The 139624-nt window shown below is 36.7% G+C and overlaps 16 protein-coding genes, 1 long non-coding RNA gene and 5 pseudogenes across 26 annotated transcripts; 18 read left to right on the top strand and 4 right to left on the bottom strand.

Moving 5' to 3' along the window:
• Window positions 1-6749: 6749 nt before the first annotated feature.
• Window positions 6750-12078, top strand: LOC130989384 (ATP-dependent RNA helicase-like protein DB10). 2 transcript variants are annotated; one of them, XM_057913348.1, is made up of 9 exons: window positions 6750-7007; window positions 7639-7961; window positions 8132-8272; window positions 8877-8945; window positions 9448-9717; window positions 9862-10212; window positions 10324-10601; window positions 10985-11368; window positions 11447-12078. In XM_057913348.1, exons 2-9 carry the CDS (start codon window positions 7662-7664, stop codon window positions 11724-11726), a joined length of 2073 nt encoding a protein of 690 aa, XP_057769331.1. In that variant the 5' UTR covers window positions 6750-7007; window positions 7639-7661; the 3' UTR covers window positions 11727-12078. The 2 variants fall into 2 exon arrangements, with proteins under 2 accessions (XP_057769331.1, XP_057769332.1); XM_057913349.1 differs by having other exon boundaries at window positions 6773-7007; window positions 7639-7949.
• A 4262-nt stretch (window positions 12079-16340) lies between these two features.
• LOC130989422 (uncharacterized) lies at window positions 16341-18845 on the top strand. The gene is made up of 3 exons (XM_057913424.1): window positions 16341-16855; window positions 16954-17080; window positions 18465-18845. The coding sequence occupies exons 1-3, from the start codon at window positions 16341-16343 to the stop codon at window positions 18843-18845; spliced, it is 1023 nt and encodes a 340-aa protein (XP_057769407.1).
• A 7209-nt stretch (window positions 18846-26054) lies between these two features.
• Window positions 26055-30086, top strand: LOC130990859 (uncharacterized). Its single transcript, XM_057915088.1, has 3 exons — window positions 26055-26232; window positions 29281-29768; window positions 29934-30086. Exons 1-3 carry the CDS (start codon window positions 26055-26057, stop codon window positions 30084-30086), a joined length of 819 nt encoding a protein of 272 aa, XP_057771071.1.
• Window positions 30087-36316: 6230 nt separating this feature from the next.
• LOC130990858 (uncharacterized) lies at window positions 36317-37224 on the top strand. Its single transcript, XM_057915087.1, has 3 exons — window positions 36317-36792; window positions 36869-37099; window positions 37165-37224. Exons 1-3 carry the CDS (start codon window positions 36604-36606, stop codon window positions 37222-37224), a joined length of 480 nt encoding a protein of 159 aa, XP_057771070.1. The 5' UTR covers window positions 36317-36603.
• Window positions 37225-41471: 4247 nt separating this feature from the next.
• Window positions 41472-46739, top strand: LOC130989420 (uncharacterized). Of its 2 annotated transcripts, none has more exons than XM_057913422.1 (9): window positions 41472-41704; window positions 42489-42821; window positions 43093-43126; window positions 43294-43518; window positions 44013-44102; window positions 44759-44824; window positions 44924-45015; window positions 45104-45151; window positions 46354-46739. In XM_057913422.1, the coding sequence occupies exons 1-9, from the start codon at window positions 41700-41702 to the stop codon at window positions 46463-46465; spliced, it is 1005 nt and encodes a 334-aa protein (XP_057769405.1). In that variant the 5' UTR covers window positions 41472-41699; the 3' UTR covers window positions 46466-46739. The 2 variants fall into 2 exon arrangements, with proteins under 2 accessions (XP_057769405.1, XP_057769404.1); XM_057913421.1 differs by lacking the exon at window positions 41472-41704 and adding an exon at window positions 41939-41990.
• A 2730-nt stretch (window positions 46740-49469) lies between these two features.
• LOC130989409 (anthranilate phosphoribosyltransferase, chloroplastic-like) lies at window positions 49470-53017 on the top strand. Of its 3 annotated transcripts, XM_057913401.1 has the most exons (10): window positions 49478-49838; window positions 49922-50065; window positions 50571-50732; window positions 50950-51033; window positions 51524-51712; window positions 51780-51870; window positions 51952-52011; window positions 52122-52240; window positions 52611-52745; window positions 52831-53017. In XM_057913401.1, the coding sequence occupies exons 1-10, from the start codon at window positions 49659-49661 to the stop codon at window positions 52861-52863; spliced, it is 1197 nt and encodes a 398-aa protein (XP_057769384.1). In that variant the 5' UTR covers window positions 49478-49658; the 3' UTR covers window positions 52864-53017. The 3 variants fall into 3 exon arrangements, with proteins under 3 accessions (XP_057769385.1, XP_057769386.1, XP_057769384.1); XM_057913402.1 differs by lacking the exon at window positions 52831-53017 and having other exon boundaries at window positions 49470-49838; window positions 52522-52744; XM_057913403.1 differs by lacking the exon at window positions 52831-53017 and having other exon boundaries at window positions 49470-49838; window positions 52422-52744.
• Window positions 53018-53023: 6 nt separating this feature from the next.
• On the bottom strand, window positions 53024-54685 carry LOC130989453 (glutaredoxin-like). The gene is made up of 4 exons (XM_057913469.1): window positions 54460-54685; window positions 54107-54195; window positions 53340-53438; window positions 53024-53248 (listed from the first exon to the last, which is right to left on the bottom strand). Exons 1-4 carry the CDS (start codon window positions 54513-54515, stop codon window positions 53145-53147), a joined length of 348 nt encoding a protein of 115 aa, XP_057769452.1. The 5' UTR covers window positions 54516-54685; the 3' UTR covers window positions 53024-53144.
• A 6019-nt stretch (window positions 54686-60704) lies between these two features.
• Window positions 60705-65359, bottom strand: LOC130989401 (isocitrate dehydrogenase [NADP]-like). The gene is made up of 15 exons (XM_057913384.1): window positions 64961-65359; window positions 64811-64854; window positions 64601-64710; window positions 63971-64008; window positions 63808-63885; window positions 63620-63673; window positions 63438-63539; window positions 63266-63354; window positions 63050-63153; window positions 62877-62945; window positions 62677-62792; window positions 61950-61984; window positions 61730-61872; window positions 61410-61532; window positions 60705-60970 (listed from the first exon to the last, which is right to left on the bottom strand). The coding sequence occupies exons 1-15, from the start codon at window positions 65202-65204 to the stop codon at window positions 60877-60879; spliced, it is 1443 nt and encodes a 480-aa protein (XP_057769367.1). The 5' UTR covers window positions 65205-65359; the 3' UTR covers window positions 60705-60876.
• Window positions 65360-66078: 719 nt separating this feature from the next.
• On the top strand, window positions 66079-67540 carry LOC130990857 (uncharacterized). The gene is made up of 3 exons (XM_057915086.1): window positions 66079-66164; window positions 66263-66788; window positions 66953-67540. Exons 1-3 carry the CDS (start codon window positions 66079-66081, stop codon window positions 67538-67540), a joined length of 1200 nt encoding a protein of 399 aa, XP_057771069.1.
• A 1610-nt stretch (window positions 67541-69150) lies between these two features.
• Window positions 69151-69820, bottom strand: LOC130990856 (bifunctional protein FolD 2-like; annotated as a pseudogene).
• Window positions 69821-69924: 104 nt separating this feature from the next.
• LOC130990855 (bifunctional protein FolD 2-like) lies at window positions 69925-70500 on the top strand (the record flags this gene model as incomplete). Its single annotated transcript, XM_057915085.1, has 2 exons — window positions 69925-70140; window positions 70270-70500. Coding segments are annotated over 2 exons (447 nt in total), but the record flags the coding sequence as incomplete, so codon positions are not given.
• Window positions 70501-72068: 1568 nt separating this feature from the next.
• Window positions 72069-74001, top strand: LOC130990854 (bifunctional protein FolD 2-like; annotated as a pseudogene).
• A 1579-nt stretch (window positions 74002-75580) lies between these two features.
• LOC130990853 (bifunctional protein FolD 2-like) lies at window positions 75581-79725 on the top strand. The gene is made up of 7 exons (XM_057915083.1): window positions 75581-75685; window positions 75799-75948; window positions 78121-78166; window positions 78533-78677; window positions 78983-79010; window positions 79153-79365; window positions 79495-79725. The coding sequence occupies exons 1-7, from the start codon at window positions 75581-75583 to the stop codon at window positions 79723-79725; spliced, it is 918 nt and encodes a 305-aa protein (XP_057771066.1).
• Window positions 79726-81299: 1574 nt separating this feature from the next.
• On the top strand, window positions 81300-83336 carry LOC130989430 (bifunctional protein FolD 2-like; annotated as a pseudogene).
• Window positions 83337-84823: 1487 nt separating this feature from the next.
• LOC130990852 (bifunctional protein FolD 2-like) lies at window positions 84824-90492 on the top strand. The gene is made up of 6 exons (XM_057915082.1): window positions 84824-84928; window positions 85038-85221; window positions 85881-86024; window positions 89053-89073; window positions 89924-90132; window positions 90262-90492. Exons 1-6 carry the CDS (start codon window positions 84824-84826, stop codon window positions 90490-90492), a joined length of 894 nt encoding a protein of 297 aa, XP_057771065.1.
• A 1571-nt stretch (window positions 90493-92063) lies between these two features.
• On the top strand, window positions 92064-97830 carry LOC130989371 (bifunctional protein FolD 2-like). Its single transcript, XM_057913330.1, has 6 exons — window positions 92064-92168; window positions 92278-92461; window positions 93121-93264; window positions 96293-96313; window positions 97164-97372; window positions 97502-97830. Exons 1-6 carry the CDS (start codon window positions 92064-92066, stop codon window positions 97730-97732), a joined length of 894 nt encoding a protein of 297 aa, XP_057769313.1. The 3' UTR covers window positions 97733-97830.
• Window positions 97831-99302: 1472 nt separating this feature from the next.
• On the top strand, window positions 99303-101331 carry LOC130989370 (bifunctional protein FolD 2-like; annotated as a pseudogene).
• Window positions 101332-102805: 1474 nt separating this feature from the next.
• Window positions 102806-104840, top strand: LOC130989369 (bifunctional protein FolD 2-like; annotated as a pseudogene).
• Window positions 104841-106321: 1481 nt separating this feature from the next.
• LOC130990851 (bifunctional protein FolD 2-like) lies at window positions 106322-111990 on the top strand. Its single transcript, XM_057915081.1, has 6 exons — window positions 106322-106426; window positions 106536-106719; window positions 107379-107522; window positions 110551-110571; window positions 111422-111630; window positions 111760-111990. Exons 1-6 carry the CDS (start codon window positions 106322-106324, stop codon window positions 111988-111990), a joined length of 894 nt encoding a protein of 297 aa, XP_057771064.1.
• Window positions 111991-113560: 1570 nt separating this feature from the next.
• LOC130989368 (bifunctional protein FolD 2-like) lies at window positions 113561-119327 on the top strand. The gene is made up of 6 exons (XM_057913329.1): window positions 113561-113665; window positions 113775-113958; window positions 114618-114761; window positions 117790-117810; window positions 118661-118869; window positions 118999-119327. Exons 1-6 carry the CDS (start codon window positions 113561-113563, stop codon window positions 119227-119229), a joined length of 894 nt encoding a protein of 297 aa, XP_057769312.1. The 3' UTR covers window positions 119230-119327.
• Window positions 119328-120758: 1431 nt separating this feature from the next.
• On the top strand, window positions 120759-122825 carry LOC130989367 (bifunctional protein FolD 2-like). Its single transcript, XM_057913328.1, has 5 exons — window positions 120759-120902; window positions 121012-121195; window positions 121855-121998; window positions 122113-122366; window positions 122496-122825. Exons 1-5 carry the CDS (start codon window positions 120798-120800, stop codon window positions 122724-122726), a joined length of 918 nt encoding a protein of 305 aa, XP_057769311.1. The 5' UTR covers window positions 120759-120797; the 3' UTR covers window positions 122727-122825.
• Window positions 122826-132944: 10119 nt separating this feature from the next.
• LOC130989366 (uncharacterized) lies at window positions 132945-135957 on the bottom strand. Of its 6 annotated transcripts, none has more exons than XR_009090593.1 (3): window positions 135383-135948; window positions 134523-135302; window positions 132945-134255 (listed from the first exon to the last, which is right to left on the bottom strand). It is a non-coding gene; the product is annotated as an uncharacterized LOC130989366 (long non-coding RNA). The 6 variants fall into 6 exon arrangements; XR_009090595.1 differs by having other exon boundaries at window positions 132945-134915; window positions 135223-135302; window positions 135383-135928; XR_009090592.1 differs by having other exon boundaries at window positions 132946-133555; window positions 133823-135302; window positions 135383-135957.
• Window positions 135958-139624: the final 3667 nt, after the last annotated feature.

Raw genomic sequence — 139624 nt, 5'->3', positions numbered from 1 at the left:
CCTCTGTCTGATCTTATGCTGATAATGTCAAATTGATTTTCGACACTTAGTCTCTTCATCAGCTTCGGTAGTTCCTTCAGTGTCTCATTTTTTCTATACAAGAATATGACCCAGGTATATCGTGAGTAGTCATCCACAACTACAAGGCCATATCTTCTATTGTTAAAGCTTCTGGGAGACACTAAACCGAAAAGATCCATGTGAAGTAGTTGTAATATGCACTCGAATGAGTGACCAGTCTTCGATTGAATGATGCTTTGGTTTGTTTTCCTTGTTGGCATGCTCTACATTCTTACTTTTTCTAAAAGACTATTTAGGGTAGGCCTTTCACTAGTTGGTGTTTAGCAAGCTTGTTGATTGTTTTGAAGTTGAGATGGTTGAGTCTCCGATGCCATATGGTGTTGAGTTCGGCATGACTCTTGCTGATCAGGTAGGTCTCCGGTGGACTATCTTCCCAAGAAACCACGTAGAGGTTTCCCTGTCTGACCCCCTTCACACCACCTTCTTGTTGTTGTTTCTCACTGTGAATTCATCTCTCTTGATCTTCAAAGAGAATTCGTTGTCGTAAAATTGACTCATAGACAAAAGATTGTGTTTTAGTCCAGAAACATAGCTAATATTTGAGATACATGCGTTACCCATGTTTAATACACCGTATCCTTTTGTTTCTCCAAGTGAGTTATCTCCAAATGCGACTTTGGATCCAGCTTTCTCCACATGCTGGGTTAGATACTCCTTGTATCCAGTCATGTGCTTTGAGCATCCACTATCCAGGTACCAGGTGTTCTTTGGGGCTTTAGCATCTTTTTTCTTCTTATTTTGTTTCCTGGTTTTACCCTGCAAGGAAGAAGTATTTTAGATACCTAATCAATGTTTGGGTCCTGGCATGTTACTTTTAGTTCCCTTTGGAATCCAAATCTGCTTCATAACATGCGGGCGAGATGCTGCTTTCTTGTGACTTGGTTTCTTGACTGAAGTTGATGCATCTTTAGTCTGAACTGATGTTGTTCCTTTTGGATCAGCTTCTTGCTTTTTGTGCATCTCCTTCTTCTTGTTATCCTGCCTTGGATAGGTTGGATGTCTTCTTCTTTCAGTATTGTATCTCCTCTGAGATACTGAAGTAGTTGCATACTGATGATGTCTTAGCTGATACTATTGATGTATAAACTGATGTTGTCTATACTGATGTGGGGACTGATGTGGTCCGGACTGACGTTGATTTGGATATTACTGAGCCTGTCCGAACTCCTGATTTTGTCTCCATGGTTGTTGCTCACGAGTAAACTGAACATAATTCGGTTTCTTATTGTTATAATTCCCCCTTGGTTGGTGACGTGGCTTCTGATTCTTCAGTTGTCTAGACTGATGTTGATTCAGTCTAGAAGGACCTTTATCTTTTCTGTACTGAAGTGGCTTCTTCAGTTTCTGCTGATGAGGTTGATCATTGGTCACCACTTTCTGTTCTTTCCAGTATTTTCCCTTAGGACGTCTATAGTCCTTAGGAGGAGGGATATTTTTGTGTGACATCATCTTCCTTTTCTTATCTTTTTCTTCTGCATATCTATTGGATTTGACTGATGCTTTGTCATTTGACTTTTCAGATACTTCCACAGTCACAATCCCTTTTTTCCTTTTTCAGCTGCAGTAAATTTTTCTCCAATACTTTCCACTAATGTTGAAGATGGAAAGTGGTTCATCAATGGGGAGTTCTCCATGTAATTCTTGACCTACTGTTCCATCTTAATATTCAGTCGACCTGCTTCAAATGTGGCTTCTTCAAGCTTCTTCGCAGTTCGCTCAAGATCAGTTTCAGTCTCATCCAATTTCGACTGAAGTTTGCTCTTTCTGATTGTAGAGTTTCGATTTTATTCTTCAGTCCATTGTTCTCTGTAATCAGTTCATCAAGACCAGTTTCATCCGGTAGATAAACACTGATCTTCTCCTTTTTAGTTTGGACTGGACTGATCTCACTCTTCAGTCTTGATTTTCTTCCATGAGTTTCTCAAAGAGTGTCCTCAACCTCTGGTAGTCACACATCACTTGTTCATATTCATCAGCATTCAGTGATGTGGCTCCCAAAACTGAATTTTCTCCTGTCATCATTAAGGAGATATCAGTATTAAAGGTTTTAGAGTAAGAGTTTACCTCAGGCCCATCAAGTCTGTTGTCGTAGTTGTTGATGTTGTTCTCACCACGCTTTCAGCATCTTTAGCCATTAGGGCCTGGCACTCATCATCTGAACTTATTGAGTTGCTTGAAGATGATTCAGACGAGGAGTTGGAGTCCTCGGCATCTCCGACAACCATTGTTTTCTTCTTCTCCATTCTTTTATCTCTTCTGGCTCGAAGGGGATTTTCTCTCTACATGTGAGATCTCAGGACAATCCGTCTTGTAGTGTCCCTTCTTGCCACAGCCAAAGCATTCCACATCTTTCAGATCTGGAGATGATGGCTTATTCTCTTTGGATTTGTCATTGGAGTATCTTGGCTTGTACTCCTTATCTTGCCCTTGAAGTTCTTCTTGTACTTCCTGAACCTTGATTGCATTTTGTTGAACCTTTCAGTCATTAGAGCATATTGACTAAAAAAGTCTTCATTCTTGACATCAGTCGACTCCTTTCACTGTTTCTTGGAATCTTTGGATGCAGCCTTCAGTGCTGCTCCTTTGGAAGCTGATGGAGCATCCTCATCTGATGTTCCAGCCTTCTTGTTCACCTTGCTTCGTTGAATGTCAAATTCACTGGCTTTAAGGTCGGAGAACAACTGCTCAGTGCTCAGTGTGTTGAAGTTTGGCTTAGTCTTTTGAGCAATGGCATACATTTGCCAATCAGTTGAGGTTAGGCTTCGAACGATCTTCAGGTTGATCTCTCGCTGTGTGTATTTATTTTTAAAAAGGGCTTGGACATCGTTTAATATTTTATGAAATCTGAACTTCATCGCTTCGATGGATTCATTTTTCAGCATCTGGATGTTGTCGAACTTTTGACAAGCTATAGATAGCTTGTTCTCCTTGATTTCTTCAGATCTTGCACACATTCTTTCCAGGGCATTCCACATTTCTTTTGCGGTTGTGCACTTGATTATTTTTATCACGTGTTGTTCTGGAACTATGCTTGAAATAATGTTCTTCGCAAGGTTGTCCAGTTCGTCTTACTTTCTTTCTTCAGTTGTGTACTCGTGCTTCTCATTGATCTTAGATTCATTGTAGGGATCTTTCCCTGGTTCTATGGAAATTCTCTTAATTGTCTATTTGATGATGATTGGACAATCAGTAATTACTTCCCACATTCTGTAGTGCTGAGCTGTGAGATGGTTTCGAACTCTGAATTTCCATATCTCGTAGTTCTCTATGGAGAACGTTGGTAGAGACGCAGTCCTGCTAGAGTTAGTATCCATAATGATAGAGAAGATAAAAAAGAATAACTCACGTAGCTCGTAGATAGGATATAGAAAATTTGAAAAGGATTTAGTTCAGTAGAACCGGGTCAAAGCAGACTGTTCTTGTGAACAACCTGCTCTGATACCAATTGTTGGGTCCCTTAGTGTTACTGAACTGGTGTATAGAGGGGGGGGATAATACACCAGTAGGCTATTTTTAAAATGAAACTTGAAACTTCTTTTCTAAACTGAAGTGAGTATCGAAACTGATACTGAAGTGAGTTGACTGAAGTGAACAATGAGTTGAAGATTAGTTAAGAAGGGTGTAGACTAATACTGAAATTGGTTCAGTAGAATAACTTCAGTGCGAAGAACTTGTCGACACACTGATAGTTCAAGTAGGGTTTCAGTCTAATCAGTTTTATGAAATTAAAGGAGTGTTAGAAATCTTACTAACTATCCGAAGATTTGTTAGTTAGACTGATAACACTTGTAGAGGAAACAATTTTACTAAATAGCCTTTAAGTGAAATACTTTGTAAGTTCTTAGGGTTTCTCTTTTCACATTAACAGTTTCAGTATGAACAAAAGTTTGTGCACAGATAGGAACAAGTAGATACTGAAAGTAATAAGAACACAAAGAGTTTTACGTGATTCAGAAAAGAATTTCCTACGTCCAAGGTCAGTCAATCACACTGACAAATCACTGGGCTTGTGCTTACGGGTGCACAGCAAACCTTGCTTCTGAAACTTCAAGTCCAACACACTGGGTTGGACTTCTCGCTCTTTCTTAACTCGCAGTTGCTAAGACAACACACGTCTAGCTCGCGATGGTTAAGATTCTCTGAGTTCAGAATGACGTCTCGAACTCTCTCTATCTCAAACACTCTTCTAACTTTGGTAGAAAAGGGTTGAACTCTCCAACGAATGAATACTGAAAACAGGCTCTCAAGCAATCGAAATCTAGGCTTAGGATGGAGAATATTTGCCTACAAACTTCTAAGAAAATGTTTGTATATCAGATGGTCTGATATTTAGCAATAGGAATTCTCTTCTTTGATTCAAGGATTTTTGGCTAAGTATAAGTTAAGTCTTGAGTTCGGCAGAGCTTCAACATAAGTTCTTGAATCGGTGAGGTCGAAGGTTGAATCTTGAGCTCTATTTATAGGCGAATGAGAGGGAATAGATTCGTTGGAGGAGATCCTTCAATCTTATCCGCCGTTAGACTTGTTAATTCAATTTTGGCTCAAGTCTTCGTCCTATATCTCTTTTACGCCGAAAGAGGCATGGCCTTTCTGAGCTAGGAGATGGTGTTACAGTGCATGGTAACACGGAAAGGGAAACACTACAGGTTGAAGGACGATTCACTATATCCTTGCATTAAATGCACTGTCCTTAGCATTAAATGCGGCGTGTACTGGAAGCATTGAAGTTGTCCTTTGTTAACACTGAGTGTGTTATGCATAACTCCTTCTTCAGTTTGCATATTGCATTATTAGTCCGAGGTATCTAATCAGAACATTCCTTTCAGTTGCATTGAATGCTCTTTGACTGATCAGGTGTACTGAAGTGTTTCCCTAACACTTATACTTCAGTGCAGATGCTTCATCAAATTTAGCATTTAATTCAGGCGAATTTCAGTCTTTCATTCTTCATTCTTCAGTCTTCAAGACTTCAGTTCTTCGGTCTTAAGTTCTTCGGCTTTCAGTTGTTGGTCTTCAATCCTTCAAACATCAGTGCTTTGGTCTTCAGTACTCTTGTTTTCAGTCCTTGCGACTTCTGTGCTTTGGTATTCAGTCTATACTAAAAAAATGAACTCCAGCAGGTGAGTTCAAAAGGAATTTTAGTCTAGTACAAATAAAATCTAAGAGTTTTGGAATCATCAAAACAAAGAGTAGGATATTTCTTCTTATTTCCCAACATAGATTTTTTTTTTCTCTGTTGTTCTTTCAATAAAATCTTAATTCAGCAAAACACGAGCCAATTAACTTGTAACTTGATTAAATGGTGTAGATATTAGATCCCCATAAATCCATGACTTAACATAAGCTTGTAACTTGAGTTAATATAACAGAAGTCTAAAGCCCCATGACTTAAGACCAACTTGTAAATTGAGTAAATTGGATAGAGGCTTTGGCTAATGGAATGTTTGGATAAGCAAATGACAACAAATTAATCCTTACAAATGAGCAATCATATTACTAATTAAATGTGTATATGTCAATGTCATCATAATATTTAGTGGTCAAATTTGATATAATTTAACTCTTTTGTAAATATTGTCAAATTTGACTAATGAAGAAATTTTATAGTATGCATCTTAAATTTAAATTCGTGACAAAATATTTAATGTGATATAAAAACCATAAAAAATGAATTTAAAACGAATAAGTTATGAAAACTTTATAATATTTTATTTTCTCTCTCTTCGTTAAAATTTTACAACTTTTTATGTATGTTTAGGCATGAAAATATTTATTTTTATTATGACGTGTAATATTCTATAATAATAACGTGAAATATTATTTTTCATTATCAAATGATTTAAAATTATTTTGATAACTAGATCATTAAACTTTGTACAACATTGAAAAATTATATTTTTAAATTTGAGATTTTATTGTGTAATTGATGTGGATTATTTTATTTTATTTTTAAAATATAATTTGTATTTACTTATATTTTAATTCTATTTTTATACTTATTTATTTAAATATATCGTTTAATGTTCGTTGTATATCGCACGGAGGAGCTTACTAGTAACACATAAAATGAAGTAAAATAATAAATGAAACGGTGATAGATTGAAACAAACTAAAATGTAAAATACATAAATATATATTTCATATAAATTTTTATATTTTGACTGGCACAATATTTATGTTAACTTTATTCTAAAAGATATATACTGTGATAATTCGATAAATCATTTTAATTTTTTAGAGACACGCTTAAATGGATAGGAGGTATAATTGATATAAAATCAATAATTCATTATCAAAGAATATTTCTAATTGTTTAGAATATAATTTTTTTTTATTTAAAGTGATATTTATATTATTTTTAAAGAATCACTTAAATTTGAAAAGAAAAAGGAGAGAAAGAAATAAGAAAATGATTATTTGTCCACTTCGAAAAATAAGTAAACACTTGAATGAAAAGAAAAAGAAGGAGAGAAAGAAAGAAAGAAAGAAATAAGAAAATGATTATATGTCCACTTCGAAAAATAAATTATATACTACTCTGAAAAGTCAAAAATGAAACTAATACGGATACAATAAACAATCATTTAATTCGAAAAAACGAAGAAGAAAGATAGAAAGAAAGGAATAAGAAAATGATTATTTCTCCACTAAGAAAAATATATTATTGAAAAGTCAAAAATAAAATTAATACCGATACAGCAAAGCCTTCTTTTTCCCTATAAGTAACCTCTCTCCTCTCACCCTTTTTCTCTTCGCCCACCTACGCTTCTGGTTTTTCGGAAGCGTAGATCCCTCCATTTCTCTATCTAATCCACGCGCGCACCTATTTGTGAATCACTGAGAGAGAGAGAAGAGAGATAGATAGAGAGAGAGGCGGTGTGGAACAGAAGAGCTTTTCTGTTTCGTTATTCTGAAAAAGACGCGCGGTAACGTTACTTGCCCTAAATTTAGCTGCTTGATTTTGATATTTCAGCTGCGAATTTGCGCTTACTTTATAGATCTAGGTGCGTTAGTTGGGAATTGTGTGTTATTTTGGTGGTATTGTCTTAGTAATTTGATTAGGGTTTCGGATCAGGATTTTGGGGGTGAATTGCGTGAATGATTCGTTCCCACGTTTTCCCCCTATTGTAGCTCATTCCCTTTCTGATGTGGGTTGATTGCGTGAATAGTTAAACTATGGTATTTCATAACTTCTTTTTGTTCCTTCGAAATATCTCAATGTCGACTACGACAATGGAAGTTTCATGTTGGTTTATGCATACAAAAATATGTATTTAGAAAAGGTTTTACCTCTTTGTGCGGTCTAGTTTCAGTCCAAAGTTTAATACATCTGGCCTAGTTTCAATCCAAATTCATGTATGGTTCGAGATATTTCTTTATAGTATTAAGCATAGTACGAACTTTTATTTTGGTAGTATTGCAATTCATTTCAGCTAAAACAGTTGCAGTTCTAGATTAATCTTGTATTCTTACTAACAAGTCTGGTAAACTTATTTTGCTTTACGTGTCTGATTTCTCTTGGCTCCTCTTTGGGATTCTTTGCAATTTATGTTCCAGGTACTCAATAGGGAAGCTTTGATATGGCAGCTGCTGCAGCTGGTATTAGTTATGCACCTGAGGACCCTGCGCTCCCAAAACCATGGAAGGGTCTGGTTGATGATAAGACTGGATATGTTTACTATTGGAACCCTGAGACCAATATAACTCAATACGACAAACCTGTTGCCCCTGGTCACACAAGCTATGCGCCAGTTCATAAATCTTTGAGTTCATCGGTTCAGAAGTCCCCCCAAGGACGATATAATGCGAATGATAATAATGACAGATATTCCACAGCTAGCAATGGATCAGCAAAGGCTTCTGTACCGGTAACTTATCAGGTGGCCAAGTGGTGCTTTTATAGAACATATGCAGTCTTCTTAATTCATGTGGATGCATTTATTAAAATGTTGAATGGTTCTTTTCTCTGGGTTTATTGGCATCTTAGCTATGTCCATGATAAGTAAGCTATATCACAAGATGCACTCACTTTTTAACTACTTTGTACTAGGCCACCAGAGGAAGATCAGATTATTCACAGAGTGATGTCGAGGTGAAAGCGAGTGTTGGATATGGACCTCATCCTTCCAATGGTGCAGACAGTATTGTGTCTGCTGAAGCCTATCGCCGGCGTCATGAAATTTCTGTGACTGTAAGTATTCGTGCAGTCAATTGCGATTCTTTGTCTGCTTCAGTTATTTTGTCCAAATTCTATAGATGAATAACATCATGCAGTTGATTCCTTGTCTGTTCGCTAAAGTTATTTCATTAAATTTTGTGGAGGAGTAAAGGGAAGAGTTGGAATAAATTGCATGCAATTGAGGAGTTACAATGATTAAGTCTGTTAGGTCTGAAAGAATGAGTCTCAGACTGAAAGAATAAGAGGACTGAACTGAACTAACTTGCCTAAGAATAGAATATGACAAAGTTATAGTAAAAAAAAAATCAACAATTTTTGGCGAGCTCAATTGCTTCCAATGTTGTGCTCGATCTTCTTTCAGTGTGTAAATGAGAAATGAATTGGGGTTCCTTTAACCCACAAAATTCTTCAACTCGTGTCTTTGATATTTCAAATATTGTTAGAACATTTATGTCCCTGTTGTGGCATCTTTGGTATTACTTGTTTTGTTTTGTTTTTTGTGTTCTTTTCACCTATTTCTTTTTCCCTGTATGTGCTGCTATGCGTGTCGGATCTTTTATTTTCCATATTAATCCTTTGTAAATTCTAACTGGTTTGATTCTCTTAATCTGGCTAGGGAGACAATGTTCCTCAACCATTCACCTCATTTGAAGCCACTGGGTTTGCTCCTGAGATTCTTAGGGAGGTACGGAGTTATATTTAATATGTTGAATCTGAAAATGTTCAAGATCTTTGTGAGTCTGAATTTTATGTTCAAGATCTATGCAACGTTGAAGTACTACTGGAGGCTCATTCTGGAGATTAAGAAACTTTTCCCGTCTGTACTTTTGTCTCAGGTGCGATATTTGCTCCAGGAGGAGCCAAATGTCGTACGCTGTGCCTCCCTCGACTGGGGGCTTGCATGTATTTGGAGCACCCTTATCGATGGACCAATTTAGGTGAGGGGCTTTCCGAATCATCCAAGCCTGGCTGGGACTTCTATTGGTAGCAATTCTGTCTGCCCCTTGGTCCGAATAGAAGAAGAGGTGTCCTCCTAATTGCTTGCTTCTGCAAGCAGTGCCTGACTCTTGGGGGGATGATGCTTCTTATGTCCTTGGCCACTTGCTTAATTCGAAAAGAACCCCGTCTGAAATTTTGAAGCATCACATATGCTCATGGGGCTGCGGGTGTTTTGTTTCATTTTACAGGTGCAGCATGCTGGTTTTTCTGCTCCTACTCCAATACAGGCACAGTCATGGCCTATTGCTATTAAAGGTCGTGATATAGTAGCAATTGCCAAGACAGGCTCCGGGAAGACCTTGGGTTACCTGATTCCTGGATTTATTCATCTGAAACAAAGGCGTAATAACCCAAAATTAGGTCCGACAGTTTTGGTGTTGTCACCAACTAGAGAGTTGGCTACACAGATACAAGAAGAAGCTGTTAAGTTTGGAAGGTCATCCAAGATATCTTGCACGGTATGGTTTTAGCTTCTGTTGGTATTTGGTGTTGGCTCTGACTGACTGCCTTTTAGCAATAGAAGGCTTTGATTCTGTGTTTCATTTCTTGTATATCTGTTTTAGCATCTTTCTGATTTCAGTTTTGATCTTTGTCTGTTGAAGTGTTTGTATGGAGGTGCACCTAAGGGTCCGCAACTGAAAGACATAGACAGAGGTGTTGATGTGGTGGTGGCTACTCCTGGTCGATTGAATGACATTCTGGAGATGAGAAGGATTAGTCTCCATCAGGTCTCATATTTGGTTTTAGATGAGGCAGACAGGATGCTGGACATGGGTTTTGAACCTCAGATAAGAAAGATTGTGAAGGAGGTCCCGGCTCGTAGACAAACCCTGATGTACACAGCAACATGGCCAAAGGAGGTGCGCAGAATTGCTGCTGAATTACTAGTTAACCCTGTTCAGGTTAATATTGGAAATGTTGATGAGCTCGTTGCCAACAAGGCAATTACTCAGGTATATAGAAGAATCATCTCTTGGTCTTTTTTAGTACTGTCTCATATGAAGACACAATACTTACTTGTTGTGACATCTATTAATGTAGTGCTTTATCCTTTTTCTTCACAGTATATTGAAGTTTTGTCACCAATGGACAAGCGCAGGCGCTTGGAACAGATATTGAGATCTCAAGAACCTGGATCAAAGATAATAATTTTCTGCTCTACCAAAAAAATGTGTGACCAACTGGCAGGCAACCTGACCCGGCAATTTGGAGCAGCTGCTATTCATGGAGATAAATCCCAGGGTGAGAGGGATTATGTGTTGAATCAGTTTCGCACTGGAAGATCCCCAGTGCTTGTGGCCACTGATGTTGCCGCCCGGGGTCTGGACATTAAGGATATAAGGTCGGTTTCTAAAATTGACTAGAGTTTATGGAACAGGCGTGATTTCCCTCCGCCTTTGATTAGTTATACCTTGAGACGTTTACCAAATTCTATTTACAGGGGCTTTTTTTTTAATTATCCAACCATTGTCCTCAGTCTTATGCTGCTTAATTCAACTTTGATATGATTACTAGGAATTTAGCCATGACATAGTTAGCTGCAGTAACTCTTGTTTTCTGCAGCTCCCCACTCTGTCGTATAACCATTTATGTATCTAGGCTATTGCTATATATTTTTTAAGGGAACAGTGTAACAATTTCTTTTGCAATAATAGACAATCTCGTATTGTGTATTTTCTTTTAGCTATTGTAATTTGTCTCATATGTTTGTGTTGTCTGTCTCAGGGTGGTTTTAAACTATGACTTCCCTACTGGAGTAGAGGACTATGTTCACAGAATTGGAAGAACTGGCCGGGCCGGTGCCACTGGCGTGGCATATACTTTCTTTTGTGAGCAGGATGCAAAGCATGCTTCAGAGCTTATCAAACTCTTGGAAGGTGCTAGTCAGCGTGTGCCCAGCGAACTCCGTGACATGGCTTCACGTGGTGGTGGAATGGGGAGAGCAAGACGTCAGTGGGGCTCAGGCCCTGGCGGACGTGATGGAGGTCGTGGTGGCGGGCGTTTCGGTTCTTCTCAAAGTGGACGGGATGGGGGGAGAGGTGGTTGGGGAATGCCATCGTCTCCAGATAGGGCCGGTGGCCGTGGATATGATCGCGAGCCGCGTGATAGGTATATGAATCTTTTCTTCCCTCTATTTATTATGTAGTGATACACTGTAGTCTATAATTGTCTTTTTATACTCCGCAGACATGTCTCTGGATTCTCTAACGGATACGAGACAAATGGCACTGGAAGCTTCCATGCATTGACTGCTCCAAAGAGTAGAGGCAGAAGTCGCAGTCGTAGCAGAAGCCCCAGAAAGATTTCAGGATGGGGTGAAAAGCCCCGAAGTCGTAGCCGTAGCATGGAGAGATTCCCATCCAAGAGCGCACGATCCTCTTCTTATGGCAGCAAGGATTATAAAAGCTCGAGTCATTATGAGAAATCACATTCCTCTCCTAATGTTAACAGGACTCTACCCGTCTAGTAAACTCCAATGATCGAGAGCAAGAGGACGATGGTATGCTGTCAGCAGAGAAGGGCACAGTATCTCGAGGTTAGAGGTTCCTCAGAATCTCCGAAATCGACGAGGTGCAGCTTTCATGCCTTGATTACCTTTGCTATATAGTGTTTGTAGCTGGTGAATGTTTGATGGGGGATTTAATCTGATATAATAGTAATGCATAAAATACACTTTATCCCCTTGAAATATGTCCAGATAAGAGAACATTTTAGGGTGGCCAATTTTGCCATACAATTTGTGTTATGTACTGATACGTTCTAAAACAGTTATATTCTTAGACTGCAATTCTAATGCAATGGATACTCATATTCGACCCCTCTCTTCCTACTGTAATTTTTTAGTGTATTATTATGGTTTTGAATTTATTTCATCAGGTTGTTGAAAAAAGTAAAAAAAAGCTAATTCATCTATGTTGTCAACTTGAGAAATCCATTATTTCTTCTTTTTTATTGTATGGAGGTAAACTGAGAAAAAGTTACAAATCCCACTTCATTTCTGAAGTAGCCCGAATTTTTATAAATTTGGCAAAAATGACCCGAACTTTGAAAAGGGTTGATTTGCCTATAAATACATAGTATTATATTCAATTTTTGGTTTTTAATCAGATTTATTTTTTTGATAAAAAAAATATGTTCATAAATTTTTATTTTTTTTGGAATTTGACTTAATTTTAAAAATTCAATAACTTAATTATCTGAATTTTTATGGACAATTCGAAGATACTATTAAAAAGTTCTTTACATTAATTAAGGATTTAAAGCAAAACTTCATATCATCATATTCTTGACATGAATTTACCTAAATCGATGATTTCAATAATTTTCTGAATTTAAATTTTATTTATTTTTTATTCCATAATTAGTTAAGCATTTAGAATCAATCAAAAACTAATTAATATTCCATCTGTCTCATAATAAGTGTTCTAATTTTTTTTTGAGTTATCCCATAACAAGTATCCTAGTTCTAAAATAAGAAAATGAGACCACCTTTTGCATTTTTACCTTTGAATCACCTCCACTTTAATTCTATTCATCTCACAAAATAAAAATGAGCTTCGCTACTTTTTATTTTTTTAATTTTTAATCATACTCACTTAAATTCTCGTGCATAAACAAATGGGACAGAGGGAGTATGTATTATTCTACATTAGGAAACGAAATTAATTATACGTAGTACACATATTACATTTTGTAAAGTGTAGTATTAATATATTACTCCATTCATCCACCAATTTGTGTCCTAATTTGTCATTTTGGCTCGTCCACCAATTCGTATCCTACTTATTTTTAGTAACTATTTTCTTAACAAATAAATCAATTTTTTAAAAAGTCGTGCCCCCTTCTCCACTCAACAAATAAATAATACTCCCTCCGTCCACGATATCGTTTCCACATTGTGGACGGCACGGGTTTTAAGAAAATTGGTGAATAATAGTGGATATTGTAGTGAGTGGAGTTTGGGTCCCACTATTGTTGTGGGTGGAAGTTTGTGGACCCTACTTCTATAAATGTAAGTGGAAACAATATTACGGACGGACCGAAATGACAAATGTGGAAACAATATCGCGGACGAAGGGAGTACATTTTTTTCTTAAAACCCGTACCCCTTTCCCCTAGGACACGAATTGGTGGACGGAAAGAATATATTTTTACATAAATAAATTATTATTTTGATCAATTAAATATTCACAAAATCAATTACAAATGTGTACAAGATATGAGCATGAATTTGCATGTGTGCGTTTATTATACTCCCTTCATCTCATATATAAGAGTTTATATTTTTTTTTTCATTCTGAGACGTCTTACAAGAGTGTACACTTTCTTTTTTTAGATATTTTTTTCACTGATAAAAATGGGCCCCTTCTTCCACTAATAACACATTAATCTAATCTAATCTAATCTAAATTTATGTACCACTGACAATCATGCACAGTCTTATGAGACAAATGAAGTATAATTTAATAATTCATATTTATAAATTTTAAATGGGATCTGATAATTAATTGAAACTGACGGCGCCAGTTGGTGAAGCACAGAATCACCAACACCTAAACTAGAAACTAGAAAGCAATAAACGGCACACGGATTTACGTGGTTCGGCCATCCAAGACCTACATCCACGAGAGGTTCTTCGTTGGTTCACTATACTTTGAGAGAGTTACATATTACAAGTGTGTTGCTCGAATGAGTTGATCCCCTCCCTAATGCTAATGCTAACCTTCTATTTATACATGTGAGAGTGAACCCTAAAGGCCTCAGGCCCATGAACTCTATTAATTGGATTTAGGCCCAAAACTTAGTACAATGATCTTAGTCCCCAAGCTGAACCATCATACGTGGCTGCGTGGAGAGGCACTTTGACTTCTTCGGCTGGTTTGGGTAATGAAAATAGAACTCCCTCGTTGCCCGTGTTGAGTAGTCTGGCTACGCAGCTATGCTGCGCCGCTCTAGTCCGCGCTGTGCTGCTGTTGGGCTGCGCTGCTGTGCTGGGCTGCGCTACTGCTGGGCTGCACTGCAAAGTGGCTTAGGTAATCTGCGCCGCCAAGTCCCTTCGTCTGTGCTGGCTCCTTGGCTGCGCTGGTGTCTGCGCTGGCTCCTTGGCAGCGCTGGAATCTTTATTCTTTATCCTGCACTGTTAATTCCCTAATTTGTGCAATAATCATAATAATAACAATAATCATAATAAGGTAAAATAGACTTGGATTACTAAGCTGCAACTAAGTGCAGCGCTGATGAGTATTCCAGTCCTCATCACTGGCACCTGTATAAGTATATAAATTCTTGACATGTTCGAATATTTATCAACATGTCCATACGAAAATTTCTTGTATGTTTAGTTTATATTGTAAAAAATCATTATGTCAAAACTCGACATGTAACTCACTAGTTTTTGCAACAACAACAACAACAACAACAACAACAACAACAATAATAATAATAATAATAATAATAATAATAATAATAATAATAATAATAATAATAATAATAATAGGTATTAATTACCAGTACAATGTTGAATGACAAATTAATAATTGCTCGATATTAATCTTTCAATTAACAATTTTAAGAATCATATAAATTTCAGCACAGATGGAGCAGAAAAACAAATTGAAATAGTCCAACTTCATCACAAAAAATATGTATGGCGTTTTTATATATTTTATTACTTATTTATGTAATTATCAACAATTTTATGTTATACTGTTAAATGATGTTATTAATAAACACACTTGAAACCAACATTCTTTACTAAAATAAAAGGCCAAAAGCAACAACAATTTCGACGATTTTCCAATTTCAGAAATATCTAGAATGTTTTTAATAAAATAAAAATTTCCTAGGAGAAAAAGGTCAAAGAAGAAAGTTCAGATTTTAATTTGAGCCAGTAACTGATAAGTCAATTATTACTATTATTAATGCTATCATTTGAAGAGTCAATACCTCAATTTAAGCTCTCCCTATTTAAATTATGAATAATTATGTTAAGACATAAATATAATTTATCAACCCATCAATTACAAATTAGAGCTCCACCTAATCGTTTTAAAGACTTCATGTAACTAATTTTGTGGTAAATAAAATGGACTTTCTTGTTTCATATTAGAAAACAACTGTCACGTATATAACTAAGTAGCTATAGCATGTTACGTCTATTATAACTATTTTAATTTTAATCTGTCAAATTATATATCACTACAACAATTTCACAAAATAATGCTAAATGGCACTATATGTCACGTTTAACACTTCAGCTTATAAGAAGCAACATAGGGATAGTATACACATTTTACGAAATGTAATAGTTTTTGCGTGATTTAATTAAATTTACAATATTATCTTTTAGCCATAATTCGTCATTCCATCATCTAGCCCATCTTAATTAGGTTATATATATAATTTGAACCATGATAAAATATCACACTTAACATTAATTTATTTATTTATTTGTATTTATATATATAAATTTCTTCACTCATAATAATTTATGACAAAAAGAAGCTTTGAATATTTGGTCTCACTGTTATCTCATTGCACTAAAAAGAAAGATATTACACCGACCTCCAGTATAAAACTCATAACATACACGAAAAAAGTATTGATAATCGTGAAATCTCACTATTATTATTATTATTATTATTATTATTATTATTATTATTATTATTATTATTATTATTATTATTATTATTATTATTATTATTATTATTATTATTATTATTATTATTATTATTATTATTATTATTATTAATTTATGCAATCTCCCTTGAAATAAGTTATTATAATGTGAAATCGAATTAGCTAGAGACTTATACAAGCTAGAAGGCATATAAAAATAGAAGCCCGGCCCTTAACCATAATTACTCACAATTTTCATCTCTTACAAAATAGCAACTCTTGAAGCTAAATAGTCACTCCCCAATCTTCCATTTAGGAATAATCATTAATTTCACCAAAAAACCCCAACCTTAATATATACCCTTTTTATTACACTAATAAAGCCATCACACTGCACATTTCTCTCCTCCAACCCTACTTACACCTCCCCTCTCTCTCTCTCTCTCTGCATTTTAATTTCTTGATGGACTTTGACACAATTCACAGAGAAAATCTTGCAATGTACCCAAAATTCTTTGAAGAAAGTTCATACATTCCGAAAATGGAGGAGGGTTTGGGCAGTGCTGCTGCATCAGCTTCATCTTCATCTTCCTCAAACAGATTCTTCACAAACAACGCTCTCGATTATTTCCCCGTCGACGGATCGTTGAACTCGCTTTGTTTCCCATCGTTTCAAGACCCCTTCGATCCATTCAACATGAGATTCAACCAAGATTTCTCCACTCTCGGACAAGATCACATGCATGCCTCTCACAGTCTCCGCTTTCTAGAACCTTCCAATTCCTTCCACTTTCAGACAGGCCTCCACTTCGATGACTGTAATTTGCAGAGCAAGAATTTCGTCCAAGACGAAGATGATGAAGAAGGAAATATTCACAAGGGAGGTATTAATGGTGGAAAAAATCAAAATAAAAGGAAAAGAGTTGTTGATAAAAAGTCTGAAATCATCAAAGGCCAATGGACTCCAGAAGAAGATGGGTAAATTAATTGTTTTTTTTTTTTTTTTTGATCTTTCACTTTTAATTTGTGCTTAATTCATTAAAATTATTATTATTATTTTTTTTTTAAATTTGCAGGCTGCTGGTGGAGTTAGTAGAGAAGCATGGTGTGAGAAAATGGTCTTCAATTGCTCAAATGCTTCCAGGCAGAATTGGGAAGCAATGTAGGGAAAGATGGCACAACCATTTAAAACCTAATATTAAGGTTTTTCTTCTTTGCATTATTTTCTTCCTTTTAGGTCATTTTTTCTGCCTTTTGTTTAATATTTTATTATTATTACATACTTGGCTGATTAGGAATGAGGATGAGGTGCTTATTCTTTCCAAAATCTATTCCCGATGCATGTTTAAAATTTAGTTAAATTTGAGTTGTAACTGAGCTTTTTTATCATTTTCAAGAGCGTAATTCCGGCTTACCATTGTACTTTTAGTTTGTGATGTTTATGTGTATATGTTTGATATTTTATAATGAGAGTATTATAGTTATATAGATTTGATATTTTCGAATAATATTGTTTACCTTTATAATATTTAGGGTGTGAAGTTAGAAATTCGAGCATGTGTGTGTATATATGTTGAGCCCAAAAAGCAAAGTCTTGGAAACTTTTTAAATTAAGTTGTAATTGACGTTTTTGAATTTTTTTAATTAGTCAAGAGCATAGTTCCGCCTCATCATTGTACTTTTTCTCTATTATATTTTGTCAAATTATGACATTTTTCTCTACTTATAATATGTATATAATTAGGCATGATATTTTTGTAATGAAATACTCCCTCCATCTCGCGAAGCGTGACCCACTTTCCTTTTTGGGTTATCCCACAAAGCTTGACCTGTTTCTAAAAATAGTAAAAAATTTACCCTTTATTCACCTTTTCACTTTTTCATCTACCACACTTAACACACAAAATACCAATTTCTTAATTCCCGTGCCGAAAAGAAATGGGTCACGCTTCATGGGACGGAGGGAGTATTTAATTGAAGGGTTATATTGTTAAAATATGATATTTTTATTTAAAATTCAAGATTCCTCTATGTTATATATATTCTACTTTTTCTCCATCCCGTCAAATTGTCATCTATAGAATATATATAATACTACACATGCATTGCATGAAAACCGTGTGTCGTCTCCAAAAATTTATACCATATTTACCAACATTTTTTGCTTAAGAATCTCATAATTTATAAATTTTCTTCTTTGGTCAATAACATAATATGGCAATATATACGTACATAATATATATAAATATGTGTGTGTGTGTGTGTGTAAAATAATTTCACCATGTCTTCAAATATTTTACTTTCTTTGCCAAACTTTGCTTCTACATTTTCTTTTTCTATGCCAATTTCATATTTCATTTCACAAGCTCACGACAATTGCACATTACATGTACAGCACAATATCATCATTTCTATGCACACAAATTGCACAATATATAGGATATTATTATATTGCCACATCCAATTATCATTATCACTAAACCCTGAACCCTAAATTTTGAACTTTTAAATCACAATTTCCATCATACTTTAGGAAAACACCTCTCTCTCTCTCTCTCATATTTGCCAAATGCATATATTTTTGCAGAAGGATCGGTGGTCGGAGGAAGAAGACCGGATTCTGATCTCCGCCCATCAGAAGCTAGGCAACCGATGGGCAGAGATCGCCCGAAGCTTGCCAGGTAGGAGTGAGAATACAATAAAAAACCATTGGAATGCAACCAAGAGGAGGCAGCTTTCCTCACGTAGAAACACCTCCAACTCCAACTCCACCCCTCTCCAAAACTACATCAAAACCCTCATCAATTCCCCCTCCCCGGCCCCAGCACCCACCCCCGCCCCCGAGGAGGAGGCGGAGAGCTTCTGCAGGCAGCACCAAACGGCGTCGTTGGAGACGCAAATGCACGTGCAGTTTGATATCCAGAAGGAGATGGATTTCATGGAGATGCTCTCCTATGGCTATATTTGAGGGGATTTCTTTTTTGGGAAGATCAATTCGGACAGTTGTGTATTCGGCTCGACTCGGTTCGGTTCGATATTATTTGGTTTGTTGAATGATGAGGTTGTGACTGATGGATCGAATATTGGTTTATAGCTTGTCTATATTGGTTCATTATTTTATCGCATGATTAACACCTTATGATGACAAATTGTTTCACACTATTTATATTTGACGTTATATTTTTTGATTCATCATGTTTTACTATTTGCGTACAAATGCGCACGAACACATGTATTAATTATAATGTATATACTTCCCTCAAAAAAAAAAATGTATGTACAATAAATTAATACTATATATTCCAACATAGAAGTTTAAAGTTAGGAAGGGAAAAAAATCTATTTATGATCATTTTGTCACAATTCAGATTGAAATAGCAATAATAATAGTAAACAAAATATCCAAATTAAGCTGCATGGCGTAAGAAAATGGTCTTCATTAATTGCTCAAATGTTTCCTGCACAGTAATGTATAGGGAAAAATGGCACAATTAAAATCTAATATTTAGGTTTTCTCTTTGCTTCTATGATCTTTTGCATTATTTTCTTCCTTTTATGTAAATTTTGTGCCTTTACGAACTAGGCTGATTAGGAATGAGTTTAAAGTGATGTTCTTGAATTTTTAAACATTTTCAAGAGCACAAATATCATTGTACTTTCTCTCTCTCCATCTTCTACATTAATCTTCATCTTCTTTAAACGGATTATTCACCAACAACGCTCTCGATTATTAATTCATTTCAGCCTAGAATTCTGCACCTACATAATCTGCATTTAAAACAATATAGATTATAAGCGAAATTGTAGTAGTGATTTCATCCCTCGTTTCTTGTTTTATTTAGCGTATTTAAAATAAAGAATTATCTTTCTTTTTTACAAATCTGGAGATCTACTCTAGTCTTAAATTAGTCTAATTAATTTAATTAGATGAAGGCTTCTAGCTTGCTTCTATTCTTCGTCTTTAAATAGATTTTTTCGCAAAGAATAAAATCCTGCATTGTTTAAGATTCCATCGAACCGTTTCATATTTTATTTTACATTGCTATATTTTATTTCAACTATATATATATATATATATATATATATATATATATATATATGCGTGCACTAAATACGCACGACTCGTATTTATAATAAAAAATAAAAATAAAAATAATGATTGAATAAAATAAAATAAAATCCCATTACAGAAATCCAAAGTGAGTAGCTAGGAAGTATGCTGGACTCGAGCACGCACGCATACAAAATACAATCTATCTATATAATATATAAAAGAGGAGTTTTCTCTCTCCATTTTTTACCTCCATTTTTCTCTCTCTTCTTCCATCATTTTTTTAATTATATTTTTTCTTTTATAATTTTAATTCTTTTCTAAACATTGTCAAATTTAATTTATAACAAAATATTCAATGTGCATCGTAAGCTTAAAGTGGTTAGAAGATCTTTAATGATATAAAAATTATCAAAAATGAATTTAAAACGAATAAGTTACTAAAATTTTAAAATATTTTATTTCCTTTTTCTTTGTTAAAATTTTACTACTTTTTATTTATGTTTGTGTATGAAAATATTTATTTATTTATTATTATTATGTGAAATACTCTATAATAATAACGTGTAATTAATTTAATTATCAAATAATTTAATAACTATTATTATTATTATTACACTTTATACATAATTGAAAATTACGTTTTTAAATTCGGAATTTTATTGAGTAATTAGTATTTTATTTTTAAACCATATTTTGCATTTATTATGTTTTGTTTATGTTTAATATTTATATATATTTATTTAAACATGTCATTTAATTTCGATTTCGCCGTGCATCGCACGGATGGTTGTACTAGTATCCCAGAATGTAGAAATAAAAAATTTGTTGGAATTCGAAATATTTTGCGTCTCATTAATAGAAACAATACCAAACATTAGTTTCCCTCGTTTCATATTAGATTGTTATATTTTATTTCATCAATACAAGTTAAGTAGTACTCCCTCCGTCCACCAAAAATAATCCTAAAGATGGACGACACGAGTTTTAATAAAAATACTCCCTCCGTCCCAATATTCAAGTCTCCTATTCCTTTTTTGGCCGTCCCAATATTCAAGTCTCCTTTCCTTTTTTGGCATAAATTACAATACAATTAGTTCAATTAATTAAGTATTCTCTCTCTCTTTCTAACTTTAATCTCACTCTCTCTCTCTCTCTCTCTCTCTCTCTCTCTCTCTCTCTCTCTCTCTCTCTCTCTCTCTCTCTCTCTTTCTCTTTCCCAAATCTAACACTCTCTCTCTCTCTCTTCTCCTATTCTCTCTCTCTCTCTTCGCCTCTTCTCTCTCTCGGACGCCTCATCACCACCGTTCATCTTCTCTCCCGGTGACCGCAGCGACAAGGCCCTTGCCTCGCCGCCCGTTTTCCGGCGACCAAGGCTCTACCCTCTCCTGGCGTCGACGAGGCGCCGCCGCCTCCTATCTCTCCACCGCCTCAACCCTTTGCATCCACCACCTTCGCCTCTGATCTCCTCCGCCTCCACCGACTCCCTCTCCCAGACACATCCGCGCAGCCAGCCGTCGCCCGTTTTTCTAGCGGCGGCGCTGCCCTCTGCAAAATGCGAAATGCACCGACTCCAACGCCAACGCCTCCGCCGCCTCCACCATGCTCCAGCGCCGCCTTCTACCGCCTGTACCGCGGCAGATCTGCTCGAATAATTTAGGGATTTGCAGGGATTTAGGGAAAATCGTCTGATTTGGTTGGTTTCTGAGCTTGATTTCGGTATTTCGTTGTCCTGGTACTCTGTATCATAGCTTGAGTAATTAGGGGGCTCTCTGCCCATGGTGGTGTCTGCGTCGGATTGAGAGGTTCAGAGGAGGGAAAGGGACAGCCGGCGGAGTCACGGCCAACAGCCGGCGGCTGAAACAGCCGGCGAACAGCAGCGGCAAAACTCACGTAGACTTGATTAGTCATTTTAATTAAGAAATAAAATAATATTAATTAAAACACTAATTATGTGGTCCCCACTACTTTTACATCTACTTTACCTCTCCTAAATACCTGTGCCCAAAACAAAGGAGACTTCATTATTGGGACGGAGGGAGTAGTTATTGTATTGTGAGTGAAAAAAGGGACCCACTTAAAAGTAGTTTTTATAATGATAATTAATTGTATTGTGAGTGGAGAATTGGGCCCATCATGTAATAGAAAGTTTCTAAAAATGGAAAGAGATTAATTTTTGTGGACATCCCAAAATGACAAAAAAATAAATATTTTTTGTGGACGATGAGAGTATATATTTATATTTATATAACATATCATTTTGCACGCACTAAATACGCACGACTCATATTTAATAAAAAAAATACAATAAAATAGTAATTAAATTAATATTCCATTCCAGAAATCGAATGTTTTTTCCCCCGGCCGATGAGCATAAATTCAAAGTTGGTAGGAAGTACACCCTCCATTTTTTTTTATAAAATGTTTAAGTTTTTAATATTCTTTATTAAAAAAAATCATGTATTTTCTCTTTCATATACAGTTTTACACTTTTTGAAAAGAAGCTTTGAATTGTTTTTTTTTAGTAATAACGAGAGACGATATTATTGATCACAAGAACATGGGATGTGGAAATGACCCACCACAAAGGCCAGAGGTTCATTCCAAACATGATGTGAAAGATGATCTCTCGAAGCTTTAGCTAGAGAATGGGCAATCTCATTTCTTTCTCTTTTGACAAAACGAATGCTAAAACCCAGAAGTGTCGACAGAATGCTTCGGCAGGAACTAGCAATCTCCCCCATCTAAGAAATGTTCCTAGTAGAAAAGGCAAGAGTGTCACAAGCACGTTTACTGTCAGACTCCACAACACCGAACTCAAAGCCTAACCTTTTAATCCAAGAGAGGAGGGCTTCCTTGATCCCCATCATTTCACCTTCTTCAACTCTGTACAGTCCAGGAATGAGAGAGGATTGGCCGACAATAAAAAAGCCATCATAATCACGGATCACCATTCCCAACCCCACGGAATTAGTGTCGGGGAAGAAGGCCGCATCCACGCTGCAGAGAATGTTCCCGGCTGGAAGATGGTGTCAGCCCTTACAAATAGCTGTCCGGGAGCGGGAAGTATTCGGAACACCCGAGCCCATCTTCCTCGCCATCCACCACTCATTCCTACTAGCCTCAGCAAGCTCAACAGACTGTATCGGATTCGGGAAGATCTCATTCCAGACCACTTTGTTTCTATCCCTCCAGATTTGCCTGAGCAGCATGCAAATCCGAACTTTACGGTCCCCATCTTCGTCATCCACGATCAAGAAGAGGGCGTGGGTAAAAGAGTCGCTCCTTACCGTGATGGAATCAATGAAGTTAGAGAGATTGTTGGTCCTCCACACAGCTTCAACAAAAGGACAGTGAAAGAAAGAATGCCAGAGGTTTTCAATACCGTTACCACAGGTCGCACAACCACCACCAACAACAGCCTTGAGAGCCAGCAGATTATCCTTCGTCGGAAGGTTGTTTCGGGCAGCCCTCCAGAGAAAATGGCGAACCTTTGGGGGGACCTCAACACGCCAGAGCTTCTTCCAATGCCCCTCCACACTGACGGACTTATCAAGAGTGAGAGAGCTTGCTAGCTTGTACGCCGATTTCACAATGTAACAGCCATTGTCGGAGAAATGCCAAATGAGTCTATTGACACTTTGATTAGTAGGAAGAGGGATGCTGGTGATGTCCCGCAGTTCAGCCTCATTGACAAAGTCCTTAAAGAAATCCACGTCCCATCTTCTAGTGCCCGGAATCAAGAGATCATTAACCACTAGCCCCTCAAGCTCGGGGGGACAAGGAGAGACAACACGAAAATTATGGCCTGACGGAGCCAAGGATCCTCAAACACCCTGACTTTAGTACCATCACCGATGCGCCATCTCACACCCCGACAGACCAGATCCTGCGCTGATAAGATGTTGCGCCAAGCATAGCTGGGACTATGGCCAATTGTCGCAGACAAGAAATCTCTATTCGGGAAGTATTTTGCTTTCAACACCCGACTTACCAGGGCCTCGGGGTCGTCAATGAGGCGCCATCCAGTTTTCCCAAGCATCGCGCCGTTGAGAAGTTGAAGGCTTTGAAATCCCAGCCCTTCAAGTTGTTTATCTACGCAAAGTTTCTCCCATCTCATCCAGTTAATACCTTTTCCATCATTTTCTTTGTTTCCCCACCAGAACTTGTTCATCGTTCTTTCCATTTCATCTGTCAAACTAGTGGGAAGTGCGAAGATAGCCATGCAGAACATGGGAATGGCTTGAGCAACGCCCTTTATGAGAATTTCCTTTCCGGCCTTTGACAATTTCTTTCCATTCCACCTGTGGATTCGATTCCAAAGTCTGTCCCTCAAGTAACGGAAATATCCATCTTCTTTCTTCCCACGAGAGACGGCAGTCCGAGATAGCGCCCTGTGTTAAGAGGAGTTGTGACATCGAGTATAGAGGAAATCGCCGACCGGTCCCCGCTGCTAACGTTCGAACTGAAAAGATACCAGATTTTTGGTAGTTAATGGCCTGTCCTGAGCCGGCTTCATAGTCAGCCAATACCCTCTTGAGTATAGCACACTCTGTTAAAGAAGCTCTACAGAAAAAGACACAATCATCGGCGAACATAAGATGGGAGATGGCCGAACCTCCACGACCGATCTGAAGTCCATGAAGATTGCCTCGATCCGTTTCATGTCGAATTAAGGCCGAAAGGCCTTCTGCACAAAGAATGAAAAGGTAAGGGGAGAGCGGGTCTCCCTGACACAAACCTCTCCCCGGAACAATAGGCCCGACCGTGGCTCCATTAACAAGAATGTCGTAAGTTACGGTTCGAACACACATGTTCATCCACCCTCTCCATTTGTTGCAAAATCCAAGTCGGCGAAGAACATCATCGAGGTAGCTCCAATCCACCCGATCGTACGCCTTGCTTATATCTGCTGAAATAGAAATTTTATTAAAAGGAAAGAAAGACAAGGTTCAAAACAAAAGCAGTCGTAAACACCCGCGAGAAACCACGGGTAAACGAAGAACAAACAAACCAAACTATGAGAAAATATTTAGAGATTCATCCTCATCCAAAGAATCATCGTCGTCCAACATATCTCCCCATCTTTTAGAAGCCACCGCCGACATAGCTCGAGCAGCGTCGGAAGAAGAATGAATCACAAAATTTTGCATAGTCGCACCTCCATCCTGAGCATGTTGTACTTTATTCAAGAACTCCACCGGCGACGAAGAGACAATGCCTGCGCCCTGCAAAACGGCACCATCCGCACGATTCTTACTCATCTCCATACCATTCTTGATTATGCGCCGGAGCCGGTGCTTTATAGAGGAGTCGGAAACCCTCCCCTTCTTGGTAGTACCCTTTGGACGCCCACGGCCGCGAGGTATGAGAGAATCCTCCATCATCGCCTTTCCTGGCGTCCCCATCAAAGTTAGATTCACCGAGTCAGAATGATCAACCGCCGGAAGAGTCGTCCCATCCGAGGATTCATACTAATTCGGACCAAAAGTTACCGTAGAAGACTCAGGGAGGGCCTGATTCACCGCAGAAAAGGGAGACCTGGGTCGGGAATGAACCGACGGGTTTTCCCACGGGTTTTCTTCTTCATGGAGTGAATCGCCTCAAAAGCGATGAGTATGTTGTCCTGGATAAGCCGTCCTTTGACAAAGGCCGACTGAGCCCGGTCAATGAGATGGGAGAGCACCCTCTTCAGCCTGTTACACAAAACCTTAGAGATAATTTTATAGAGCACATTGCAAAGAGCTATTAGCCGAAGCTCTTTCATATTCGAGGGCGAGGACACTTTTGGGATGAGAGTAACCAAGGTATGATTCAAGCTATCAGGAAAAGTGTCGTTAGCAAGCCAATAAGAGCAACTTTGGAAAACGTTAGTGCCAATCAAGTTCCAGAACTTCTGGAAAAACTTCGGATTAAAGCCGTCCGGCCCCGGCGACTTATCAGGATGCACAACAAGGCGCCAGAATTGCAAAAAAAAATTGTCAACCCAAATTTTCATTTCCTGTCAAATTTTCGAATTACAACAAAAGGCTTTCCCTCTACAAAATGCACAACACATATTGTCTATAAAAAGTGTGTCATTCCACATTCTAAAATCATTCTACCATTACATCTAAAAAATAGAAAATGAGGAGAAAAGATTTGACAAGTGAGGAGAGAGCTAGACTCATTCAATTCTTGATCATTGACAGCAAGAATGGCAAGCCACCACGAGGCAAAATGAAGGCTGCCGAGCTCAAGTTTGGTGTCTCTCGGCGAACCGTTTGTCGTCTTTGGGCTGAGGGAAAGCAAAAACAGCAACAAGGTCAGTTTATAAGTTCACAAAGCAGGAAAATATGTAGACCAAGGAGAAAAACAGTTGAAATTGATCTAGAGTTGATTGCAAGCCTTGAGTTATCTAAAACATCAACCATAAGAAGATTAGCTAGTGGCATCAACTGCAGCAAAAGTACCGTAGGGAGGTGGATAGATGTCACACCCCAGTTCTTGAATGAATAAATATAATCGAGGTGCAACTAATTCATAGAAATAAACAAGAAACAACCTTGTTAAAACCCGAATAATAAGATAACGAGTCGGACTAGGCCCCTTTGGATCACAAGTTTTGTTTCATGTTTCTGACAACCGACGTTCATTAACATAAAACTAAAAATTTTAAATTGAAGCTCGACATGAAGTCATCTTAAGTTGAGAAAACAAAAGGTGTATAAGAGTTATTACTACAGCGAAAGTCTATATAGAAATTGAACCCTAGCCTCAGCTCAGTCCCGTCAGCACCGGCCAGCCAACCTGAAAACATTTGAAAGTATTTTTGGGTTAAGTACTAATGTACTCAGTGGGCATGCATTTTCATAAACATTTCATATTTTCGTAAAGACAGTTTATCCAATCATACTTGACATAACTTAGAAGGTTTTAAAGTGAAATAACTTCTAAGCATGTTAAAATAATTTCTTTCATTTGTGCGCACATGTCACACTCCCTTTCCGTTACTCGCTGTGATCCCGGACCTTTTAGCCACCGACGGATCCATTACTCCCGCTTGCTTGAACTGCGGGCGTAACCCAGCCAAGTTCCCATTTGGGACCCAATGCTCCGGAACACATCCCGTCGAGCACCCTTATAACGCCTCATACATGATTAGTGCCCGATGGAGATCAACCCACCAGGTCAGCTAATAGGTGTACACAATTCTCAAATAACGTGTTAGGTCAAGAGAGAACCTCGATCGATTCATTGTTGCGAGCCTTAAACGGAGCAGAGTGCACAAAATATTTTATTGGATAAACAGTTTGCATTTTATTGAATAAACAATTTGCATTTCATTGAAACATTTAGAGCTTAATAACTCAATCATACTTTATACATTTGAAAAGTAAGCCCACCTATAGGCAAAGTCTGAAGATCATAATCACATAAACTCGTCTAGGGAAAGCAGCGCTAATCCCCTTGGTTCATAAAGCCTACAAGAAATTCTATTCTTAATAGGTCTCGTGAAGCTAACTTAAAGTCTTAGTGGATGTACTAAACATACTTGATTCATCACGCCGGGTTTCCAAAATTTAGTAAATAAATAATTAAAAACTAAATTCTTGAGTTAAGGACACCAACAATATCCTCACTCGATTTTTCTTTAATAATTGGAATTATAAATAAAATCAATTAAATTATAAATGCTTTTATTGCAAAACGCAAATGCAATACATGTCGTGCTTTAAATATATGATAAGTAATAACTTAGAATATGCACATAATAATAATATAATACTATTATTATGCAAATTATTCATTAAATAAATTAATTAAACTGATTAATAATCCAATTAATTAAAATATGGCAGCCCAAAAAGAAGTAATTAAGGGGGCCCTAAATTAATAAAAATCGCAGTCCACACATAAAGTAATAAGGCCCAAAGACTTTAATAAAATCAGCCCAGTAGCCAAAGCCCAACACCCCCAAACCCCCAAACCCTTCTTCCTCATTTTCTCTTCAAACCCAAGCGCACACAAACACAAAATCTGCTCCTCCCTATTCCCCCGCTCGACTCTCTCGCTCTCTCTCTCTCCACACACATACTCAACTGCAGCAGCAGCCGCCGGCGAAGCGACGACTGTCACCGCATAGCTCCTTCTCCCTCGCTCGTCTCTCGCCTAGCCCGCTCGGAATGACGGCAGAGCCGCCGAGCCCTAGGCTCCCAATCCGTTCTCCTCCCTCTGAAATCCAACGACGACAACCACCGGCGATGTCTCTGCCCCTCATCTCTCTTCTCCTCTAGTTCCGGCCGCCGCCGCTCGTATTTCGGGCAGCAACGCCGCCGCCCTGCAAGCCCTAGGTTTTCCCTTCCTCAACTCCGGTGACTCAGGGCAGCGACGACGAGGCCGCCGCCGCCTGAACTCCCTTAGTTTCCGGCCGAACAGCAATAGCCGCCGACCGCTGCCCTCTCTACCACTTCTCACCAAGCTCGACACTTACAGCAGCACAACCCACCCAACATAGCTCAAGATTCAAGTTCGAAGCATGCTTGTTTATCAATATCTATCTCATAGCTTATGTTCTAAATGTAAAATCAGTCCATAAAGATCATGCTTGAATATATAACAAGGTAAGGTTCATATATTTATTCAGTTTTCTTGTTTTTTTGTAAACACATGTATATGAATGAAATGGGTCATCATGGATTGGAAGTATGTGAAGGTTTGATGTGCTACAATTGCAGTGTTATAACTGAATGAGAAAGTATAAAATAGATAGAGAGATTTAAAGATGAAACCTCTGGTTTGAGTTGCTGAAATCTGAGTTTTGTGGCAGCTTGATCCATTCGTAATATGGCTGAGCTATAAGAAATTTCAGATATTGTATCTTTAACATTTGCAAGAGGACTCAAGAGGGAGATGGAGGGAGTTTAGAGCAGAAGCTTACCTCTGCACTTGGATTTCTTTGGGTTTGTTGGAACTAGAGAGTAACTTAAGGGAGAAATGAGATTGATTGAAAATGCCTAAGTGGGGGAAGAGATAGGTCCTTCATTGAAGTGAAATGACTTTGTAGAGGTATGGCTAAAGTGAAGGTTGATGTTAAGTGTTGGATGAAAGAGCATGGTGAATAGGTAGTAGGAGGATGTAGTTGGTGGCTGTAGGAGATGATATGATATGACTAATTAAAACTCTTCAAATAATTGGATCTGTAATGTAATATTCAGGTATCACTAATTTAAAATGCTCCTAAAGTTTTAATAATACTCAAATTTAAATAAACATATTATGTACAAAAATTTAAATAATTAAAATTTACAAAGTTTTATTCTCCAGCGTGAATCTCTCATACTTCTAAGTTCAAAATTTACTCTAAATTTAGCTAAGGAAAAGCGGGGCGTTACAATAGATCAGGGGCTGATCAAGGCTCATACAAATGCTATAAAACCTGAACTTACAGCCCCAAATAAGCTGTCAAGAATGCGATTTTGCTTAGAGCATATTGAGTATGACAGGCTGCTAGAGAAATTGCAGTTCAAGTGCATGCGAAACACTATCCATATCGATGAGAAGTGGTTCTACATCACCAAATCTTCTCACAAATTCTATTTAACTCCAGCAGAGGCTGAGCCACATAGAACTTGCAAGAGTAAAAAGTTTATCACAAAGGTAATGTTCTTATGTTCTGTGTGCCGACCAATTTTTGGTGAAGATGGGAGGGTTCTATTTGATGGGAAGATAGGCATCTTTCCTTTAACAGAAATGGTACCAGCACAAAGGTCAAGCAAGAATAGGGAAGCGGGGACACTTGAGCAAAAGCCAATCCAGAGCATAACAAAACAAGTACTCAAAGACTGCTTCATCAAGCAGGTATAGTTAGGGCATGAATTATGCATGTATTGTAAGTCTACAATGATAGGTGTTGAACTAATAGATGTTCTAGTGTAGTATCAATGCTTTTAATTAAGATATTGCTCTTCATTGGTGTTCTACTGCATTTCCAATATTGTGACAGCATAATTATTAATGAAACAGCTTGTTCCAACCATTAAAGCCAAGTGGCCTTCATTTGCAAGCAAGACTATCTTCATTCAACAAGACAATGCTAGGCCACACATCAAGAATGATGACATAGAGTTCAGACGGTGTGCATCAGCTGATGGTTTTAACATCAACATTGTACATTAGCCTCCAAACTCCCCTAATACTAACATTAATGACCTGGGGTGGTTCAGGGCTATTCAAAGCCTGCAAACAGAGAGTATTTGCTTTAATGTTGAAATCACCAAAAGTCCAACAAGATTACAGTTTCAAATCAGCACACATTCACCAAAAACATGGAAGATCTCACCCAAAACAAGGCAGGAAACAGTGTGGCGAGTAGTCTACGGTGGCCTTCAGATGCCGTGAGCCACCACTCGTCGGATTTCCCTCCCAATTCCTCCGTTTTGGCCCCTGATTCCTCTTATTTGACCCTTAATTCCTTCGATTTTGCCTCTAAATCTTCCGATTTCGCATCGGATCTAGGGGTTTCCTCGCTCAGAAAAACCGATGCCCATGATTCGTAACAGAGAAGGTCAGTATGTTGACCTAAATTAGAGGACTGAGTAAATGAGAGAGGTAAGGAGGGGGTTTCATACTTTCTGAGCCTTGCGGGATAAAGGCGACGATAGATCGGAGGTCGGAGCGAAGGGGATGGACTCTGATCGCACCTAAGCTCTTCTTCATCTTCAACCTCAGATGCACCGAGCCACGACTCCTGGGAGGCTGCCGTTAACGCCTCCGACATGGAGAACGAGAAGTACATAGACGGCGGATCGTCGATGAAGCTGAGCGAATCTTCAGTATTGGGGATGAACTCGTCGCTCAGATACTCCTTCCAAGGGAAGGAAGGCTTCATCACTGCGATTAAAGGCGGCAAGAGAGGCGGTAGAGGGTGGTGCAATTTAGGGTTTCAGCCACAGGAGGGCTGCGCATATGAGAAATAAAGAGAGCATAGAGCGGCAGAGTGAAATGGGAGGAGGGGTTGGGTAGATTTAGGGTTTGTAATTTACTTTAAATAGTCAACTTAATTAAGTTGTCAATAGTTCCCTAATTATGGCTCAAAAAGGAAACGAGCCAAGTAGCTTGGGACGGCTAAAAAAGGAATACGAGCCATGAATAATGGGACGGCGGCGCGGCCAAGCTGCACGCGGCTGCCGACTGCTGCTGGAGTTGCTGTCGAGTTGCTGCTGCTGTTGTTACTCTGTTGTTGCTACCGCTTTTACGCCGTGGAGGAACGACAACTAGTGGTGGTGGCGAGGAGCGACGGCGGCGGTGGAAGGTGGCGGCTGCTACCTTTGCGCAAGAGATGGAGTAGGCCGAAAGAGAGAGTTGAACGTGAGAGATGAGATAGACGAGAGAGAGCAGAGCGTGAGAGAGAGAGAGAGATGTGAGCTTGTCGCCGCTGCGACGCCGGAGTTTCGGGGAAGGGGTGGATTAGGTTTCTGGCGTGTTTCCGGCGAGCTTGGTGAAGAAGATGGTGCGGGTCCCACCACCAATAAAATAAAAAATATTAAAAAATTAAAATAGTTAACGGTGTTAACCGTCCGTTAAGTCGGAGGGGTTAATTGGCGGAAATTAGGTACTTCAGGGGCTTAGTTGACACACCCCAGCCCATAGGGTGTTAATAGCTACAATGGCCTCTACGTTAGAGGCCAAATTGATACTTAACCCTATTTTTAAGGGTAAAGTACCAAATACCCCCCTCCCCAACGTTGGCGTCCCTATCGCGTACAGCCCCCCATAGTTAGGGTATGCGCTGTTTACTACCCTAACGTGGCAAAATCGTAGCAATTAATCCCCGCCACTTAACGGACGTTAACACCGTTAGATTAAATAATTTTTTTATTTTTAATTAATGTGAGCCAACTCTTTCTCTCTCTGAGTTGCTTGAGTTTACTCCTTTCTGACCATTCCCCTTCTAGATCTCATTCTCCCATCCCTTTCCCGCCTTTCTCTCTCTCACCCTCTCGTCTACTGCCCAAAATAGGCGGCAAACACCATGCCGTGGTGCGTCGCCGCCGCCGAGCCCTTGTCCTCTTCGGTGGAAATAAGACGGCAGAGCCACCACACCCGCCGTCTGCCCCCTTCTCTCTTGTTCTCTCTTTCTTTCTCACTGACACACACAGACGGACACGGTGTTCGCTGCGCCGCCACGCCGCTGCTTCATCTCATATGGCGGAACGACCGGAGCCACCGCCGCCACTGATTTTGTCTTCCGACAGCATGAGGTAAGCCCAAATTTCTTCCTTTCTATTTTTCCCCTTTTATTTTCCTACTGAAATCATCTAACTTCTTATCTCTCTTATTCTGTAAAATTATATACATACTGAAATCTAAACCCCCTTCACTCTCTTTCCCATTCGGCAGAATAGGGGCAGCTGCCGCACCATCGCCGGCGAGTACGAGCCACCGTGGCTCGACTCTCTTATACCTACTGACTCGACGCACGCAAAGACAGGAACTCAGCCCCAAATAGTCCATCTCCACGCCGATCAAATGGTCTATCTCCACGCCAATCCAAACCTCGTTCAGGATGGAGAAATCGGGCTCGTTTTCGTTCAAAACAGAGTCCGGGTCATCTTGGGTGGCCGATATCAAAGAGCCGACACATTATTGAAGGAGATGGTGGCGGCCTCGTCGGAAAATTGAACTCAGGCAACTCAGAGAGGAAAAGAGCTAGCCCACTTTAATTAAAAATAAAAAATTTATTTAATCTAACGGTGTTAACGTCCGTTAAGTGGCGGGGGGTTAATTGCTACGATTTTGCCACGTTAGGGTAGTAAACATCGCTTACCCTGACCCTGACTATGGGGGGTTGTACGCGATAGGGACGCCAACGTTGGGGAGGTATTTGGTACTTTACCCTATTTTTAATTCAATACATAATATAAAATATTTAGATATGTAAAAATTAAAAAATGATACTTATTTAATAAAAATATTGCATCTTTATATCTTTAAGACTTGCATATTAGTTATTATGTAAGTCAATGTTGAAATGTTACTTATTTATTTGTATATTTATTTATTACAAATATAACATTGTCAAAAGAAATATATTAATTAATTTTTTTTAAATAAAATTTTGAGCTCGACTAGCCCGATGGGCTAGCCCGAAACCCAAACATTTAGGGTTAGGGTTAAAAATTTCTAACTCGAAAAAATTTACAACCCGATTAGCTCATATCCGAATAACTCGTAACCTGATAGGGCTAGCCTGAAATTCGGTGGGTTGAACCGATCTACATCCCTAAGTATATATGTTGGGCCAAAAATCAAAGGAATGTTTTAAATTTTCTTAGAGCTGGAGGTGCCGATGGACTCGATTTGGCACCAAACTAGGAAGGGCGAGCTAGAGGAGTGGCGTGGCTCGAGGGCGGCACCAAGGTAAGTGCCGAGGCATGAAGGAGAAGAGGCGCCGTGGGTGAGATTCACGCGGCCGAAAATAAAATAATAATAATAATAATAATAATAATAATAATAATAATAATAATAATAATAATAATAATAATAATAATAATAATAATAATAAATAAATAAATAAATAAATAAATAAATAAATAAATAAATAAAAGAGGAGAGATTTGCAGAGAGCCTGCGAGGAAGAAGACCGGGGATGGGAAAAGAAGAGAAGAAAAGAAAAGGGAATGTGGGGGCGGCGGCTAGGTAGGTTAAATGCTATTGACCTTTTTTTTTAAATATATATTTTTATTATATTTTTAATATTTTTTGTTTTATTTATTATTTTTGATTTTTTTATTTTAAAATTTAGCCTTTTTAATTCCCTAAATTTTTTACCTAATTTTTAATTATTGTAATAATTTTTTATTGTATTATATTCAAATTAATGCAATGTTTATTGTTAATTTTAATAAAATGTTAAAATTTAAAATAAAAAGAGTAAAAATGAAATTAATTAAAAATGAAGATTTTAGTGTCGTTTATAGTCACTGGCGGATCCAGTATAGGGCATTGGGGGTACAGTTATACCCAAAAAAAAAAATAGTAATGTTATATAGTCATATTTAATGATTAATAGTAATATTTTTGGTATTTTGTATCCCTAAAAATTTAAAATTTTCCTACGATTGTATGTCCCTTTTCGTTTTTCCTTTTTTCTCGTTACAGAACACATTATTGATGAAAACGACAGTGTTTCGTGACTTGGATCTCACTTCTTTATAATTATATGCTCATTTATCGCACCCCCAAATTTAAAATCCTTGATCTGCCAATGCACTGAAAATGGGTGGCGTTAAGGTGGAGACCACCAATTAACGCCACCCTAAGCGCCAATGAATGGTGATGCTCTTATAAATTAGTAAGTCGTAATTATTAAGTCGTAAGTGCAGTTTTGCCTTTTCATTTTTGACCATATATACTCAAAATTGATAACACAAATTTATTTCACCTACATATTTTGAGTGTTTATTTATATATGATGTCATTTTATACGCTCGACCACGTATTCATGTATATAAAAAATAATATCCCAAGATAGACTCTCAAATCGTAAGAATTCGAAATATTCATTATTAATTTGAGTCTCATGATGAACGAGATTTAATATTTTTTTGGAGGCAAAAATTAATTATACTCAGATATTATAATACTCCATTCGTTCTATAAAAACATGCATAGTCCATTTATAGTAATAATTCTCCCATTAAACATCATAATCAATGTCGGACCCTTTCTCCACTTACACTATATTTTACAAGATTCCTTAAAGCATGTGTCGTCCCAAGCTATGTATGTTTTTATGGATAATACTTACTCTTATAATTTTTCCTTTTAATGTACAAGAGTTTATTAGATCAACTTTAAATTTTTAGGTGAGGTTTGATTTCATGGGTTAAATAAGTTTAATTTCATGATATGTGATGGTACGTTGTTGCAGGAATATTAAACTGAATTAATACTCTAATTGCCCGAAGATCGTTTCTTGGATTATTATTAATTTATCATACAACGATTAATCCTAACATGCTCCTATGAATTTAATTGTTGCACGTTGGAGATAGAAATACTTACTTGAAAAGCGTATGCAGAGGCTGTCGATGATTGAATCAAACGACTCGAGTTCTGACCTTCTGAACTGTATCCCGCTCAGCTTTCACCGTTGGATGGACAACGTTCTATGAAAGTCCCAAGGGAGAAACTGCCTACACGTTTCTGGCGCCTCTCTGCTCTCTCAAAAACCATTATTAATTAGTGTGCATTTTTTCTGAGAGCAGACAGCTGTATTTAAATAAAAATAAAATACGTATGGGGCGCCAGATTCTCAGTGATAGGCGTCCTCTCCTCTTTCTAGGGCTAGGAGACTTTGGGCCAGTCCAGGGACCAGATACAAGGAATAAAGATGGGCCTCAAATAAATTAATTCTCCATGGTCAGCTCAGACCATAATTAATTTATAAATATTAGTTCATTCCACTATAGAACCAATACTGACTTACCCCTTTATTGCCGGTGATGAGTCGGAGCTTGTATTTAGACTTATTAAATCTCCGTATTTAAAATATCCGACATCCATTAATTAATTACAGCTCTAACAGCTTAAATTAATTAATCTCTTTGTAATCCTTAAGTAGTACCACTCAAACCTTATTATTGCGCCTGAACTTAATCAACCTGCAGGGTTTGACGCAATAAACCTTATTGAGTTCCTTAAGGGGATGTCATTATCCTATACCGGATACGGGTACTAATACAGATAACCAAATATCATATATTGACCACTATCACCCAAGATACAGAGTACTCAAGTTACTATATAACTCTCACCCATAGTAAATCAAAGTGATATATGAATCAACATATATATTTGAAATCTTATTAGTATTAAGATCTTATAACTCACCGAGATCTTTGATTCTTAACTTAAGTCAGATAGAAGAATACATCTCACTGTGGTCCTATCAATACGTTATGACGTACCAGTATAGACAAGCAGTCAAGACAAACTACTTCCATCTATACCGCAGCCTAAACCAATGACTCGTCCTGAAGTTATCTCGACTGTGATCATTTTTATATCTCTTAAGGTTATTCCAATTATATGATTTTCTGTGATCTACAACACACCATATAATCTACTTATAAAGAGATAAGGGACATACATGTGCAATCATGAACACAATCAGATAGGAGATTAGATAGTGGTAACAGGAAACATTGTATACAAGCATAAAACGTTCTTGCTTTACAGTATACAAATCCAACAGTTGTTTGGTTAGATGGATTCAGCCTGTGACTTAATCTCAGATAATGCAACATAGGATTAGTCATGAGTTGGCCTCTCCTCTATAATATAAAGGGTTAAGTATCAGATAAGCCCCTAACGTGGAAACCCTTATTACATTGCACCCCTTATGGCAAGGGGGGTATCAAATACCCCCCTATCTTAATTAATTTTGAACAAATAAACCCTTTGATCTAACGTCCACTTAACAGACGTTTTCTTATTATTTTTTTTTATTTTTCTTTTTTTTGGTGGGTCCCACTTGTAACTACCCGAAATCCCCCTTTTTATTTGGGGAATATGTTTGCGTTCGAAGAACCCTAGCCGGCGATGATTTGTTGCAAATTCCCGATCATCTTTCGGGTTTTCCTGAAATTAGAATAGGGTTTCTTCGTGTTGTTGGACTGCGTTTTTAGCCATGAGTCTAAATTCCGCCTCTGGTGGTTATGGATCGAGCACATCGCGCGGTGGACGTCAGTTTGAAGATAATCAAAATCCCAGGCGTTGTACGTGCGAAATTGACGGTAGAAGGTTGAGGGCTGTGATAATGACATCGTGGACTGACGAAAACCCCGGTAGGAGGTTTTATGGATGTCGAAATTGGAAGGTATGTTTGTGATTTTGCATCAAGCTTGTATTTTTTGAACTTTCTTGCTTTAAATATCTGCAATTTCGTGTTTTAGACGAAGAACTGCGGTTTTTTTGATTGGCTTGACGAACCAATTAGCGAAAGAGGCAAGGAAGTTATCAATGAGTTGAAACTCATGAAGATTAAGGATAGCTCAAGCTCGGCACCCACTGATATGGAGCCGAAAATTGTCAAGCTTTGGGATTTTGTTCAAGCTTTGAAATCAGAGTCAAGCGAAATTAAGAAGAAAGTTAGACTAGTTACTGCAATGTTGCTTGCTTCTTGGGTGCTATTTGCATATTTTGCACTAATTAAACATGTCTTTGTAAAGTTCTATGAACTCTATTGTAGATCATGTATCCCTTTGTTTTGGAGATGAAATTGAAGCACATTTTGGATTATATGTTCTAAGCAAATGATCCATCATTCAAACATAAAATGAAAGCTGAATAACTTTGACGAAGAAAGGCAAGATGAAGCAAACCATATCATTCCATCATTCAAAAATTGCACTAAAACCATACATATTGATGTCTGTAAAACTTCCATCATTCAACACCATCCAAATATCCATCATTCAAAACCATACATCACTAATCACAGTCTAAAATTCCATCATTCAAAACCATAGTTATAAACAAAGGAAAAGCATCAAAACTAACAAAGGCCTGTTGTAAACTGAGGAAGAAATATCATGCTTCAACTAGTAGTTGTAGAATCCACAGTTGAAGCAATATTTTTCCCTCTTGGGGATCTTCTTAGGACCACTTCTTCTTCTTTTCCTCGTGGAGCCTTAAATGGCTTTGAGGCCACCTTCTTCTTCTTTGATGGATGAGCAACCGTCTGATGTTCTTTTCTCTTGCCCTTCCTCAGTTCACTTTCATTTGGTATTGCAAACCGTGTGTTTGGCTCAGGCTCCATGGACCTACCCTCATTTATGACTAATGAAGCAGACATCCCGGGCTGTTTTATGGCATAGAACAAGACAGTCTTAGTGCAAATTTAGATCTTAACTAATGAAGAATAAAGACTGAAATCTCACATTTAGAACACTCCTTCCAGTTTCAAGATTGATGTACAAGCCCATGCCTTGAGAACTCCTCTTTGTCTTCACCGTGGTAGGCAAAGTTGAAGTTGAAGCTTGATGTACAAGCCCATGCCTCGGAAATGTTGTTATCTACCATGTGAATGCAGCATCTATCAGTTTGATATGCCCTACACCAGTTCTGGGGTGGATAATGGAGGAGATCCACTGCAGCCTGCTTCTTTATAGAGCTAAGCTTGGCCATGTTCAGCTTGTACTCTTCTTGGAATGAAGACCAAGCTGCCAACCAGAACCTCTTTTTTAATTCCTCACCTCTCCACTTCTTACTCCAGTTTCCATAGATGTGTCTTGCACACCATCTATGCTCAGCATCTGGTATTTGGTCCTTTACTGCCTCCATCTAATGCCACTCCCTCCTCACTTCCCAATTCATTAACTCCTATAGCTTGCCCCTGCTGTTCATCATCTCTACCCTCTACCCCAATGACAGTCTCAGTCTCTGGCCCACTGTCTAATGGCACTCCCTCCTCAGCATTAGTCTCTACTGTCCCCACCCCATCCACACTCTTTCTCAATGCAGTAACCTCACCATCATCGACAATACTCACACCATGCACCTCATCTAAATCACCACTACCATCTTCCTCCTCAAAGATACATAAAGGTATAATTTGGGGCATGGGATCTGTTTCATGGTCAGCAAATAATAAGACCTCTGCTTGTCCTATTACATTAAAGTAGTCAAAAACTTTCTTACAATGCTGTGAGTCTCTAAGGAGAACTAAGCCCTTCTCGACAGTGTAATCATCATCTAAGGCATAAACTTTCTTAGGCTTACTACCATAGCACTTAGCAAATTCATCTAATAAGCGCTCATAAGTCATTTTCTCATATGATTCTTCAATTTCTACAGAATTGTAGCCATCGTACATTAGTTTTCCAGAATCATCATTTTTCACCCATAAACCCCAGAAATTCAAAATGAATGTCAACATGCTGCATCACAGACAACAAGAAAACAAAAACAAAATCACAATCAATAATATGTATATAACATACTTCAAGAAAAATCGACATACGAAACTTGTTGTAAAAACCCTTGCTTGCATGACTTATTGCTACTGTCCACATTCCAAACTTCAGAAAAACGATCATGCAAACTTACCTTACTGTCGATTTGATCAATCCCACCGGAGAAGATTAGCTTCGTCTCTCAATGGCGTCTGCAACTTCAATGGCGTCTGTTTAGAGGAGTTGGAATGGCGTCTGTGATGTTGGGAAAGGGAAGAAACGATTGATATGCCAAGGTTGTTACCAACACCCGCCTAAAAATTACAAGTGGGACCCACCAAAAAAAAGAAAAATAAAAAAAAATAATAAGAAAACGTCTGTTAAGTGGACGTTAGGTCAAAGGGTTTATTTGTTCAAAATTAATTAAGATAGGGGGGTATTTGATACCCCCTTGCCATAAGGGGTGCAATGTAATAAGGGTTTCCACGTTAGGGGCTTATCTGATACTTAACCCTAATATAAATTATTTTGGATAAAATCTTTTTTGGATTAACTTAATTTTGAGTAATTTTGAGTCAATATAATCTCAAACCGAACGAGCCCTTGATAAATGTATATTTACACGCTCACACGATCTACAATCTAACATAACGACGACCTAAATTTAAGATGATGTAGTATATGATTCGCATCTCAACGACACATTATGTGTATTATTGTACAATAACGTCCAATCATCCAATCAAATTATAAGAACATTCTTTTTTTCGTAATCTAAAATTAACTCAAAAATTAGAAAATATAATTTCTAACTAGGACTATTTACATAAAATAAAGTTTGTACAATAACCAATCTATTAATATATTTATTCATTTTAATTCTTGTAAGTTATTTTAGTTTCAAAAATACTAATTATTGTTATTAAATTTAATAACAACACAAGCGTGTGATGCATTAAAAGATGTCAAATACATACAAAAAGTTGAAATATACAATAGACAACTTGGAGTTGAACTTTTATGAAAAAGCACAGCATAAATACACTTTTAAATGCATAAATATTACTTCATCCGTCCGCCAAAAGTATGTCACAATTATTATATTGGGCGTCCGCAAAGATTATGTCACTTTCCTTTTTAGGCAATGGTCCCACCATCCACTTTTAAATTTTATCTTTACAAACACTCTTTATTTACAAAAAATCCACCTCAAATTCAATCTCAACCACACATCTCATAAAGTGGTGAGACCATTTCTCCACTACATCAACATCGTCACCAATTTTATTAAATCCCGTACCCAGCCAAATGTGTCATACTTTTGGCGGATGGATGGAGTAATTAAAATAGGGTTAAGTATCAATTTCACCCCTAACGTAGAGGCCCTTATTATGTTTAGCACCCTATGGGCAGGGGTGTGTCAACTAATCCCCTGAAGTACCTATTTTCCTCCAATTAAGTCATCCGACTTAACGGAGAGTTAACATCGTTAACTATTTTTATTTATTTTTATTTTTATTTTATTAATGTTGGGACCCACACCTTCTTCTTCACCAAACTCGTCGGAAACCTAATTGTTGGAAAAGGAGCAGCGGCCGGTTGCCACCACCACCGTCTCTCCCCTATAACACTCTCCATCTCCCTCTCCCGGCGACACACAGACCCTAGCCTCATTTCTAGACCTCCCTTTGTTTCTGGCGACCACGCCCTCTTTCCGCCCTCTGTCACCGCCCCTCCAGCCCTCATTCTCCCTCTAATTTCTCCGGCCGCTTCCCTTTTCCGGCGATAGCAGCCGCCAGCTACCACCGCTGCCGCCGCATCTCTCTCTAACTTTTCTTTCCCTCGTCTCTCTGTTCTCTCTCCCTTTCGTCCTTCATAGAACACACACTCAACACTCCACTCTCTCACCTCCTTGGCAACAATGAAAACACCGCCGCCTCCCTCGATGTCTCTTTCTTCCGTCGACACACTGGCGAGCCAACCACCGCTCGTGAATCAAGCGGCGCTGCCGCACGTAAACCTTAGCCCCAAATCGCGGCCTTTTCTCTTTCAATTTCTGTCGAACGCACGGTCGGGACAGGCGCTGCCGCCGAGCTCCCAGACTCTCCCTCTCTTTAAAACTGACGACGACGCATCTATAAGGCTCCGCCTCCACCTCTGATCTCGCCCTTCGCCAACCGTAGAAATAGTCGTGGTCGCGTGTTAACGGCGAATTTTCGGCGAGTTTGGTGAAGAAGAAGGTGTGGATCCCACCACCAACAAAATAAAAAAAATAAAAATAGCTAACGGTGTTAACTCTCTGTTACGTCAGATGGCTTAATTGGAGAAAAATAGGTACTCCAGGGGTTTAGTTGACACACCCCTGCCTATAGGGTGCTAAACGTAATAAAGACCTACGCGTTAGAAATGAAATTGATACTTAACCCATTAAAATAATGCACGAATAACTTCCATGTTCATTATAAATAGAGATTTCCAGATTTGCAATAATGATAAAATGATAGTCACTTTCAAGTTCCAACAAATAACAAATAATTATAGTCCAATAATATTTTGATTTCCAAATAAAAACAAAAATTAAAATATAGGGTCCATTCATCTAAAGCCACGACGTGTTCAAATTCGATTTTCCAATTACGATTTTTTATTACTACAAAAAGGGCTGAACTCAAATTTAACTACTCTTCTTCCATTCTTATCTCTCTCGATTCCTTCTCAAATTCCCATTTCCCATTGCAAAATCCGATTTTTTGTATTTTTTTTTTCATCTGATCCTATTTGATCTGTTCCTAAATTGAGTTTGTGTTCGTTGTCGTGATTCATTGCTTCAATGCAGTAAGTTGTTCATGCTCTGCAGTTTAGCTGGTTACTTGATTGCGAAAGCATATGATCCGGTTCATGCCTGCCTGATGCTTGTGAATATGCATCAATTGCTGTTTGAGTTTATTTTTGTGTGAATATGCGTGAATTAGTTTGTGTGAGCGCAGATTTTCATTCGTGTTCGGTTTTTTGCTGTTGATTGTGTGTTTGTGTTCAATATTTCTTGCTATTGAGCTAATTTAAATACAGTTTTGCAGTTAAAGATGTTAATCACAGATGTTGAAAGGCTGTTGTTGAATATGTAAGTAATAGAGATGGCAATCAAATATATTAGGAAGAAATTTGTGGAATTGTTTTCTTTTACTTACAATAAGTTTGTTTCTCTTACGATTGAATGAATGCTTTGAGGGTGAAATGAGGAGCAGGAGTTTCGATGCTTTTGGTGACTTCGTAGAGAAAATAGGTGTGGATAATCTGGAATGGTCATGTGATGTTGTTGTGTGACTTGGGTAGTGGCTTCAAGGCTCGCTTATGATGAGAGAATTCGATGTCTGTTACTTTCAATTGTTCGATAAATGCATACAAGTGCATCATGATAGTCATTTTAGTGTGATCTGTGCTTTTTTTGTATATGGTTAGGTTGCAACTAGAAATTGAAGTTTGTAAAGAAATTACCGTGTAAAGAGAACTGCTTTCCTTAATGTGTTATTTGAAAAGCTTATATCGGTCTTTGTTTTCATGCTAATTTTTCTTTAGTTGTTTGAAGTGGTTTAGTTAATACATTCAATGTCTTCAACAGGATGAAGCTGCTTGTGAATGATGATCCTACTACCTTGAGTTATTGGTTGGATTGGAGAGTGTTTCTATGTGCAGTATGGGTATTGACACCTATGGTTGTTGCAGCATTTCTAATATGGAAGTATGAACGTTCAGGAAATTCCAAATCCGATGTAGGAGGGTACCAGCAAGAGAGCTCGCATTTGCACTCTGAAAAATCATGGAAACCTTGTCTAAAAGAAATTCATCCTATTTTCCTGATGTGCTTTCGGATAATTGCTTTTGGTCTGCTTTTGGCAGTTGTATCTTTTGATCTTGCTTTACATGGAGCTGAACTGTTTTACTACTATACTCAGTGAGTTCTTCTACCTTTGGTCCTTGCGTTTGTAAGCGCTTCACCTCAACCAGTTAATACATCTAGAAACTGAGTCATGTATGGATGCACCTGAAAATCCATAGGCAACTCGTTTTGTGCATGCATAGGTGTGATGTGTGATAGGGGGAAAATTATGAATAATAATTCTATTTGAAGATCTTCTTTGGTTGCTTTCTACTGACTCCTTTAAATGTTTCTGATTGTCTTAACATACTTCTCCTTTCTTACTCCTATTATGTGTTTTTTACAGGTGGACTTTTACTTTGGTCACCATCTATTTTGGGGTATGTTTTGTGACTTCTATTCTGACATAAAGTGCATATGAAATGAGTCGATAATAATGATATTACTGCCTTTGAGCTTTCTACACTCACCCTACCTTCTAAAGTCACGACCCTTTTTCAGCCATTGGTTGTCTCCTCGTGTCTTATGTTCCCTAGTTTTTATGCAGCTTGGATCATTACTTTCTATACGTGGATGTTTTTACAATCTCAAAATAGATAGCAACAGTAAGTGCTATTTAACTGAGGATACCGAGCAGGGTTTGCACTTGCCTTTAGCACATGGAATGAATGGAAATGGAGTGAGGTTTCAGGAGAGGTTGGACGATCGTGGAACATTCCATGCTCTGATAACTTCTGGCGTGTGGGATGATCTCTATCAAGTTTTATTCCAGGTGTACTTAATTGTTTTTTCCAATGGTGAATGACAGCTGCTTAATTTTGTTCTTGACTCTTGAGTGAAGCATGCCAGCAATAAATGAATTCATTCATTTGTTTTACTTGGAAAAGTGATTTCAGGAATCTTCTTATTTCTCAGTTTCAGTTTGTTATTATTAAATGCCAGTATTTCTTTCTTTTCAAATGTCTTAGTTGTAGGCTAGTGATTTGATATCAAAACACAATTTATGGAAGTAGTTTGCTATATAGGTTTCTTCTCAGTCAGATTTTCTTGATAAATTTTCTGATGGTCTTAAACATAGGTTTCCGTTCACTTACATTGCTTATGTCGAGTCGTATGCCTTGACCGGTTTGCAGTTCTGGAAAATTAACTGTCTTGAGTTTGTTTGGATTGTTAACTCACAGTGATTGTCAAGAACTTCACAGCTTCAATCATTTATGAGGTCTCACTTTCATAATGGTAATCAATATCATGTTTTTGCTTGGGCAGATGACAGCAGGGGCAGTAACTCTCACTGATATTGTTTACTGGTGCGTGATATTCCCATTCATGGCACTGAAAGATTATGAGATGAGTTTTGTAAGTGCTTATCTGCTCAAGAATCCCTTGTGCTTCTGCTTCTGAGCATTCTCTTATTGGTTGTCACTCCATAAAGAATGTAGGCTGTGTGACTCAACATATTCATGAAAAAAATATGATGATGCATAGTCACATTTTTCTTCAAGAAAGAAAATTGCTACTATTTGATTTAGAATTTATAATCTGGCTTGCATCATTGCTTTCCCTGGAAATGTCACGATTGTTTCTATTTGCTGCAAGTGATGGATCCTTGAGCATAGTTTTTTGGGGTACTGATATTGTAAGGTTATGTTTGACTGGAGACAGCCTTCCAAATCTAAATCTGTTGAAATCACACTTACATCTGTTTCATTTTTTGTTACTTATCCTGTTTAACGCTTGTTATAAGTTCCTAACCATGTTGTTTTTGTACTGCTCCCAAAACTTTTCCTTTTCCAGCAGCACCTAATATTCTATAATAATTTCTGTGACTATCCTCCATGGATTAGTGTGTTACTTCATTATACTGAATGAAATCTATATAGAAAATTTACAACCAATTTATATGTTTTGGTTTTTCAAGGTTGAAATGCTCACTTCATGCATGTCTACTTATTTCTCCAGTTTTCAGTATCACTTCTTCAATCTAAAAACTATATCTGCTTCTTTTGAGTTAGTTGACAGTCGCAACACACTCTGTGAATGCTATCTTGCTCCTTGGGGATACAGCTATGTGTAGTCTGGTGAGCTGCTGGATATGGATATCCTATATGTTTGTTTATAAAATAAACCATGCTTTAGTATTATCTGGATTCAGAGTAATCTTGAAAGTTTGATCTCAGGAATTCCCATGGTTCCGGATTTCTTACTTCATTTTGTTGACGGGTATTTATGTGATATTCCAGTGGATTGTTCATGCCTGCGTCTCAATTTGGTAATTACAGTTCCCATTAGTTTTACTTTTATTTGTGGTGAAGCAAATCTTAGTGATGAAGTTGCTGGTGATTGTTTTTCTGTGTCAGGTGGCCATATCCTTTTCTTGATCTATCAGCAGACCTCGCTCCAATGTGGTGAGTTCATTACTTACTGATCAGCGCAACAAAATTTTAGATTATAATGCAATTTAGAATAGCTCGTGTTTAACTTCATTCGTCAAGAATGTTCACTTTAGAGAAATATTGTACAAATTGAACGAATTAGACCAGAAAAATATAGGGTAAATATCATATTAAACTCCAAATTATACCTATTTTATCAAAAATGTCCCGAATTATTTTTTAGAACTCCAATTATTAGGTTTGTATAAAAAATATCCCGTATCCATTTTCTTGTCATGTAATCATGACGTGACTTGTCAGATGCCACTTTGTAATTTATATTTTATGTTTTTAAATGACACGGCTCAAAGCAAAGTCGTTTTATGCCATATTATTTTAAAAAAATTAAGTCCACATAAATTGATCCTCCACGCGATTTTAATGAATTGACGTGGCACATAACGACATCATTTTATGCTATGGCATTTAAAATAATAAAATATAAAGCACATGGTGTCATCCGACAAGCCACGTCTTGATTTCGGGGACCGGAATAATAAAATACTCCCTTCGTCCCCCAATTTGATACTCCCCCGTCCTCATAAATTGTATCCAATTTTTCATGTTTGTCCGTCCGCATAAAATGTATTCACCCTATTTTTGGTAAGTTTTTCACTCACAATAAAATGAGACTCTTATTCAACTCACAACACATTCAACTACTTTATTTTGCCATTTTGGTCGGTCTCCTAATTTGGTATCCTTTTCTATTTTTAGTAAAAGTACCCCACAAAATCCTATAAAATTTGGTATTCTTATTTTATTTTTAATCAGTTTAACACTCTCATAAAGGTGAAATTCTTATTTCACTCACCACAATTACAAAATCAACCATTTTATTAAAACATGTGTCATTCTCCAAGATATACCAAATTGGGGGACGAAAGGGAGTATAAATTTACACGGTGGCATCCGACGAGCCACATCTTGATTTCAGGGACAGAAAAATGGACGTAGGATATTTTTGATATAAATCTAGTAGTTCGGGATTTTAAAAAACATTTCTTATAGCTCGGGACATTTTTGAAAAAAGTAGATATAATTTGGGGATAATATTTATCAAAAATATACGAAGTAGATGAAGAGAAATGAAAGGGAAACAATATATAAACACCTCCAAATATTTGGCCATTACATTCTTGATCTCAGTAGTCATGTGTGTGTTTAATATGCAGGTACCTAGTGGTAGCATCGATGCACGTTCCCTGCTATGCCATCTTCCTCATGTTTGTGAAAGTGAAACATTGGTTACTATCCAGATGCTTCCCTCATTCGTATCAATCTTAGCCCATAAATTTTGGGAAGATCGAATGTGTCTTCTTGTTGTAACGTGGAAGAAAGCAAATCTTACAATCCATCAAGAAAATTCATTTCTGGAGAAAAGATTGAGAGATGTTTGCACAACTGCAGAATATAGGAGGTATGTTATTTGGACCAAGTTTGGAGGGTTTAAGGAACTGCTCTCCAATGCTAGAAATTTGAGATTCTTTTACCTCATTCATATACAAATACAAAAAAGGAACAAGTGGTATTATTTGAATCCAAAGGGTTTTGTTGGTTATTGGGAGTTTTTTATCTTGAAATTATGTGCAAAATGTTTTTTTATATATAAATTAACGGTATTAAATAAATAAATAAATTTAAAGGCCACACCACAGCTAACTCGAACCCAAAACTTTTGAGTTTAGATATTAACCACTCTACACTTGGCCAACACACACATATTAATTATGTGTAGAATGTTACTCTCTCCGTCCCACGAATCTTGACACGTTTGGTTTCGGCACGGAAATCAAGGAGTTGTAGATTAGTGTTTTAAGTGTGTAGCTAATAAAGTATAAAAGTGATAAAGTAGGAAATGAAAGATAATAAAAGTGATAAAGTAGAAGATATAATATAATAATTACTCCCTCTGTCCCATTGGGCTTGTCCCATTTGGTTTCGGCACGGCTATTAAGGAGAGTAGTAGTAGTGTTAAGTGTGTAGATAAAGTAGGAGAGAGAAAGAGAGAGTGATAAAGTAGGAGAGAGAAAGTGATAAAGTGATAAAGTAGGAGTGTTATTTATAGAAATAGGACAAGATGGTGGGACAAACAAAAAAGGAATACGGGACAAGATCAATGGGACGGATGAAGTATTACTTTATTTGAAAATGTGTCAAGATTTGTGAGACGTCCTAAAAAAGAATACGTGTCAAGGTTCCTGGGACGGAGGGAATACTTTTTTTTTTTTTGAATTTAAGAGAACTTTATTGATGAATCTCACAAGAAAATCCGGGAATAGAATGTAGAATGTTACTTTTTGATATGCATATGCTGGTCCTTTTTATTATTAAATTATTATGGGGGATTTCTTATGTTTAGTTATGTGTATAATTCTTCTTTCAGGGAAAGCTTTTTTTTCCCCTTTTTTTCTTATAAACTGGTTAATAGGTGTTTCATTTTATAAATAGTAGCTTCCTTAATTTGGTGAGAACATCCTATATTAAGAGCATCTGCAATGGGGTTACATGATAGCTTACATGATAGCCTACTTTATGATGGGGGACCACATGGTGTAAAGATGCTGCAGTGGGATTACATGATAGCTTACATGATAGAATTAGTTTTGATTTTTTCATTTTTCATTTAAGTTTAATTTCATAAATTTAAATTACACAATTTACTTCAAATTTAAATTGCATTAATTTTGAAATCCTAAAAATTACATAAAATTTAATAAAATAAAAACAAATACTACAAATAAAAACAAATACTACAAATAACAAATCCTAAAAATTACATCAAAATTCGAATTTCCATTTTTTTTTATAGAGGCGCGTGTAAAACACGCGCCTATATTTCACCGTTTAAAGGGCTACACGATAGAACGTGTAGCCCTCGTGTAAATCTCTCCCGCAATGGTTACACGATAGCACATTTACACGATAGCCCTATCGTGTAAGGGCTATCGTGTAACCATTGTGAATGCTCTAAAGACCTTTAATTATACTCCCTCCTTCAAAAAAGACAAATAAATTTCATGACACAAAAAAAAACATGTATCATGAAAGAAGATGATTTTACATTTGCATCTTTTAATTATTATTTTTCCTTACTTTTAGACAATGATAGAATTGAAAATCTAGCACAATTTTACTCTAAAATTTGGCAATGTGATGCTTAAAAGGCACAAAAACAAGTTTCATAATATAATTATTTGACGACGGAGGAAGTATAAGTATAGTTTACGCGCTATATGCATTTTGTTAAAGATCATGGAGATTGTAGAAAAGCAAACAGCAAAGCTTTTATGATTATAAAAGCCAATAATTTATTTAATTAAAATACAAAGTTGCAAGATTAGAGTCGACATTTGTGAATAGTTATAACAACAAATACAGTGTTGTAGACAGATTTCTGAAGTTTATATTGGGAAAAAACAAATGTGTATGCAATGGAAAGGAATAGTTATGACTTCTTAGCCAATAATTCATAACAATAATTGTTTAGATGGTAAACCGATCACATTTAAGACTCATCGAGCCTGCAATAATACACAACATATTAAACCAATCAACGAGTCCACGTGTATCTTATCATCGTTAATATTTCCACGTCATAATAGTTGGGTTAATGGTACTTTTTACCCACTTTTACGATTAAAAGATAAAAAATATTTACTGTAAACGAAAATTAGAAAAACTATTCAATAAGGAATGTACAAATGACAAAATTGTTCTTACTTAATAGATTCGAAGCTTCATCTCGATGTTCTATATTATTCGAATTGAACTTTGTTCAACATGCTCGATCAATGCGAGTCGAGCATGTCGAGCATTTATTGAAAATTCACTAATATTTGACGTACTCCATCAAAGCAACTCAATCAATCAAGCATCGGTGGCTGATCATTAGTTAAAAAGTCATAAATAAAGTACTTTCTTTCTCCACGAAAAATTTGTCACAATTTTATTTTCGATCCGTCCATAAAAAATTTGTCACTTCTATTTATCGTAGTAGATCTAAACAACTTCACTCACATTTAAAGTGAGACCCTTACTATGATAACAAACTCACTCACATTTATTAAAAGTTCATGTCGTCCATAATGTAACAAATCTTTTGTCAACCGAAGGAGTATAATTTATATATTTTGGTAAAGATGAATATTTTTATCTCATCTTTCAAAATAGGTAGACACCATTTCACCCTTATATCCGCTTACGTTTTGTATAAATAAGGAGAGAAGTTGTATATTAGAGTCATGAAGTTTTGATTAAATTATTGAATGAAATTTCTGTAATTCTGCCCATTCTTCACTTTTGGAAAATTCATTCATTCTACATAAATGTCGCTTTACCTAAACATTTTGATGTGTCCTATAACTGTCTGCAGCGGTCACCAAACAATGCAGCTCTCGCATTTAAGACAGCAAGTATATATAGTAAGTATGATATATACCTTATGTTTCTATGCCAAATCTCACACTGAAATGCAGCAATGGCTGTGTTAAAGAAAAATCCACTTTTTTCTTCTCTATTTCATCTCACATCCAACCACGCTTCTGAAATTCCGAGGTTTGCTGTCGTGAATCGTCGCGAGTTGTTGATGAAATCATATCCTAGAATTCAACTTCACCGCCGCCCCCTTCTTCGCCTGCCCATTTCTTGTCCAGGAGAGGTTCTTTTTTTTGAACTTTTTTCATATTGGATTTGGAATTAGACAAATCTTTGAAGTCTGATTTTCATTTCATTTGTTTGAAGTTGATGGAGTGTTTGGTGAATAAGGAGGATTTGAGTGAAGAGGAAGCAGAGGGAGCACTTGATTTCTTGCTCACCAATGGCAATGATGCTTTAATCAGTGCTTTTCTTGTTCTCCTCAGAGCCAAAGGCGAGACCTTTGAAGAAGTCTCTCTCTCTCTCTCTCTCTCTCACACACACACACACACACACACCCCATTAGTAAAACATGCTTAGGTTCTTTATTTTCGAGTTCTTGTTCTTAAACGTTAAGTTCGAAAGCATGCACTTGTATTTGTTTTCAAATAGGGTTATTATACTTCTATTTGTAATATAACTAATGCTTCTATACGCGTCGAACTCAAGAGCTTAAAACGAGAGTTTAGGACTTACTACCGTTGAGTAAAAGACGAGGTTTGAGTGATACGACATGACTGATAAAACAATCCATGTTAATCAAGTGTTTAGTTTGCATAATTCGGCCGATAATGGATAACTCAGCTTGTATTCTAATCATCCAATTAGTGATTATTTATCACCGCAAAATTGAATTGATTATTTAATCATCATCCAATTCTATCAATCTTGTCTATCTCACCCGCCAAATCAAACACCTCTAAAACTACGGGGACCTAAAAATATGCATTTTAATTTATTATATTGGGAAATGTAGGTTGTGGGTATGGCTCGGGCTATGATAAAATGTTGCAAAAAGGTAGAAGGGCTGGAAAATGCTGTGGACATAGTGGGGACTGGTAGTGATGGGGCCAACACAGTTAACATCTCAACAGGTGCTGCAATTCTTGCTGCTGCTTGTGGTGCCAAGGTTGCAAAGGTCAGTTCTATTCAAAAAAATATAGGGTTAATATTGTTTTAGGAGAAAACAAGAGTTCGGAACATTTTATAGAAAACGCTGAAAGTTTGGAACATAAAACACTATATATATATATATATATATATATATATATATATATATATATATATATCAAACATTATGACTGAACATTTCAAAGGAAATTGATCTGTTAAGCAACCTGTTTCTGTCTGAACAGCAAGGGCATAGATCGAGCTCTTCAGCCTGTGGAAGCGCAGATGTTTTAGAAGCACTAGGTGTCGCCATTGACATGGAGCCTAAGGTTAGTCTGTTTTCGAGTCTATGATGCCAATGCCCAATCAAGTTAAATAGGGATGCAAATGCTATGACCACTCCAATATTTTGTTGTTTGAAAGGTTTCCATAAATTAGGTATGAATGACAATGTATCCATTTTTTGAAAAAGATGATCAAGAACGGTTCTCCATTTCCTTCCTGTGTCGACTCGAACCACCGACCTAATGGTTGGAGAAGTAGTGTCTTACTAACTGAGTTGCGCTTCGCTATCTGACAATGTAAGTTATAGACTAGTGAGCTTGAACCAAAGACTTGTCTAGTTAAGGAAAGCGTAGATGATCGATCTCTGCCTTTTTGTTGGCTCGAGTTCACCTCAAAATGGTGTCATTCACCCGAACTCTTCTAGATATTATGAACCCTATATGGACTGGGCATGCTTGGTCATCTATAAGATATTGAGACATTATATTAGGTATGAGTAGACACTTAAAAAGAAGCCATGTCTCTCCAAATTAGGGAGTGAAGACATGTGTGGAAGAAGTCGGGATCGGATTCATGATGTCTCCAAACCATCATCCTGCAATGAAGACTTTTGCTCCTGTGAGGAGAAAGCTGGGAGTGAAGACCGTGTTTAACATCATGGGTCCGATGTTAAATCCAGCCCGTGTTCCTTTCTCTGTGGTCGGGGTCTATAAAGCAGACATGGTAAGTTGCATTGTTTGAAGATTTCATGTGATTCTCATGTAAACTAAGACAGGGCTGAATTGGATAGGTGAGTAAGATGGCTAAAGCACTACAAAGATATGGGATGAAAAGAGCACTGGTTGTTCACTGTGAAGGTTTAGATGAAATGAGTCCACTAGGTCAAATTCTCAAACTTTAGAGCATTAGCTTTCTTTGTTTCTTCTCTTCATTTCTTTTGTTAATGGTTTCAATTCTATCAGGGCCTGGAGTGGTGCTTGATGTTACAGCAGAAAAGATAGAGAAATTTAGTTTTGACCCTTGTAAGAACTTCATCTATCTACAATCTTTACTTGATTGATCAGTTTCAAGCATGTATAGTCTATGTATGGACAATAGGTACTTAAAAATGAATTGTACCTTGAACTCGCAGTGGACTTGGGCATTCCTCGTTGCACCTTAAAAGATCTGAGGGGCGGAGGCCCGGAATATAACGCTGAGATACTAAGGCGCACGCTAGCTGGTGAGAAAGGAGCCGTTGCAGATGCGCTCGTAAGTTATTTAAACGCTTTCTTCAACCTAATTACTCAACTCTCACCCACCTAAATTCTTAGCGGGCATCTTGTGCAAGACTGTCTGACTTGTCAAAATACGTCAAGACCCCGATTAAAACACTAGCAAAATTACACATATGCCGCTGAATATGTGATATTGTCTCGTCTATTTTGAACAGTTTGACACAAGTTTTTGTGAACTATACCTTATACAACAACAACACTGGCCTCTTTCCCGAATATACCTTAATTAATATTCCTCTGTCTGCATGAACCCAGCTAAGTACTCATGTTTATCAGAAGAACAATTTGATCGACAAGATGCTACCTAAATATGTTAAACAGCTGCTAAGAAGAGAATGTTACAGGTCTTAAATGCAGCAGCTGCATTATTGGTCAGTGGGCATGTCTGTGACCTAGCGGAAGGGATAGCTCTAGCACGTGAAACACATCGACTGGGAAAAGCTCTAGACACTCTTGACTGCTGGACTAGTGTCTCAAATGTAAGTTTGGCATAACTTGGTTCTGCAATTGTAAATGTTTTCATTTATCCTTGATTCTAATCACTGATAGTCTGGTTTCTCACAGAAGGTGAAAGGAGGTAGAGCCATGGCTGTCTGAGTGTAAGGTTAGAGTGTCTTAGAGTAGTATAGCATGTATGGTAAAGAATGTGTATGGTTTGACCAAGTTCGCTTTTATGTACTACGAAAATTGCTTTTGTTGATATGGATTGTATGAAGACATGCATAACTAATCATGATTTATCTCATCAAAATGCATATTTAGACAAACAAATACCTCATAATCACGATTATCAATTCAGAACTAGTAACATAGGTCTGCGAGGTCTACTTAATCATAACATTTGCAAGTAAAGAGCATAATAGAAGTTGATTGGTACTCTAGATAGAAGCTTTGCCAACTCCTGAGGCATCAGCTTTGGCAACTGCTCCAACTTCAGTCAGCAATGGGACGAGCTTTCCACCCCCATGCAACGCGATGGTTGCTGCAAAATGCACGGAGATGAGTACATGGCATGAAACAGAGTTCACCAAGTATGCGAATTCACAACACACAGAATGGTAACTGTTGAATACCATCGCATCCACCTATGTGCTTGCCACCAATGAACACATTCGGCACGGTGCGCTGCCCAGTCCATTCAGTCAGAGCGGATTGCATTTCACTTCCATCATCTTCAAAGTATACACCAGATCTCAATAATCCAATATTTTCATTGATAATCATTGAAAGTGGAACAGAAACATGATTTGGAGACAAATATAGTACATCTTTTCATTGAAAATTCATTGAAACTGGAAACAAAGAACATGAATGAAGATAATTCACAGCAGCAAAATAGTACCCATTAAGATAATTTTTTCTGGCAAAGGGAAAGTACAGGAGCAGTTATAGTAAATTATCAAAACATCTGTTCTCTATCAAGGAGAATTTGTAATGCTAATTTAGCTATGATTATAAACCTGATGAAACTACAAGTTCAAAACATATAGGAGATACAAAACGTGTTAGTCGAATTCAAACTCATGTCATCCAAATAGTTAACTACTCAGCAGATTCATTTTAAACTACCGGTTGGATCATGATTGGATAAATCTAGCGCATTTTTAATAAACTCATCAGGTTGGTAAATCATCAAACACGAGGAAGACATAATATGATTTGAAGGATCTCAATCAAATTATGTTCCAATATAATCAGCTATTATCTTCATCAATCTGGACACAGCATCAGTCCAGATTCCGGTTCCGTAACTCAAAACAATAATACTAACTACAATCGCAAGAACAAATCACTTTGCAATTCAGAAAAAAAAAATTACGCGAGAGAAGAAATAACGAACCCTCAACATTCAGCTCAATGACCTTGAAGGAGGCGCCGAGATCCTTCAGCAATTTCTTCACCGTCGCACAGTAAGAACAGTAGGTTTTGCTGCCGCCACAAATCAACAGAAAATACTCGTTTCCATAAAAAACAGATTCACATAATTCTACGCATAGTACATAATCATACAGAAATATAGCGCTCCAACAACTATCTCTTAATCCTCAATCAAAACACTAATAACCTAAAAATTCGCCATCAATTTCAATTCCGAGATAATCGAATACAGCAACACCTCGCTCAAAACACACATATGTATATACATATATATATATATATATATATCGAGAGAGAGAGAGAGAGAGAGAGGACCTGAAGATGACGACGGGGGTTGAATCAACGATTTCCTTGGCTTTGGGAAGCGCCATTTTTTTTTTTTTCTCACGAAGCTCGAATCGAAATGGAAGAGTGAAACAATATGAGCTACCGCGGTAGAGCTGGACTTTATATATGTAGTGGAATATTTATTGTGATGCGAAATGGCAATAATTTTTTGTTTTTTTATTTTGAGAATAATGGCAATAAAACTAATTGGGCCAAAATTTAAAATATACTGTATATCTCTTCTTCATATACAGAAAACGCGGTCAGCTTCTTCGTTGCATGGTCAAACACGTTCACAATTATGGGCACCGTTTACTTTTGCCTAAGATTGATTAAATAATTCAACTTATAGTTTTTTTTATTAAAGTCAATATTGTGTCCATCCCAATTCCACTAATATTCGTTGGATTTACATTTTGCTTCGATCTTCTCTTTTCATGCGATAAAAAAAAAAAAGTATTTCCTCTTTCATCCCATTTTGATAGGCTTCTATTTCATTTTAGAATGTGATGTAGGTTATTTTCTAAATTTAAATACATTAAAATATTTTTTTACTGAAATAATTTTATTTAATGTTTGTGAAGATGATATGCAGAATAATAAATAAAACAATTATATTATTAAAAATATTAATTATATTTTATTAATATGTGTAAAAAAAATATTGTGAACTATTAAAGTATGGAGGGAGTATATAAATAATCGATTGAATACCATGAAAATCAAATATGCATTACGATGAAGTAATCAAATTAGTACAAATATGATTCAAACTAATAACCAAGCTAGTATAAATTAAACTAAACATCTAAAAAAATACTCCCTCCGTCCCACGAATTTTGACACGTTTGGTTTCGGCACGAGAATTAAGGAGTTGTAAATTAGTGTTTTAAGTGTGTAATTAATGAAATATAAAAGTGATAAAATAGGAGAGAGAATGTAATAAAAGTAATAAAGTAGGAGAGAGAAGGTAATAAATGTGATAAAGTAGAAGAGATAAGGTAATAATTATTACCCAAAATGGAAACGTGTCAAGATTCGTGGGACGGCCCAAAAAGAAAAACGTGTCAAGATTCGTGGGACGGAGGGAGTAGGAAAACAACCTCTTATAAGAGAGACAATATGATACCTCAATTTGCAGTTGGATTAACTTTAACAATATTACATACTTAACTCATGTTTGATTGAGCATTTTTTGAGGTTGGAAATGGATTCAACTAATTGAATCAATTACTTATTGTTTGGTTTGGGTAATGACTTAACTATTACCCTTATTTGAGGAAAACTCAATCACCCAATTTGTAATTACCCATTAAAATAGAAGAGAAACAAAAGAAATGGAATCAACTTTTCATTGTTAAACCAAACACTCAATAAAGTAGAGTAATAGTTAATTAGTTATTGCTACCAGTCATTCCCTAATTTATTTGATTATATTCCATTTCCATTCATCTAGTTGAACCAAACGGGCACTGATTCTAATCCAAATCATGAAGAATTGACTTTCTCTAACAATATTACATACTTAGTGTTCGTTTGGTTCAATTAGAGGAATGAAAATGGAATGTAATCAAATAAAGGAGTGGAATGGTAACAATAATCATTACTTTCATTAAGTGTTTAGTTAAACAATGGAAATGAATCATTAGTAAGAGAGTCTCTTTCTTTGGTTTTCCCTCTATTTTGAGGGATAATAAATTGAGTGATTGAGTTACTCTCAAGTAAGGGTAATGATTAACCCGTTAATCAAAACAAACAACAAGTAATGGATTCAATTAATTGAATCTATTTCCAACTTCTAAAAACACCCAACCAACGTGGGCAGTGTTCATTTGGTTCAAGTAGAGGAAATGAGAGATAATGGAATTAAATAAAGGGCTGAAATTGTAACAATAACTATTACTTTTATTGAGTAACTAGCTAGTAAGAAATTCTCTTTTTGTTGTTTTCCCTTTTATTTTAAAGGGTAACATATTAAGTGATTGAATTATTCTCAAGTAAGGGTAATGGTTAACTTATTATTCAAATCAAACAACAAATAATGGATTCAACTAATTGAATATATTTTCAACCTTAAAAAAATACTCAACCGAACATGAGCTTATAGATAGAATTGGAATATGTCCATAACATAATTAGCACATTTGAATACTGGTCGTGTTCAAAGGTTGCGAACTGTTGACAAGTTTAGTTTCCAAGCCTTCATTTCTAGTTGCAGTATAATAATGCCCATTTGTTTGCATAGAAATAGATATATGTGATATGTATGAACCAATACACAGATGGTGTAAACAATAATCGAGTTCCACAATCAGAACGTGCAGTAAATTATATGGCCCTTGACATATAATTAATAGTATTAACATGGAAAGGGATTTTTATTTTTTATTTTTTTTACATCATGCCTACGAGGGCTCATACATCATCGATTATAGAAACCATCAACAAAGGTGAACTTTTGTCAAGTTCTGAAACTTTCAACATTTTGATCTTTGTGAATATGAATTATAATAGTCATTTTCCAATTGTTTATGCTGATATTGTATTCAAATAATTTAGAATATTTGAAACTAAAATAGGAAATATCATTTTCTTATAACTTCAAATGAATGAATAAAATATAAGAGTAGCTTTAATTTTTATGTGATTTATAAAATTAATAATGTCAATAACAATTTACAAGGTACTAAAACCAAAATAAATGCATAAAAAAAATTGTTAACATGAATTAAATGTGAACGGGTGCGCAAGAATGATGCTTAAGTAATGAGGTGGTGGGAATTTTTTTAGTAGTATTATAGTAATATTTTAAAGGGTTAATTGCCGCTAAATCCATGAGAAATTTCCAAATTCAGGAATATATCACGACCTTTTAATTTTGCTCATAAATACATCATCAGAGTAATTAGTTTGATTTTTCCCCCGGCGAGCATACGCAGCATAATCAAAGCTGAGTTGGCATGACATGGCAACCGACGTTCCAAGGTGTCAATGTCGGACGGTGAAATTGAACGTCGCCGTTTTAATTTAAGTTAAAACGACGTCGTTTCAACATTTTACTGCGCAATATTACCCCCATTTACACTTTAACCCTAGAATTACCTTATTGTACGCGGGAAAAGGGTGGAGAGTACAAGAGTCACGACTTGTCGCTGTTCTTCGAGTACTGTGGGTGGGATTTGGGAGAAAGATTAAAGAATTGCAGGCTGTCGGATTGAAGGTGGCATCTGGGACCACAAAACGCTGGAGAAATGTCTCAAAGGTAGGCCCCTTTAATCATTTTTCAAGTGTTCTTCACTTTATTAAGGGAAAACTGGTTTTTTTTGTTAACTTTCTCTCAAAAGGTATGAGTTAACTTTCTCTCACGCTCTGCTCTCTCTCTCACGCTTTGCGTTCTCTCTCACGCTCTGCTCTGGTCTGCTCTGACCTCCCGAGCTCTGCTCTGGTCCGCTCTGACTTCCCGAGCTCTGCTCTGGTAAATAATCTGGTTAGGGTTCAATATTCGGGGTTTAGGGTTTAGTATTCCTGGTCTAGGGTTTAGTATGAAATTCATTGCCAGAGCTGACCATCACTCGCCAGAGTAGATTTCCAGCGCCAGAGCTGATAGTAATTCGCCTGACCAAACTTGCCAGAGCTGACCATCACTCGCCAGACTAGATTTCCATTGCAGAGCTGACATTGCACATGTTCGGGCCCGTTGCCAAATACCTATATTAAAGTATACATCTTGGGCAAGAAAAGTAAATATTAAACTTCCCAAATGTAAATAATCTGCTTAGGGTTCAATATTCAGGGTTTAGGGTTTAGTATTCCAGGTCTAGGGTTTAGTATGAAATTCATTCGCCAGAGCTGACCATCACTCGCCAGAGTAGATTCCATCGCCAGAGCTGACAGTCATTCGCCTGACCAAACTCGCCAGAGCTGACCATCACTCGACAGAGTAGATTTCCATTGCCAGAGCTGATGTATATTAAAGTATACATCTTGGGCAAGAAAAGTAAATATTAGGCTTCACAAATGTAAATAATCTGGTTAAGGTTCAATATTCGGGGTTTAGGGTTTAGTGTTCCAGGTCTAGGGTTTAATATGAAATTCATTCGCCAGAGCTGACCATCACTCGCCAGAGTAGATTTCCAGCGCCAGAGCTGACAGTAATTCGCCTGACCAAACTCACCAGAGCTGACCATCACTCGCCAGAGTAGATTTCCACTGCCAGAGCTGACATTGCACATGTTCGGGCCCCTTGCCAGATCCCATATAATAAAGTATACATCTTGGGCAAGAAAAGTAAATATTAGGCTTCACAAATGTAAATAATCTGGTTAGGGTTCAATATTCGGGGTTTAGGGTTTAGTATTCCAGGTCTAGAGTTTAGTATGAAATTCATTCGCCAGAGTTGACCATCACTCGCCAGAGTAGATTTCCAGCGCCAGAGCTGACAGTCATTCGCCTGACCAAACTCGCAGAGCTGACCATCACTCGACAGAGTAGATTTCCATTGTCAGAGCTGATGTATATTAAAGTATACATCTTAGGCAAGAAAAGTAAATATTAGGCTTCACAAATATAAATAATCATGTTAAGGTTCAATATTCGGGGTTTAGGGTTTAGTATGAAATTCATTCGCCAGAGTAGATTTCCACTGCCAGAGCTGACATTGCACATGTTTGGGTCCCTTGCCAAATACCTATATTAAAGTATACATCTTGGGCAAGAAAAGTAAATATTAGGCTTCACAAATGTAAATAATCTGTTTAGGATTCAATATTCGGGGTTTAGGGTTTAGTATTCCAGGTCTAGGGTTTAGTATGAAATTCATTCGCCAGAAGAGTTGACCATCACTCACCAGAGTAGATTTCCAGCGCCAGAGCTGATAGTCATTCGCCTGACCAAACTCGCCAGAGCTGACCATCACTCGACAGAGTAGATTTCCATTGCCAGAGCTGATGTATATTAAAGTATACATCTTGGGCAAGAAAAGTAAATATTAGGCTTCACAAATGTAAATAATCATGTTAAGGTTCAATATTCGGGGAAGGTTTAGTATTCCAGGTCTAGGGTTTAGTATGAAATTCATTCGCCAGAGCTGACCATCACTCGCCAGAGTAGATTTCCAGCGCCAGAGCTAACAGTCATTCGCCTGACCAAACTCGCTAGAGCTGACCATCACTCGACAGAGTAGATTTCCATTGCCAGAGCTGATGTATATTAAAGTATACATCTTGGGCAAGAAAAGTAAATATTAGGCTTCACAAATGTAAATAATCTGGTTAGGGTACAATATTCGGGGTTTAATGAAATGAGATACTTATATTGACATAAATATACATTTAGGCTTATTAATATGTAGAGTGATACTTATTTTCAAATGTAATAGTTATAGTAAACAAATGTATACATTGTTGATAGGAAATGTAAATGTTAAACTGACTTACAGTACATATTCCTATATCAAAAGTAAGATAAAAATAATTGTATTACTTTCATAGTAATACATTAATCCACAACAAATAATTTTGAAATGTATGTGTATTTTAAAGTCTGAACAATAATTTAGAAATGGCTTGAGAGTGCCGGAGGTTGCAGAACGACGGCGTTGATTGCGACGCCTTGGCTTGAGACTGCCGGAGGTTGCAGAACGATGGCGTTGGTTGCGCCGCCTTGGCTTGAGACTGTCAGAGGTTGCAGAAACACTCGCAGAGGAGGCGGACGAGTGTTCCTCGCAGAGGAGGCGGACGAATTTTGGGAGAAAGGGGATGAAAAAATGTGAACAGTAACTCTAATACCTATTTAAACTCCAGGTCAGGGCTCCGGGTCGAATCCGGGTCGAATCGGGCGCGGGTCGGGGCGGATCCGTCGCACTGGAGTGCGACCGTCGCATCAGAGACCGACCCATTAAAATTAATATACTGACAGTCTAGAAGCTTCTGATTTCTGATTAAGACAGATTTTTACGTGCAAAAGGAATGTAGGTCGTGATGTGAGAGAGAGAGAGAGAGAGAACCGGTCAGCCATGTTACTGCGATGGTACCGGATTCTGTGAAATAAGGTAAAGCAAGCGGCCTTTCACCCCGATGGCCAATCAGGTTGAATTTCTTCATTTTTGTTTTAAAGATTCGATGTGATCCGAACGTATCCATTTTGCTGAATTATGTTATACCTTTTCCACAAACTGATAAATAGGAATCACATGGGAGAGAGAGAGAGAGAGAGGTCGTATCTAAAAGGCCATGTTTTTCACTGTAAGATAATATCACTGATTCCATTCAGCATTCATATTTTTAGTTGGAATTTAAAGAGCGCATATCACATAACATTTACAGCCTACGAATTTTCACCCATAAATTCAGTTAAGAAATGAGTTATGCTATTGGCAAATCCGGAAAATTTTGATGGATCAAAATGCTAGACAGTTACCGGCGTACGAAGCTTGGACTCAAGATTTTGTGCAACAGCGTCGATAAATTCTTCAGTGCTCAAGTAACACTCCCTCGAAACCCTGCATACGAACCATGCTGATTAGATTATACAAGAAAATGGCAAGTGCATTGAGAACAAATGAGAATCAATCAACGAGGTCGACTCTATCGGGTAGTCAGAGACGAGTAATTAACTTTCAACTGAAGAAGATCGGTCACCAAAATCATTTCACTGTGAAACGTTCGAGTAATGTTGAGTATGACCAGGAATGGTCATTTGATTTGCATGTCAATCAAATGTTGCCAACAAGATTAGCAATGACATGGAATATTAGTCCTGTGTGAGCCTATATGAATCAATTTCTAAGTGATTCGAAAATTTAATGAAGTGCTGTTATGTAATAGAACAAACCAAGCTACGAATCCATTTAATTCGACAAGAAGTCAAGTTTCGTTTGTGCAAGATATCTGGTGCTAAATCATAAATTGCATGATTAGAACAGAGAATGCACGACTTACTTTGGCCCGTGAATTAGAAGAGCGAGATCTTTAGTCATCTTTCCAGATTCCACAGTCTCGATGCACGCTTCTTCTAGCTTGTGGGTGAATACTAGCAGCTTTTCATTTCCATCAAGCTTGGCTCTGATAGAGAAGTCAACGTACATGATTATTCAACCAAAATTAAACATTTAAGCACATAAAATCCATTCAGATCAACAATGAAAGGGAGATGACTGCTGGTCTCGAGGAGAATCACTGAATCAGGATGTGAAGTTCAAAATATTCAAAAAGTGGGATCGCAACCGTACAGTATTAGACAAAATATAGAAAAAACTTACCTATGTTCTAATCCTCGTGTCCATGCAAATATAGAGGCAATGCTGTTTGTGCTGGTTTCTTGCCCCTTCTGATGAAGTCTAAAATGACGGGTTACAGTCCCATGAGCAGCCTCTGCTTCTAATGTTTTTCCATCACCAGACAACTGCAAAGCTATGCAATTGTTAGCAAAAGAAAAGGGTATTATGAGATACACAAAAATAACACCGAAGTACAACTAACCAAAACTGAAGTCATGAGTCCAAGAGAACCAAATCCTGCATTAAAAGTAGTATCAGCCAACCTTCCAAAAATGGACTAGTAGGCATGACTATGTGTAGCATGAGCAGCCTTGAAGAAGAGCACTACATATCGCTCTTAATTTAAATAGAACTTAAGGAAATCACATTGATATAGGTTTCTTAAATCTTTTGATGGGCATCCTGAGAGCCACAGAAGTTGCAACATCAAAACAAGTCTAAAAACTGAACCAAAATTTTGATAAGATACTTTGGATTTGAGTATACATGGGACTTGGTAGTTTGGCAGAAGTAGAGAAATTAGTAAACCTTGCATACATATGAATAAAGATAAAGATAAAGAAAGAAAAATGCATAATGAGTTTGACGTGCATGGTGAATGGGATATTGGGGGTAATTGGATTTTCCATTGGTACAATTAGGTGGCGTTTACTTTGCATGATTGCATATTTTTATCCTCAAGAGTAGGATTTCTCCAAACTCATCTTTCAATGGGATAATATGAATCAAGCAAAACTAACTCAAATGATAGAAATAATCAAGGGCCTTGGGAGATACCAAAGTAACAATCCATCTAAGTAAACAAGGGATTAACCTTACTATTTTATCTATCAAGGTTAATCCTCAAAAGTAAACGCCCTCTTAGGGGATTATTATCCCAACTTCATTGGATAAGGGTCAGACCATCAAACTTTTCAAGATAAAATCACCTTGAGCAAGTAAATCACTCTGTACATCTCCATCATAGTTTTTACAAGCCCAAACATATCCACCTTCACTCTTCATTGCATAAGCCACCATGTCATCAATCAAGCGATGTTCATACCTATATAGAGGAAAGCAACTTTCGGTGAGCATTGAAGAAAATAAGTGGATTGGCCTTTGGCAATACCATGTCTCAGGATATTACCATATTGAATGTTCTTCAAATTTTTTCTTCCAGTTCTCTTCATATACCTCCTGAAATATATCCTTGAACCTGAAACACTCAAAAAAATGATGATAATGCTATCACACATTCTATTCATGTCACAAATGTGATTGGGCTATGAGAGGATTTATTGGGGATAAATCATTTATTACCTGCCATCATACTTTTTTAGGATTGTATTCTTCGTACTCAAGTAGAGAGGCCATCTTTTCCCAAAAGCCATTGCCATGGATGATTCCGCAAATGCTCTAATAGACTGATAAATTATCACAATGATTTAGGAAAAGGTGCAAAACTAAGAACGAGTAGGCACTAGAAGAAAAGGTAGCAAGTTTATAGGAAGCAGGAATATCAGTAAACTGACAAACCTCGTCAATGTTGTACATGGCAAGGGCAACCCCTGGACTTTTAAAATGGTACACATCCAGTTCTACAGATTCACCCCCATTTTCCGGCTCTAAAACATAGACGAGATAAATCTTCATAAAAAATTTTGTTCTTGACATATATAGTAAATTTCATAAAGCATAACTAGCTCACCAAAAACCATTTTAAGTTTTCCAGGTCCTTTTATAATTGTGTCAGTGGCTCGATATTGATCTCCAAAGGCATGCCTGCCAATACAAATGGGTTTCTTCCAGCCTGTAAGATAGGATTGCAATAGCTGAAATATGTTTTGGATGTCTCGTTTTCATCAAAAAAAATAAGAAGCAAAATGTTACCAGGAACGATTCTGGGAATATTTTGGCACAAAATAGGCTCCCGGAAAACAGTTCCTAGAAAGAATAATTGGACAAAAATACAACCAGTGAGCAAATATGTAACCAGCAGGCAAGAAACATGAAAAATAGCCGAAAACCAGAAAAATAATTTAATGATACAAAGACAAAATAAGATGTCACAAACAGACCATTTAATATGTTTCTGATGGTGCCATTGGGGCTTCTCCACATTGCTTTAAGCCCGTATTCTTTGACTCTGCCCTCATCTGAAAAGAGAGAATTAGCTATTTTCTTATGTTCTGACTATAGTGAAGCATCTTATATCAGCAAAAGAGTTAAGGAAAAACTAACCTGGAGTAATTGTAGCACATTTTATAGCAACATTGTACCTGGAGGTGGTGCACATGAAGTAATAAGAACAAGTTTCATACTGTAGCAATATCTTACATATCACTTTCTATTAAAAGTACATCTGCCTTGTCGTCTCAAAAAAAAAGTACATCTGCCTTGCTATTCAAATTATGGATCTCAAAGTGCACCCAGAACTGGTAATCAATGGTGTTTTAGATTCTAGACTTTAATCTTTTAAACCGTAAAGCATCTCTTAAAAGTTATGGATAATGCATGCTGAAAACTCCTCAAAAACCAATTATGCATGCTTTTGCATCCCCCATCCGTCGTCCAACTACTGAGCTGGATTTAGACTGGAATCCTCTTGGGAGTTCCAACATATCTACCATATTAAAAGTTTTCCTATTATTAGTACCTGTAGATTCTGGAAAATCCCCATTGTTAACTATTAAACCAAGAAGCTCAATTATAATTACTACTTGTAAGCCACATTCAGCCAATACAACTGCAACTACAACTACAACTACAAAATAAATCATATCACAATGAAAACATCACATCCAGACAGCCAACATCCTCTAAAATCATGTAAGAAGAGATGTCAAAATAAAAATTCCTGCGCAAACTTACTCAAGCGCAGCTTCTGCACTCTCGACTGTAACCTTATCATCAGTAGCATCGCGATTCAATATCCCCAAATCGAAGTACTTTATATCCAATTCCAAATGCGGAAATATCAACTACATTGACGCCAAACCAATACAATAAACAAAGAGTAACACAGCAGAAACACTATACTCAACATCGAACATATTACTAAATAATATGGCCTGTACTTACCTTGTCTTTAATCATAGTCCATATCACTCGCGTCATCTCGTCACCTAAACTCGTCCAATCATACATAAAAATTTAGTGACGCAGCCAAAATATAGTGAACAAGTCCTTTACCAAATCGTGACAGTAAAATTATGCGAAAAAATAATTCACCGTCCATTTCCACGATAGGGTTCTGCACTCGAACTTTATCGGCGGTAGCGGCGGCGAAGCAGCGAACGGAAGCATTGCGGAAGCTGGAAGAGAGAAGACTGATTGCGATAAAGGATTGATTAACGAGTAGTGGATTGTGTTGGAATAACCTAGGATTCCTGATGGAGAGAGATGGAGATGCAGCTAGAGTAGCGGCGGCGATGGACATGGCGGTCGGCCGGAGACGGTGGAGGAACGGGAGCATCTAAGAGATGGAGATCGGCTTTTATATGTAAACGGGGGCAACGTCTTCACTGTTCTGGGTTTAGCTGCGGGGTTAACTAAAACCTCAATCGCGTACCAAAATAGACTCTTCTGATTTGTTTAATTGCTAATTTGCTAGTATAAACAAACAAACTCTACTCACTTTATTTTGTATTTCTACCAGGTCTAGTAGTAATTTATTTTTACAAAGATAATAGCGCCTAAATATATGAATTTCTTGTTTATTTTTTGCTCCCTCCGTCCCGCGAAGCTTTAGCAGTTTTCTTATATGCCAAAAAAAAATACTTCCTCCATCCCGCTATTCAAGTCTCATTATTTTTCAGCACGGAGATTAAGAAGAAGCAAATTAGATAAATAAGGAGTGTGGTCCACATGATTTAATTTGTGATTAAGGAAGAACTAATTATTTCTATTTTATTAATATAAAAAAGAATTAATTTTTTTGCATTAATTTTATTTTTAATAATATGTAATTAAATTAAATGATCACTAAAGTTCGAAATCTGTAATAAATTAATAATCTGTAATACACCTAAAGTTGTCTAATATACTTCTGAAATTGAAATATGAAATTGAAGACACATAGCAAAAAAAAAAAAATGGTGCCAGAAAATGAAAATGAAAATGAAAATGAAATCTCCTTCCATTATGAAATCTGAAATTTTCAAAGTTCCCACAATTTTCACTCGTTCAAAAGCTACTCCCTTTATAAATAGGGCAGAAACAACTTTTCAAAATCTACACAACTCCTACAAATCAAAAAAACCTCCAAGGTGACTAGAAGGAAGGATCTTTCTTCCTTTGATAGGGCTGCCATCATCAAATTTCTTCTTGAAGGAAGCCAAAGTGGAGCAATGCTGCGGTGCAAAAGTGGAGCTGTTGCCGACGAACGATTAGTCGTATTTGGGCAGCTACAAATAAACAAAGAGAAAGTGGTGAGGTAATTAGTTCATTGAGTAAAAAAAAAAAGCTAAGGCCAAGGAGAAAACTTGTAGAACTTGATTTACATTTGATTGCTAGCTTAGAATTGTCAAAAAGATTTACCATTAGAAGGCTAGCATGTGGGATTAAATGCAGTAAAAGCACTGTTGTTAGATGGATAAAATCAGGACTGACCAGGCCTCATTCAAATGCAATAAAACCTGATCTTACTGATCCAAACAAGTTGCTTAGGCTATGGTTTTCCTTAGAAGCTCTAGAATATGACAAGATTGTTAGGAGTTTGACATTTAAAAGCATGCACAACACAATCTACATTGATGAGAAATGGTTCTACATTACAAAAAGTGCACAGATGTTCTATTTGACTCCTGAGGAGATAGAACCTCACAGGACATGCAAGAACAAGAAGTTCATCACCAAGGTGATGTTCATGTATGTTGTATGTAGGCCAATTTTTTGGGCTAATGGTGAATGCTTGTTTGATGGAAAAATTGAAAATTTTCCATTAACTGAATTGGTTCCAGGCAAAAGAAACAGTAAGAACAGGGCTGCAGGTACAATGGAGTGGAAACCAATTCAAAGCATCACCAAACAAGTAGTGAAAGATTGCCTAATCTACAAGGTACATAGAGTGAATGAAATCTGTTCTAAATGTAACAATAGCATGTACCATGTGCAATTCATTTCAGTTTATGCAATGTAGAAGGGAAATGTATGGATTTTTTTTTAAGTGGCAGAGTTTATGCATGTGTTTGAAGTACTGAATGCTTGTTTTTTAAAATTCAGATTATTCCTGCTATTAAAGCATTGTGGCCAGCAAATGCAAGCAAAACCATTTACATACAGCAAGATAATGCTAGGCCTCACATTCAAGATTCAGACCCAAATTTCAGGGCAGTAGCTTCAGCTGATGGCTTTGATATTCATTTAGTGCATAAACCACCAAACTCCCCAGATACAAACATCAATGATCTGGGGTTGTTCAGGGCAATACAAAGCCTCCAAACTGAATCAGTGTCTACAAATGTGGATGGTCTAGTGAATGTTGTCATTAACTCATTCAATGAGCTAAGCCCAACCACTTTGAATAAAGTATTTTTAAGCTTGCAAAGCTGTATGATAGAAATTCTAAAAGTTAAGGGGAGGAATAGCTACAAAATCCCTCATTTAGGGAAGAATGCTTTAATTAAGCAGGATATGCTTCCATTGAATCTCCAAGTTCCAAGTGAACTTGTTAGGGAGTGCATATCCTACCTAATTGACAATGGAGCATTGTCAATTAGTGATTCAGTAATGAAAGATTTGGGAGTGCATGCAGGATGCACAGATGAGGTTGAGATGATGGTACATCAACTTCAAATTCAAGGAACATAAGTTATGTGAAGTAGAAGAACACATTTTGAAGATGGAATCCTTTTGTGAATGCATAATTGAAGGCTGCAGAATTTATGAAAGATTTTTTGTGAAGTTATGTAAAGCTTTAAGGGGAGGAATGCATATGCTGTGTAGAAGGAATTTTTGTGCAGAATTTTGTGTAGAATTGAAGGTTGTGCAGTTATGAATGATTTTTTGTAGAATGAATGATGGATGTCCTTTTGTAAAGTTATGAAATGAATGAATGAATTAGGGGAAATGAATGAATGATTGCAGTAGCCAACAAACAAACCCATCAAACAACAGCCAACCAACAGCATGACATAAACAACAACCAACCAACAACTCAAAAAACCCAATCATGCTAGAACAATGGAAACCAAACCATAAGAACATGGGAACATGGAAGAATCAGGTTATTTTCATCTCATATTAATTCGAAATAAATCATAGTTCAACCAGTTACACAGGGACATAAAAAATGAGCATCAATCATCATTTCAGACCACATTTACACACATACCACATATTACTAACACTGCATATCCCACATGCAATTTCCTAAACCAAACCATAAGCACGAGAGATCGCCACCAGAATAGAGATTAGAGTAGATCTCACCAGAAAAAATCAGAAAGCAGGGTTTTCATCATCAATAACACCCCGTCGCTCATATCCCTGTGTTGCCAGTTTTTCTCACACAGAAAAAATGAATCAGGGTAAGAACTAGGGTTTGAATCACAAATCGAGACTTCACCAGAGGAAGGCTAGACGAAATCAGTTTACCTTCTTGGACTAAAGCCCGGCGACGCCAATCTTTGCATCCATCTTCAATCACCAACAATTGGATCGAAACCTCCAACTTAGCCATCCATTCGAAATCATAGCATTCTCCGTATGATTTCGACATTGATTCGGTCAAACCCCTCAGAAAGTAGATCGAAGAGTGTTATTCGATGAAAGGCGACGAAAGGTGTAAAAGAGAGAGAGAGAGAGCTTCAGATTTCAAATGGATCTACATCACAAGGATTGGTAATGGGTGATGGTGGAGGAATTGGAGGTGAGAGACGAATGCATGGAGGCGGCAGCTTACACCCAAGAAAGTCGACGGCGGAGGATGAATGCAGAGAGACGATCGAGAATTGAGAGAGAGAGAAGCTTTAGGGTTTTCTTTATGCGGCGGAATCGAGGAGGAGAATAGAGATGCAATGAATTAGGGGGTGGAGTCTGATTATTTAGGGATTAATTAGTGTTATAATTAGTCAGTTAATTTAATTTAAATATGCCCATATTATTTCCTAAAAAGGAAACGATACATTATCGGTGGCCGGTGGGACAACCCAAAAAGGAATACGAGACATGAATAGCGGGGCGGAGGGAGTACCATTTATTTACATTTTCTCTTTTTCACCCATCACACTTAACACATAAAATACCAATTTCTTAAAGCTCATGCGAAAAGAAGTTGCGCAAACTTCGTGGGACGGAGGGAGTATAATACCCACACTCCGTTTACGCACACCCTGTATTTTGACAAGGGATACCACACCTATGAAATCCACCCAGTATAACATCGCAAAATATTTTATTAATGTTCGGCAAATGAGACACTAACCCTCTATTAATCTCTTAGCTCCATCCAAAATGTTCTTTAGCAACATGGCAACTGTCATCGGCCCGACACCACCGGGAACCGGAGTGATGCATCCTGCCGTCTTACATGCTTCCTGAAAATCTACATCCCCAACAAGCCGATAACCATTTCTTACTAGGGTCATCCACAGCATTGGATCCCACATCGATTACTGCAACACCGGGTTTGATCCAACTGCCCTTGATCTGAAAATCGAGTAGCTTGATCCGTTAGTAAAAGTAATCTTTCATACATCAGCACATCACATGGAGCAAACACTACACAAAGTTAAGTTGTAACAAGGCCAAAGGAAATCGTGATATGATTCTTGTTACCATTGCTGCTTGTCCTACAACAGCGATGATAATGTCAGCATTTGGAACAATGCTCTCGGGTTCTTTGGTACGAGAATGGACTTTGACGAAAGCATCTTCCTTTAGGAGGAGCAGGGAAACCGGCAAACTAACTATGTTACTCCGACCTACCACAACATCATTCTTTCCCTTAATAGTAATGCCATGGCGGGTTAGAAGCTCGATGCAACCCTGTTTATGAGAAAAAACACTAATATAAGTGACGAATTTACTCCATAAAAATCTAGTGAAGTAATATATTCCAGAAATGGAAAGCCAATTAGGAAGTAGCATTTAAATGCTACTTCCTAATTGGCTTTCCATTTCTGAAATATATTACTTCACTAGATTTTTATGGAGTAAATTCGTCACTTATATCTGTGTTTTTTTCTAATAAACATGGTTGCATCGAGTTTCTAACCCGCCATGGCATTACTATTAAGGGAAAGAATGTTGTTGTGGTAGGTCGGAGTAACATAGTTGGTTTGCCGGTTTCCCTGCTCCTCCTAAAGGAAGATGCTACCGTCACTATGGTCCATTCTCGTACCAAAGAACCCGAGAGCATTGTTCGAAATGCTGACATTATTATCGCTGCTGTAGGACAAGCAGCAATGGTAACGAGAATCATATCACGATTTCCTTTGGCCTTGTTACAACTTAACTTTGTGTAGTGTTTTCTCCATGTGATGTGCTGATGTATGAAAGATTACTTTTACTAACGGATCAAGCTACTCGATTTTTAGATCAAGGGCAGTTGGATCAAACCCGGTGCTGTTGTAATTGATGTGAGAACCAATGCTGTGGATGATCCTAGTAAGAAATCTGGTTATCGGCTTGTTGGGGATGTAGATTTTCAGGAAGCATGTAAGACGGCTGGATGCATCACTCTGATTCCCGGTGGTGTCGGGCCGATGACAGTTGCCATGTTGCTAAAGAACACTTTGGATGGAGCTAAGAGAGTAATAGAGGGTTAGTGTCTCATTTGCCAAACATTAATAAAACATTTTGCGATGTTATACTGGGTGGATTTCATAGGTGTGGTATACCTTGTCAAAATACAGGGTGTGCGTAAACGGAGTGTGGGTATTATACACGATATATTTCATCGGGTGTAGCATCTAAGACGTAGTCTTTAGTGATCTTTTTGCATTTCTTCAAACTTTTGTGAGTTGCATAGTATTGTATGGTATCCTTGTTTAAGGCCTAATATATTTTCTTCAATACTTAATGTCCCACAAAAATGCTTACTTGACTCTTTCCCTTATTTCAGTTTGGAAACTTAAAAAGTCCATTTTCATTTATTTTTTGAGCTGGTGGTTGGGGCCTTGGGGGTAAAACTTCTTTGATCTAGTCTCCTATGCCGACGTGTGCATGATCAAACATTTACTTCAAACCTTAATTATGATTAAATTAAATTTGAATGGTGGATTAGCAAACTCTAATAAGTAATAACCTTCTAATTATTTCTTAATAATAACAAATTTACTGATTATGACGTCCATACTCCACGCAGAAGCTTTCGTAAACTTATTTTGGCTACTAGCTTCTTGCATTTGAATAAAATTTGATAGATAATATACGTTGCATTACCCCAATATCAAAATCATAGTTTTTTCAACTGAAGTGGTATTGGTGTTACAATCGATGACTAAAATATAATGGTGCATTTTTATTTGATCGTAAATTTATCATGAAAAAAAATGAGGGGTAGAAAAATAATTATTTCTTCATTTTTATTTTATTTTTATCATTTTCTAATTTCATTCTTTCCCATTTCCCTTTTCACTTCAATAAGTAATAATATTATCCATCTATTTTGAAGTGATAATATTAAGCTTAAGTTTACTTTAACATGTTGTGAAGAGATTGAATGTCCAAATTACGGGCCTCAATATTGAGCCGAACTTGTGGATGGAAGGATACTAATGGCGAAATCCAGATTGCAAAGGCCACATAAACATTATGAGATCGTTTATTATACTGTATGAATATATATATATATATATATATTATAATATTTATCTTCTTAATTTTCAATAAAATCAATTTTATTCTATGTAAAATCAATTTCTAAGTTTAAAATCAATTATCTCTTAACAAAGCGTAAAATCAATTTCTAAGTTTAAAATTATTCTAAACTTAGCTAAAATGAACGGGGTATTACAGCTTAATTATCTCTTAACAAAGATTAAGAATTTGATTTTGTAGCGTTATAGTGGTGAGGTTTTGAATGGTTAATGTTATTTTATGTTTAGGCAAAAATCCAAACACATGTAGGTGATGAGCCCAATAAAAGAAAGGAGAAAATGTATGTATTGTAGGCCTAGATTTTGGGCCTTTGTGATGTCAAACAAAAGACTAACTAGAGATCCATATTCGTGCTTCCAGGCCAACGTACAAGTTCGTAGGCGCAAAGTATAAATTTCCAAACAACAATTCTCGCTGCCTGATGCTGATGTTTATCTACAGACTACACTACACAATCACGAATCACCATTCAGTTGATCATAATCTAGCTGCAAATCTCTGTCAACCCACAACCATGTCGGATCACAAGGTTACTATAATCGACGGCAAAGCAGTCGCCCAAACAATCCGATCGAAGATCGCCGCCGAAGTCTGCCGCCTCTCTGAAACGTACATCAAGGTCTCTCTCTCTCTCTCTCTTTCTCTCGCTTCAGATTTACTTCATTTGTAGCTCTGATATTGGCAAGAATGCAAAATGCTCTATTAATTGTAGGTTTTTGGAGTTGATTTCAGGTTCCTGGTCTAGCTGTTATGATTGTAGGGCAAAGGAAGGATTCACAGAGCTATGTGAATATGAAAAGGAAAGCTTGTGCAGAAGTTGGAATCAAGTCGATTGATTTGGACCTACTAGAGAATGTATCCGAATCTGAATTGATTAGCAAAGTTCATGAACTGAATGTAAATCCTGATGTTCATGGTTGGTGAGCTAAATTTGTTGCACTCATCGAGTGTCTTGGGTTTGATTGTTTTCTAGATATGTGTATTTTGCCTGTTTGTTCGTGTGATCATGTTGTAGTCGTATCGGCTCGGATGTATCATGCATATTGAGTACTGTGCCAAGAAATGTCTTTTTGAATCTCGTAGACTCTGCAGAGATGAATTTGATGATTTACCCGTTTGAAACTTGAGTCTTTTGCTTGTTCAGAGCAGTATCCGAATCTGAGTTGATCTGCGAAATTCATGAATTGAATGCTAATCCTTATGTTCATGGTTGGTTAGCTAAATGTACAAAATTCATCTGAGTTTCTACGGTTCATATTAGTTGTTGGATTTGTGTTTGTTGCTTGTTTGTTCGTGCAATCATTTTGTAGTTGTATCTGCTTAGATGTATATTTCTTAGTGTACCTAAACCTTTGAAACTCATAAGCTTTGTAGAAATAAATTTCATGGGAGCAGTGTCGAGTTAAGATTGATTTAACATATATCCATATGCCTTGATTTTGTGTTATTATGATGGTTTTTATCAATTTTCCTCGTAGATTGTAAGATCCTTTCAAAATATACGTTGTTGTTCTGACCTAATATTTTGAAGTTGGAAAATTGAAAAGCAAAAGAATTTATCTTTGGTTGTTGCAGGTATACTGGGTCAGCTCCCGTTGCCTAAACATATAAACGAAGAGAAAATTTTAACTGAGATATCCCTGGGAAAGGATGTGGATGGATTTCACCCTCTGAACATTGGTAAATTAGCAATGAAAGGCAGAGATCCCTGTTTGTTCCGTGCACCCTAAAGGTAATAATATACAAGTGCACTACCTTAGATGCTATTTAAATGCTACTTCCTAATTGGCTTTCCATTTCTGAAATATATTACTTCACTAGATTTTTATGGAGTAAATTCGTCACTTATATCTGTGTTTTTTTCTAATAAACATGGTTGCATCGAGCTTCTAACCCGCCATGGCATTACTATTAAGGGAAAGAATGTTGTTGTGGTAGGTCGGAGTAACATAGTTGGTTTGCCGGTTTCCCTGCTCCTCCTAAAGGAAGATGCTACCGTCACTATGGTCCATTCTCGTACCAAAGAACCCGAGAGCATTGTTCGAAATGCTGACATTATTATCGCTGCTGTAGGACAAGCATCAATGGTAACGAGAATCATATCACGATTTCCTTTGGCCTTGTTACAACTTAACTTTGTGTAGTGTTTTCTCCATGTGATGTGCTGATGTATGAAAGATTACTTTTACTAACGGATCAAGCTACTTGATTTTTAGATCAAGGGCAGTTGGATCAAACCCGGTGCTGTTGTAATTGATGTGAGAACCAATGCTGTGGATGATCCTAGTAAGTAATCTGGTTATCGGCTTGTTGGGGATGTAGATTTTCAGGAAGCATGTAAGACGACCGGATGCATCACTCCGATTCCCGGTGGTGTCGGGCCGATGACAGTTGCCATGTTGCTAAAGAACACTTTGGATGGAGCTAAGAGAGTAATAGAGGGTTAGTGTCTCATTTGCCAAACATTAATAAAACATTTTGCGATGTTATACTGGGTGGATTTCATAGGTGTGGTATACCTTGTCAAAATACAGGGTGTGCATAAACGGAGTGTGGGTATTATACACGATATATTTCATCGGGTGTAGCATCTAAGACGTAGTCTTTAGTGATCTTTTTGCATTTCTTCAAACTTTTGTGAGTTGCATTGTATTGTATGGTATCCTTGTTTAAGGCCTAATATATTTTCTTCAATACTTAATGTCCCACAAAAATGCTTACTTGACTCTTTCCCTTATTTCAGTTTGGAAACTTAAAAAGTCCATTTTCATTTATTTTTTGAGCTGGTGGTTGGGGCCTTGGGGGTAAAACTTCTTTGATCTAGTCTCCTATGCCGACGTGTGCATGATCAAACATTTACTTCAAACCTTAATTATGATTAAATTAAATTTGAATGGTGGATTAGCAAACTCTAATAAGTAATAACCTTCTAATTATTTCTTAATAATAACAAATTTACTGATTATGACGTCCATACTCCACGCAGAAGCTTTCGTAAACTTATTTTGGCTACTAGCTTCTTGCATTTGAATAAAATTTGATAGATAATATACGTTGCATTACCCCAATATCAAAATCATAGTTTTTTCAACTGAAGTGGTATTGGTGTTACAATCGATGACTAAAATATAATGGTGCATTTTTATTTGATCGTAAATTTATCATGAAAAAAATGAGGGGTAGAAAAATAATTATTTCTTCATTTTTATTTTATTTTTATCATTTTCTAATTTCATTCTTTCCCATTTCCCTTTTCACTTCAATAAGTAATAATATTATCCATCTATTTTGAAGTGATAATATTAAGCTTAAGTTTACTTTAACATGTTGTGAAGAGATTGAATGTCCAAATTACGGGCCTCAATATTGAGCCCAACTTGTGGATGGAAGGATACTAATGGCGAAATCCAGATTGCAAAGGCCACATAAACATTATGAGATCGTTTATTATACTGTATGAATATATATATATATATATATATATATATATATATATTAATATTTATCTTCTTAATTTTCAATAAAATCAATTTTATTCTATGTAAAATCAATTTCTAAGTTTAAAATCAATTATCTCTTAACAAAGCGTAAAATCAATTTCTAAGTTTAAAATTATTCTAAACTTAGCTAAAATGAACGGGGTATTACAGCTTAATTATCTCTTAACAAAGATTAAGAATTTGATTTTGTAGCGTTATAGTGGTGAGGTTTTGAATGGTTAATGTTATTTTATGTTTAGGCAAAAATCCAAACACATGTAGGTGATGAGCCCAATAGAAGAAAGGAGAAAATGTATGTATTGTAGGCCTAGATTTTGGGCCTTTGTGATGCCAAACAAAAGACTAACTAGAGATCCATATTCGTGCTTCCAGGCCAACGTACAAGTTCGTAGGCGCAAAGTATAAATTTCCAAACAACAATTCTCGCTGCCTGATGCTGATGTTTATCTACAGACTACACTACACAATCACGAATCACCATTCAGTTGATCATAATCTAGCTGCAAATCTCTGTCAACCCACAACCATGTCGGATCACAAGGTTACTATAATCGACGGCAAAGCAGTCGCCCAAACAATCCGATTGAAGATCGCCGCCGAAGTCTGCCGCCTCTCTGAAACGTACATCAAGGTCTCTCTCTCTCTCTCTCTTTCTCTCGCTTCAGATTTACTTCATTTGTAGCTCTGATATTGGCAAGAATGCAAAATGCTCTATTAATTGTAGGTTTTTGGAGTTGATTTCAGGTTCCTGGTCTAGCTGTTATGATTGTAGGGCAAAGGAAGGATTCACAGAGCTATGTGAATATGAAAAGGAAAGCTTGTGCAGAAGTTGGAATCAAGTCGATTGATTTGGACCTACTAGAGAATGTATCCGAATCTGAATTGATTAGCAAAGTTCATGAACTGAATGTAAATCCTGACACTACAAGAAAACACGCAGTTAACGACCGAAATTAACGACCGAAATTTTCGGTCGTTAATTTTGCGGCCTTAACGACCGATTTACGACCGTTTAACGACCGATTTTATTTTTTATTTTTTTTTTATTTTTTAACGACCGAAAATTCGGTCGCTAATTATTATTTTAATATTTTAATATTTAATTTTTATTAACGACCGAATTTTCGGTCGTAAAAAATATTTTTTTTTATTTTAATTATTTTTTTAATTTTAACGACCGAAAATTCGGTCGTTAATATATATTTTTTATTTTTTTATTAAAAAATATTTTTTTAAAAAAAATTAATTTTTTTTTTTGAAAAAAAAATTAATTTTTTAACGACCGAATTATTCGGTCGTTAATTTTATTTTTTAATTTTTTTTGAATTTTTTTATTATTTTTTAATTTTTTTAATATTTTTAAAATAAAAAAAATATTTTTTTAATTATTTTTTTTAAAGACCGAATTTTTCGGTCGTTAAAATTATTTTTATTTATTTTTTATTTTTTTATTTATTTTTTATTTATTTTAATTTATTTATTTTATTTATTAACGACCGAATAATCGGTCGTTAATATTATTTTTAAAATTTTAAAAATTTTTAAATTTCATTTATATTTTTATTTATTTTTAATTTTTCATTATATATAAATATTTAATTATTTTTTATTAATTTTCTATTTAATTATTATTTTCAAATTATAGAGATTATTTTTAATTATCTAATTATTATTTTTCGATTATTATTTAATTATTATTTTCTATAGAAATAATTAATTATTTAATTATTATTTTTCGATTATTATTTTATTTTTATTTTTCTATTTCTATTTAATTATTTTTTATTAATTTTTTATTAATTTTCTATTTTTAATTATTTTACAAATTTAATTATTTTTTATTAATTTTCTATTTAATTATTTTTCGATTATATATAAATATTTAATTATTTTTTTATTATTTTCAAATTATTTTTATTTTTATTATTTAATTATTTAATTATTATTTTCAAATAATAATAAATTATTAGACTTATTAGATTTTCTAAATTATTAGATTCATAATAATAAAATTATTTTTCAAATATTAATTTTATTAATATTGATTATTTGATTTAATATTGATTTTGTTGTATATTTGATTATTATTTTTCATACTCATATTTTCTTTTCTTTATTTAATTACTATAATATTAATTTTTTACTATTTTAAATTCGATCGTATATTTATCGTAAATGTTTAATGATATTTTATATTATCTCGACATATTATAAGGTTATGAATGATTAATGATATTTTATATTGAATTAGAGTTTAAATGAATTAATAGGTACTATATATATCAATAATACGAGTGTTCTGTACTGGTGACTACTCGAAAGGAACTCCGAGGTTAAGCGTGCTTGACTTAGAGCACAAGTAAGATGGGTGACCTACTGGGAAGTTCGTCAAATGGTATGCAATTAAGGTCAAAATACATTAGAAATACACTAAAAATACTTGTGGGACACAAAGATATATATATAAAAAAAAAAATATTTTTTTCGAAAAAAAAAATTAATTTTTTTATTAATTTTTAACGACCGAAATTTCGGTCGTTAATTAAAAAAAATAAAAAAAAATAATTTTTTTTTATTTTTATTTTTTATTTTTTTTTCTCTTTTTAACGACCGAAATTTCGGTCGTTAAAAATAAAAAATCGGTCGTTAAATTTAACGACCGAAAAAACGGTCGTTAAAACTCGGGCGACGATGCAAACAACGACCGAAAAAAACGGTCGTTAAATCGGTCGTTAATAATATTAACGACCGATTTTTGGGTTTTAACGACCGAATTTTCGGTCGTTAGAGCCGCATTTTCTTGTAGTGTGATGTTCATGGTTGGTGAGCTAAATTTGTTGCAGTCATCGAGTTTCTTGGGTTTGATTGTTTTCTAGATATGTGTATTTTGCCTGTTTGTTCGTGTGATCATGTTGTAGTCGTATCGGCTCGGATGTATCATGCATATTGAGTACTGTGCCAAGAAATGTCTTTTTGAATCTCGTAGACTCTGCAGAGATGAATTTGATGATTTACCCGTTTGAAACTTGAGTCTTTTGCTTGTTCAGAGCAGTATCCGAATCTGAGTTGATCTGCGAAATTCATGAATTGAATGCCAATCCTTATGTTCATGGTTGGTTAGCTAAATGTACAAAATTCATCTGAGTTTCTACGGTTCATATTAGTTGTTGGATTTGTGTTTGTTGCTTGTTTATTCGTGCAATCATTTTGTAGTTGTATCTGCTTAGATGTATATTTCTTAGTGTACCTAAACCTTTGAAACTCATAAGCTTTGTAGAAATAAATTTCATGGGAGCAGTGTCGAGTTAAGATTGATTTAACATATATCCATATGCCTTGATTTTGTGTTATTATGATGGTTTTTATCAATTTTCCTCGTAGATTGTAAGATCCTTTCAAAATATACGTTGTTGTTCTGACCTAATATTTTGAAGTTGGAAAATTGAAAAGCAAAAGAATTTATGTTTGGTTGTTGTAGGTATACTGGGTCAGCTCCCGTTGCCTAAACATATAAACGAAGAGAAAATTTTAACTGAGATATCCCTGGGAAAGGATGTGGATGGATTTCACCCTCTGAACATTGGTAAATTAGCAATGAAAGGTGATTGGAGATATAAGGTGGAGTTTGGTGAATGGAGAGATAAGGTGGTTCTTGGAGTGGATGGGGAACTAACTACTAACATCTAACATGACTTTGACCGATCAAAAAAAAAACCAGAGGGCTTAGCCCACTGGCCACCGGGTCCTCACTTAAGTGAAGTGACCCGGGTTCGATCCCTCTTGGGAGCGAATTGGAGATTGGAGATATAAGGTGGATTTGGTGAATGGAGAGATAAGGTGGTTCTTGGAGTGGATGGGGAACTAATTACTAACATCTAACATGACTTTGACCGATCAAAAAAAAAAAAATTAGCAATGAAAGGCAGAGATCCCTGTTTGTTCCGTGCACCCTAAAGGTAATAATATACAAGTGCACTACCTTAGATGCTATTTAAATGCTACTTCCTAATTGGCTTTCCATTTCTGAAATATATTACTTCACTAGATTTTTATGGAGTAAATTCGTCACTTATATCTGTGTTTTTTCCTAATAAACATGGTTGCATCGAGCTTCTAACCCGCCATGGCATTACTATTAAGGGAAAGAATGTTGTTGTGGTAGGTCGGAGTAACATAGTTGGTTTGCCGGTTTCCCTGCTCCTCCTAAAGGAAGATGCTACCGTCACTATGGTCCATTCTCGTACCAAAGAACCCGAGAGCATTGTTCGAAATGCTGACATTAATATCGCTGTAGTAGGACAAGCAGCAATGGTAACGAGAATCATATCACGATTTCCTTTGGCCTTGTTACAACTTAACTTTGTGTAGTGTTTTCTCCATGTGATGTGCTGATGTATGAAAGATTACTTTTACTAACGGATCAAGCTACTCGATTTTTAGATCAAGGGCAGTTGGATCAAACCCGGTGCTGTTGTAATTGATGTGAGAACCAATGCTGTGGATGATCCTGGTAAGAAATCTGGTTATCGGCTTGTTGGGGATGTAGATTTTCAGGAAGCATGTAAGATGGCCGGATGCATCACTCCGATTCCCGGTGGTGTCGGGCCGATGACAGTTGCCATGTTGCTAAAGAACACTTTGGATGGAGCTAAGAGAGTAATAGAGGGTTAGTGTCTCATTTGCCAAACATTAATAAAACATTTTGCGATGTTATACTGGGTGGATTTCATAGGTGTGGTATACCTTGTCAAAATACAGGGTGTGCGTAAACGGAGTGTGGGTATTATACACGATATATTTCATCGGGTGTAGCATCTAAGACGTAGTCTTTAGTGATCTTTTTGCATTTCTTCAAACTTTTGTGAGTTGCATTGTATTGTATGGTATCCTTGTTTAAGGCCTAATATATTTTCTTCAATACTTAATGTCCCACAAAAATGCTTACTTGACTCTTTCCCTTATTTCAGTTTGGAAACTTAAAAAGTCCATTTTCATTTATTTTTTGAGCTGGTGGTTGGGGCCTTGGGGGTAAAACTTCTTTGATCTAGTCTCCTATGCCGACGTGTGCATGATCAAACATTTACTTCAAACCTTAATTATGATTAAATTAAATTTGAATGGTGGATTAGCAAACTCTAATAAGTAATAACCTTCTAATTATTTCTTAATAATAACAAATTTACTGATTATGACGTCCATACTCCACGCAGAAGCTTTCGTAAACTTATTTTGGCTACTAGCTTCTTGCATTTGAATAAAATTTGATAGATAATATACGTTGCATTACCCCAATATCAAAATCATAGTTTTTTCAACTGAAGTGGTATTGGTGTTACAATCGATGACTAAAATATAATGGTGCATTTTTATTTGATCGTAAATTTATCATGAAAAAAAATGAGGGGTAGAAAAATAATTATTTCTTCATTTTTATTTTATTTTTATCATTTTCTAATTTCATTCTTTCCCATTTCCCTTTTCACTTCAATAAGTAATAATATTATCCATCTATTTTGAAGTGATAATATTAAGCTTAAGTTTACTTTAACATGTTGTGAAGAGATTGAATGTCCAAATTACGGGCCTCAATATTGAGCCCAACTTGTGGATGGAAGGATACTAATGGCGAAATCCAGATTGCAAAGGCCACATAAACATTATGAGATCGTTTATTATACTGTATGAATATATATATATATATATATATATATATATTAATATTTATCTTCTTAATTTTCAATAAAATCAATTTTATTCTATGTAAAATCAATTTCTAAGTTTAAAATCAATTATCTCTTAACAAAGCGTAAAATCAATTTCTAAGTTTAAAATTATTCTAAACTTAGCTAAAATGAACGGGGTATTACAGCTTAATTATCTCTTAACAAAGATTAAGAATTTGATTTTGTAGCGTTATAGTGGTGAGGTTTTGAATGGTTAATGTTATTTTATGTTTAGGCAAAAATCCAAACACATGTAGGTGATGAGCCCAATAGAAGAAAGGAGAAAATGTATGTATTGTAGGCCTAGATTTTGGGCCTTTGTGATGCCAAACAAAAGACTAACTAGAGATCCATATTCGTGCTTCCAGGCCAACGTACAAGTTCGTAGGCGCAAAGTATAAATTTCCAAACAACAATTCTCGCTGCCTGATGCTGATGTTTATCTACAGACTACACTACACAATCACGAATCACCATTCAGTTGATCATAATCTAGCTGCAAATCTCTGTCAACCCACAACCATGTCGGATCACAAGGTTACTATAATCGACGGCAAAGCAGTCGCCCAAACAATCCGATCGAAGATCGCCGCCGAAGTCTGCCGCCTCTCTGAAACGTACATCAAGGTCTCTCTCTCTCTCTCTCTCTCTCTTTCTCTCGCTTCAGATTTACTTCATTTGTAGCTCTGATATTGGCAAGAATGCAAAATGCTCTATTAATTGTAGGTTTTTGGAGTTGATTTCAGGTTCCTGGTCTAGCTGTTATGATTGTAGGGCAAAGGAAGGATTCACAGAGCTATGTGAATATGAAAAGGAAAGCTTGTGCAGAAGTTGGAATCAAGTCGATTGATTTGGACCTACTAGAGAATGTATCCGAATCTGAATTGATTATCAAAGTTCATGAACTGAATGTAAATCCTGATGTTCATGGTTGGTGAGCTAAATCTGTTGCAGTCATCGAGTTTCTTGGGTTTGATTGTTTTCTAGATATGTGTATTTTGCCTGTTTGTTCGTGTGATCATGTTGTAGTCGTATCGGCTCGGATGTATCATGCATATTGAGTACTGTGCCAAGAAATGTCTTTTTGAATCTCGTAGACTCTGCAGAGATGAATTTGATGATTTACCCGTTTGAAACTTGAGTCTTTTGCTTGTTCAGAGCAGTATCCGAATCTGAGTTGATCTGCGAAATTCATGAATTGAATGCCAATCCTTATGTTCATGGTTGGTTAGCTAAATGTACAAAATTCATCTGAGTTTCTACGGTTCATATTAGTTGTTGGATTTGTGTTTGTTGCTTGTTTGTTCGTGCAATCATTTTGTAGTTGTATCTGCTTAGATGTATATTTCTTAGTGTACCTAAACCTTTGAAACTCATAAGCTTTGTAGAAATAAATTTCATGGGAGCAGTGTCGAGTTAAGATTGATTTAACATATATCCATATGCCTTGATTTTGTGTTATTATGATGGTTTTTATCAATTTTCCTCGTAGATTGTAAGATCCTTTCAAAATATACGTTGTTGTTCTGACCTAATATTTTGAAGTTGGAAAATTGAAAAGCAAAAGAATTTATGTTTGGTTGTTGTAGGTATACTGGGTCAGCTCCCGTTGCCTAAACATATAAACGAAGAGAAAATTTTAACTGAGATATCCCTGGGAAAGGATGTGGATGGATTTCACCCTCTGAACATTGGTAAATTAGCAATGAAAGGCAGAGATCCCTGTTTGTTCCGTGCACCCTAAAGGTAATAATATACAAGTGCACTACCTTAGATGCTATTTAAATGCTACTTCCTAATTGGCTTTCCATTTCTGAAATATATTACTTCACTAGATTTTTATGGAGTAAATTCGTCACTTATATCTGTGTTTTTTTCTAATAAACATGGTTGCATCGAGCTTCTAACCCGCCATGGCATTACTATTAAGGGAAAGAATGTTGTTGTGGTAGGTCGGAGTAACATAGTTGGTTTGCCGGTTTCCCTGCTCCTCCTAAAGGAAGATGCTACCGTCACTATGGTCCATTCTCGTACCAAAGAACCCGAGAGCATTGTTCGAAATGCTGACATTATTATCGCTGCTGTAGGACAAGCAGCAATGGTAACGAGAATCATATCACGATTTCCTTTGGCCTTGTTACAACTTAACTTTGTGTAGTGTTTTCTCCATGTGATGTGCTGATGTATGAAAGATTACTTTTACTAACGGATCAAGCTACTTGATTTTTAGATCAAGGGCAGTTGGATCAAACCCGGTGCTGTTGTAATTGATGTGAGAACCAATGCTGTGGATGATCCTAGTAAGAAATCTGGTTATCGGCTTGTTGGGGATGTAGATTTTCAGGAAGCATGTAAGACGGCCGGATGCATCACTCCGATTCCCGGTGGTGTCGGGCCGATGACAGTTGCCATGTTGCTAAAGAACACTTTGGATGGAGCTAAGAGAGTAATAGAGGGTTAGTGTCTCATTTGCCAAACATTAATAAAACATTTTGCGATGTTATACTGGGTGGATTTCATAGGTGTGGTATACCTTGTCAAAATACAGGGTGTGCGTAAACGGAGTGTGGGTATTATACACGATATATTTCATCGGGTGTAGCATCTAAGACGTAGTCTTTAGTGATCTTTTTGCATTTCTTCAAACTTTTGTGAGTTGCATTGTATTGTATGGTATCCTTGTTTAAGGCCTAATATATTTTCTTCAATACTTAATGTCCCACAAAAATGCTTACTTGACTCTTTCCCTTATTTCAGTTTGGAAACTTAAAAAGTCCATTTTCATTTATTTTTTGAGCTGGTGGTTGGGGCCTTGGGGGTAAAACTTCTTTGATCTAGTCTCCTATGCCGACGTGTGCATGATCAAACATTTACTTCAAACCTTAATTATGATTAAATTAAATTTGAATGGTGGATTAGCAAACTCTAATAAGTAATAACCTTCTAATTATTTCTTAATAATAACAAATTTACTGATTATGACGTCCATACTCCACGCAGAAGCTTTCGTAAACTTATTTTGGCTACTAGCTTCTTGCATTTGAATAAAATTTGATAGATAATATACGTTGCATTACCCCAATATCAAAATCATAGTTTTTTCAACTGAAGTGGTATTGGTGTTACAATCGATGACTAAAATATAATGGTGCATTTTTATTTGATCGTAAATTTATCATGAAAAAAAATGAGGGGTAGAAAAATAATTATTTCTTCATTTTTATTTTATTTTTATCATTTTCTAATTTCATTCTTTCCCATTTCCCTTTTCACTTCAATAAGTAATAATATTATCCATCTATTTTGAAGTGATAATATTAAGCTTAAGTTTACTTTAACATGTTGTGAAGAGATTGAATGTCCAAATTACGGGCCTCAATATTGAGCCCAACTTGTGGATGGAAGGATACTAATGGCGAAATCCAGATTGCAAAGGCCACATAAACATTATGAGATCGTTTATTATACTGTATGAATATATATATATATATATATATATATATTATATATATATATTAATATTTATCTTCTTAATTTTCAATAAAATCAATTTTATTCTATGTAAAATCAATTTCTAAGTTTAAAATCAATTATCTCTTAACAAAGCGTAAAATCAATTTCTAAGTTTAAAATTATTCTAAACTTAGCTAAAATGAACGGGGTATTACAGCTTAATTATCTCTTAACAAAGATTAAGAATTTGATTTTGTAGCGTTATAGTGGTGAGGTTTTGAATGGTTAATGTTATTTTATGTTTAGGCAAAAATCCAAACACATGTAGGTGATGAGCCCAATAGAAGAAAGGAGAAAATGTATGTATTGTAGGCCTAGATTTTGGGCCTTTGTGATGCCAAACAAAAGACTAACTAGAGATCCATATTCGTGCTTCCAGGCCAACGTACAAGTTCGTAGGCGCAAAGTATAAATTTCCAAACAACAATTATCGCTGCCTGATGCTGATGTTTATCTACAGACTACACTACACAATCACGAATCACCATTCAGTTGATCATAATCTAGCTGCAAATCTCTGTCAACCCACAACCATGTCGGATCACAAGGTTACTATAATCGACGGCAAAGCAGTCGCCCAAACAATCCGATCGAAGATCGCCGCCGAAGTCTGCCGCCTCTCTGAAACGTACATCAAGGTCTCTCTCTCTCTCTTTCTCTCGCTTCAGATTTACTTCATTTGTAGCTGTGATATTGGCAAGAATGCAAAATGCTCTATTAATTGTAGGTTTTTGGAGTTGATTTCAGGTTCCTGGTCTAGCTGTTATGATTGTAGGGCAAAGGAAGGATTCACAGAGCTATGTGAATATGAAAAGGAAAGCTTGTGCAGAAGTTGGAATCAAGTCGATTGATTTGGACCTACTAGAGAATGTATCCGAATCTGAATTGATTAGCAAAGTTCATGAACTGAATGTAAATCCTGATGTTCATGGTTGGTGAGCTAAATTTGTTGCAGTCATCGAGTTTCTTGGGTTTGATTGTTTTCTAGATATGTGTATTTTGCCTGTTTGTTCGTGTGATCATGTTGTAGTCGTATCGGCTCGGATGTATCATGCATATTGAGTACTGTGCCAAGAAATGTCTTTTTGAATCTCGTAGACTCTGCAGAGATGAATTTGATGATTTACCCGTTTGAAACTTGAGTCTTTTGCTTGTTCAGAGCAGTATCCGAATCTGAGTTGATCTGCGAAATTCATGAATTGAATGCCAATCCTTATGTTCATGGTTGGTTAGCTAAATGTACAAAATTCATCTGAGTTTCTACGGTTCATATTAGTTGTTGGATTTGTGTTTGTTGCTTGTTTGTTCGTGCAATCATTTTGTAGTTGTATCTGCTTAGATGTATATTTCTTAGTGTACCTAAACCTTTGAAACTCATAAGCTTTGTAGAAATAAATTTCATGGGAGCAGTGTCGAGTTAAGATTGATTTAACATATATCCATATGCTTTGATTTTGTGTTATTATGATGGTTTTTATCAATTTTCCTCGTAGATTGCAAGATCTTTTCAAAATATACGTTGTTGTTCTGACCTAATATTTTGAAGTTGGAAAATTGAAAAGCAAAAGAATTTATGTTTGGTTGTTGTAGGTATACTGGGTCAGCTCCCGTTGCCTAAACATATAAACGAAGAGAAAATTTTAACTGAGATATCCCTGGGAAAGGATGTGGATGGATTTCACCCTCTGAACATTGGTAAATTAGCAATGAAAGGCAGAGATCCCTGTTTGTTCCGTGCACCCTAAAGGTAATAATATACAAGTGCACTACCTTAGATGCTATTTAAATGCTACTTCCTAATTGGCTTTCCATTTCTGAAATATATTACTTCACTAGATTTTTATGGAGTAAATTCGTCACTTATATCTGTGTTTTTTTCTAATAAACATGGTTGCATCGAGCTTCTATGTCACGACCGGACCTAATTAAGGGTAATTAAGCCGGGAAAACCGTGACTAAGGGAGGGAGATTAGAAACGGGGTAGAAAGGGGAATAATTAAACAAGGAAGGATAGTATTTAATCATTGTTAACAAAAGGAATATTTATAATATAACGGAGGTTAAGTCATATTGACTCAAACAAACTAGTAAGTTCGGATAATTCCGACTTAGCCAAAATAACATAATATTTCTGAGTACGCAGCGGAATAAGGTTCTGATTACATGTATGAAGACATGTATCCCCAGAGTTCATTAATACGTAAGGATAAGACAAAAGACTCCGCTCGTCACTTTATCACCACCAGCAGCTGCTCAACCTGCACATTTAGAAATATATGCAGGGCTGAGTACAAAAGTACTCAGTGGGCACGTATGCCTAAGTATAAAAATACATGCTTCAAAACTGTAAATTGTCATGCCATCATAAACAGTACAGCAAGGGAGTTTTCGTGAAATAGGCCCAAGCTTACTAAATTCTTTTGTGATTCTTAAAGTTCGACTGCAGTCTAAGTTCTCATAATCCATCATATCTGAAGCTATGTGCCGGAGAGGTGGCCACCTCTCACGGTCACTTGACCGGCCAACCCGCTAGATGACTCACGGTCACTGGTGTACACTAGCCCTGGCAGGATAGCTATCAACTGCTCAGGACCCGAATTCGATTATATAACTTGGCAAAGCCACATCAGATAGATATCATACTGAAATTGAAACATTTTATGGCAAGACAATACTTGAAATAACTTCAACTCAAAGATTTTGTCATGAAATAACTTGCTTGAACGTAACATTTAAGCTCATTTGATATATACGAAAGTAATGCCCACCTGATAGCAACTCTTGTTGTGGTGCAGTAGCTCTTAGTCTATTTATTGCTCTCGTGCTCGACCTTTATTTCGAGAATATAATATAAGATATTTGTTCGATGAAAATCTTCAATTAATGAGAATGCGTAATTAACGATGCATGATCCTCTTATGCATGAATTATTATTCCAAGATAATAATCAGGGAATTTCTATTGTTAATCCAGGCTATCGGATTTAAACAAAAGCTAAGTCTCGTCTCATGAAGCCGGATAATTAACTAAAATTAATCTGTTCTCTTCAGGGTGTTCTAATCCGCCAATTAAATAAATCCCGCTACTCGTAGTCGATAGAAAATAAATAAATACTTCAGCTCATTCGCTTTATATCCTTATAATTAATCGGGCTTAGTAATGAGAATTTGAAATGTTATGAGTTCGAATAATTAAAAGGCTCAACATAAGGCAGCCCAATAATTAATTAAGTAGAAGTGGGCTTGGATAATTAATAAGAAAGGCTCAATTGAAATAACTCATTGGCTTAAGTAATTAAATAACTCTTGGCCCAAATGAATAAATAATGAATAGTTGGGCTCAAATAAATTAATCAATCAAGGCCCAGCCGAGATAATACACCAGCCCAATTATAATCAAATGCAGTTGGGCTTTAGTATGAAAGAATCGGCCCAATTGGAATAAAATAACAAAGGCCCAAATTTTGAGTAAAAAGGGAGAAGCCCAAATTAAAATGAAAATAAGGGCCCAACTGAATCTCTCTCTCTCTCATTCAGTCGAGCTATCGCTCCCTCTCTCTCAGAACAGTCGAGCTCTCTCTCTCAATAATCAGTCTCGATTTCTCTTCACGGAGGGGTTCGCCGGCGCGGCTTCGGAATCCGGCAAGGTCGACGCCAAACGAACCTTCTCCCCTCGTCTCACTTCCTCCTCAGTTTACCATATCAGCCAACAGCGTCATCGAGCCCTAATTCTCTAAAATAAGCCGCGACCTGTCAGCCCCCTTTCTCGCCTGAAATCGCCGGCGACGCTGCCGTATTCCGGTCTCGCTCGTCGCACCGTTGCGTCCGAAATTTCCTCTGTTGTCGTCTCTCAAAATCAGGGGAGGTCGCTCCAAGATCTGAGCCCTAATCTCGGCCTATAACTATCGCCGCCGCCGCCGCGGTTCCCAGGCCGTCAATCGGCGAAGCCGGCGTCGTCTCGCCTTCTTCTCCGAACCGTTCGGGTCTCGATTCAGTCGTCAAGGTGGGCAGGGAGTCGAGCTCTGATTTCTTTCCACCTCCGCCGCTCTCCTTGCCGTCGAAGATCTGCCGCCGCTGCGACTGGATGGCCGGCGAGATTCGCCGCGTTGCTGGACTGTCTTGAGGCGCCGCTGCCTCTCCGGCGTTCGGCTCTTCCTTTTCGGTCCGTCATGCTCCGACAAGCAGCAGGGTTCTGCCTCGTCGCGCCGTCGCCGTTCCGACCGAGCGGAGGTGTGTCGTTTCCGATTCAGAGCAGGCAGCCGCCCATTCCTCACACTAAAGTTAAGTAAAAATTTCGACCCTCTTGCTATCGGCTCTCAACATGAATTAAAGACAAGGCGTAATCTCCTCTTGCTTTGTGTAACTCAGTATGCACATTAAAACTACATATAACTGCCATTTGCTCACGAGAGTATTTTTGGTGATTCTGCTAAGTTCTATAGCGTGAGGTAACCATGAATGAATCATGATGTAGTTGGTGTTTGTACTATAAAGAATGCAGCTTTGCTAAGTCCATTATGTCTACAATGGTTTTCTATCATTAGATACTGATCATGCTTTGGTATGTATGCGAACTGAAATGGATGTTTGGTATAGAATTAATACCTTGGGAATGACTGTTGGTTGGCTGATTGCCGTTGAGTTTAACGAACTGGGATGATTGACTGAACTGAAATGAATGTTCTTTGCATTAATGCAGGTGAAATCTTGGAGGAATTGAAGAGAGTTAAAGAAGTTTACCTCCTGGCAGAGAAGGTATGAAGGCCCCTGCTGTCCTGAAACTTTCTAAGTGTAGAATGGGAACGAAGTGGAGGTTATTTTGCTGCTGAAATCTGGAACAAAATGAAGTTGTTGGGTGTGGAATAAAGGGTGGATGGAGGCTGCACACTTGAGGGTGCTAGAGAATAGGTAGGAGGGGCAGGGAGAATGGGATTGGAGGAGCGGGGCGGCTGGCATAGGGGAAAGGGAATGGTGTTGCAGATTTTTGCACACACATACTCATTTCTTTTTTATCTACTTTTGATGTAGTAGGGTAGTATAGAGTGGGAGTAGGAAGGATGGTGCTTGTAAATGTAGACTTTGATGCAATAGGTAAAATCATTCTATCTTGATAAATCCAAATCTATAATAGTGTATCACTTGTTCAATGAGATACTAGTTCCGGGTTTTTGTAAATATCTCGTGTTTGTGCATCTACTCGATATCTGATTACTCGCTTGTTAGTACCGATAGACTGTAAAATAAATCTAAATTAAATCCGTAGATTTAATTCGTTCGTTGATCTAATATCTAAATTAAATCCGAAGATTTAATTCTCCTCACAAGCCGGAATAAATTCACGACTTAAGCAAGTACAAAAATAATAACAACTAATAATATAAATAATATTTCTATTGCACTTAATAAATAACATGACTTTGCTAAGTCAGTTATAATCTGAAATAATAATTATTTATTGCTCAATAATCCTTATCGTGGTTCCTCACGTGAAATAAAATAATAACTCTGCTTCAAGTACTATATAACTCAAAGTCATAAGTCGAAATCAAATTATTGATAACCACTGGATTTTATTACTGAATGATGCAATAAATAATTATCGCATTACGAGTTTTAATATAATTAAATGAGCGGGTTATTACATTCTAACCCGCCATGGCATTACTATTAAGGGAAAGAATGTTGTTGTGGTAGGTCGGAGTAACATAGTTGTTTTGCCGGTTTCCCTGCTCCTCCTAAAGGAAGATGCTACCGTCACTATGGTCCATTCTCGTACCAAAGAACCCGAGAGCATTGTTCGAAATGCTGACATTATTATCGCTGTTGTAGGACAAGCAGCAATGGTAACGAGAATCATATCACGATTTCCTTTGGCCTTGTTACAACTTAACTTTGTGTAGTGTTTTCTCCATGTGATGTGCTGATGTATGAAAGATTACTTTTACTAACGGATCAAGCTACTCGATTTTTAGATCAAGGGCAGTTGGATCAAACCCGGTGCTGTTGTAATTGATGTGAGAACCAATGCTGTGGATGATCCTGGTAAGAAATCTGGTTATCGGCTTGTTGGGGATGTAGATTTTCAGGAAGCATGTAAGACGGCCGGATGCATCACTCCGATTCCCGGTGGTGTCGGGCCGATGACAGTTGCCATGTTGCTAAAGAACACTTTGGATGGAGCTAAGAGAGTAATAGAGGGTTAGTGTCTCATTTGCGAAACATTAATAAAACATTTTGCGATGTTATACTGGGTGGATTTCATAGGTGTGGTATACCTTGTCAAAATACAGGGTGTGCGTAAACGGAGTGTGGGTATTATACACGATATATTTCATCGGGTGTAGCATCTAAGACGTAGTCTTTAGTGATCTTTTTGCATTTCTTCAAACTTTTGTGAGTTGCATTGTATTGTATGGTATCCTTGTTTAAGACCTAATATATTTTCTTCAATACTTAATGTCCCACAAAAATGCTTACTTGACTCTTTCCCTTATTTCAGTTTGGAAACTTAAAAAGTCCATTTTCATTTATTTTTTGAGCTGGTGGTTGGGGCCTTGGGGGTAAAACTTCTTTGATCTAGTCTCCTATGCCGACGTGTGCATGATCAAACATTTACTTCAAACCTTAATTATGATTAAATTAAATTTGAATGGTGGATTAGCAAACTCTAATAAGTAATAACCTTCTAATTATTTCTTAATAATAACAAATTTACTGATTATGACGTCCATACTCCACGCAGAAGCTTTCGTAAACTTATTTTGGCTACTAGCTTCTTGCATTTGAATAAAATTTGATAGATAATATACGTTGCATTACCCCAATATCAAAATCATAGTTTTTTCAACTGAAGTGGTATTGGTGTTACAATCGATGACTAAAATATAATGGTGCATTTTTATTTGATCGTAAATTTATCATGAAAAAAAATGAGGGGTAGAAAAATAATTATTTCTTCATTTTTATTTTATTTTATCATTTTCTAATTTCATTCTTTCCCATTTCCCTTTTCACTTCAATAAGTAATAATATTATCCATCTATTTTGAAGTGATAATATTAAGCTTAAGTTTACTTTAACATGTTGTGAAGAGATTGAATGTCCAAATTACGGGCCTCAATATTGAGCCCAACTTGTGGATGGAAGGATACTAATGGCGAAATCCAGATTGCAAAGGCCACATAAACATTATGAGATCGTTTATTATACTGTATGAATATATATATATATATATATATATATATTAATATTTATCTTCTTAATTTTCAATAAAATCAATTTTATTCTATGTAAAATCAATTTCTAAGTTTAAAATCAATTATCTCTTAACAAAGCGTAAAATCAATTTCTAAGTTTAAAATTATTCTAAACTTAGCTAAAATGAACGGGGTATTACAGCTTAATTATCTCTTAACAAAGATTAAGAATTTGATTTTGTAGCGTTATAGTGGTGAGGTTTTGAATGGTTAATGTTATTTTATGTTTAGGCAAAAATCCAAACACATGTAGGTGATGAGCCCAATAGAAGAAAGGAGAAAATGTATGTATTGTAGGCCTAGATTTTGGGCCTTTGTGATGCCAAACAAAAGACTAACTAGAGATCCATATTCGTGCTTCCAGGCCAACGTACAAGTTCGTAGGCGCAAAGTATAAATTTCCAAACAACAATTCTCGCTGCCTGATGCTGATGTTTATCTACAGACTACACTACACAATCACGAATCACCATTCAGTTGATCATAATCTAGCTGCAAATCTCTGTCAACCCACAACCATGTCGGATCACAAGGTTACTATAATCGACGGCAAAGCAGTCGCCCAAACAATCCGATCGAAGATCGCCGCCGAAGTCTGCCGCCTCTCTGAAACGTACATCAAGGTCTCTCTCTCTCTCTTTCTCTCGCTTCAGATTTACTTCATTTGTAGCTGTGATATTGGCAAGAATGCAAAATGCTCTATTAATTGTAGGTTTTTGGAGTTGATTTCAGGTTCCTGGTCTAGCTGTTATGATTGTAGGGCAAAGGAAGGATTCACAGAGCTATGTGAATATGAAAAGGAAAGCTTGTGCAGAAGTTGGAATCAAGTCGATTGATTTGGACCTACTAGAGAATGTATCCGAATCTGAATTGATTAGCAAAGTTCATGAACTGAATGTAAATCCTGATGTTCATGGTTGGTGAGCTAAATTTGTTGCAGTCATCGAGTTTCTTGGGTTTGATTGTTTTCTAGATATGTGTATTTTGCCTGTTTGTTCGTGTGATCATGTTGTAGTCGTATCGGCTCGGATGTATCATGCATATTGAGTACTGTGCCAAGAAATGTCTTTTTGAATCTCGTAGACTCTGCAGAGATGAATTTGATGATTTACCCGTTTGAAACTTGAGTCTTTTGCTTGTTCAGAGCAGTATCCGAATCTGAGTTGATCTGCGAAATTCATGAATTGAATGCCAATCCTTATGTTCATGGTTGGTTAGCTAAATGTACAAAATTCATCTGAGTTTCTACGGTTCATATTAGTTGTTGGATTTGTGTTTGTTGCTTGTTTGTTCGTGCAATCATTTTGTAGTTGTATCTGCTTAGATGTATATTTCTTAGTGTACCTAAACCTTTGAAACTCATAAGCTTTGTAGAAATAAATTTCATGGGAGCAGTGTCGAGTTAAGATTGATTTAACATATATCCATATGCCTTGATTTTGTGTTATTATGATGGTTTTTATCAATTTTCCTCGTAGATTGCAAGATCTTTTCAAAATATACGTTGTTGTTCTGACCTAATATTTTGAAGTTGGAAAATTGAAAAGCAAAAGAATTTATGTTTGGTTGTTGTAGGTATACTGGGTCAGCTCCCGTTGCCTAAACATATAAACGAAGAGAAAATTTTAACTGAGATATCCCTGGGAAAGGATGTGGATGGATTTCACCCTCTGAACATTGGTAAATTAGCAATGAAAGGCAGAGATCCCTGTTTGTTCCGTGCACCCTAAAGGTAATAATATACAAGTGCACTACCTTAGATGCTATTTAAATGCTACTTCCTAATTGGCTTTCCATTTCTGAAATATATTACTTCACTAGATTTTTATGGAGTAAATTCGTCACTTATATCTGTGTTTTTTTCTAATAAACATGGTTGCATCGAGCTTCTATGTCACGACCGGACCTAATTAAGGGTAATTAAGCCGGGAAAACCGTGACTAAGGGAGGGAGATTAGAAACGGGGTAGAAAGGGGAATAATTAAACAAGGAAGGATAGTATTTAATCATTGTTAACAAAAGGAATATTTATAATATAACGGAGGTTAAGTCATATTGACTCAAACAAACTAGTAAGTTCGGATAATTCCGACTTAGCCAAAATAACATAATATTTCTGAGTACGCAGCGGAATAAGGTTCTGATTACATGTATGAAGACATGTATCCCCAGAGTTCATTAATACGTAAGGATAAGACAAAAGACTCCGCTCGTCACTTTATCACCACCAGCAGCTGCTCAACCTGCACATTTAGAAATATATGCAGGGCTGAGTACAAAAGTACTCAGTGGGCACGTATGCCTAAGTATAAAAATACATGCTTCAAAACTGTAAATTGTCATGCCATCATAAACAGTACAGCAAGGGAGTTTTCGTGAAATAGGCCCAAGCTTACTAAATTCTTTTGTGATTCTTAAAGTTCGACTGCAGTCTAAGTTCTCATAATCCATCATATCTGAAGCTATGTGCCGGAGAGGTGGCCACCTCTCACGGTCACTTGACCGGCCAACCCGCTAGATGACTCACGGTCACTGGTGTACACTAGCCCTGGCAGGATAGCTATCAACTGCTCAGGACCCGAATTCGATTATATAACTTGGCAAAGCCACATCAGATAGATATCATACTGAAATTGAAACATTTTATGGCAAGACAATACTTGAAATAACTTCAACTCAAAGATTTTGTCATGAAATAACTTGCTTGAACGTAACATTTAAGCTCATTTGATATATACGAAAGTAATGCCCACCTGATAGCAACTCTTGTTGTGGTGCAGTAGCTCTTAGTCTATTTATTGCTCTCGTGCTCGACCTTTATTTCGAGAATATAATATAAGATATTTGTTCGATGAAAATCTTCAATTAATGAGAATGCGTAATTAACGATGCATGATCCTCTTATGCATGAATTATTATTCCAAGATAATAATCAGGGAATTTCTATTGTTAATCCAGGCTATCGGATTTAAACAAAAGCTAAGTCTCGTCTCATGAAGCCGGATAATTAACTAAAATTAATCTGTTCTCTTCAGGGTGTTCTAATCCGCCAATTAAATAAATCCCGCTACTCGTAGTCGATAGAAAATAAATAAATACTTCAGCTCATTCGCTTTATATCCTTATAATTAATCGGGCTTAGTAATGAGAATTTGAAATGTTATGAGTTCGAATAATTAAAAGGCTCAACATAAGGCAGCCCAATAATTAATTAAGTAGAAGTGGGCTTGGATAATTAATAAGAAAGGCTCAATTGAAATAACTCATTGGCTTAAGTAATTAAATAACTCTTGGCCCAAATGAATAAATAATGAATAGTTGGGCTCAAATAAATTAATCAATCAAGGCCCAGCCGAGATAATACACCAGCCCAATTATAATCAAATGCAGTTGGGCTTTAGTATGAAAGAATCGGCCCAATTGGAATAAAATAACAAAGGCCCAAATTTTGAGTAAAAAGGGAGAAGCCCAAATTAAAATGAAAATAAGGGCCCAACTGAATCTCTCTCTCTCTCATTCAGTCGAGCTATCGCTCCCTCTCTCTCAGAACAGTCGAGCTCTCTCTCTCAATAATCAGTCTCGGTTTCTCTTCACGGAGGGGTTCGCCGGCGCGGCTTCGGAATCCGGCAAGGTCGACGCCAAACGAACCTTCTCCCCTCGTCTCACTTCCTCCTCAGTTTACCATATCAGCCAACAGCGTCATCGAGCCCTAATTCTCTAAAATAAGCCGCGACCTGTCAGCCCCCTTTCTCGCCTGAAATCGCCGGCGACGCTGCCGTATTCCGGTCTCGCTCGTCGCACCGTTGCGTCCGAAATTTCCTCTGTTGTCGTCTCTCAAAATCAGGGGAGGTCGCTCCAAGATCTGAGCCCTAATCTCGGCCTATAACTATCGCCGCCGCCGCCGCGGTTCCCAGGCCGTCAATCGGCGAAGCCGGCGTCGTCTCGCCTTCTTCTCCGAACCGTTCGGGTCTCGATTCAGTCGTCAAGGTGGGCAGGGAGTCGAGCTCTGATTTCTTTCCACCTCCGCCGCTCTCCTTGCCGTCGAAGATCTGCCGCCGCTGCGACTGGATGGCCGGCGAGATTCGCCGCGTTGCTGGACTGTCTTGAGGCGCCGCTGCCTCTCCGGCGTTCGGCTCTTCCTTTTCGGTCCGTCATGCTCCGACAAGCAGCAGGGTTCTGCCTCGTCGCGCCGTCGCCGTTCCGACCGAGCGGAGGTGTGTCGTTTCCGATTCAGAGCAGGCAGCCGCCCATTCCTCACACTAAAGTTAAGTAAAAATTTCGACCCTCTTGCTATCGGCTCTCAACATGAATTAAAGACAAGGCGTAATCTCCTCTTGCTTTGTGTAACTCAGTATGCACATTAAAACTACATATAACTGCCATTTGCTCACGAGAGTATTTTTGGTGATTCTGCTAAGTTCTATAGCGTGAGGTAACCATGAATGAATCATGATGTAGTTGGTGTTTGTACTATAAAGAATGCAGCTTTGCTAAGTCCATTATGTCTACAATGGTTTTCTATCATTAGATACTGATCATGCTTTGGTATGTATGCGAACTGAAATGGATGTTTGGTATAGAATTAATACCTTGGGAATGACTGTTGGTTGGCTGATTGCCGTTGAGTTTAACGAACTGGGATGATTGACTGAACTGAAATGAATGTTCTTTGCATTAATGCAGGTGAAATCTTGGAGGAATTGAAGAGAGTTAAAGAAGTTTACCTCCTGGCAGAGAAGGTATGAAGGCCCCTGCTGTCCTGAAACTTTCTAAGTGTAGAATGGGAACGAAGTGGAGGTTATTTTGCTGCTGAAATCTGGAACAAAATGAAGTTGTTGGGTGTGGAATAAAGGGTGGATGGAGGCTGCACACTTGAGGGTGCTAGAGAATAGGTAGGAGGGGCAGGGAGAATGGGATTGGAGGAGCGGGGCGGCTGGCATAGGGGAAAGGGAATGGTGTTGCAGATTTTTGCACACACATACTCATTTCTTTTTTATCTACTTTTGATGTAGTAGGGTAGTATAGAGTGGGAGTAGGAAGGATGGTGCTTGTAAATGTAGACTTTGATGCAATAGGTAAAATCATTCTATCTTGATAAATCCAAATCTATAATAGTGTATCACTTGTTCAATGAGATACTAGTTCCGGGTTTTTGTAAATATCTCGTGTTTGTGCATCTACTCGATATCTGATTACTCGCTTGTTAGTACCGATAGACTGTAAAATAAATCTAAATTAAATCCGTAGATTTAATTCGTTCGTTGATCTAATATCTAAATTAAATCCGAAGATTTAATTCTCCTCACAAGCCGGAATAAATTCACGACTTAAGCAAGTACAAAAATAATAACAACTAATAATATAAATAATATTTCTATTGCACTTAATAAATAACATGACTTTGCTAAGTCAGTTATAATCTGAAATAATAATTATTTATTGCTCAATAATCCTTATCGTGGTTCCTCACGTGAAATAAAATAATAACTCTGCTTCAAGTACTATATAACTCAAAGTCATAAGTCGAAATCAAATTATTGATAACCACTGGATTTTATTACTGAATGATGCAATAAATAATTATCGCATTACGAGTTTTAATATAATTAAATGAGCGGGTTATTACATTCTAACCCGCCATGGCATTACTATTAAGGGAAAGAATGTTGTTGTGGTAGGTCGGAGTAACATAGTTGTTTTGCCGGTTTCCCTGCTCCTCCTAAAGGAAGATGCTACCGTCACTATGGTCCATTCTCGTACCAAAGAACCCGAGAGCATTGTTCGAAATGCTGACATTATTATCGCTGTTGTAGGACAAGCAGCAATGGTAACGAGAATCATATCACGATTTCCTTTGGCCTTGTTACAACTTAACTTTGTGTAGTGTTTTCTCCATGTGATGTGCTGATGTATGAAAGATTACTTTTACTAACGGATCAAGCTACTCGATTTTTAGATCAAGGGCAGTTGGATCAAACCCGGTGCTGTTGTAATTGATGTGAGAACCAATGCTGTGGATGATCCTGGTAAGAAATCTGGTTATCGGCTTGTTGGGGATGTAGATTTTCAGGAAGCATGTAAGACGGCCGGATGCATCACTCCGATTCCCGGTGGTGTCGGGCCGATGACAGTTGCCATGTTGCTAAAGAACACTTTGGATGGAGCTAAGAGAGTAATAGAGGGTTAGTGTCTCATTTGCCAAACATTAATAAAACATTTTGCGATGTTATACTGGGTGGATTTCATAGGTGTGGTATACCTTGTCAAAATACAGGGTGTGCGTAAACGGAGTGTGGGTATTATACACGATATATTTCATCGGGTGTAGCATCTAAGACGTAGTCTTTAGTGATCTTTTTGCATTTCTTCAAACTTTTGTGAGTTGCATTGTATTGTATGGTATCCTTGTTTAAGACCTAATATATTTTCTTCAATACTTAATGTCCCACAAAAATGCTTACTTGACTCTTTCCCTTATTTCAGTTTGGAAACTTAAAAAGTCCATTTTCATTTATTTTTTGAGCTGGTGGTTGGGGCCTTGGGGGTAAAACTTCTTTGATCTAGTCTCCTATGCCGACGTGTGCATGATCAAACATTTACTTCAAACCTTAATTATGATTAAATTAAATTTGAATGGTGGATTAGCAAACTCTAATAAGTAATAACCTTCTAATTATTTCTTAATAATAACAAATTTACTGATTATGACGTCCATACTCCACGCAGAAGCTTTCGTAAACTTATTTTGGCTACTAGCTTCTTGCATTTGAATAAAATTTGATAGATAATATACGTTGCATTACCCCAATATCAAAATCATAGTTTTTTCAACTGAAGTGGTATTGGTGTTACAATCGATGACTAAAATATAATGGTGCATTTTTATTTGATCGTAAATTTATCATGAAAAAAAATGAGGGGTAGAAAAATAATTATTTCTTCATTTTTATTTTATTTTTATCATTTTCTAATTTCATTCTTTCCCATTTCCCTTTTCACTTCAATAAGTAATAATATTATCCATCTATTTTGAAGTGATAATATTAAGCTTAAGTTTACTTTAACATGTTGTGAAGAGATTGAATGTCCAAATTACGGGCCTCAATATTGAGCCCAACTTGTGGATGGAAGGATACTAATGGCGAAATCCAGATTGCAAAGGCCACATAAACATTATGAGATCGTTTATTATACTGTATGAATATATATATATATATATATATATATTAATATTTATCTTCTTAATTTTCAATAAAATCAATTTTATTCTATGTAAAATCAATTTCTAAGTTTAAAATCAATTATCTCTTAACAAAGCGTAAAATCAATTTCTAAGTTTAAAATTATTCTAAACTTAGCTAAAATGAACGGGGTATTACAGCTTAATTATCTCTTAACAAAGATTAAGAATTTGATTTTGTAGCGTTATAGTGGTGAGGTTTTGAATGGTTAATGTTATTTTATGTTTAGGCAAAAATCCAAACACATGTAGGTGATGAGCCCAATAGAAGAAAGGAGAAAATGTATGTATTGTAGGCCTAGATTTTGGGCCTTTGTGATGCCAAACAAAAGACTAACTAGAGATCCATATTCGTGCTTCCAGGCCAACGTACAAGTTCGTAGGCGCAAAGTATAAATTTCCAAACAACAATTCTCGCTGCCTGATGCTGATGTTTATCTACAGACTACACTACACAATCACGAATCACCATTCAGTTGATCATAATCTAGCTGCAAATCTCTGTCAACCCACAACCATGTCGGATCACAAGGTTACTATAATCGACGGCAAAGCAGTCGCCCAAACAATCCGATCGAAGATCGCCGCCGAAGTCTGCCGCCTCTCTGAAACGTACATCAAGGTCTCTCTCTCTCTCTCTTTCTCTCGCTTCAGATTTACTTCATTTGTAGCTGTGATATTGGCAAGAATGCAAAATGCTCTATTAATTGTAGGTTTTTGGAGTTGATTTCAGGTTCCTGGTCTAGCTGTTATGATTGTAGGGCAAAGGAAGGATTCACAGAGCTATGTGAATATGAAAAGGAAAGCTTGTGCAGAAGTTGGAATCAAGTCGATTGATTTGGACCTACTAGAGAATGTATCCGAATCTGAATTGATTAGCAAAGTTCATGAACTGAATGTAAATCCTGATGTTCATGGTTGGTGAGCTAAATTTGTTGCAGTCATCGAGTTTCTTGGGTTTGATTGTTTTCTAGATATGTGTATTTTGCCTGTTTGTTCGTGTGATCATGTTGTAGTCGTATCGGCTCGGATGTATCATGCATATTGAGTACTGTGCCAAGAAATGTCTTTTTGAATCTCGTAGACTCTGCAGAGATGAATTTGATGATTTACCCGTTTGAAACTTGAGTCTTTTGCTTGTTCAGAGCAGTATCCGAATCTGAGTTGATATGCGAAATTCATGAATTGAATGCCAATCCTTATGTTCATGGTTGGTTAGCTAAATGTACAAAATTCATCTGAGTTTCTACGGTTCATATTAGTTGTTGGATTTGTGTTTGTTGCTTGTTTGTTCGTGCAATCATTTTGTAGTTGTATCTGCTTAGATGTATATTTCTTAGTGTACCTAAACCTTTGAAACTCATAAGCTTTGTAGAAATAAATTTCATGGGAGCAGTGTCGAGTTAAGATTGATTTAACATATATCCATATGCCTTGATTTTGTGTTATTATGATGGTTTTTATCAATTTTCCTCGTAGATTGTAAGATCCTTTCAAAATATACGTTGTTGTTCTGACCTAATATTTTGAAGTTGGAAAATTGAAAAGCAAAAGAATTTATGTTTGGTTGTTGTAGGTATACTGGGTCAGCTCCCGTTGCCTAAACATATAAACGAAGAGAAAATTTTAACTGAGATATCCCTGGGAAAGGATGTGGATGGATTTCACCCTCTGAACATTGGTAAATTAGCAATGAAAGGCAGAGATCCCTGTTTGTTCCGTGCACCCTAAAGGTAATAATATACAAGTGCACTACCTTAGATGCTATTTAAATGCTACTTCCTAATTGGCTTTCCATTTCTGAAATATATTACTTCACTAGATTTTTATGGAGTAAATTCGTCACTTATATCTGTGTTTTTTTCTAATAAACATGGTTGCATCGAGCTTCTAACCCGCCATGGCACTACTATTAAGGGAAAGAATGTTGTTGTGGTAGGTCGGAGTAACATAGTTGGTTTGCCGGTTTCCCTGCTCCTCCTAAAGGAAGATGCTACCGTCACTATGGTCCATTCTCGTACCAAAGAACCCGAGAGCATTGTTCGAAATGCTGACATTATTATCGCTGCTGTAGGACAAGCAGCAATGGTAACGAGAATCATATCACGATTTCCTTTGGCCTTGTTACAACTTAACTTTGTGTAGTGTTTTCTCCATGTGATGTGCTGATGTATGAAAGATTACTTTTACTAACGGATCAAGCTACTCGATTTTTAGATCAAGGGCAGTTGGATCAAACCCGGTGCTGTTGTAATTGATGTGAGAACCAATGTTGTGGATGATCCTAGTAAGAAATCTGGTTATCGGCTTGTTGGGGATGTAGATTTTCAGGAAGCATGTAAGACGGCCGGATGCATCACTCCGATTCCCGGTGGTGTCGGGCCGATGACAGTTGCCATGTTGCTAAAGAACACTTTGGATGGAGCTAAGAGAGTAATAGAGGGTTAGTGTCTCATTTGCCAAACATTAATAAAACATTTTGCGATGTTATACTGGGTGGATTTCATAGGTGTGGTATACCTTGTCAAAATACAGGGTGTGCGTAAACGGAGTGTGGGTATTATACACGATATATTTCATCGGGTGTAGCATCTAAGACGTAGTCTTTTGTGATCTTTTTGCATTTCTTCAAACTTTTGTGAGTTGCATTGTATTGTATGGTATCCTTGTTTAAGGCCTAATATATTTTCTTCAATACTTAATGTCCCACAAAAATGCTTACTTGACTCTTTCCCTTATTTCAGTTTGGAAACTTAAAAAGTCCATTTTCATTTATTTTTTGAGCTGGTGGTTGGGGCCTTGGGGGTAAAACTTCTTTGATCTAGTCTCCTATGCCGACGTGTGCATGATCAAACATTTACTTCAAACCTTAATTATGATTAAATTAAATTTGAATGGTGGATTAGCAAACTCTAATAAGTAATAACCTTCTAATTATTTCTTAATAATAACAAATTTACTGATTATGACGTCCATACTCCACGCAGAAGCTTTCGTAAACTTATTTTGGCTACTAGCTTCTTGCATTTGAATAAAATTTGATAGATAATATACGTTGCATTACCCCAATATCAAAATCATAGTTTTTTCAACTGAAGTGGTATTGGTGTTACAATCGATGACTAAAATATAATGGTGCATTTTTATTTGATCGTAAATTTATCATGAAAAAAAATGAGGGGTAGAAAAATAATTATTTCTTCATTTTTATTTTATTTTTATCATTTTCTAATTTCATTCTTTCCCATTTCCCTTTTCACTTCAATAAGTAATAATATTATCCATCTATTTTGAAGTGATAATATTAAGCTTAAGTTTACTTTAACATGTTGTGAAGAGATTGAATGTCCAAATTACGGGCCTCAATATTGAGCCCAACTTGTGGATGGAAGGATACTAATGGCGAAATCCAGATTGCAAAGGCCACATAAACATTATGAGATCGTTTATTATACTGTATGAATATATATATATATATATATATATATATTAATATTTATCTTCTTAATTTTCAATAAAATCAATTTTATTCTATGTAAAATCAATTTCTAAGTTTAAAATCAATTATCTCTTAACAAAGCGTAAAATCAATTTCTAAGTTTAAAATTATTCTAAACTTAGCTAAAATGAACGGGGTATTACAGCTTAATTATCTCTTAACAAAGATTAAGAATTTGATTTTGTAGCGTTATAGTGGTGAGGTTTTGAATGGTTAATGTTATTTTATGTTTAGGCAAAAATCCAAACACATGTAGGTGATGAGCCCAATAGAAGAAAGGAGAAAATGTATGTATTGTAGGCCTAGATTTTGGGCCTTTGTGATGCCAAACAAAAGACTAACTAGAGATCCATATTCGTGCTTCCAGGCCAACGTACAAGTTCGTAGGCGCAAAGTATAAATTTCCAAACAACAATTCTCGCTGCCTGATGCTGATGTTTATCTACAGACTACACTACACAATCACGAATCACCATTCAGTTGATCATAATCTAGCTGCAAATCTCTGTCAACCCACAACCATGTCGGATCACAAGGTTACTATAATCGACGGCAAAGCAGTCGCCCAAACAATCCGATCGAAGATCGCCGCCGAAGTCTGCCGCCTCTCTGAAACGTACATCAAGGTCTCTCTCTCTCTCTCTCTCTCTTTCTCTCGCTTCAGATTTACTTCATTTGTAGCTCTGATATTGGCAAGAATGCAAAATGCTCTATTAATTGTAGGTTTTTGGAGTTGATTTCAGGTTCCTGGTCTAGCTGTTATGATTGTAGGGCAAAGGAAGGATTCACAGAGCTATGTGAATATGAAAAGGAAAGCTTGTGCAGAAGTTGGAATCAAGTCGATTGATTTGGACCTACTAGAGAATGTATCCGAATCTGAATTGATTATCAAAGTTCATGAACTGAATGTAAATCCTGATGTTCATGGTTGGTGAGCTAAATCTGTTGCAGTCATCGAGTTTCTTGGGTTTGATTGTTTTCTAGATATGTGTATTTTGCCTGTTTGTTCGTGTGATCATGTTGTAGTCGTATCGGCTCGGATGTATCATGCATATTGAGTACTGTGCCAAGAAATGTCTTTTTGAATCTCGTAGACTCTGCAGAGATGAATTTGATGATTTACCCGTTTGAAACTTGAGTCTTTTGCTTGTTCAGAGCAGTATCCGAATCTGAGTTGATCTGCGAAATTCATGAATTGAATGCCAATCCTTATGTTCATGGTTGGTTAGCTAAATGTACAAAATTCATCTGAGTTTCTACGGTTCATATTAGTTGTTGGATTTGTGTTTGTTGCTTGTTTGTTCGTGCAATCATTTTGTAGTTGTATCTGCTTAGATGTATATTTCTTAGTGTACCTAAACCTTTGAAACTCATAAGCTTTGTAGAAATAAATTTCATGGGAGCAGTGTCGAGTTAAGATTGATTTAACATATATCCATATGCCTTGATTTTGTGTTATTATGATGGTTTTTATCAATTTTCCTCGTAGATTGTAAGATCCTTTCAAAATATACGTTGTTGTTCTGACCTAATATTTTGAAGTTGGAAAATTGAAAAGCAAAAGAATTTATGTTTGGTTGTTGTAGGTATACTGGGTCAGCTCCCGTTGCCTAAACATATAAACGAAGAGAAAATTTTAACTGAGATATCCCTGGGAAAGGATGTGGATGGATTTCACCCTCTGAACATTGGTAAATTAGCAATGAAAGGCAGAGATCCCTGTTTGTTCCGTGCACCCTAAAGGTAATAATATACAAGTGCACTACCTTAGATGCTATTTAAATGCTACTTCCTAATTGGCTTTCCATTTCTGAAATATATTACTTCACTAGATTTTTATGGAGTAAATTCGTCACTTATATCTGTGTTTTTTTCTAATAAACATGGTTGCATCGAGCTTCTAACCCGCCATGGCATTACTATTAAGGGAAAGAATGTTGTTGTGGTAGGTCGGAGTAACATAGTTGGTTTGCCGGTTTCCCTGCTCCTCCTAAAGGAAGATGCTACCGTCACTATGGTCCATTCTCGTACCAAAGAACCCGAGAGCATTGTTCGAAATGCTGACATTATTATCGCTGCTGTAGGACAAGCAGCAATGGTAACGAGAATCATATCACGATTTCCTTTGGCCTTGTTACAACTTAACTTTGTGTAGTGTTTTCTCCATGTGATGTGCTGATGTATGAAAGATTACTTTTACTAACGGATCAAGCTACTTGATTTTTAGATCAAGGGCAGTTGGATCAAACCCGGTGCTGTTGTAATTGATGTGAGAACCAATGCTGTGGATGATCCTAGTAAGAAATCTGGTTATCGGCTTGTTGGGGATGTAGATTTTCAGGAAGCATGTAAGACGGCCGGATGCATCACTCCGATTCCCGGTGGTGTCGGGCCGATGACAGTTGCCATGTTGCTAAAGAACACTTTGGATGGAGCTAAGAGAGTAATAGAGGGTTAGTGTCTCATTTGCCAAACATTAATAAAACATTTTGCGATGTTATACTGGGTGGATTTCATAGGTGTGGTATACCTTGTCAAAATACAGGGTGTGCGTAAACGGAGTGTGGGTATTATACACGATATATTTCATCGGGTGTAGCATCTAAGACGTAGTCTTTAGTGATCTTTTTGCATTTCTTCAAACTTTTGTGAGTTGCATTGTATTGTATGGTATCCTTGTTTAAGGCCTAATATATTTTCTTCAATACTTAATGTCCCACAAAAATGCTTACTTGACTCTTTCCCTTATTTCAGTTTGGAAACTTAAAAAGTCCATTTTCATTTATTTTTTGAGCTGGTGGTTGGGGCCTTGGGGGTAAAACTTCTTTGATCTAGTCTCCTATGCCGACGTGTGCATGATCAAACATTTACTTCAAACCTTAATTATGATTAAATTAAATTTGAATGGTGGATTAGCAAACTCTAATAAGTAATAACCTTCTAATTATTTCTTAATAATAACAAATTTACTGATTATGACGTCCATACTCCACGCAGAAGCTTTCGTAAACTTATTTTGGCTACTAGCTTCTTGCATTTGAATAAAATTTGATAGATAATATACGTTGCATTACCCCAATATCAAAATCATAGTTTTTTCAACTGAAGTGGTATTGGTGTTACAATCGATGACTAAAATATAATGGTGCATTTTTATTTGATCGTAAATTTATCATGAAAAAAAATGAGGGGTAGAAAAATAATTATTTCTTCATTTTTATTTTATTTTTATCATTTTCTAATTTCATTCTTTCCCATTTCCCTTTTCACTTCAATAAGTAATAATATTATCCATCTATTTTGAAGTGATAATATTAAGCTTAAGTTTACTTTAACATGTTGTGAAGAGATTGAATGTCCAAATTACGGGCCTCAATATTGAGCCCAACTTGTGGATGGAAGGATACTAATGGCGAAATCCAGATTGCAAAGGCCACATAAACATTATGAGATCGTTTATTATACTGTATGAATATATATATATATATATATATTATATATATATATTAATATTTATCTTCTTAATTTTCAATAAAATCAATTTTATTCTATGTAAAATCAATTTCTAAGTTTAAAATCAATTATCTCTTAACAAAGCGTAAAATCAATTTCTAAGTTTAAAATTATTCTAAACTTAGCTAAAATGAACGGGGTATTACAGCTTAATTATCTCTTAACAAAGATTAAGAATTTGATTTTGTAGCGTTATAGTGGTGAGGTTTTGAATGGTTAATGTTATTTTATGTTTAGGCAAAAATCCAAACACATGTAGGTGATGAGCCCAATAGAAGAAAGGAGAAAATGTATGTATTGTAGGCCTAGATTTTGGGCCTTTGTGATGCCAAACAAAAGACTAACTAGAGATCCATATTCGTGCTTCCAGGCCAACGTACAAGTTCGTAGGCGCAAAGTATAAATTTCCAAACAACAATTATCGCTGCCTGATGCTGATGTTTATCTACAGACTACACTACACAATCACGAATCACCATTCAGTTGATCATAATCTAGCTGCAAATCTCTGTCAACCCACAACCATGTCGGATCACAAGGTTACTATAATCGACGGCAAAGCAGTCGCCCAAACAATCCGATCGAAGATCGCCGCCGAAGTCTGCCGCCTCTCTGAAACGTACATCAAGGTCTCTCTCTCTCTCTTTCTCTCGCTTCAGATTTACTTCATTTGTAGCTGTGATATTGGCAAGAATGCAAAATGCTCTATTAATTGTAGGTTTTTGGAGTTGATTTCAGGTTCCTGGTCTAGCTGTTATGATTGTAGGGCAAAGGAAGGATTCACAGAGCTATGTGAATATGAAAAGGAAAGCTTGTGCAGAAGTTGGAATCAAGTCGATTGATTTGGACCTACTAGAGAATGTATCCGAATCTGAATTGATTAGCAAAGTTCATGAACTGAATGTAAATCCTGATGTTCATGGTTGGTGAGCTAAATTTGTTGCAGTCATCGAGTTTCTTGGGTTTGATTGTTTTCTAGATATGTGTATTTTGCCTGTTTGTTCGTGTGATCATGTTGTAGTCGTATCGGCTCGGATGTATCATGCATATTGAGTACTGTGCCAAGAAATGTCTTTTTGAATCTCGTAGACTCTGCAGAGATGAATTTGATGATTTACCCGTTTGAAACTTGAGTCTTTTGCTTGTTCAGAGCAGTATCCGAATCTGAGTTGATCTGCGAAATTCATGAATTGAATGCCAATCCTTATGTTCATGGTTGGTTAGCTAAATGTACAAAATTCATCTGAGTTTCTACGGTTCATATTAGTTGTTGGATTTGTGTTTGTTGCTTGTTTGTTCGTGCAATCATTTTGTAGTTGTATCTGCTTAGATGTATATTTCTTAGTGTACCTAAACCTTTGAAACTCATAAGCTTTGTAGAAATAAATTTCATGGGAGCAGTGTCGAGTTAAGATTGATTTAACATATATCCATATGCTTTGATTTTGTGTTATTATGATGGTTTTTATCAATTTTCCTCGTAGATTGCAAGATCTTTTCAAAATATACGTTGTTGTTCTGACCTAATATTTTGAAGTTGGAAAATTGAAAAGCAAAAGAATTTATGTTTGGTTGTTGTAGGTATACTGGGTCAGCTCCCGTTGCCTAAACATATAAACGAAGAGAAAATTTTAACTGAGATATCCCTGGGAAAGGATGTGGATGGATTTCACCCTCTGAACATTGGTAAATTAGCAATGAAAGGCAGAGATCCCTGTTTGTTCCGTGCACCCTAAAGGTAATAATATACAAGTGCACTACCTTAGATGCTATTTAAATGCTACTTCCTAATTGGCTTTCCATTTCTGAAATATATTACTTCACTAGATTTTTATGGAGTAAATTCGTCACTTATATCTGTGTTTTTTTCTAATAAACATGGTTGCATCGAGCTTCTATGTCACGACCGGACCTAATTAAGGGTAATTAAGCCGGGAAAACCGTGACTAAGGGAGGGAGATTAGAAACGGGGTAGAAAGGGGAATAATTAAACAAGGAAGGATAGTATTTAATCATTGTTAACAAAAGGAATATTTATAATATAACGGAGGTTAAGTCATATTGACTCAAACAAACTAGTAAGTTCGGATAATTCCGACTTAGCCAAAATAACATAATATTTCTGAGTACGCAGCGGAATAAGGTTCTGATTACATGTATGAAGACATGTATCCCCAGAGTTCATTAATACGTAAGGATAAGACAAAAGACTCCGCTCGTCACTTTATCACCACCAGCAGCTGCTCAACCTGCACATTTAGAAATATATGCAGGGCTGAGTACAAAAGTACTCAGTGGGCACGTATGCCTAAGTATAAAAATACATGCTTCAAAACTGTAAATTGTCATGCCATCATAAACAGTACAGCAAGGGAGTTTTCGTGAAATAGGCCCAAGCTTACTAAATTCTTTTGTGATTCTTAAAGTTCGACTGCAGTCTAAGTTCTCATAATCCATCATATCTGAAGCTATGTGCCGGAGAGGTGGCCACCTCTCACGGTCACTTGACCGGCCAACCCGCTAGATGACTCACGGTCACTGGTGTACACTAGCCCTGGCAGGATAGCTATCAACTGCTCAGGACCCGAATTCGATTATATAACTTGGCAAAGCCACATCAAATAGATATCATACTGAAATTGAAACATTTTATGGCAAGACAATACTTGAAATAACTTCAACTCAAAGATTTTGTCATGAAATAACTTGCTTGAACGTAACATTTAAGCTCATTTGATATATACGAAAGTAATGCCCACCTGATAGCAACTCTTGTTGTGGTGCAGTAGCTCTTAGTCTATTTATTGCTCTCGTGCTCGACCTTTATTTCGAGAATATAATATAAGATATTTGTTCGATGAAAATCTTCAATTAATGAGAATGCGTAATTAACGATGCATGATCCTCTTATGCATGAATTATTATTCCAAGATAATAATCAGGGAATTTCTATTGTTAATCCAGGCTATCGGATTTAAACAAAAGCTAAGTCTCGTCTCATGAAGCCGGATAATTAACTAAAATTAATCTGTTCTCTTCAGGGTGTTCTAATCCGCCAATTAAATAAATCCCGCTACTCGTAGTCGATAGAAAATAAATAAATACTTCAGCTCATTCGCTTTATATCCTTATAATTAATCGGGCTTAGTAATGAGAATTTGAAATGTTATGAGTTCGAATAATTAAAAGGCTCAACATAAGGCAGCCCAATAATTAATTAAGTAGAAGTGGGCTTGGATAATTAATAAGAAAGGCTCAATTGAAATAACTCATTGGCTTAAGTAATTAAATAACTCTTGGCCCAAATGAATAAATAATGAATAGTTGGGCTCAAATAAATTAATCAATCAAGGCCCAGCCGAGATAATACACCAGCCCAATTATAATCAAATGCAGTTGGGCTTTAGTATGAAAGAATCGGCCCAATTGGAATAAAATAACAAAGGCCCAAATTTTGAGTAAAAAGGGAGAAGCCCAAATTAAAATGAAAATAAGGGCCCAACTGAATCTCTCTCTCTCTCATTCAGTCGAGCTATCGCTCCCTCTCTCTCAGAACAGTCGAGCTCTCTCTCTCAATAATCAGTCTCGGTTTCTCTTCACGGAGGGGTTCGCCGGCGCGGCTTCGGAATCCGGCAAGGTCGACGCCAAACGAACCTTCTCCCCTCGTCTCACTTCCTCCTCAGTTTACCATATCAGCCAACAGCGTCATCGAGCCCTAATTCTCTAAAATAAGCCGCGACCTGTCAGCCCCCTTTCTCGCCTGAAATCGCCGGCGACGCTGCCGTATTCCGGTCTCGCTCGTCGCACCGTTGCGTCCGAAATTTCCTCTGTTGTCGTCTCTCAAAATCAGGGGAGGTCGCTCCAAGATCTGAGCCCTAATCTCGGCCTATAACTATCGCCGCCGCCGCCGCGGTTCCCAGGCCGTCAATCGGCGAAGCCGGCGTCGTCTCGCCTTCTTCTCCGAACCGTTCGGGTCTCGATTCAGTCGTCAAGGTGGGCAGGGAGTCGAGCTCTGATTTCTTTCCACCTCCGCCGCTCTCCTTGCCGTCGAAGATCTGCCGCCGCTGCGACTGGATGGCCGGCGAGATTCGCCGCGTTGCTGGACTGTCTTGAGGCGCCGCTGCCTCTCCGGCGTTCGGCTCTTCCTTTTCGGTCCGTCATGCTCCGACAAGCAGCAGGGTTCTGCCTCGTCGCGCCGTCGCCGTTCCGACCGAGCGGAGGTGTGTCGTTTCCGATTCAGAGCAGGCAGCCGCCCATTCCTCACACTAAAGTTAAGTAAAAATTTCGACCCTCTTGCTATCGGCTCTCAACATGAATTAAAGACAAGGCGTAATCTCCTCTTGCTTTGTGTAACTCAGTATGCACATTAAAACTACATATAACTGCCATTTGCTCACGAGAGTATTTTTGGTGATTCTGCTAAGTTCTATAGCGTGAGGTAACCATGAATGAATCATGATGTAGTTGGTGTTTGTACTATAAAGAATGCAGCTTTGCTAAGTCCATTATGTCTACAATGGTTTTCTATCATTAGATACTGATCATGCTTTGGTATGTATGCGAACTGAAATGGATGTTTGGTATAGAATTAATACCTTGGGAATGACTGTTGGTTGGCTGATTGCCGTTGAGTTTAACGAACTGGGATGATTGACTGAACTGAAATGAATGTTCTTTGCATTAATGCAGGTGAAATCTTGGAGGAATTGAAGAGAGTTAAAGAAGTTTACCTCCTGGCAGAGAAGGTATGAAGGCCCCTGCTGTCCTGAAACTTTCTAAGTGTAGAATGGGAACGAAGTGGAGGTTATTTTGCTGCTGAAATCTGGAACAAAATGAAGTTGTTGGGTGTGGAATAAAGGGTGGATGGAGGCTGCACACTTGAGGGTGCTAGAGAATAGGTAGGAGGGGCAGGGAGAATGGGATTGGAGGAGCGGGGCGGCTGGCATAGGGGAAAGGGAATGGTGTTGCAGATTTTTGCACACACATACTCATTTCTTTTTTATCTACTTTTGATGTAGTAGGGTAGTATAGAGTGGGAGTAGGAAGGATGGTGCTTGTAAATGTAGACTTTGATGCAATAGGTAAAATCATTCTATCTTGATAAATCCAAATCTATAATAGTGTATCACTTGTTCAATGAGATACTAGTTCCGGGTTTTTGTAAATATCTCGTGTTTGTGCATCTACTCGATATCTGATTACTCGCTTGTTAGTACCGATAGACTGTAAAATAAATCTAAATTAAATCCGTAGATTTAATTCGTTCGTTGATCTAATATCTAAATTAAATCCGAAGATTTAATTCTCCTCACAAGCCGGAATAAATTCACGACTTAAGCAAGTACAAAAATAATAACAACTAATAATATAAATAATATTTCTATTGCACTTAATAAATAACATGACTTTGCTAAGTCAGTTATAATCTGAAATAATAATTATTTATTGCTCAATAATCCTTATCGTGGTTCCTCACGTGAAATAAAATAATAACTCTGCTTCAAGTACTATATAACTCAAAGTCATAAGTCGAAATCAAATTATTGATAACCACTGGATTTTATTACTGAATGATGCAATAAATAATTATCGCATTACGAGTTTTAATATAATTAAATGAGCGGGTTATTACATTCTAACCCGCCATGGCATTACTATTAAGGGAAAGAATGTTGTTGTGGTAGGTCGGAGTAACATAGTTGTTTTGCCGGTTTCCCTGCTCCTCCTAAAGGAAGATGCTACCGTCACTATGGTCCATTCTCGTACCAAAGAACCCGAGAGCATTGTTCGAAATGCTGACATTATTATCGCTGTTGTAGGACAAGCAGCAATGGTAACGAGAATCATATCACGATTTCCTTTGGCCTTGTTACAACTTAACTTTGTGTAGTGTTTTCTCCATGTGATGTGCTGATGTATGAAAGATTACTTTTACTAACGGATCAAGCTACTCGATTTTTAGATCAAGGGCAGTTGGATCAAACCCGGTGCTGTTGTAATTGATGTGAGAACCAATGCTGTGGATGATCCTGGTAAGAAATCTGGTTATCGGCTTGTTGGGGATGTAGATTTTCAGGAAGCATGTAAGACGGCCGGATGCATCACTCCGATTCCCGGTGGTGTCGGGCCGATGACAGTTGCCATGTTGCTAAAGAACACTTTGGATGGAGCTAAGAGAGTAATAGAGGGTTAGTGTCTCATTTGCGAAACATTAATAAAACATTTTGCGATGTTATACTGGGTGGATTTCATAGGTGTGGTATACCTTGTCAAAATACAGGGTGTGCGTAAACGGAGTGTGGGTATTATACACGATATATTTCATCGGGTGTAGCATCTAAGACGTAGTCTTTAGTGATCTTTTTGCATTTCTTCAAACTTTTGTGAGTTGCATTGTATTGTATGGTATCCTTGTTTAAGACCTAATATATTTTCTTCAATACTTAATGTCCCACAAAAATGCTTACTTGACTCTTTCCCTTATTTCAGTTTGGAAACTTAAAAAGTCCATTTTCATTTATTTTTTGAGCTGGTGGTTGGGGCCTTGGGGGTAAAACTTCTTTGATCTAGTCTCCTATGCCGACGTGTGCATGATCAAACATTTACTTCAAACCTTAATTATGATTAAATTAAATTTGAATGGTGGATTAGCAAACTCTAATAAGTAATAACCTTCTAATTATTTCTTAATAATAACAAATTTACTGATTATGACGTCCATACTCCACGCAGAAGCTTTCGTAAACTTATTTTGGCTACTAGCTTCTTGCATTTGAATAAAATTTGATAGATAATATACGTTGCATTACCCCAATATCAAAATCATAGTTTTTTCAACTGAAGTGGTATTGGTGTTACAATCGATGACTAAAATATAATGGTGCATTTTTATTTGATCGTAAATTTATCATGAAAAAAAATGAGGGGTAGAAAAATAATTATTTCTTCATTTTTATTTTATTTTTATCATTTTCTAATTTCATTCTTTCCCATTTCCCTTTTCACTTCAATAAGTAATAATATTATCCATCTATTTTGAAGTGATAATATTAAGCTTAAGTTTACTTTAACATGTTGTGAAGAGATTGAATGTCCAAATTACGGGCCTCAATATTGAGCCCAACTTGTGGATGGAAGGATACTAATGGCGAAATCCAGATTGCAAAGGCCACATAAACATTATGAGATCGTTTATTATACTGTATGAATATATATATATATATATATATATATTAATATTTATCTTCTTAATTTTCAATAAAATCAATTTTATTCTATGTAAAATCAATTTCTAAGTTTAAAATCAATTATCTCTTAACAAAGCGTAAAATCAATTTCTAAGTTTAAAATTATTCTAAACTTAGCTAAAATGAACGGGGTATTACAGCTTAATTATCTCTTAACAAAGATTAAGAATTTGATTTTGTAGCGTTATAGTGGTGAGGTTTTGAATGGTTAATGTTATTTTATGTTTAGGCAAAAATCCAAACACATGTAGGTGATGAGCCCAATAGAAGAAAGGAGAAAATGTATGTATTGTAGGCCTAGATTTTGGGCCTTTGTGATGCCAAACAAAAGACTAACTAGAGATCCATATTCGTGCTTCCAGGCCAACGTACAAGTTCGTAGGCGCAAAGTATAAATTTCCAAACAACAATTATCGCTGCCTGATGCTGATGTTTATCTACAGACTACACTACACAATCACGAATCACCATTCAGTTGATCATAATCTAGCTGCAAATCTCTGTCAACCCACAACCATGTCGGATCACAAGGTTACTATAATCGACGGCAAAGCAGTCGCCCAAACAATCCGATCGAAGATCGCCGCCGAAGTCTGCCGCCTCTCTGAAACGTACATCAAGGTCTCTCTCTCTCTCTTTCTCTCGCTTCAGATTTACTTCATTTGTAGCTGTGATATTGGCAAGAATGCAAAATGCTCTATTAATTGTAGGTTTTTGGAGTTGATTTCAGGTTCCTGGTCTAGCTGTTATGATTGTAGGGCAAAGGAAGGATTCACAGAGCTATGTGAATATGAAAAGGAAAGCTTGTGCAGAAGTTGGAATCAAGTCGATTGATTTGGACCTACTAGAGAATGTATCCGAATCTGAATTGATTAGCAAAGTTCATGAACTGAATGTAAATCCTGATGTTCATGGTTGGTGAGCTAAATTTGTTGCAGTCATCGAGTTTCTTGGGTTTGATTGTTTTCTAGATATGTGTATTTTGCCTGTTTGTTCGTGTGATCATGTTGTAGTCGTATCGGCTCGGATGTATCATGCATATTGAGTACTGTGCCAAGAAATGTCTTTTTGAATCTCGTAGACTCTGCAGAGATGAATTTGATGATTTACCCGTTTGAAACTTGAGTCTTTTGCTTGTTCAGAGCAGTATCCGAATCTGAGTTGATCTGCGAAATTCATGAATTGAATGCCAATCCTTATGTTCATGGTTGGTTAGCTAAATGTACAAAATTCATCTGAGTTTCTACGGTTCATATTAGTTGTTGGATTTGTGTTTGTTGCTTGTTTGTTCGTGCAATCATTTTGTAGTTGTATCTGCTTAGATGTATATTTCTTAGTGTACCTAAACCTTTGAAACTCATAAGCTTTGTAGAAATAAATTTCATGGGAGCAGTGTCGAGTTAAGATTGATTTAACATATATCCATATGCCTTGATTTTGTGTTATTATGATGGTTTTTATCAATTTTCCTCGTAGATTGCAAGATCTTTTCAAAATATACGTTGTTGTTCTGACCTAATATTTTGAAGTTGGAAAATTGAAAAGCAAAAGAATTTATGTTTGGTTGTTGTAGGTATACTGGGTCAGCTCCCGTTGCCTAAACATATAAACGAAGAGAAAATTTTAACTGAGATATCCCTGGGAAAGGATGTGGATGGATTTCACCCTCTGAACATTGGTAAATTAGCAATGAAAGGCAGAGATCCCTGTTTGTTCCGTGCACCCTAAAGGTAATAATATACAAGTGCACTACCTTAGATGCTATTTAAATGCTACTTCCTAATTGGCTTTCCATTTCTGAAATATATTACTTCACTAGATTTTTATGGAGTAAATTCGTCACTTATATCTGTGTTTTTTTCTAATAAACATGGTTGCATCGAGCTTCTATGTCACGACCGGACCTAATTAAGGGTAATTAAGCCGGGAAAACCGTGACTAAGGGAGGGAGATTAGAAACGGGGTAGAAAGGGGAATAATTAAACAAGGAAGGATAGTATTTAATCATTGTTAACAAAAGGAATATTTATAATATAACGGAGGTTAAGTCATATTGACTCAAACAAACTAGTAAGTTCGGATAATTCCGACTTAGCCAAAATAACATAATATTTCTGAGTACGCAGCGGAATAAGGTTCTGATTACATGTATGAAGACATGTATCCCCAGAGTTCATTAATACGTAAGGATAAGACAAAAGACTCCGCTCGTCACTTTATCACCACCAGCAGCTGCTCAACCTGCACATTTAGAAATATATGCAGGGCTGAGTACAAAAGTACTCAGTGGGCACGTATGCCTAAGTATAAAAATACATGCTTCAAAACTGTAAATTGTCATGCCATCATAAACAGTACAGCAAGGGAGTTTTCGTGAAATAGGCCCAAGCTTACTAAATTCTTTTGTGATTCTTAAAGTTCGACTGCAGTCTAAGTTCTCATAATCCATCATATCTGAAGCTATGTGCCGGAGAGGTGGCCACCTCTCACGGTCACTTGACCGGCCAACCCGCTAGATGACTCACGGTCACTGGTGTACACTAGCCCTGGCAGGATAGCTATCAACTGCTCAGGACCCGAATTCGATTATATAACTTGGCAAAGCCACATCAGATAGATATCATACTGAAATTGAAACATTTTATGGCAAGACAATACTTGAAATAACTTCAACTCAAAGATTTTGTCATGAAATAACTTGCTTGAACGTAACATTTAAGCTCATTTGATATATACGAAAGTAATGCCCACCTGATAGCAACTCTTGTTGTGGTGCAGTAGCTCTTAGTCTATTTATTGCTCTCGTGCTCGACCTTTATTTCGAGAATATAATATAAGATATTTGTTCGATGAAAATCTTCAATTAATGAGAATGCGTAATTAACGATGCATGATCCTCTTATGCATGAATTATTATTCCAAGATAATAATCAGGGAATTTCTATTGTTAATCCAGGCTATCGGATTTAAACAAAAGCTAAGTCTCGTCTCATGAAGCCGGATAATTAACTAAAATTAATCTGTTCTCTTCAGGGTGTTCTAATCCGCCAATTAAATAAATCCCGCTACTCGTAGTCGATAGAAAATAAATAAATACTTCAGCTCATTCGCTTTATATCCTTATAATTAATCGGGCTTAGTAATGAGAATTTGAAATGTTATGAGTTCGAATAATTAAAAGGCTCAACATAAGGCAGCCCAATAATTAATTAAGTAGAAGTGGGCTTAGATAATTAATAAGAAAGGCTCAATTGAAATAACTCATTGGCTTAAGTAATTAAATAACTCTTGGCCCAAATGAATAAATAATGAATAGTTGGGCTCAAATAAATTAATCAATCAAGGCCCAGCCGAGATAATACACCAGCCCAATTATAATCAAATGCAGTTGGGCTTTAGTATGAAAGAATCGGCCCAATTGGAATAAAATAACAAAGGCCCAAATTTTGAGTAAAAAGGGAGAAGCCCAAATTAAAATGAAAATAAGGGCCCAACTGAATCTCTCTCTCTCTCATTCAGTCGAGCTATCGCTCCCTCTCTCTCAGAACAGTCGAGCTCTCTCTCTCAATAATCAGTCTCGGTTTCTCTTCACGGAGGGGTTCGCCGGCGCGGCTTCGGAATCCGGCAAGGTCGACGCCAAACGAACCTTCTCCCCTCGTCTCACTTCCTCCTCAGTTTACCATATCAGCCAACAGCGTCATCGAGCCCTAATTCTCTAAAATAAGCCGCGACCTGTCAGCCCCCTTTCTCGCCTGAAATCGCCGGCGACGCTGCCGTATTCCGGTCTCGCTCGTCGCACCGTTGCGTCCGAAATTTCCTCTGTTGTCGTCTCTCAAAATCAGGGGAGGTCGCTCCAAGATCTGAGCCCTAATCTCGGCCTATAACTATCGCCGCCGCCGCCGCGGTTCCCAGGCCGTCAATCGGCGAAGCCGGCGTCGTCTCGCCTTCTTCTCCGAACCGTTCGGGTCTCGATTCAGTCGTCAAGGTGGGCAGGGAGTCGAGCTCTGATTTCTTTCCACCTCCGCCGCTCTCCTTGCCGTCGAAGATCTGCCGCCGCTGCGACTGGATGGCCGGCGAGATTCGCCGCGTTGCTGGACTGTCTTGAGGCGCCGCTGCCTCTCCGGCGTTCGGCTCTTCCTTTTCGGTCCGTCATGCTCCGACAAGCAGCAGGGTTCTGCCTCGTCGCGCCGTCGCCGTTCCGACCGAGCGGAGGTGTGTCGTTTCCGATTCAGAGCAGGCAGCCGCCCATTCCTCACACTAAAGTTAAGTAAAAATTTCGACCCTCTTGCTATCGGCTCTCAACATGAATTAAAGACAAGGCGTAATCTCCTCTTGCTTTGTGTAACTCAGTATGCACATTAAAACTACATATAACTGCCATTTGCTCACGAGAGTATTTTTGGTGATTCTGCTAAGTTCTATAGCGTGAGGTAACCATGAATGAATCATGATGTAGTTGGTGTTTGTACTATAAAGAATGCAGCTTTGCTAAGTCCATTATGTCTACAATGGTTTTCTATCATTAGATACTGATCATGCTTTGGTATGTATGCGAACTGAAATGGATGTTTGGTATAGAATTAATACCTTGGGAATGACTGTTGGTTGGCTGATTGCCGTTGAGTTTAACGAACTGGGATGATTGACTGAACTGAAATGAATGTTCTTTGCATTAATGCAGGTGAAATCTTGGAGGAATTGAAGAGAGTTAAAGAAGTTTACCTCCTGGCAGAGAAGGTATGAAGGCCCCTGCTGTCCTGAAACTTTCTAAGTGTAGAATGGGAACGAAGTGGAGGTTATTTTGCTGCTGAAATCTGGAACAAAATGAAGTTGTTGGGTGTGGAATAAAGGGTGGATGGAGGCTGCACACTTGAGGGTGCTAGAGAATAGGTAGGAGGGGCAGGGAGAATGGGATTGGAGGAGCGGGGCGGCTGGCATAGGGGAAAGGGAATGGTGTTGCAGATTTTTGCACACACATACTCATTTCTTTTTTATCTACTTTTGATGTAGTAGGGTAGTATAGAGTGGGAGTAGGAAGGATGGTGCTTGTAAATGTAGACTTTGATGCAATAGGTAAAATCATTCTATCTTGATAAATCCAAATCTATAATAGTGTATCACTTGTTCAATGAGATACTAGTTCCGGGTTTTTGTAAATATCTCGTGTTTGTGCATCTACTCGATATCTGATTACTCGCTTGTTAGTACCGATAGACTGTAAAATAAATCTAAATTAAATCCGTAGATTTAATTCGTTCGTTGATCTAATATCTAAATTAAATCCGAAGATTTAATTCTCCTCACAAGCCGGAATAAATTCACGACTTAAGCAAGTACAAAAATAATAACAACTAATAATATAAATAATATTTCTATTGCACTTAATAAATAACATGACTTTGCTAAGTCAGTTATAATCTGAAATAATAATTATTTATTGCTCAATAATCCTTATCGTGGTTCCTCACGTGAAATAAAATAATAACTCTGCTTCAAGTACTATATAACTCAAAGTCATAAGTCGAAATCAAATTATTGATAACCACTGGATTTTATTACTGAATGATGCAATAAATAATTATCGCATTACGAGTTTTAATATAATTAAATGAGCGGGTTATTACATTCTAACCCGCCATGGCATTACTATTAAGGGAAAGAATGTTGTTGTGGTAGGTCGGAGTAACATAGTTGTTTTGCCGGTTTCCCTGCTCCTCCTAAAGGAAGATGCTACCGTCACTATGGTCCATTCTCGTACCAAAGAACCCGAGAGCATTGTTCGAAATGCTGACATTATTATCGCTGTTGTAGGACAAGCAGCAATGGTAACGAGAATCATATCACGATTTCCTTTGGCCTTGTTACAACTTAACTTTGTGTAGTGTTTTCTCCATGTGATGTGCTGATGTATGAAAGATTACTTTTACTAACGGATCAAGCTACTCGATTTTTAGATCAAGGGCAGTTGGATCAAACCCGGTGCTGTTGTAATTGATGTGAGAACCAATGCTGTGGATGATCCTGGTAAGAAATCTGGTTATCGGCTTGTTGGGGATGTAGATTTTCAGGAAGCATGTAAGACGGCCGGATGCATCACTCCGATTCCCGGTGGTGTCGGGCCGATGACAGTTGCCATGTTGCTAAAGAACACTTTGGATGGAGCTAAGAGAGTAATAGAGGGTTAGTGTCTCATTTGCCAAACATTAATAAAACATTTTGCGATGTTATACTGGGTGGATTTCATAGGTGTGGTATACCTTGTCAAAATACAGGGTGTGCGTAAACGGAGTGTGGGTATTATACACGATATATTTCATCGGGTGTAGCATCTAAGACGTAGTCTTTAGTGATCTTTTTGCATTTCTTCAAACTTTTGTGAGTTGCATTGTATTGTATGGTATCCTTGTTTAAGACCTAATATATTTTCTTCAATACTTAATGTCCCACAAAAATGCTTACTTGACTCTTTCCCTTATTTCAGTTTGGAAACTTAAAAAGTCCATTTTCATTTATTTTTTGAGCTGGTGGTTGGGGCCTTGGGGGTAAAACTTCTTTGATCTAGTCTCCTATGCCGACGTGTGCATGATCAAACATTTACTTCAAACCTTAATTATGATTAAATTAAATTTGAATGGTGGATTAGCAAACTCTAATAAGTAATAACCTTCTAATTATTTCTTAATAATAACAAATTTACTGATTATGACGTCCATACTCCACGCAGAAGCTTTCGTAAACTTATTTTGGCTACTAGCTTCTTGCATTTGAATAAAATTTGATAGATAATATACGTTGCATTACCCCAATATCAAAATCATAGTTTTTTCAACTGAAGTGGTATTGGTGTTACAATCGATGACTAAAATATAATGGTGCATTTTTATTTGATCGTAAATTTATCATGAAAAAAAATGAGGGGTAGAAAAATAATTATTTCTTCATTTTTATTTTATTTTTATCATTTTCTAATTTCATTCTTTCCCATTTCCCTTTTCACTTCAATAAGTAATAATATTATCCATCTATTTTGAAGTGATAATATTAAGCTTAAGTTTACTTTAACATGTTGTGAAGAGATTGAATGTCCAAATTACGGGCCTCAATATTGAGCCCAACTTGTGGATGGAAGGATACTAATGGCGAAATCCAGATTGCAAAGGCCACATAAACATTATGAGATCGTTTATTATACTGTATGAATATATATATATATATATATATATTAATATTTATCTTCTTAATTTTCAATAAAATCAATTTTATTCTATGTAAAATCAATTTCTAAGTTTAAAATCAATTATCTCTTAACAAAGCGTAAAATCAATTTCTAAGTTTAAAATTATTCTAAACTTAGCTAAAATGAACGGGGTATTACAGCTTAATTATCTCTTAACAAAGATTAAGAATTTGATTTTGTAGCGTTATAGTGGTGAGGTTTTGAATGGTTAATGTTATTTTATGTTTAGGCAAAAATCCAAACACATGTAGGTGATGAGCCCAATAGAAGAAAGGAGAAAATGTATGTATTGTAGGCCTAGATTTTGGGCCTTTGTGATGCCAAACAAAAGACTAACTAGAGATCCATATTCGTGCTTCCAGGCCAACGTACAAGTTCGTAGGCGCAAAGTATAAATTTCCAAACAACAATTCTCGCTGCCTGATGCTGATGTTTATCTACAGACTACACTACACAATCACGAATCACCATTCAGTTGATCATAATCTAGCTGCAAATCTCTGTCAACCCACAACCATGTCGGATCACAAGGTTACTATAATCGACGGCAAAGCAGTCGCCCAAACAATCCGATCGAAGATCGCCGCCGAAGTCTGCCGCCTCTCTGAAACGTACATCAAGGTCTCTCTCTCTCTCTTTCTCTCGCTTCAGATTTACTTCATTTGTAGCTGTGATATTGGCAAGAATGCAAAATGCTCTATTAATTGTAGGTTTTTGGAGTTGATTTCAGGTTCCTGGTCTAGCTGTTATGATTGTAGGGCAAAGGAAGGATTCACAGAGCTATGTGAATATGAAAAGGAAAGCTTGTGCAGAAGTTGGAATCAAGTCGATTGATTTGGACCTACTAGAGAATGTATCCGAATCTGAATTGATTAGCAAAGTTCATGAACTGAATGTAAATCCTGATGTTCATGGTTGGTGAGCTAAATTTGTTGCAGTCATCGAGTTTCTTGGGTTTGATTGTTTTCTAGATATGTGTATTTTGCCTGTTTGTTCGTGTGATCATGTTGTAGTCGTATCGGCTCGGATGTATCATGCATATTGAGTACTGTGCCAAGAAATGTCTTTTTGAATCTCGTAGACTCTGCAGAGATGAATTTGATGATTTACCCGTTTGAAACTTGAGTCTTTTGCTTGTTCAGAGCAGTATCCGAATCTGAGTTGATATGCGAAATTCATGAATTGAATGCCAATCCTTATGTTCATGGTTGGTTAGCTAAATGTACAAAATTCATCTGAGTTTCTACGGTTCATATTAGTTGTTGGATTTGTGTTTGTTGCTTGTTTGTTCGTGCAATCATTTTGTAGTTGTATCTGCTTAGATGTATATTTCTTAGTGTACCTAAACCTTTGAAACTCATAAGCTTTGTAGAAATAAATTTCATGGGAGCAGTGTCGAGTTAAGATTGATTTAACATATATCCATATGCCTTGATTTTGTGTTATTATGATGGTTTTTATCAATTTTCCTCGTAGATTGTAAGATCCTTTCAAAATATACGTTGTTGTTCTGACCTAATATTTTGAAGTTGGAAAATTGAAAAGCAAAAGAATTTATGTTTGGTTGTTGTAGGTATACTGGGTCAGCTCCCGTTGCCTAAACATATAAACGAAGAGAAAATTTTAACTGAGATATCCCTGGGAAAGGATGTGGATGGATTTCACCCTCTGAACATTGGTAAATTAGCAATGAAAGGCAGAGATCCCTGTTTGTTCCGTGCACCCTAAAGGTAATAATATACAAGTGCACTACCTTAGATGCTATTTAAATGCTACTTCCTAATTGGCTTTCCATTTCTGAAATATATTACTTCACTAGATTTTTATGGAGTAAATTCGTCACTTATATCTGTGTTTTTTTCTAATAAACATGGTTGCATCGAGCTTCTAACCCGCCATGGCATTACTATTAAGGGAAAGAATGTTGTTGTGGTAGGTCGGAGTAACATAGTTGGTTTGCCGGTTTCCCTGCTCCTCCTAAAGGAAGATGCTACCGTCACTATGGTCCATTCTCGTACCAAAGAACCCGAGAGCATTGTTCGAAATGCTGACATTATTATCGCTGCTGTAGGACAAGCAGCAATGGTAACGAGAATCATATCACGATTTCCTTTGGCCTTGTTACAACTTAACTTTGTGTAGTGTTTTCTCCATGTGATGTGCTGATGTATGAAAGATTACTTTTACTAACGGATCAAGCTACTCGATTTTTAGATCAAGGGCAGTTGGATCAAACCCGGTGCTGTTGTAATTGATGTGAGAACCAATGTTGTGGATGATCCTAGTAAGAAATCTGGTTATCGGCTTGTTGGGGATGTAGATTTTCAGGAAGCATGTAAGACGGCCGGATGCATCACTCCGATTCCCGGTGGTGTCGGGCCGATGACAGTTGCCATGTTGCTAAAGAACACTTTGGATGGAGCTAAGAGAGTAATAGAGGGTTAGTGTCTCATTTGCCAAACATTAATAAAACATTTTGCGATGTTATACTGGGTGGATTTCATAGGTGTGGTATACCTTGTCAAAATACAGGGTGTGCGTAAACGGAGTGTGGGTATTATACACGATATATTTCATCGGGTGTAGCATCTAAGACGTAGTCTTTTGTGATCTTTTTGCATTTCTTCAAACTTTTGTGAGTTGCATTGTATTGTATGGTATCCTTGTTTAAGGCCTAATATATTTTCTTCAATACTTAATGTCCCACAAAAATGCTTACTTGACTCTTTCCCTTATTTCAGTTTGGAAACTTAAAAAGTCCATTTTCATTTATTTTTTGAGCTGGTGGTTGGGGCCTTGGGGGTAAAACTTCTTTGATCTAGTCTCCTATGCCGACGTGTGCATGATCAAACATTTACTTCAAACCTTAATTATGATTAAATTAAATTTGAATGGTGGATTAGCAAACTCTAATAAGTAATAACCTTCTAATTATTTCTTAATAATAACAAATTTACTGATTATGACGTCCATACTCCACGCAGAAGCTTTCGTAAACTTATTTTGGCTACTAGCTTCTTGCATTTGAATAAAATTTGATAGATAATATACGTTGCATTACCCCAATATCAAAATCATAGTTTTTTCAACTGAAGTGGTATTGGTGTTACAATCGATGACTAAAATATAATGGTGCATTTTTATTTGATCGTAAATTTATCATGAAAAAAAATGAGGGGTAGAAAAATAATTATTTCTTCATTTTTATTTTATTTTTATCATTTTCTAATTTCATTCTTTCCCATTTCCCTTTTCACTTCAATAAGTAATAATATTATCCATCTATTTTGAAGTGATAATATTAAGCTTAAGTTTACTTTAACATGTTGTGAAGAGATTGAATGTCCAAATTACGGGCCTCAATATTGAGCCCAACTTGTGGATGGAAGGATACTAATGGCGAAATCCAGATTGCAAAGGCCACATAAACATTATGAGATCGTTTATTTTGTATGATTAAATAGTTTTGTCTTTCAAATTATATTTTCTTCAATCTCACCCTTTCAATAGGATATGAATTAAGCAAAATTAGTTTAAATAATACTCCTTCCGTTTCATTACAGATGTCTCATTACTTTTGGGCACAAAGATTAAGAAATGTGTATAAAGTAGATAAAATGGGTTGGTGGAAATTATTTAAATATTATGTATAGAGAGAATATATTGCCAAAAAATGAATGAGACATTTGTAATGAGACATCCCATTTTGAAAAGTGAAACATTTTGTAATGGGACAGAGAGAGTATAAATAATTAAAGGCATTTGGATATTTCAATGTTTCAATCCATATAAGTAAATAAAAATTTAATTTTTATTTTATTTTTATCTATCAAAGCTCTGCTCTACTCCGCTCTACTCTGCTCTACTCTGCTATACTCTACTCTACTATGCTCTTGTTAGGTCCGGAGGTCTCGAATAGGTGTATGGGTGGGGGGGAGAATACACCTATGGGCTATTTTTCTTCTCTAAGACAGAGGGATCTCAAGATAGAGATCAAAACGAAACTTTACAAGCAAACTATGACACTTTTTAACAAAAAGGAGTTTTGATCAAACAGGGTTGACGACTAATACTGAAAACTCTTCAGTAAGGAGTTATCAATTAAGTTACTGAAACTTAACTGATGCACGTAAAGGCTTCAGTCGAGTTTGCTAAAACAGAGATGATATCACTCTTCCTGACTATCAGAGGATAGATCAGTCAGACTGATATCATACGCAGCAGAAATAACTTTATTTCGTAATAGCCTCGGTTGAGCACGTTGTTAGTCTTAGGTTTCTCTTTGCAGTTAATCAGTATTCAGTTTATCAAATGAAAGAACACAAGTAAGAATGTAAAACTGAAAGCTGTAAATAACACATAGACTTTTACGTGGTTCGGAAAACACTTCCTACATCCACGGTCGGTTGATCAGACCAACAATCCACTCCGCAAGTGCTTAACTGGTGCACTGCAAACCGAACTGTGTGCTTGCCGGGTGCACACAACCGTACCACTGAAGATTCCACTCTTCAGTACCAACACTTCACTCGCGTTGGATTTCTCACTTCTAGCACAAACCGCGCTAGGATCTCACGGAGTCAGAGTACCTTCCTGAACTCCTTAACACTCAAACACTCGATTCTATCTCTCGAAAGGAGGCTTGAAAACTTGCCAACTATACTTCAAAGAACAAGTTTGACCTAGGCTTCTAGGTAAACAGAGGTTTGCCTAAGGTCTAAGAGAATGTGTGTAATCAGTAGTGACTGATTTTTGGCTTTGGAATTCTCATCTTTGATTCAATCTTTGGGGAGGTTAAGCTTTTGGATGAGAAACTATTTTGGCAGAGTTTCAGCTTATGTCGTTGAATCGGTGAAGATTGAAGTGATCCTCGAACGCTATTTATAGGAGAGCTTGAATAGATCCGTTGGCGGAGAATGTCTTCAATATTTCTTCCGTTGGAGAGCATTCCGAATTTGGGCTGAGGCTTCAATCTTCGAGGTTTCTTGTTTGGTGGGAACGGCTATGTTGCTGAGCAGGAGATGTGACGTCTCTAATAAAGTAGCCACCAAATAGGAATGACCTCTACAGCGAGGGATGATCCTGAGATCTCTGCATTTAATGCGGCTGTACTATGTGAGTACGTGGCTTCCTTTTGAACGTTGGAAGTTCAGTCTGAGGAAGAATGTTTAACCGATACTTGACTTTAGTATCAGTCCGCTGAGTCCACGCGGCACGCATTAAGTAATCAGTTCCGAACTGATTCTTCAACTGATACTTCAGTTAGTATCTTCAGTCTTCAGTCTTCAGTCTTCAGTCCTTCGTCCTTCAGTCTTCAGAACCGCAAGCTAAACTAGAAACGAACTCTAGCACTTGAGTTTAAACAATTATAGTCTATTACAATTAAGACCTATGGATTTTGGTATCATCAAAACAAGGATTAGGATATTCCACAAGGTTCCCAACAGCTCTACCCTATGATTTATGCTTAATTGTTCTTAATTTAGGGGTTTGCATGTGTTTTTTTTAAGCTAAATATCCTGGAAATTGGTGCGTTTATGGGTTTGTTTTATGCTTTGCAGGAGATTCTGATTTGATAGATGGAAGAGTGTTATTTTGGAGATTTTGGGTTAGAATGGCGTTTTTAGGCGCAAACTGGTGTCCAGAGCTGAAAAGCCCGTGCCAGAGCCGAAAAGCCCGTGCCAGAGCTGAAAACCCGCGCCAGAGCCGAAAAGCCCGTGCCAGAGCAGAGCAGAGCAGAGAAGCTCGCCAGAGCAGAGCTGCGCGGATGAGTCTGCGCCAGAGCAGAGCGAAAATGCCAGAGCCAGAGCTGACTTTCATAGTCAGAGCTGACCATCTCCAGAGCTGAACTTCACTATCAGAGCTGAATTCTCCAAAGCAGAACAAACTTGTCAGAGCAGAGCTAAGACTTGACAGAGCTAAACTTCCAGCTCTGCCATACCTTTCCTAAGCCCCTTATGTTTCCAGAGTTGGCGATTTTTAGCCAGAGCTACCCTTACTTGCAGAGCACGCTGCCAGCTGGAGTTTCCTTTGATTTCATGATACTTATCTGTAAGAGTCCAGTTTTGCAAGCCATTTTTTATGGTAATTAGGGTTGAAAGGAAGTCTATAAAAGGGGCTTGAACGTGAATCAAGAAAATAATCCTTTTGCCTCCGGCACTTAGTTAGAATCAAATCATTTGCCCTAATCTTTGTTCGGTCCTTAGAGAATTATTCTTCCGCTAGGCAGCCAAAGTTTAGGTTTTACAAGTTTTACAAGCTTTCTTAGTTCTTCAAGTTTTAGTTACTTCTTGTTCTAGTTTATTTTCAAGTTTAGCTTTGCTTTAGTTTTCCTTTCGAATTTGTAATCAAGTGACAGTGGTTGCACCTTCGAGAGATTTATGGTATTTCAATATTTATTTCAATTTACTTGCTTTGTTTAGTTTATGCACGTTTAATTATGTTATTTAAATTATGCAATTTCAATTATGCACTTTCAATTATGCAATTTAAATTATGCGTTTTCATTATGTTTATGCTTTCCTTTAAATTATGCAATTTAGTTTATGTCAATTAGATTAGGAGCTTTTAATTTACAAGTCTTTAAATTCTTAGTTGCTTAGCGTTTATGTTTAAGTTCTTAGTGCTTTACTTTAAGTTCGTTTAAGTTCTTGCCTAGGTTTTAATAGTTTCTTATTGCTTACGTTCTTTCTTTTGTTCTTTCTCGCCTAGTTAATTCTAAGTTTAAGTTTTAATTTATGTTTACTTTACAAGTCTTAGTTTAATTTTACTGCTTTAAAACGACAACCTTTACTGCTTTCTTTACTGTTTTCTCGTGACATAATTAGAGCCCTTAAAGATCTTTCTTGAGAGACGACATTGGATTAACTTACCACTGCTAGAATGTCCTTGTTCTATTGCAAGTCAATCTAGAGGTGTTTCTAGTTTAGTCAAATTTTGGCGCCGTTGCCGGGGAAGGTTTTAGGCGTTCAGTTTTTAATTGCTTTATTTACCTTACGTTTTGTTTTTACTTTTCTTTCCACCTGGTGCGTTTAATTCGTTTGTTAGTGTTGTGCATAGTTCAGCCCTGACAAGTCCAGTGCTGCCGAGTCCATTGCTGACGAGTCCAGAGGTAAAAAGTCCAGCTCTGACGTAACGGAAGAAGAAAAGCCTACAGAGCTTCCAGCGAGGTTTGTCTCTGACCATACAGAGCAGCCCGCAGAAGAGAAAGAAGCCGAGTCCAGTGCTGACGGGTCCAGCGCTGACGACAAGGAAGAAGAAGAGCTAGCCATCCGCCATCATGCCTCGAGCTTAAGATAGGAATTCTATGGCAGAATATTTTGATATTTGTGAGTGCATGAGCTTTTTGGTGGAAGCAATTCCCAAGTATGGAGTCACACAGATCCAATACCATGAAGTCGTACGAATGTTGGCGAAATTACCCAAACTTTTTAAGGTTGGGCATAACTCCCAAATACATTTGCGTGATCCTTCTCTTGAGAGCACCGTTCAAACCTTCATACACGCGATCATGTTAGTCATTCAATCGGCACAACAGGATGTTGAGTGTGTTGACGCAACAATGAAATGTTTTGAGACTCACGTCATTCAAGTTGTTAGTTGGGTAAGAGAAGTGATACGCCAGTGCAAGGGAGAAGATCTAGACATGGAAGTAGATGACAACAATGACAAGGAGTTCACTGTTAAAGAGGCAATTGCTGAGATGCTAATGTGGCCCAAGACCGAGGAGGGACTTCTGCAAAGTCCAGCCTTGCAATGTCCAGCGCTGCCCAGTCCAGCCCTGCCAAGTTCAGCACTGCCTAGTCCAGCCCTGCCCAGCCCAGCTCTGATGAGCCCCTGCCAGGAAGAGAAGGCAGAGCAGCAGATGCAGCAGAAAGAATGAGAGATGGAGAAATAGAAGGTTCCTGTGTCTTTGTTGGATGGCGATGAACTAATCGATTTGTTGGATGAGGATGTGATAGAGTTCGAATGTTTGGCAAATTTAGAGGAAGATTCCACCGAGATGTTGGAAGAGCCTAACTTGGCCTTTGCTAAGACACTAAGCGACGCCAAACAAAACAAAATTTCTATACCCACTATTTCTAAGGTTGTTCATTTCTATTATATCGTTGCCTTTGACACATTCTTTTCCAATAATTTTACACATGGATTTATCTATGATGCAAAAGAGGTGAACTCCACACGTCTAAAAGGGACGAGCATGATTCCATTAATTTTATCTTTTGGAGCAGTAGATGTGGTGGATGATGAAGATGAAATTGTCCAAATAATGGAGTGGTTCAAGCTTGAGTCTGATTTCGGATAACACTTGCTAAGTCGGGCTGGCGACTTTAAAACTAGCGCTTGGTGAGAGGCAACCCACTGTTGGTTTGGTTTTAGTTTTAGTTTTTCTTGTTCTTTGCTTTCCATTTTTTGTGTTTTCCTTGTCTTTGGTTGCTTGTTCGGTTGCTTTGATTTCGGGTGTTAATATTTTTTCTTCCAGCGCTGCAATTCTACTCTGACTTTGCCGCCAGCGTTGAAGAATGCCAGCGCTGAAAAGTCCAGATTCAGACCTGAAAATTCTACTCTAAAAATGCCAGCGCTGACATTTCCACTCTACAAAAGGCCGCAAATCCCACTTTTCACCGGCCCCCATAGTGCTTCTATTTTTTCTCGCCAATGATCAGGGACGTCTTCTAAACTCTCTTTATTTTGTGCCCTGAGGACATGGCATTCTTTAAGTGTGGGGGGTGTCTTGTTTTGCTTATGCTTTCAATTGGGCGATTGGTCCCTTTATTCTTAGCTTGCTCTTGGATACTTGCGATTTTTTTTATGAATTTGTGGAAGAGGATATGGTTTTCGATGTGAATTTTGGGTTAGTGATTGAATGGTGGTTATTCTTGTTTTACACTTGATATATGTTTCTTGATTGTGCAAAGAATTATGAGTTTTGTTGCAACAATGTGGTAAGCAATTAAAACGTGATTTGTCCGGTAGATGCTAGAGGGAGTGTTGTCATTGTGATTGCCTACGATCGTATCCTAATCTGTGAAATGTGTAAAATGCTGGATGAATTGTCAGCTCTGAAAAAGCCAGCTCTGAAACATCTGGCCAGCTCTGAAAGTGACAGCGCTGAGTCTCTGCTACTCTAATTTAACTATGAGCATGGGAAACTACGTGAAAAGACTTTGGATTACATCCAAATGGTTTTATTTCATGAATTATGGCTTAACTGTCGAAATCTAAATGATAAAGCACACAAAGTGTGAAAAATGGAGATACTGATTATAAAGACGATCACATTAGGGAATTCACTTCTAGCAGAGAATTGGGTCTGATCGAATTACTTGCATTACTGTTTTGTTGCTCCTTAAACTTTAAGTTACTTGCATGATCAAGAGATGTGTGTTGAGTGAAAATTTTGAATTAACTTGATGAATGTTTGAATGGAAATAATCATCGTTGAAACGCTCTCTTCCTAGTATTCATACTGATTTTGCTTCAGGACAAGCAAAATGCTAAGTGTGGGGGGGGTTGATTTATGCTTAATTGTTCTAAATTTGGGGGTTTGCATGTGTTTTTTTTAACGCTAAATATCATGGAAATTGGTGCGTTATGGGTTTGTTTTATGCTTTGCAGGAGATTCTGATTTGATAGATGGAAGAGTGTTATTTTGGAGATTTTGGGTCAGAATGGCGTTTTTAGGCGCAAACTGGTGTCCAGAGCCGAAAAGCCCACGCTAGAGCCGAAAAGCCCGCTCCAGAGCAGAGCAGAGAAGCTCGCCAGAGCAGAGCTGCGCGGATGAGTCTGCGCCAGAGCAGAGCGAAAATGCCAGAGCCAGAGCTGACTTTCATAGTCAGAGCTGACCATCTCCAGAGCTGAACTTCACTATCAGAGCTGAATTCTCCATAGCAGAACAAACTTGTCAGAGCAGAGCTAAGACTCGACAGAGCTAAACTTCCAGCTCTGCCATACCTTTCCAGAGCCGCTTATGTTTCCAGAGTTGACGATTTTTCTCCAGAGCTACCCTTACTTGCAGAGCACGCTGCCAGCTGGACTTTCCTTTGATTTCATGATACTTATCTGTAAGAGTCCAGTTTTGCAAGCCATTTTTTATGGTAATTAGGGTTGAAAGGAAGTCTATAAAGGGGGCTTGAACGTGAATCAAGAAAATAATCCTTCTGCCTCCGGCACTTAGTTAGAATCAAATCCTTTGCCCTAATCTTTGTTCCGTCCTTAGAGAATTATTCTTCCGCTAGGCGGCCAAAGTTTAGGTTTTACAAACTTTCTTAGTTCTTCAAGTTTTAGTTACTTCTTGTTCTAGTTTATTTTCAAGTTTAGCTTTGCTTTAGTTTTCCTTTCGAATTTGTAATCAAGTGACAGTGGTTGCACCTTCGAGAGATTTATGGTATTTCAGTATTTATTTCAATTTACTTGCTTTGTTTCGTTTATGCACTTTTGATTATGTTATTTAAATTATGCAATTTCAATTATGCACTTTCAATTATGCAATTTAAATTATGCGTTTTCATTATGTTTATGCTTTCCTTTAAACTAGTATTTTACCCGTGCATATGCACGGGTACAAAATTCACAAATACATGAAATATAATATTAAATAAAGCAAAATATATATAACAGACAACAAAATATATATTTTATACAAATCAATTCCATAGAGTTCCATGTAAATAATATTATTGAGAATAAAAAATTTTCAAGTTTCAAATATCAATAATTAGTAACCATTGATATACGAACATAAAATGAATCAAACCTATGGAATAATCAATGTCCAAGCTAAAATCAATCCAACCTATGAAATAATCAATAATCAATAACCCATGGAATAAAAAGCATGTTTATTACGTAAAAAGTTAAACGTGAAAGATATCCAATTACACGATTTTATTTGTACGAAATAATCAATGAAACTTATGGTCCCTACACAACATAACATTCTACCTTAAGAGAAATCAGGTTCATTTAATTACACAAAAGTATAAAATAATTTTTTCCTAAAAGCATAATATTTGTGCAAGCTAAAAAAAAATATGACATTATAACGATGACAACGTCAAATACACGAATTATATAAAACAAAGTCTATTATCTATGATCGTGAAATACACAAATTTAAGTGTATTATTTCAAAAGATAGGTAAATTACAAAAATACAAAGTTTTGTAAATCAATAATTAGTATAATTAGAATAATGTTTTAAATATAACAATATACACTGATTTAACTATATAAATAAATATGCCAACAATTTAATCATATAACTAAATATGTTTACCATCTAAAATATAAAGTTTAAATATCAAATATATTTATTATCTATTTTATATTTTCTTTTAGTATTTTACATAAATAGTGAAAATATTATTTCACAATTTGACACATTAAATGATTGTGAATAATCCTCAATTTAAATAAATAAGTTATATACAAATATATATTATTTTACAATTGTCATTAACATTGACGAATATTTATTTGTAAATATTATATTTAAATTTATATACAACAGTTTTCAAAATATTAAAAATAATTATAAATAAATAATATATATAAGAATAACTTAATACAAATTAATTGCACAAATGTCCATTTACACAATATTATCGAGAATCGGAAATTTTAATTAAGTTTGAAATCTACTATTAGTAACCATTGATATATATGATCATAAAATTATCCATAAATAAAACGTATGTTTATTAAGTACAAAGTTAAATGTGAAAGATATTCAATTATTAATAATCATATTTGTACGAAAATATAACCAATAAAAATTAAGGTCCCTACATAACATAACAATATACCGTAATAGAAATCAGGATCATTTAATTACACAAAACTATAGAATAATTTTATTCCTAAAAACATAATACTTATTGGAGCTATAAAAAAAATCTAAAACCCATGAGAAGTTAGATAACTCATTTTATGCAATATAACTCATTGTATACTTAAATTGACTAATATATTGAAAAAGATGTCAATTTTGGTTATTTTTTTTTTTACAATTAAGCAACAAATAGCATTCAATTATCAAGTTAGATAATTAGGAACGGCTTTTTACATTTCTTTTTAGTATTTGGGTAAAATACTTTAGTTTATTAATGTAGTAGCCAGCTCTTTTTTTTTTGTTTTTTTTTTTTGATCGGGCAAAGTCATGTTAGATGTTAGTAATTAGTTTCCCCATCCACTCCAAGAACCACCTTATCTCTCCATTCACCAAAATCCAGATATTTAATTATTGCATCCTCCAGTAATGTTAATCCAGCTGAGATTCTGAATTAGATATTAGATATTTCCACGTTGATTTATTTAACAGCTGAGATTCTGAATTAGATATTAGATACTTCCACGTTGATTTATTTTCCAGAATGATAACTGACTTAGCAAAGTCAGGTTATTAATTTTATATGCTATAGAATATTGTTTCTATCTATTATTATTTTATATGCTATAGAATATTGTTTCTATCTATTATTGTTACTTGAGTCGTGGATTTATTCCGACTTGTTAATCTAATTAAATCTACGGATTTAATTTAGATATTAGACGACATGTGAAGCGAATTGAATCTACGGATTTGATCTAGAATTAGCAGGCAAGAAATTAGATATCGAAATACGAGATTTATTAGAGTAACTAGTATTCGACTACAAACACGCGATATTAGCATAACTCGAATTGGATTTAGAGATACACGATGATATCAAAACTCGGAGTTAATATTACAGATGCACAAAGAAAAATACAGGACATAAGGATTTGTTCCTAGTTACAATACAACTTTTACTCCTACTACATAGCTAATACAATCATCACTCACTTCCAATTTCCTACTCACTACCTGCTAACAAAAGAGAGGAAAAGAAAGAAAAAGAAATGTGTGCCATGTGTGCAGAATAGCTGCAACAGCAGCCTTCACCTCCATCTGCACCAAGCCACTCCCCCATCCCTTAAAACATGCCAAGGCACGCTTAGGGTGTCAATCAGCCACCCTATGACAGCCATCTCCTCAGTCAACCACCCTACACCTGCTGCCCATCTTTTAAGCATGTCATAGAAGAGTAGATACTCCCATTTAGCTAACTCTCTCCTTCAATAAGTCAGCCATCCAACAAACTCCCTTATTCAGTCTTTGTTCACCAGCAATCAAGGGAGTGAACCGATTTTCCAGCTGCCAAGTTTCGGATAGTTTACCTCCTACACATCAATAACAGCAGCCACCAACACAAACTCATGCAAGGTATATACTATCTCAGTTACTCTTCATGCTACATGATTCACACCAATAAGCATATCTTCAGATTTAAATATTTAGAGTAAAGCATGAAGTGAATGGCATGACACTAGAATTTTTTTATGTGAGACAAGTGCCTTAAGTAAAGTTTAGCAGATTGACTCTTGAACACAAACACCCAATACTGCAATAGCATTTATGAGATTCATAGAATACTAGTTTCCAAGAGATTTACTTTCGCACCGAACTAGAAATCATAGCTTGCTTCTTCACGATTATATACTAAGAGTTAGGGCCGAACCTTTGTCTATGAGGTAAGCGAGATCAGGCGGAGGCAGGCTGCCCTGTTCGTCAAGGTATATACTATCTCAGTTACTCTTCATGCTACATGATTCACACCAATAAGCATATCTTCAGATTTAAATATTTAGAGTAAAGCATGAAGTGAATGGCATGACACTAGAATTTTTTTATGTGAGACAAGTGCCTTAAGTTCAGTTTAGCAGATTGACTCTTGAACACAAACACCCAATACTGCAATAGCATTTATGAGATTCATAGAATACTAGTTTCCAAGAGATTTACTTTCGCACCGAACTAGAAATCATAGCTTGCTTCTTCACGATTATATACTAAGAGTTAGGGCCGAACCTTTGTCTATGAGGTAAGCGAGATCAGGCGGAGGCAGGCTGCCCTGTTCGTCAAGGTATATACTATCTCAGTTACTCTTCATGCTACATGATTCACACCAATAAGCATATCTTCAGATTTAAATATTTAGAGTAAAGCATGAAGTGAATGGCATGACACTAGAATTTTTTTATGTGAGACAAGTGCCTTAAGTTCAGTTTAGCAGATTGACTCTTGAACACAAACACCCAATACTGCAATAGCATTTATGAGATTCATAGAATACTAGTTTCCAAGAGATTTACTTTCGCACCGAACTAGAAATCATAGCTTGCTTCTTCACGATTATATACTAAGAGTTAGGGCCGAACCTTTGTCTATGAGGTAAGCGAGATCAGGCGGAGGCAGGCTGCCCTGTTCGTCAAGGTATATACTATCTCAGTTACTCTTCATGCTACATGATTCACACCAATAAGCATATCTTCAGATTTAAATATTTAGAGTAAAGCATGAAGTGAATGGCATGACACTAGAATTTTTTTATGTGAGACAAGTGCCTTAAGTTCAGTTTAGCAGATTGACTCTTGAACACAAACACCCAATACTGCAATAGCATTTATGAGATTCATAGAATACTAGTTTCCAAGAGATTTACTTTCGCACCGAACTAGAAATCATAGCTTGCTTCTTCACGATTATATACTAAGAGTTAGGGCCGAACCTTTGTCTATGAGGTAAGCGAGATCAGGCGGAGGCAGGCTGCCCTGTTCGTCAAGGTATATACTATCTCAGTTACTCTTCATGCTACATGATTCACACCAATAAGCATATCTTCAGATTTAAATATTTAGAGTAAAGCATGAAGTGAATGGCATGACACTAGAATTTTTTTATGTGAGACAAGTGCCTTAAGTTCAGTTTAGCAGATTGACTCTTGAACACAAACACCCAATACTGCAATAGCATTTATGAGATTCATAGAATACTAGTTTCCAAGAGATTTACTTTCGCACCGAACTAGAAATCATAGCTTGCTTCTTCACGATTATATACTAAGAGTTAGGGCCGAACCTTTGTCTATGAGGTAAGCGAGATCAGGCGGAGGCAGGCTGCCCTGTTCGTCAAGGTGGAGGAGCCTTCCTCCGATAGCCCTGAAACAGCGAGAAAGGGGCGGACACCCCGTTTCATGAGCGGATTTCCGCGAGAGAAATATGAGAGTTGGGGGTCGAACCTTGAGAGGTTTGGGCAGAGAACAGAGATGGTGTTGAAAAGCAACACGGGTCGATGGAGGCTATGAGTGACTGCTCCGATACGCCGAATATCTAGCAACGGCGGCAGCAGCGGCCCCGCTCGCTGGTCTCTCAGTGACGGCGGCGGTGACGATTTCTGGTGGAGGAGAAATTAGGGCTCGCCCTTTCTCCTCGAGCATATGTAATTGAGAGGATAGACATAGAAAGGCAGAGAAGATGGTTGACGGAGAGCCAGCCGACGTTCGCCGGATCCCAGTTCTTCAACGGCGGCGGCGATTTATGATGGGAGAAATTAGGGCTCTTGTTGGTGTGATTTCTGAGGGATTCACTCGAGAGGTGAAGGCGTAAGAGAGAAGCAGACAGGGTCGCGCCGACCGATTGTGCGGCGACCTTGCCAGATTTGCAAAAGCAGCAGACGCGGCGGCGAAATTTTGAAAGTTGGACTCTCGGTCTTGAATTCTGAAAAACACGTTTGAGATTTGAGAGAGAGAGAAATCGATAGGCCGATGTTTCAGCCGTGTTCGAGGGAAAAGGGAAGGAGATTTGGGCCTTTACTTGGGCCTCTTTTTATATGGGTTGAGATTATTTATCTCACATAAGCTGATTTTATGTCTGGGCCCTCATTCTTATTTAGGAGGCTGAACTTTTGAATTGGAATGAATTGTTTGATTTAATAATTTACCAACCCAGAGTTCTTATTAATTGGGCTGCCTAATATTGCTCCCATTAATAATTGAATTGCCTATTACTATTTAGCCCGATAAAGACTAGTCTAGATTAATCTATTAATTGAATTTAGCTAATTATAATTATAGATTAATTCAGAATGAGGTTATTAACTAGTAAGCGGGTTAGTATACCCTAAGATGAGTGGATTAATTAAGATTAACAATCCGATCTCATAAGACGAGCTTTGACCCAATATTTGCATTAATAATTAAAGGAATATGAGCCATGCATATTTATTTTACGCATTCTCATTTATTTGAGAATTTTCATCGAGCTAAGGCTTGACCTTATGTTCTCGCATTCAAGGTTAAGCGCAAGAGTAAGAGCTAGTCAATGAGTTACTGAACTGTAGCAAAGCTTCACTATCAGGTGGGCATTACTTTCATATATATCAAATGAGTTTCATATTACAGTTGAACAAGTTATTTCATGACAAAATCTTTGAATTGAAGTTATTTCAAGTATGGTCTTGCCATAAAATGTTTCAATTTCAGTATGATATCTATCTGATGTGGCTTTGCCAGTTATGTAATCGAATTCGGGTCTTGAGCAGTTGATAGCTATCCTGCCAGGGCTAGTGTACACCAGTGATCGTGAGTCATCTAGCGGGTTGGCCGGTCAAGTGACCGTGAGAGGTGGCCACCTCTCCGGCACAAAGTTTCAGATATGATAGATTACAAGAGAACTTAGTCTGCAGACGAACCTTAAGAATCACAAATGAATTTAGTAAGCTTGGGCCTTTTAGCTAAAACTCCCTTGTTGTACTGTTTATGATGGCATGACAATTTATAGTTTTTACGCAATGATGTGTATATTTAGGCATACGTGCCCACTGAGTACTCTCGTACTCAGCCCTGCATATATTTCTAAATGTGTAGGTTGAGCCGTGGCTGATGAAGATGAAGTGAAGAGCGGAGCTTTTGTCATAAGTTAAATGAATGAACTCTTGGATACATGTCTTCATACATGTAATCAGATTATGTTATTCTGCTGCATACTCTTAGGTTTTATGTCCTTTTAGTTAAGTCGGATTCATCTGAACTTACAAGTATGTTTGAGTCTTTGTGACTAAACATCAGTTATATTATGATTTTTCCCTTCTTCAACAATTAGTTTAGTTCGATCCTCTATTATTTTGTTCACTCCCTTTCTACCGCCATTAATAATTGTGTCCTTAGTTACGATTTCCTGGCTTAATTATCCTTAATTAAGTCCGGTCGTGACAATTAATAATTCCCAGGTTTCAAAAAACAAATCATGACATCATTGAAGAGTTTAAATTTATGTTTTAATATAACCAAAACTCTATATTAATTATTTTATATCTTATATATAACGATCATGATCATCAAATATACAATTTATATAAAACTAAGTCTGCAATCTATGATCCAAAAAAGAAGTTGTTATCTAATAAGTGTCTTATTTCAAAAAGCATGTAAATTCCTAACATACTAAGTTTTGTAAATTAATAATTAGTAACATTACAATAATGTTTTAAATATAACAATATTATAACTGATTTAAATGTATAAATAAATATAGTAACAATTTAATCATATAACTAAATATGGGTCAGAACAGAAAATACAAATTTGGCCCAGCCAATAATATTTTTATATTTTACATCTAAAAAGTAAATTTAAAATTTGAATTATGATTTATTATCTATTTTACATTTTTTATTTATTGTGTTTCAAAAAAGTCAATTATTATGTTGATATTGATACATCAAGTGATTACCAATAATCCTCAATTTAATTAAATAAGTTATATATATGTTTTAATTCATCATTGTGGTTGACATCGACAAAGATTTATTTATAAATATTATATTAAAGTTTATATGCAACAGTTTTCAAATATTGAAAGTATATATACATAAAGAATATATATTAAGATGAAGCCATGTCTAGTTATTATTTTTTAAATATGCATTATAATTAAAATTAATGGTCTAAATTAGCATACAAATATGTATCAACTATTACACTTAATGCTGCGATTTTAATGACAACGAAAATAAAATTAAATAAAGGGTTAATTGCCCCTAAATACACCATCTTTCCTTGAATTCTATAATTGCACATCACCTTTAAAATCCGCCCCTAAATACACCACTTTTCCTTGAATTCTACAATTGCACATCACTTTTAAATCCGCCCCAAAATACATCACCTTTATATTTTTTCTGTTTTTGCACATGACTAAAAAATCCTCAAGAAATAAATTAAAGTGTTAATTTATAAATTTAAATATCTTTTTAGCAGCGGAAATATAATAAAATAAAATTCTTTATAAAGTTTAAAATCATATATATATATATATATATATATATATATAAGTATTTTCGTAAAGAAATAAATTCTCTAATAAATTTTTTGAAAGAACTTGAATTAAAAAAATAAACAAGTCATGACATTAAGAAAATTAAATGAAACTTTTATTTTAATAAATTTCACACGAATTCGATATAATTTGGAATTTAGAGTTACAATAATCAAAAGTACCACATGAATAATATAATGAGTTTGAAAGAAATATTTTTTTTTTAAAATTTTAAAAAAGGTTCGACGCGCCCATTCGACTCTACACGCGCCTCCAATGTCATTTACCTGAAATATTAAATATGGGATAAGCATACATAGTATACTTAGTGTGGGAACATGCAATTATTGTCCACGTTAATAAAATGGTAACACATACGATCATAACATTCAAAACGACACAGTTTTGCCAATCTGGAAGCCACGTCATTTAAAGTAGTAACACCCTAATCTAATTGATCACTAATTTCTTAGCAACAAAAACTGCAACTAACACAGGCAATTGTAGCAAATAATAAGCAATCGAATATCGTATCCACAGAGACTGTAAAACCAAAATTACTTTAGCTATTCCCTAAACAGACACTCACAGTAGACAGGCAAAGCAAATAAGACGGTGAATCAAATACTAAACTTAATAAAAAAAATCTAAACAGCAGAAAAACAATGATAAATAAATCAAATATTAAAAGACTCTGACCCTAGGGATGTACTTTTACTAATTAATTACATGCATTTAATCTATTGATTCAATTACCAATTTAATCCAACCCTGATGCGAGATCACAGAACTATTCACAAGCTTCTCTAACGAACACCTATGAAAGTAGATTAATTTACCCCCTTCACATTCAAGACTCCAAGGAATAAATAAACTCTCAAGCGTACACAAAGAATAGCTCCCTATAGTTTCACCTATCCCATTCAAGTGTCAAGGCTACTTCTATAACATGCATTCCTGAATCGGCTGAACAATTATTGCATTCAAGACTCAAACTGAACAACTAGACATGTAAATTATTGGCCAAATAATTCACAAAAAATTAAGCACCAGGAATCACGAATCACAAGTTGTAGGACAAATTGATATCAATAAATCAAGTACACATATTTAACTAATTATGTACAAACCCTAGGTTCAGATAAAAGAACTAGCCAAACATAATA

This window comes from Salvia miltiorrhiza, chromosome 6 (genome assembly GCF_028751815.1).
Source record: "Salvia miltiorrhiza cultivar Shanhuang (shh) chromosome 6, IMPLAD_Smil_shh, whole genome shotgun sequence".
NCBI classification, from domain to species: Eukaryota; Viridiplantae; Streptophyta; class Magnoliopsida; order Lamiales; family Lamiaceae; genus Salvia; species Salvia miltiorrhiza.
The sequence above is the reverse complement of the archived record's forward strand: the minus strand, read 5'-3'. Positions and strand labels throughout refer to the sequence as shown.

Excerpts from the sequence above, each read along its gene's own strand:
- LOC130990852 (XM_057915082.1), top strand. The coding sequence starts at position 84,824 with ATGTCGGATCACAAGGTTACTATAATCGACGGCAAAGCAGTCGCCCAA. Across the intron at positions 84,929-85,037 it reads TCTCTGAAACGTACATCAAG|GTTCCTGGTCTAGCTGTTAT; the intron begins GTCTCTCTCTCT and ends AGTTGATTTCAG. Across the intron at positions 90,133-90,261 it reads TTGTAGGACAAGCAGCAATG|ATCAAGGGCAGTTGGATCAA; the intron begins GTAACGAGAATC and ends CTCGATTTTTAG.
- LOC130989367 (XM_057913328.1), top strand. The coding sequence starts at position 120,798 with ATGTCGGATCACAAGGTTACTATAATCGACGGCAAAGCAGTCGCCCAA. Across the intron at positions 121,999-122,112 it reads CAGAGATCCCTGTTTGTTCC|TAAATTCGTCACTTATATCT; the intron begins GTGCACCCTAAA and ends ATTTTTATGGAG. Across the intron at positions 122,367-122,495 it reads CTGTAGGACAAGCAGCAATG|ATCAAGGGCAGTTGGATCAA; the intron begins GTAACGAGAATC and ends CTCGATTTTTAG.
- LOC130989420 (XM_057913421.1), top strand. The coding sequence starts at position 41,953 with ATGTTAATCACAGATGTTGAAAGGCTGTTGTTGAATAT. Across the intron at positions 42,822-43,092 it reads CTGTTTTACTACTATACTCA|GTGGACTTTTACTTTGGTCA; the intron begins GTGAGTTCTTCT and ends TGTTTTTTACAG. Across the intron at positions 43,519-44,012 it reads TCTATCAAGTTTTATTCCAG|ATGACAGCAGGGGCAGTAAC; the intron begins GTGTACTTAATT and ends TTGCTTGGGCAG.
- LOC130990859 (XM_057915088.1), top strand. The coding sequence starts at position 26,055 with ATGAGGAGAAAAGATTTGACAAGTGAGGAGAGAGCTAGACTCATTCAA. Across the intron at positions 26,233-29,280 it reads AAAGCAAAAACAGCAACAAG|CTAAGGAAAAGCGGGGCGTT; the intron begins GTCAGTTTATAA and ends CTCTAAATTTAG. Across the intron at positions 29,769-29,933 it reads AAGACTGCTTCATCAAGCAG|CTTGTTCCAACCATTAAAGC; the intron begins GTATAGTTAGGG and ends TTAATGAAACAG.
- LOC130989409 (XM_057913401.1), top strand. The coding sequence starts at position 49,659 with ATGGCTGTGTTAAAGAAAAATCCACTTTTTTCTTCTCTATTTCATCTC. Across the intron at positions 50,733-50,949 it reads GTGGTGCCAAGGTTGCAAAG|CAAGGGCATAGATCGAGCTC; the intron begins GTCAGTTCTATT and ends CTGTCTGAACAG. Across the intron at positions 51,713-51,779 it reads GGGTCTATAAAGCAGACATG|GTGAGTAAGATGGCTAAAGC; the intron begins GTAAGTTGCATT and ends TGAATTGGATAG.
- LOC130990853 (XM_057915083.1), top strand. The coding sequence starts at position 75,581 with ATGTCGGATCACAAGGTTACTATAATCGACGGCAAAGCAGTCGCCCAA. Across the intron at positions 78,678-78,982 it reads GATTGGAGATATAAGGTGGA|ATCCCTGTTTGTTCCGTGCA; the intron begins GTTTGGTGAATG and ends TGAAAGGCAGAG. Across the intron at positions 79,011-79,152 it reads TTGTTCCGTGCACCCTAAAG|GGTTGCATCGAGCTTCTAAC; the intron begins GTAATAATATAC and ends CCTAATAAACAT.
- LOC130989384 (XM_057913348.1), top strand. The coding sequence starts at position 7,662 with ATGGCAGCTGCTGCAGCTGGTATTAGTTATGCACCTGAGGACCCTGCG. Across the intron at positions 7,962-8,131 it reads CTGTACCGGTAACTTATCAG|GCCACCAGAGGAAGATCAGA; the intron begins GTGGCCAAGTGG and ends ACTTTGTACTAG. Across the intron at positions 8,273-8,876 it reads GTCATGAAATTTCTGTGACT|GGAGACAATGTTCCTCAACC; the intron begins GTAAGTATTCGT and ends TAATCTGGCTAG.
- LOC130989401 (XM_057913384.1), bottom strand. The coding sequence starts at position 65,204 with ATGCTCCCGTTCCTCCACCGTCTCCGGCCGACCGCCATGTCCATCGCC. Across the intron at positions 61,985-62,676 it reads GAGTGATTTACTTGCTCAAG|GATTTGGTTCTCTTGGACTC; the intron begins GTGATTTTATCT and ends CTTTTAATGCAG. Across the intron at positions 60,971-61,409 it reads CTTCTAATTCACGGGCCAAA|GGTTTCGAGGGAGTGTTACT; the intron begins GTAAGTCGTGCA and ends GTTCGTATGCAG.
- LOC130989453 (XM_057913469.1), bottom strand. The coding sequence starts at position 54,515 with ATGGCGCTTCCCAAAGCCAAGGAAATCGTTGATTCAACCCCCGTCGTC. Across the intron at positions 53,439-54,106 it reads CATTGAGCTGAATGTTGAGG|ATGATGGAAGTGAAATGCAA; the intron begins GTTCGTTATTTC and ends TATACTTTGAAG. Across the intron at positions 53,249-53,339 it reads GCACATAGGTGGATGCGATG|CAACCATCGCGTTGCATGGG; the intron begins GTATTCAACAGT and ends TGCATTTTGCAG.
- LOC130990851 (XM_057915081.1), top strand. The coding sequence starts at position 106,322 with ATGTCGGATCACAAGGTTACTATAATCGACGGCAAAGCAGTCGCCCAA. Across the intron at positions 106,720-107,378 it reads TGTAAATCCTGATGTTCATG|GTATACTGGGTCAGCTCCCG; the intron begins GTTGGTGAGCTA and ends TGGTTGTTGTAG. Across the intron at positions 111,631-111,759 it reads TTGTAGGACAAGCAGCAATG|ATCAAGGGCAGTTGGATCAA; the intron begins GTAACGAGAATC and ends CTCGATTTTTAG.
- LOC130989422 (XM_057913424.1), top strand. The coding sequence starts at position 16,341 with ATGGACTTTGACACAATTCACAGAGAAAATCTTGCAATGTACCCAAAA. Across the intron at positions 16,856-16,953 it reads TGGACTCCAGAAGAAGATGG|GCTGCTGGTGGAGTTAGTAG; the intron begins GTAAATTAATTG and ends TTAAATTTGCAG. Across the intron at positions 17,081-18,464 it reads ATTTAAAACCTAATATTAAG|AAGGATCGGTGGTCGGAGGA; the intron begins GTTTTTCTTCTT and ends ATATTTTTGCAG.
- LOC130989371 (XM_057913330.1), top strand. The coding sequence starts at position 92,064 with ATGTCGGATCACAAGGTTACTATAATCGACGGCAAAGCAGTCGCCCAA. Across the intron at positions 93,265-96,292 it reads CAGAGATCCCTGTTTGTTCC|GCCCCTGCTGTCCTGAAACT; the intron begins GTGCACCCTAAA and ends GAAGGTATGAAG. Across the intron at positions 96,314-97,163 it reads CCCCTGCTGTCCTGAAACTT|GTTATTACATTCTAACCCGC; the intron begins TCTAAGTGTAGA and ends TTAAATGAGCGG.
- LOC130990857 (XM_057915086.1), top strand. The coding sequence starts at position 66,079 with ATGCTGCGGTGCAAAAGTGGAGCTGTTGCCGACGAACGATTAGTCGTA. Across the intron at positions 66,165-66,262 it reads AACAAAGAGAAAGTGGTGAG|ATTTACCATTAGAAGGCTAG; the intron begins GTAATTAGTTCA and ends ATTGTCAAAAAG. Across the intron at positions 66,789-66,952 it reads AAGATTGCCTAATCTACAAG|ATTATTCCTGCTATTAAAGC; the intron begins GTACATAGAGTG and ends TTTAAAATTCAG.
- LOC130989368 (XM_057913329.1), top strand. The coding sequence starts at position 113,561 with ATGTCGGATCACAAGGTTACTATAATCGACGGCAAAGCAGTCGCCCAA. Across the intron at positions 113,666-113,774 it reads TCTCTGAAACGTACATCAAG|GTTCCTGGTCTAGCTGTTAT; the intron begins GTCTCTCTCTCT and ends AGTTGATTTCAG. Across the intron at positions 114,762-117,789 it reads CAGAGATCCCTGTTTGTTCC|GCCCCTGCTGTCCTGAAACT; the intron begins GTGCACCCTAAA and ends GAAGGTATGAAG.
- LOC130990858 (XM_057915087.1), top strand. The coding sequence starts at position 36,604 with ATGAGTCTAAATTCCGCCTCTGGTGGTTATGGATCGAGCACATCGCGC. Across the intron at positions 36,793-36,868 it reads ATGGATGTCGAAATTGGAAG|ACGAAGAACTGCGGTTTTTT; the intron begins GTATGTTTGTGA and ends TTCGTGTTTTAG. Across the intron at positions 37,100-37,164 it reads CAATGTTGCTTGCTTCTTGG|ATCATGTATCCCTTTGTTTT; the intron begins GTGCTATTTGCA and ends ACTCTATTGTAG.